Below are 110,232 nucleotides of genomic sequence, written 5' to 3'. Positions count from 1 at the left end.
CTTTTTCTATGGCTTCCCTAATGTGTCTAGTGTCACAATGCATAGTTTCAGGCGTTTATTTTGAAAAATGAGCCTGAACGTCAACATTGCGTCAGTGGTAAGCTGGAGTCTCTCCTAGTGTTTTTTTGCGCGTAAAAGACAAATGCGGCCATTGTTTCTCTCTTTCCTACTAAGAAGCCACCTGTCCCGGTTGATATATTATCGAATAGATATTTGAGAAACACCTTGAGGATTGATTATAAACAAGTTTGGCATGTTTCTGTCGATATTATGGAGCTAATTGTGAATATTCGGCGTTGTCGTGACCGCAATTTCCGGTCGAATTCTCAGCCAAACGTGAAGAACTAACGGAGTTATTTCGGCTACAAAAATAATATTTTTGGAAAAAAGGAACATTTGCTATCTAACTGGGAGTCTTGTGAGTGAAAACATCCGAAGCTCATCAAAGGCAAACTATTTAATTTGATTGATTTTCTGATTTTCGTGACCAGGTTGCCTGCTGCTAGCTAGGCATAATGTTATGCTAGGCTATCGATAAACTTACGCATGCTTGTCTAGCTTTGGCTGTAAAGCATATTTTCAAAATCTGAGATGACAGGGTGATTAACAAAATGCTAAGCTGTGTTTCAATATATTTCACTTGTGATTTCATGAATATGAATATTTTCTAGTAATATTTATGTCCGTTGCATTATGTTAATTAGTGCCAGTTGATGACAACGCTCCCGGATCCAGGATGGGTAGTTACAAGAGAGAATTTGTAGTTAATTAAATCTCTTGGGAGGGGCAGAAAACAGTTTTCAACCAGCAATTGAGTTGTGAGACTCTGCTGAAGAGCTCATCACTCCCCCTAACTGGGAGTGGGCCAGAGACACTTTCTCTGCTCTACTGGTAGTACTGCTACTACCAGCAGTACTATACCTGCACCTGTCGACGACACAAGATGTTCTGCTTCCACGAGCAAATCCATTTTTTTTTTGCCATCAGAACAAATCTCTAAACAACTCAGCTGCCAAGACTAAATTCGAAACTCAGTTGGCTAGTTCAGCTATCTGTCAATAAATGGGCGGGTTGTTACGTGATCCTACTGCTACAATTGGATAGAGGGAGGCTGTAACTCTGCTTCCTTTCATATCCCTCCCATTGCTCAAATCGCTTGGTGCTGTTTACTGCTACTGTGAGAACTACATTAGCTCAATGGTGATGATATTTGCTATCAAGCCATAAATGTGCAAAATATCTAACAGAACGTGCATCATTGTTTTAATCTTGTTAGATATATTATGCACATTAATGGCTTGTGGAAAATGAACACTTCAATGAAACGTCAATAGTAATTGTTGATACATACCTCAGTCTTATTTGGCAGCAACATGAAGACTGTTGGAACCATGTTCTCTTCCTGCAACCTGTGAATGGTGTACACCTGGCTGAACAAAGTTGGGGTTGTCTTGAATGTTCCATCTGCCAACCAGTCCTCAACGTTTGAAAGTTCTGTGTAGTTGTGAAGATCAGAATTATTTCTGGCTTGGGTCCACTGTCATGCTGGAGGAACAGCTCTCCTTTGTAGCCCTTATAGCTGTCAGGGATGACGAGTTCGGAAAGGGATGTAGGTACAGCGGGTGCCGCGTTGTTCTTTTGTCGATGCCTCTGCAACAACTTAATGTTCTTCAGAGAGGGCATTTCTCCCCAAATAGATGCAGGAAGCCATGTGTACCACAGTCCACAACTTGGTCGGTTTCTTCCTGGGTCAACACAGGCTTCTCTCCTTCAGGCCATTCATCACCTTTCGGATCAGAATCCGAGCATTGTCCGGGATATAGTTGTGTTCTCCAGATAACCCTCACTGACAGGTTTATCTCCAGGTTATGTGACCTCGGCAGTCGAAAACATCATATTCGGTGCATTTCCAGAAGGATTTATTTGCGATCTGTCATTCCCGTCTGTAGGTCTCATGCTCCAGGATATTTCTTTCCACACAATTCGGATTCCATGCGAGAAATTGCAAAGAAACTGAAGATCTGGTACAACGCTGTGTACTACTCCCTTCACAGAACACCGCAAACTGACTCTAACCGGAATAGAAAGAAGCTTCATTGAATAGTACCCGCAAAACATCAGTCTTAACGTCAACAGTGAAGACGCGACTCCGTGATGCTGGCCTTCTTGGCAGAGTTCCTCTGTCCAGTGTATGTGTTTATTTTCCCATCCTAATATTTTCCTTTTATTGGCCAGTCTGAGATATGGCTTTGCAACTCTGCCTATAAGGCCAGCATCCCGGAGTTGCCTCTTCACTGTTGACGTTGAAACTGGTGTCTCGCATGGAATGGCCTTTAATTTCTCAGAACAAGAATAGACTGAATAGACTGTTTCAAGAGAAAAGTTTTTTATTTATTTTCATATTTTCACATTTTCAACAGATTTTGCAGCTCAATCAGAACATCTGCTGACTAGATTTGGGAGAAGGAGAAATGGGGAAGGCTTGGGCGAGTTGCTGTGAGGGGTGCAGTGCTGTTGACCGGGGTAGGGGTAGCCAGGTGGAAAGCATGGCCAGCCGTAGAAAAATGCTTATTGAAATTCTCAATTATGGTGGATTTATCAGTGGTGACAGTGTTTCCTATCTTCAGTGCTGTGGGCAGCTGGGAGGAGGTGTTCTTATTCTCCATGGACTTTACAGTGTCCCAGAACCTTTTTGAGTTAGTGTTGCAGGAAGCAAATTTCTGCTTGAAAAAGCTAGCCTTGGCCTTTCTAACTGCCTGTGTATAATGGTTTCTAGCTTCCCTAAAAAGCTGCATCACGGGGGCTGTTCGATGATAAATGCAGAACGCCATATGATGTTTTTGTCTTGATTAAGGGCAGTCAGGTCTGGGGAGAACCAAGGGCTATATTTGTTCCTGGTTCTAAATTTCTTGAATGGGGTATGCCTATTTAAGATGGTTAGGAAGGCATTTAAAAAAATAACCAGGCATCCTCTACTGACGGGATGAGATCAATATCTTTCCAGGATACCCCCATTGTTTTGACGTGTTCCCTGAAGGCTGGGACAAGAGGCTCTGTCTGGACGTGCTGGAGGGGGAGGGCCTGGACGCTATCTACTTCTTTGGCAACGAGACGTCGTCTGGGGGAAACGACTATGAGATCTTCAACGACCCGCGGACCATTGGTTTCACAGTATACTCACCAGAGGACACAGCCAGGCACTGTCGAGAGATTTTCTTCAGCTCCCGCCAATGAGTCGTGATAAATCATGCAGCAGGCACTCTCACAGTCAGCTTCCCCTGGGCTCCCCCTGCTGTTCAGGGCAGGTACTAAGAGCACCTGAAGGAGAAGAGGTGGAGATGGGAGGTAAACCACTACAGATTTGTTAAGTATTCAATGCATTGTCGTTGTATAATATTATTCTAACTAGCACTGGACATATAAAGGGATCATCAGTAATTCACATTGGCTGGACTCCCATGGAAAGTACTATGAGATGTGGACAGATCTGCTTTTTTAAAGGGATGGTATCTCAAACAATGTGAGGAAGTTTACTAATGTTTTCAGTTTTTTATCATGACTAAGTGTTTCTCTAAGGTTTTAATGTAATATCTGACTATTTAACATCTATCAACCCAATGTTTTTTGTAGCGTGTCCCTGTATTTGTATGTAACATCAAATTAACCATAATGTCTTATAGGCCCTCCTGTAAGACAATCCTCTTTTGTGAATATCATGTGAAGAATTCTATACATTTTGAGTATATAATGTAAATACCCACTTATGTTTTGCACTAATATTGATACAGTTATCTGAGTAACTGGTTTGTGGATCATTTGTTGTCTTTGTAAATGTAGGAAGTGACTAGTGTTGTCTTTGAACAAAATGGAGCAAAACAGGAGAGAGAGGGAGTTGTTTTGCTCTGTGCCAGTCCACTTTCAGATTAATCGCCTATAGAAAATCTGCACCCCCTTGAATTTGTTTCACATTTTGTTGCATTACAAAGTGGAATTGAAATAGATTTAATTGTTTGTCAAGATTTTTACAAATGTAAAAACAAATTATAACTCAAATATAATTGTTCCTTAAGTATTCACCCCCTTTGTTTAGCAAGCCTAAATGAGTTCAGAAGTCAAATGTGGCTTAACAAATCACATAATAATTTTATGGACTCACTCTGTGTGAAATAATGGGGGTTGATATTATATATTCAGCCTACGGAGCTGTGAGGGGAACGGCACCGCAGTACCTCCAGGCTCTGATCAGGCCCTACACCCAAACAAGGGCACTGCGTTCATCCACCTCTGGCCTGCTCGCCTCCCTACCACTGAGGAAGTACAGTTCCCGCTCAGCCCAGTCAAAACTGTTCGCTGCTCTGGCCCCCCAATGGTGGAACAAACTCCCTCACGACGCCAGGACAGCGGAGTCAATCACCACCTTCCGGAGACACCTGAAACCCCACCTCTTTAAGGAATACCTAGGATAGGATAAAGTAATCCTTCTCACCCCCCCCCTTAAATGATTTAGATGCACTATTGTAAAGTGGCTGTTCCACTGGATGTCATAAGGTGAATTCACCAATTTGTAAGTCGCTCTGGATAAGAGCGTCTGCCAAATGACTTAAATGTAAATGTAAATTGCTCGCTGAAGTGTTTCAGGGAGAGTTTGACAGTGATGAGTGGAGGTCGCTTGACCCGCTGACCCATTACGGATGCAAGCAATATGAGGCAGTGATCGCTGAGATCTTGGTTGAAGACAGCAGAGGTGTATTTAGAGGGCAAGTTTGTTAGGATGATATCTATGAGGGTGCCCGTGTTTACGGCTTTGGGGAGGTACCTGGTAGGTTCATTGATAATTTGTGTGAGATTGAGGGCATCAAGCTTAGATTGTAGGATGGCTGGGGTGTTAAGCATGTTCCAGTTTAGGTCGCCTAGCAGCACGAGCTTTGAAGATAGATGGGGGGCAAAGCACAGCACAGTGTCCAGAGCACAGCTGCGGGCAGAGCAGGCAGCAAAGGTGAGAGACTTGTTTTTGGAGAGGTGGATTTTTAAAAGTAGAAGTTCAAATTGTTTGGGTACAGACCCGGATAGTAGGACAGAACTCTGCAGGCTATCTTTGCAGTAGATTGCAACACCGCCCCCCTTTGGCAGTTCTATCTTGTCTGAAAATGTTGTAGTTCGGGATGAAAATTTCAGAATCTTTGGTGGTCTTCCTAAGCCAGGATTCAGACACAGAACATCCGGGTTGGCAGAGAGTGCTAAAGCAGTGAATAAAACAAACTTAGGAAGGAGGCTTCTATTGTTGACATGCATGAAAACAAGGCTATTACGGTTACAGAAGTCAACAAAAGAGAGCGCCTGGGGAATAGGAGTGGAGCTAGGCACTGCAGGGCCTGGATTCACCTCTACATCACCAGAGGAAAAGAGGAGTAGTAGGATAAAGGTTCGGCTTAAAGCAATTGGTCATCTAGAATGTCTGGAACAGAGAGTAAAAGGAGGTTTCTGGGGGAGATAAAATACAGTGGAGGTAAACCTAGGTATTGAGTAATGATGAAAGAGATATTGTCTCTAGAAACATCATTGAAACCAGGAGATGTCATCGCATGTGTGGGTGGTGGAATTAATAGGTTGGATAAGGTATAGTGAGCAGGACTAGATACAGTGAAATAAGCCAATAAACACTAACCAGAACAGCAATGGACAAGGCATATTGACATTAAGGAGAGGCATGCTTAGTCGTGTGATCAAAAAGGTCCAATGAATAATGAATTTGGCGATTCAGACAGCTAGCCGGGCCATCGGTAGCATGCTAGCATAGGATGGAGGTCTGTTTTTAGCCACCTCGTGCGTTTCCGTCGGTAGGATTAGTGGGGTTCCGTGTGGTAGAGGGGATCAATCCAATTCACCCAAAAAATAGATATAGTTATAGAGGCCCAAGAAAAAGGAAAAAAAATCACATTGTAGGATTTTTTATGAATTTATTTGCAAATTATGGTGGAAAACTTTTGTTATTGACCAAATACTTATTTATCTCAATACTTTGTTATATACCCTTTGTTGGCAATGACAGAGGTCAAACGTTTTCTGTAAGTCTTCACAAGGTTTTCACACACTGTTGCTGGTATTTTGGCCCATTCCTCCATGCAGATCTCCTCCAGAGCAGTGATGTTTTGGGGCTGTTGCTGGGCAACATGGACTTTCAACTCCCTCCAAAGATTGTCTATGGGGTTGAGATCTGGAGACTGGCTAGGCCACTCCAGGAGCTTGAAATGCTTCTTACGAAGCCACTCCTTCGTTGCCCGGGCGGTGTGTTTGGGATCATTGTCATGCTGAAAGACCCAGCCATGTTTCATCTTCAATGCCCTTGCTGATGGAAGGAGGTTTTCACTCAAAATCTCCCGATACATGGCCCCATTCATTCTTTCCTTTACATGGATCAGTCGTCCTGGTCCCTTTGCAGAAAAACAGCCCCAAAGCATGATGTTTCCACCCCCATGCTTCACAGTAGGTATGGTGTTCTTTGGATGCAACTCAGCATTCTTTGTCCTCCAAACACGACGAGTTGAGTTTTTACCAAAAAGTAATATTTTGGTTTCATCTGACCATATGACATCCTCCCAATCTTCTACTGGATCATCCAAATGCTCTCTAGCAAACTTCAAACGGGCCTGGACATGTACTGGCTTACGCAGGGGGACACGTCTGGCACTGCAGGATTTGAGTCACTGGCGGCGTAGTGTGTTACTGATGGTAGGTCATTCACTAGGTCCCCCTGTGTGGTTCTGGGATTTTTGCTCACCATTCTTGTGATCATTTTGACCCCACGGGGTGACATCTTGCGTGGAGCCCCAGATCGAGGGAGATTATCAGTGGTCTTGTATGTCTTCCATTTCCTAATATTTGCTCCCACAGTTGATTTCTTCAAACCAAGCTGCTTACCTATTGCAGATTCAGTCTTCCCAGCCTGGTGCAGGTCTACAATTTTGTTTCTGGTGTCCTTTGACAGCTCTTTGGTGTTGGCCATAGTGGAGTTTGGAGTGTGACTGTTTGAGGTTGTGGACAGGTGTCTTTTATACTGATAACAAGTTCAAACAGGTGCCATTAATACAGGTAACGAGTGGAGGACAGAGGAGAATCTTAAAGAAGAAGTTACAGGTCTGTGAGAGCCAGAAATCTTGTTTGTTTGTAGGTGACCAAATACTTATTTTCCACCATAATTTGCAAATAAATTCATTAAAAATCCTACAATGTGATTTTCTGGATTTTTTTCTTCTAATTTTGTCTGTCATGGTTGAAGTGTACCTATGATGAAAATTACAGGTCTCTCTCATCTTTTTAAGTGGGAGAACTTGCACAATTGGTGGCTGACTAAATACTTTTTTGCCCCACTGTATGTGGCATTGTGCCGTATGACCAAACTGCACATTTTAGAGTGGCATTTTATTGTTCCGAGCAGTAGTTGCACCGGTGCAATGATCAGGCTGTTTAATCAGCTTCTTGATATTCCACACCTGTAAGAAATTCTCAATAACAGGGATGTAAACAAATTTGTGCCCACAATTTGAGAGAAATTAGCTTTTTGTGCTTATGGAAAATTTCTGGGCTCTTATTTGAGGTCGTGTAATATGGGAACAACACATTACATGTTTTGGTTTACTATATACAGTGCATTCGGAAAGTATTCTCACTAACAGGGAGAATTCCCTTTTTCCTCATTTTGTTACGTTACAGCCGTATTCTTAAATTGATGAGGAAAAACATTTATTTGATCAACCTACACACAATACCCCATAATGACAAAGCAAAAACAGGTTTTTAGAAAATGCATAAATAAATAAAATATATTACAAATCACATTTACATAAGTATTCAGACCCTTTTACTCAGTACTTTGTTGAAGCACCTCGGAAGGCTACTGCAATGACTCGTGGCCAAACAGCTGCTTCATGAAAACTCATAATAATGTTAGCATTAGCTACAGTAGAAGATTCAGCATTGTGTGTGCAGCACTAGGCTATGTAGGCAGCTGGTTTGTTAGCAACATTTCAGTGACTGGCTCAGCTGGCAGGCTAATGTACAAATTTATGCTTGCTTTCATGCCTATAGTCAAACTTCAGAAATACTGTTTATTGAAGCACAGTAATCCTTAGCTAGGTGTAAAATGGGGCGAATAAGACTTCCTCACCAACAAAACATTATTCACAGCCTGTGTATTGTTTTAGCTTAGATTAATATAGACTGTTTTGAGGGAGCATACGATGTCACCTAGGGTTAAATTCCGGGCTGTATCACAGCCGGCCATGATTGGGAGTCCCATAGGGTGGCGCGGTAAACGGCAACATGTAATGGTTCTATCCAGGAAGACTAGCCTTTGTGGTAAACTTGAGCGTAAAGACAACCATTCGCGTAAAGGCGGCGCGCAATTGGTCCACTGTCATCTGGGTTAGGGGAGGGTTTGGCTGGGGTAGGCCAAATATAACATAAATACACTGAGTGTACAAAACATTAAGAACACCTGCTCTTTCCATGAGACTGACCAGGGGAGGATTTTTAAGCCTTGAGACATGGATTGTTTAAGTGTGCAATTGAGGCTGGATGGGCAAGACAAAAAATGTAAGTGCCTTTGAACAAGGTATGGTAGTATGTGCCAGGGGCACCGGTTTGTGTCAAGAACCGCAACACGGATGTAAAAAAAAAACGCTCAACAGTGACCTGTGTGTATCAAGAAGGGTCCACCACCCAAAGGACATCCAGCCAACTTAACACAATTATGGGAAGCATTTGAGCCAGCATGCCCGACTAATTGAGGCTGTTCTCAATATTAGGAAGGTGTTCTTAATGTTTTGTACACTATGTATGTATAATATATAAATGTATTTTTTTTTATATAAATGTAAAATAAAAATACAAGGTAGTATATAACTATATACTACCTTGTATTTTTATTTTACATTTATATAAAAAAAATTACATTTATATTTATGACACAAGCCGTTTACAAAATGTTTTGTGTTAGGCTATAAAAAAGGATTATATCGAACAAAATGACAATTTGTTTCGTCGTGACCTTTAGTATTGCCAAAAGAAGATGATCTTCAAAGGTAATTGATTAATTTTATTGCCATTTCTGACTTTTGTAAGTAATTTACTTGGCTGGTAACTGTCCATAATGTTTTATTTACTGATCGATAATCGAATGGTTTGCTTTCCCAGTAAATACTTTTTAAAATCTGACATGGTGGCTAGATTAAGAGGTTTAGCTTTCATTTGCTGTATTGCACTTCTGATTTAATTAAAGTTAAATATTTATAATAATTACATAAATAAAAATACAAGGTAGTATATAACTATATACTACCTTGTATTTTTATTTTACATTTATATAAAAAAAAATTACATGAAAGTAATTTTCATGAAAGCAGTTTAGGGGCGCAGAACAAGGTAAGCTGACCACACAACGTTATTGACCAGCATACTATTAGTTAAAGGGATAGTGTGAGATTTTTTGCTATTAGGCCCTTTTTCTACTTAATCAGTCAGATATACTCATGGAGGAAAATGTTATGTCTCTGCATGCAGATTGTGGGAAGTTGAAGGTAGTTTTGTGAGCTATTGCTAACTAGCGTTAGCGCAATGACTAAGTATATGGGTATACTTAGTCATTGCACTGATTCCAAGCACTAGATAATGGAATTGTCAGCTATAGGCTCCTGAGAACGTGACATCTTGAACTCTCTGACCTTTTTTCTACATGGGAGTGATACTGTCATTTCATGGAAGTGTTTTGGTGGAGTAGAGGTAGCGTGAGTGGAGGGTTGGTTTTGGACAGTGTAGTGTTTCCTAAGGTTTTGGTAGGAAGCCTCTTGTGTAGGTGCCTCGCTTCTGTCGGCAAAATGTGTAGAATGGCATAAAATTAGCTGTAAAACTGCATGTTGTGTGAGTATGGATGTGGGTTTGCAGATCCGTGAGCAACTGCGGCCTCTCATGAAGAGTTTTCGCATGAGTGCAGGCGGGTGTCTCCAAATGTGCGTGCGTGCGTACTGTATGTGCTCTGTCCCTGTTTGCATTTTTGCTGAATTAGAGAGTAGGTCTACATGACGTTGGACCTTTGCCCAATTCTTTGATAAGTTGACTAGGAAATGCGTTTCCACAAAATTGCAGAAATGTAATTATTATAAATATTTAACTTTAATTAAATCAGAAATGCAATACAGCAAATGAAAGCTAAACCTCTTAATCTAGCCACCATGTCAGATTTTAAAAAGTATTTACTGGGAAAGCAAACCATTCGATTATCGATCAGTAAATAAAACATTATGGACAGTTACCAGCCAAGTAAATTACTCACAAAAGTCAGAAATGGCAATAAAATTAATCAATTACCTTTGAAGATCATCTTCTTTTGGCAATACTAAAGGTCACGACGAAACAAATTGTCATTTTGTTCGATATAATCATTTTTCTATAGCCTAACACAAAACATTTTGTAAACGGCTTGTGTCATAAATTCAGTGTCCTTCAACTTTGGACGTAACATTTGATGTAATTACTCACTCTAAACGGACGTTTATCGATTCATGTTTGGTTTCATTGCAATCTTCTGTTTGTTAGTAATACAGCCATACTTCATGGTTCTTTTCCCGGGACATATTGACCGAAAGGAACTGATTTGAACACACCAAACTATGACCTCATTGCGCACCAATGATAGGACTAGTTCTTTGTTGATTGACTGTATTTCAGACCAATGACCACTGATCGTCTTGAAATCTAGCTTGGGAGATAGCCAATGAGCTGAGGTAAACGGCAACATGTAATGGTTCTATCCAGGAAGACTAGCCTTTGTGGTAAACTTGAGCGTAAAGACAACCATTCGCCATTGAAAATTCTACTAGAAGCAGCCATGCTGGTTACGCGTAGCATTTCTGTTTTGAGAGCATTTTCAGAGAAGAATTATGCTGAGTAAAACTTTAAAATCAAAGACAAAGACAAAATATACATATCTACACGATATTATTGAAGAAATTGATTGGGATGGTGACAGTGAATTACTACAAGATGATTCAGACAGAGAATTATTTTGAGATGTTCCTGTATGGAGAAGATTCTGTGTTGGATTGGTGAGTAACGTTATTTGAAATTAATAATATAAAATATTATTCATTTGAGTTGTTTGAGATATTTTTATTTGATTTGCCATATATAAAAAATATAATCAGTAATGAACTGTTTAAAGTGCACTGCTCTACATTGTGGGTGGGTGTGTGTCTGTATATATTAGATATTTTTTTACATTTTTATTTTATCTAAACATGGAATGGAACAGCTCCTCACCCTACTGATTGATTCCCTACTCTATATATAATCTATGTCTGTGTCTTTATTTCACAGTCCCATCGATTCTGATTGGGAGCCCATACTGCCACAGTGCAAATCCCCCACTGAAGCTGGTCCATCCAGCTGCACCCCTGCTGTCTCTGGCACCACACCTACCCCAGCCCGGCCATCAAGAGGTGTGAAGTCGGTGACAAAGAAGTGGAGGAAGGAAAGTGTGGAACCTGCTGGCAGAGCAGAGGAGGGTCGATGGCACTCTGTGCTGGGACTGTGCTTGAGGAGGATGTGGCCCCACCACCTCCAATATTCAGACCAAAAAGGCCACAAGGACCACAGCTGGACATGACCTCCAAGTACAGCCCCATGCAACTTTTTCAGTTGTTTTTCACCTCGGCAGTTGTTGATTCCCTGGTGTCAAACACAAATAAGTACGGAGCTAAGAAGCAGGAAGGCAAGAAAGTGACATGGAAGGCCATTTCCATGTCAGATCTTTTTTGTTACCTTTCTATGGTCATTTACATGGGTCTTGTAAAGCTGAAAACCCTGAAGGACTACTGGAAATCTGCACCCCTCTATCAACTGCCTTTCCCACCATGGTCATGTCATGAAAAAGGTTTCTGAAAATCTCATGGGCGCTTCATATCAGTGACCCAAAAGTTGACGAGGACAACGAGACAAAGCGAGGCACGGCATGGTTTGATAAGCTCTGCAAAATTAAACCTCTCTACCTCAACATCATTGAGGCTTGCAAGACTTATTTTCAGCCCAGAACCTTTTCATAGATGAGAGGATGGTAGCCTCAAAGGCCAGAATTGGCCTAAAACAGTACATGCGTAACAAACCTACTAAATGGGGTTACAAACTGTTTGTTTTAGCCGATTCTGCATGTGCATACACATGCAATTTCTTTGTCTATGAGGGGAAGAGCAGTTGTGCGACCGGTAAGGGACTTAGCTATGAGATTATTAGATTTTCAGCTGCTAGGGAAGGGCTACAAACTGTTTGTGGACAACTTCTACACAAGCCCTACCATGTTCACAGACCTGAGAGATGTGGGCCTGGAGATGTTTCTGGGCCTGTTTGGGAGCTGGAGATGTGGGCCTGTGGCACCATTCGGACCAACCGAGTGGGATTTCTGAAAACCAGGGTGAACGACATGCCTAAGCGTTATTATTAGATTTTCAGCTGCTAGGGAAGGGCTACAAACTGTTTGTGGACAACTTCTACACAAGCCCTACCCTGTTCACAGACCTGAGGAAGCTGGAGATGTGGGCCTGTGGCACCATTCGGACCAACCGAGTGGGATTTCTGAAAAACAGGGTGAACGACATGCCTAAGCGGGCTGAGCGGGGTACCATGAGATGGATCTGTGAATATGGCCTGCTCTTTGTGAAGTGGATGGATACCAGAGAGGTGGTGATGTGCACAACAATCCACAAGTCCTTTAGTGGTGATCACATCGTCAGGCGTGTGAAGGACGCTACTGGGGCATGGACCACCAAAAATGTCCCCATTCCAGCTGTGAAGGACTACAACAAGAGCATGGGAGGTGTAGTCCCATCAGATGCGCTGATAGGCTACTATAATGTTCTCTACAAAACCATGAAATGGTACAAGACATTGTTTTAGCAATTCATTGGCATTGCTGTGGTGAATGCCTTTATACTCCAGAAGGAAATGTGGACAGCCCCCCATCTCACAGCTAGCCTTCAGGGAGCTGCTCATCCAGGAGCTTGCTAGCTACAGCAAGGCCACTGTAGCACCTTCTGTCCCCTCTACCTCTGTCCCTTCTGCTCCAACCAGTGGTGTTCACATGCCAAAATTCATCATTGCAGGCAGGAATGTGCCTCAGGGCAAAAAGGGCTCAGTAGGGAGGCTTCGTTGTTGTCTGTGTCACAAGAAATCCCCTGTCACCTGCACCACCTGTTCGGTGACCCTCTGCTTCACACCAGAAAGAGACTGCTGTGGGCTATGGCATCAGCAGCACAATATTGTGTAGAAGACTGAGGGTCTTCACATGATTGTACATTGAAAGTGTAAATAGTTACCCTTGTTATTATAAAAAAAATAATAATAATTTGGAGGGGTATGTTAGAATATTTTTTTTTGTATTTTGTGTATAGTTATTTGCATCAATGTATCACTGTACCAATTTAGCCACTTGGGTGCATTTGGGAAGCTTGTGAGGGACACCTGGGTGTCTTCATGCTCAATGGCATGTACCTCCCTCATTTCTGAAGGTATCTGTCTGAAACTTTGGTCAAATACTGTTGCCCTCTTATTTGCAATTATCCCCAGTATCATATCTCAATGTTTGGCTGTTCTTGTTAATTTCAAAGATCCAACAAAATTAAAAGAACAGAAAACGTCTTATTTCCTTGTATTTTCTTCTACCAGATCTATTGTGTTATTCTCCTACAGTCAATTCACATTTCCACAACCTTAAGAGTGTTTCCTTTCAAATGATACCAATAATATGCATATCCTTGCTTCTGGGCCTGAGCTACAGGCAGTTAGATTAGGGTATGTTTTCAGGCGGAAATTGAGAAAGACTGGAGGGCAATCCTTAACAAGATAAGCAGATCATATGGGGAGACCACCAAACAAGAGACCTCTTCTGTTTGCTTTATCAAACTGCAACGGCAAGCAATGCAGGTGTAGAAGCCCGTTTTTTGTGTGATCCAGGCCAGAGCTTTTGGAAGATGGTCTTCACATCACTGACTTAAATTAATATTTCAGATGCCTCAATGTCTAGACAGATGGCGGTTGTACATTTCAGTTTCAGCCCATTTTTATCTCCACCACTATAAGTAATAATGACTTGGAAGAATGGACTTTTACAACACAGAAGGCGAATCCACATTCCTTGTGACATTTCCTTTCTCTGTGACATCCCTGACATGTCCATATGCCCATTGTCTTACATCAGATATTGCACTGATCTGTTTTGTATCTCACAAATGGTAATGGGATAGATCAAAAGTTGTCCAGCTACAATGGGCTTTCATAACATTTGAAAATATTACCTAGGTGACATCGTCAGCTGAACGCCATTTCTGCCTCCAAACTGTCTGAATTAAGCAAAAACAATAAATATGTAAATGTTGAGTTTTTTTGGCGAGGACGTCTATCTAATCAAGGATTATTGTGCTTCAATGAGAAGTATTTCTGAAATGTGACTACAGACATAAATGTGTCCAACAGCTGAGCCACTGAAATCATCTTTAACTGAAACAATGCTGCTAACCAACCAGCTACCTACTTAATGCTACACACATAACTATTTAGTGTTTGATTTTGCCATGTTGAATCTTCCAACAAAAGCTAGCTAGCAAGCTACTGTAGCTAGTAGTGGTAATGCTTACGTTATGAGTTTTCATGAAGCAGCTGTTCTTTAGCCACAAGTCTGAGCACAGCTGCTGTGCTTCGATGACCCAATGAAACGATCGCGTAGAAACATGCTGATCTACGGACTGATTTCTGATAAGTCAGATCCTCTTAATTGTGTCTACAAATTCAGGGTAATTTAAGCATGCAAAGCAAGCTTTTTTGTCAGTATTGGAAGAGCTAGTGGACTAGCTAGCTACAACAGTTAGCTACGCAGCTACGCACTGCACTGGCGATCAATGTCCTTGCACATAATTTGTGCAGGAGATAGCTACTGGTTTGTTTTTATTTATTGCCACATATTAAGTCACTTTAAATCACTTGTTTGTCATGTGGCAGCAGCGGTAGTTGATTTGTGGAAAGAAATGAAGCGGACAATGAGGTTGACGAAACAAGAACAGGCTGCCGCCATCACTGTTCGTACTTGCTTGTTAAAATGACAAGGTAAACAAAACACAACATATGCAATCTATATTTAATTTAATTTTTTAATTTTACCTTTATTTTACTAGGCAAGTCAGTTAAGAACAAATTCTTATGTTCAATGACGGCCTAGGAACAGTGGGTTAACTGCCTGTTCAGGGGCAGAACGACAGATTTGTACCTTGTTCAGTAGCCCCATTCCTCTTCCTTGAGCCGGCCTTTGCGTTTTTGCAGTACGCTGGACCAATTGGTCTGGTGGCTTTGTAACACTTTATTCCTGTGTTGGTAGCCTACTTGTTTATAATAGTGCATAGTTTCCAAAATTCTGTCCTCGGGACACCAAGGGGTGCACGTTTTTGTTTTTTTACCGTAGCACTACACAGCTGACTCAAATAATCAACTAATCATCAAGCTTTGATCATTTGAATCAGTAGTGTTAAGGCAAACAACACCACCTGCACCCCTTGGGGTCCCGAGGACTGAGTTTGGGAAACACTGTGTTGCGACTTTGATATGTAAGGTAAGGAAGCCAAGCTGAGCTCAGAACTGACTCTAAGTATGGCCTCCTATCCCCCAGTAAACTCTGGTACTGAGGGTGTTATTAAGGCTCATATTACCCTGTTGTCTACTGGCTAGCAACCTAAAAAAAAGCCTTTCTAGGAATTTCATAATTGGGGGTCCAAGAACCAGTAATGGGAAATCAGCTTTGAAAATTGACTTAAACTACTAATCGTTTCAACTGTTTATTTGTATCTGCCCTAATCAAATAAATATATATTCAAGTTAGATACATGTTCAGTGGTAACTCCCCCTCCAATAATTTTTTTCTCCCCTCCTTGGAATTTTTTGAAAGCTGATGTACTGCATTCTAAACCATTTAAAAGATTTAAAAATGCTATTTTGAGAACAGAAAAAACAACAATCCAAAATTACTCCAGCCATATCACCTTGGCTGCTGTAGCTTCATTCACCTTAGTCGCTCTGCTGTACTTGACTAAAATCTACTTAAGCAATAAGGCCCAAGGGGGTGTGGTATATGGCCACAGCTAAGGGCTGTTCTTAAGCACGACGCAACTTGGAGTGCCTGGACACAGCCCTTAGCCGTGGTATATTGGTCATATATCACAAACCCCCGAGGTGCCTTATTGCTATTATAAACTGGTTACCAACGTAATTAGAGCAATTAAATGTTTTGTCGTAGCTGTGGTATACGGTCTGATATACCATGGCTGTCAGCCAATCAGCATTCAGGGCTCAAACCACCCAGTTTATAATGTACTTTATACCATGGCATTGTTGAAAACATTTTTCTGATTGGCTTGAAGGGCATTCTAGAGTGTGCTTTATTTATTTTTATACAATGGGTGGGTCTAATGCTGAATGCTGATTAGTTCAAACCGGCTAAATCTATGACGTTAAAATGCCTATTTACTCTGTTCCATCTGACTGTGCCATCCACTGTCTCATCAGCCCAGCCAGGCATTTTATAAACTTGATCTCCACTATAAAAAGCATCTAGACATTATCACGCATTACTTTAGACTAACATTTAGTTTTCAACAGCAAAGATTTGTATAAACCTTGCTGTCTGTCTCTCTGACATTTGCAACATGTTCTAATATTCAAATTCGATCTCCAACTGTCCCATAGTAATGAACGTGATGAGACAGACAGACAGACAGACAGGCAGGCAGCATTTCTCAGTCAGTCGAAATTATGAATCAGCTGCCATCATTTTTATGAATATATACAAATAAATGTCAATTGGAAAAATGAAATGCAGCTAGTTTGCAGTCTTTCCTGCTTCAGTTTGAAGTGATTGTGTTGTTGGCTAACTCCTCTGAATAACCGTGTCCTATGCCATTTTCAATGCCAGGCGAAATCACGCCCCATTAGCTCATTGTTATGGATGCATGGAAATAAATATCACTAGAAACCAGCTTATGCAAATGCAGCTTCTGTTGTTATTCTGGCTGCACTGTTTGAAGTGACTGTAAGTTAGCCGTAGTTGGCTCGCTAGCAAGTAAGGGATAAGAAAGTTACCAGCCAGTATGGCAATGGAACATTGTGTGCAACTAGTGTGCCAAGCTTGCAGCGTCATAGATAAACTCAAGGCTGTAATCTCTGCCAAAGGTGCTTCAACAAAGTATTGAGTTAATGGTATGAATTCTTATGTTAATGTGATATTTCCGTTTTTATTTTGAATAAGTTATCAAAAATTTCTAAACCTATTTTTGCCTTGTCATTATGGGTACTGTATGTAGATTGACCTTTTTTAAAATCAATTTTAGAATAAGGCTGTAACAAAGTGGAAAAAGTCAAGGGGTCTGAATACTTTCCAAATGCGATGTAAATTACCCTTTCTTAAATATCTATTTGACCTTATAATCGCTGGAGACGTGATACTAGTCATATGGTAGCAAACAGAAACATATCAACTGTACCACAGCAATGTTTATGAAATGCTGTGCCATTATGCAGAATTTAAATTGAACAGCCTTTTACCTTGCAAGGATTGGGCACTCTCAAATGTCTTGTTTCCTATGTCTATCATGTTCAATATTAGCCACAACCTGCATCGACCATCAGTAGGCCCAATAACCACACGTATTCAACTGCCAATTTAGTTCCCTTCAATTGGTACAGCCCACATTTTCAATCCATTTAATGACATTGTTTCATTTACCTTAGGGCGGCAGGTAGCCTAGCGGTTAGGAGCGTTGGGACAGTAACCGAAAGGTTGCTGTTTCACATCCCCGGGCCGACAAGGTGAGGAAATCTGTCTGTGCCCTTGAGCAAGGCACATAACCCTAATTGCGCCAGGGTCACTGTCAATAATGGCTGATCCCTGGCTCTGAACCCACTTCCCAAGGGTGTCTCAGGGGGAGTGGGGTATGTAAAAAATAAATAAAAATAATTTCCAATTCAATCGTGAAAAAAGAACCGATGTATTAATATTATTAATTTGCTTCCTCTGTACACCGTCACGGCTATGTGGTTGTTGCTGAGGATCAGTAGTAGCAGTTGATAATATATAGAAAGTAACATTTAGGGTAATTAAATCATTTTGGCGTGCAGATCAAGCATAACAGTTTGAACCCGACGGATGGTGCAATATTTGGTCATCACATAGTTCCATGGTTATTGCAGGCAATAGACAAAGGTATAGCCTACTATTGTGCACTATTCTCCCTTTTATAATGATATGTATTACCATGTGTTGAAGAACTGAATAAGGCAATTTTCAGAATTAATCAAACCATTTTCTTTTGTGTGTGTGTGAAGGCTCTCCAAACCTGATTTGTAAATACTTTCCTAAACCTAAATAATCTTTAAGATCAAAGTATTTTTAAATATACAAATTGGTGCTGAAACGAAGACTAATATACATATATTTAGATGTCTTTCTTTCTTGAGCCCTAATATTCTGAACCCGTTCTCTCTATATTCTAGTGAGTCTGTTGACAAAATTCAAACTTAAATTTACACCGTATTTAAAAGGGGATGGCCTAAGATAAATGGTCTGAAACCCCTATTGAATGAAAACTCCACAAAAAAATCTGTTAGCCAGCAAGTGGGAGGTAGAAAAGATTTGGCATGGGCCATCACATCCTCAAAAAGTATTACAGCTGCGCTACAGTGCATCTTGACTGACTACATCACCGCTTGGTATGGCAACTGCTTGAAATTTGACCGCAAGGTGCTACAGAGGTTAGCGCGTATGGCCCAGTACATCACTAGGGCCAAGCTCCCTGCCATCCAGAACCTCTATAACCGGCAGTGTCAGAGGAAGGCCCTAAAAATTGTCAGACTCCAGCAACCCAAGTCAGACTGTTCTCTCTGCTACCGCATGGCAAGCGGTAACGATGCACCAAGTCTGGAACCAACAGGACCCTGAACAGCTGCTACACCTAAGCCATAAGACTGCTAAATAGTTAGACTTAACCAAATAGCTACCCGGACTATCTGCATTGACCTCTTTTTGCACAAACCTTTTTGACTCATCACATACGCTGCTGCTACTGTTTACTATATGTCAGTTCTTTATTCCTAGTTTTATATGTACATATCTACCTCAATTACCTTGTACCCCTCTGATGCCCAATGATTGAACAGAGCAGTAGCTGAGTTTATCTGTTTGGATCAACTGTCATTCTGACTTTGGCTAATACGCCTTCTTGTTTTGTTGTGGTATTGTTTTGGTATGGAGTATCGTGATGGTATGGAGTATCGGGATACTCAACCTGGTATCGAAGTAAAAATTCTGGCATCATGACAACACATGTTGGTGCTCATGGGTCCTTTTTGATGGAAATGTCCCTATCCAATTTTCACCCCCCAGCTTGGTGCCAATGGAGATGTTTCGAAGTGAGCAGGCTATTTTAGGTCATTCAAATGCAGCCGTTGTGTGCTCTAAGGTGGCATAGGACGACCTCTGGTCTATGTGCCATAAAATAAGATACAGTTACACAGTGCAAGGTTTTCCTCTGGGCTGGGTGGTGAAGTGGATCCACTTCCCTATCTTTATAGATATGAATTACCTATCCGAATAGTTACGTTTACGGACTCACCAGACATACGAACTGAACTCGCCTCTGCCGCCAAATGAATGGCCTTTTGAGGTTGTTATCTTGTCATAAATGGACAGATGACCTCGTGCAAACCCAGGACAAGTTCACTGTTGTCCCGGCAGGGTGCTTTGGCTGTGTTAGTTTGACAGAAGTGTCATTCACCTAAAGTACTGGATACTGCTGAGAACCGATAGCTTACGATGTGAGATTCTAATGGCTGTAGTTATCATACTTTCTGCATGGCGCCACTGGTAATGTCTCAGTCTGGTTTCAAGAACAGTCAGTTGACGAATCTGCAGCATGAGCCGCTTTTGTACATTTTGTTCGGAATAAGATGTTCCATAGTATTTTCTAGCAAATTGCCAGAAATGAAATGATAGTTGACGTGACATGTTTCTAGAAAACTATGCATCTCTCCATTGAAAATGCTTCCTCTCTCTCTTCCCTTCCCTCCCAGCAATGGCAGCCAAAATTGGATCCGCATGTCCCCCTGCCTACACACAAAGAAGGGACAAATACGACAATATCCTGGTGAACTGACTCCCCCTCTTTCTTCCCTCGGGCTAGAGGAGATGAGACATTACTCTTTGTGAAGCGAAAACATATCATAAATCATAAGGGGGGGTTTAAATACAATAACATTTTGTGGAAGCTAATCAGAAAGAAATCGTGGTCGGGCCATCTGGAGAGCGAGGGGCTATTTTGATCTATGCTTTCAGGCACACTTTATTACTTGACATAATCAAGTCATATGCACTTCATTTAACTGTTTTCTTATTCTGGAACGAAGCAATTTGTCATTACGGAGGCATGTGGTGTTTATCATATACATTTATTTGGTCAGTGTGATGGGGTCAGTAAAATGATGATCCATGTAGTTGGGTGACATAAAGTGGGTAGGTTAGGCTATTTGTCGTTGCAAGCTGTAGCTACGTTGTTTGACTTTGTGCTTTTTTTACCAGTTCAGACTGGACAACAAAAAAAGACTGGACAAAAAAACAAACATTAGTAGAGTCTTTTCAAAAGACAATGCCACAACCCAAACTTGGGCTGTACATAAGTACAGCCCAAGTTTGGGTTGTGGCTTGGGTTGTGGCATTGTCTTTTGAAACGACTCTACTAATGTTTTGCACTGTTCAGTTACAAATGGATAGGATTTAAATCTAACCTGAAACACATTCGTACCTTGAGCATTGACAAACACGTCTTTAGACTCCAATTCCAGGCAGTGTCATGCAGTGTCCATATGAATTTGACATGGGTTTTAATGCATCTTAGTAATCTGGTTTGAGACTGATTTGTTTTGGTCCCGCTTCCACCCACACCCTCAGCTTTTCATACCACACCTGCCCGCTCCTACTGGCTTTATGACTCCCACCTGCTGCTGCAAGAACTGGTCCCGAAACCAGTCGCAGTCCCGCAATGTTATTTTAGACGTATGTGACACAGCTCACTTGCCAGCCATGGTCCCAGAAATGTTGCACACTAAAAATCGAAATGTGTAGAAATAACCTAAAAAATAGGTTCCATTACCAGAGATTCTCAAGTGGCCGATTATATTAGGCTTGGCTATATCAGTATTAAAGATGTCTGGTTAGACTGTAAACTCTCCTTTCAGACTCACATTAAGAATCTCCAATCCAAAATTAAATCTAGAATTGGCTTCCTATATCGCAACAAAGCTGTTTTGCAAGGAGGAATGGGAAAAAAATTCAGTCTCTCGATGTGCAAAACTGATAGAGACATATCCCAAGCGACTTACAGCTGTAATCGCAGCAAACGGTGGTGCTACAAAGTATTAATTTAAGGGGGCTGAATAATTTTGCACGCCCAATATTTCAGTTTTTGATTTGTTAAAGTTTGAAATATCCAATAAATGTCATTCCACTTCATGATTGTGTCCCACTTGTTGCTGATTCTTCACAAAAAAATACAGTTTTATATCTTTATGTTTGAAGCCTGAAATGTGGCAAAAGGTCGCAAAGTTCAAGGAGGCCGAATACTTTCGCAAGGCACTGTACTACCCACCATTGCGACCTATATGCTCTCATTGGTTGGTCCTCGCTTCATACTCCTCGCCAAACCCACTGGCTACAGGTTATCTTTAAGTCTCTGCTAGGTAAAGCCCCGCCTTATCTCAGCTCTCTGGTCATCATAGCAGCACGCGCTCCAGCAGGTATATCTCACTGGTCAACCCAAAGCCAATTCCTCCTTTGGTCATCTTTCCTTCCAGTTCTCTGCTGCCAATGACTGGAACGAACTGCAAAAATCTCTGAAGCTGGAGACTCATAACTCCCTCACTAGCTTTAAGCACCAGCTGTCAGAGCAGCTCACAGATCACTGCACCTGTACATAGCCCATCTGTAAACAGCCCATCTATTTACCTCTCATCCCCATACAGTATTGTTTTTTATCTTGCTCCTTTGCACCCCAGTATCTCTACTTGCATATTCATCTTCTGCACATCTACCATTCCAGTGTTTAATTGCTACATTGTAATTACTTCGTCACCATGGCCTATTTATTGCCTTAACTCCCTTATCTTACCTCATTTGCACTCACTATAGACTTTTTGTTTTCTTTTGTTCTACAGTATTATTGACTATGTTTTGTTTATTCCATGTGTAACTGTGTTGTTGTATGTGTCGAATTGCTATGCTTTATCTTGGCCAGGTCGCAGTTGCAAATGAGAACTTGTTCTCAACTAGCCTACCTGGTTAAATAAAGGTTAAATAAATAAAAATAAAATTACTGGACTATATCAGCCAATAGGCTAGACATACAGTAGTTTGAAGAGAGCACATTTGCAGAGAGTGTGCACTGACACTTCTCCGGAGCTACCTTTTGCACTAGGCTACCTTTTTTAAGGAGCTTGACGATCTTCAAAAGGAGACAAATATGGGTGATCAACATTTATTTCTATGCAATATAGTCTAATCATATTTAGGAAGTGAATTTAATTGAAAGATAACTGCCCTGTGCTTCTCCGCCCATGCATAGCTGTAGTCTACTCTATTTAACTGTGATCACATGTGCACCTGATCTTGCATCACCAACTAGGAGAGGAGAGGAGAGGTATGGCTACTGAACTTAAAGCAGCATGAATTATGAGAGAGGACACTTGCACTTTTTCTTTAGCTACGCTTTGCATATAGGATATATACACATTTTTTAGAAGCAGGATGATTTGCAGGCAGTGAAAAATAAATGGGTTCATTGAAAAGGAAAATGCTCAACACTCGCTCACCATGGTATGTGTGTTGCACATTTTTCTTTTTCAATCATGATCACATTTTTGGATTGCACCTCGATCATGATCACATTTTTGGATTGCATCTCGACTCACGTTGAGCGCGCTCCACTTCTTTCCATTATCAATATTTATTTACAGACACTCTAGTAAAACCATAGCCTAATCATATTGAAGTTAATTTCCTTGGAAAGATATCTGCCACCTGATTCTCTGCCCACGTATTGGCAGCCTACTCTATTTCATTGAGACCACACATTTTATCTCACACTTTCAGTTAGGAGAGGAGAGGTAGGCTACTAAAATTGAAGCAGTCAATTCCACAGTGTGTGAATAATGTGACAAAGATGTGCTTTTAATACAATTTATAGGAAAACACATACAAAGCAAGAGGGCCAACAGTTTCCCTTCCCCCAAAAATGAATCCCAAAGTTGTCTGTCTGTCCACCCACTCCCTCAGCATGAAAAATGATGACCATGCCGGAATCTCTGTTTGGGACCAGAAGGTCCCGCGTGATGCCCTCTAGTGTGAACCCCATGGAGGTTCGAGGTCAGGATCCACTACTGTTGCCATCCAGACCAAGACTGTGGTGAGGAGCAGGACAGGTGCACAGACCCTGCGTCGAACCCATCTGCTTCTGTCTGGAGCAGGATTCTGTAAGCAGTATTCTGTCTCACCCATTGTTCAGGAACGGGAACACGGCATTGTATCACCTTTCATTAACACCCCCACACACCACACACACACACATTCCACCACTACCAAATGGTAACAAAATAGCAGATGGCTCCTCCCATGTGCTCAACTCAGAGTTTGTTCTCATTCAGGAATGTGCAATGTATGTGTGTGGCCTACATGTGTGTTGGTAGCATCGGTCATCAAAATTGTTATAACAATTATAATAAATGCAACCTTTGGACAATGGATGAATACACTCCAAACCTTTTTAGAAATGTCCATCAATCCATCAGATATTGACCGAATTATAGCACATAAAACATTTTACTGGCACGGACAAATAATGAATGGAGTTCAGGGATTTTGGTGGGAATTCGGGTATTACATTTTTTTGCCAAGTTGCACTTTTTTATGCAATTATATATACTTTTTCTAATGGTATTTTAAAAATAATTGTTCAAATAAAGAAAAGTATGTGTGCATTGTTAAGTACACTGGGTGTATTTTCATATATGAATAGATTAACATAAAGGGGTGGACCAGGGCTGCAACCAACAAAAACGTGCTATGTCTAGGCCTATCTGTGCTGTCTATACTGATTCATTAATTAATTACTTCTTCCATAATTCAATTGTGTAAATCTCAGGATGCCCTTGGATTAAAAATCAACATGCTTGGCTTTAGATTACACCTATCTATACATACTTTACATTGTTTGCGAGTCAGATATATCACTATAATCTGAGTGTTCATTTTCGGAAGTTGCTTTCATTTCAGCATATATAATTTGTGAACATTTCCATTGTGTTAATCTCTACGGGATTGGTGTCTCTCCACCGGGACGGTTGAGCTAATGTGTGCTAATGTGATTAGCATGACGTTGTAAGTAACAAGAACCTTTCCCAGGACATTGACATGTCTTATATGGGCAGAAAGCTTTACATTCTTGTTAATCTAACTGCACTGCTCTGCACTGCATTTACAGTTGCTTTTACTGTGAAAAAAAGACCATGCTATTGTTTGAGGTGAGTGCACAACAACAAACATTTTACATTTTTGATACGTTCACCTCTGAAGGTATATAATGTACTTACATTCAGTCATCTTGCTCTGATTTGTCATCCTGAAGGTCCCAGGCATAACATGTATTATAGTTTTGCTTGATAAAATAAATGTTTACATTAAAATGTAGGAACTGGGTTCTAAAGTTTGAACCCCTGCTGTTTCCACAAACTTCAAAGTGTTACCTTTCAAATGGCTTACTTTTTAAAATTCCACAGAAAATGAACACCCATTAAAATCTGTTTTCTCTTTCTTGTGATGTAATTGTCGAAATGAGGCATTAAATACCAGAAGAAGCGTTCTTATCGATTGAACGGAAAGATGATGTATTCCATTGAGCACATTTCAGCCATTACCTGGGTGGTGTGTTTGATAGGTCATTAAAAACATTTCCGCAGTCTGTGTATTAACGTTACGTTACGTTAATGGGAAAAAAGGACCGGTACAAACAAGAGTATGAAAGAGTCGCAGAAGTAAAATGAAAGCAGTCAATCAAGTAAGATTTAAGTGACAAGGTTCTGCGCTCTTCAAACACAACTATGGCTGAAAAAGACAGATTCTCAGTTGGGCGGGGGCATGCGCGTTACTAGTGTTGGTGGATATGTGCCAATGTGTGTTAAGCTGTTACTGTTACACCCTGATCTGTTTCAGCTGTCTTTGATTCTCTCCACCCCCCCTCTAGGTGGCACCCATTTTCCCCTATTGCCTGCCCCTGTGTATTTATACCTGTGTTCTCTGTTTGATGCCGGTTTGTCTTGTTTATTCATGTCAACCAGCATTTCGTGTCTTAGCTCCTGCTTTTTCCAGTCTCTTTTCTCGCCCTCCTGGTTTTGACCCTTGCCAGTCCTAACTCCAAGCCCGCCTGCCTGACCATTCTGCCTGACCCTGAGCCTGGCTACTGACCTGTACCTTTTCCCCCCCTGGATTATACCGACCTCTGCCTTACCCTGAGCCTGCCTGCCACCCGGTTTCGTTGCCTCACCTCTTGACCCCTGCCTGCCTTGACCTGTCTATTGCCTGCCCCTGTTGAAATCTTAAACTATTTTATTCGAAGTGGTCTGCAGCTGGGTCTTACCTTCATACCTGATAGTACGAACTGGCCATGACTGACCCAGAACTGACCCCTGCCTGCCTTGACCTGTCTATTGCCTGCCCCTGTTGAAATCTTAAACTATTTTATTCGAAGTGGTCTGCAGCTGGGTCTTACCTTCATACCTGATAGTACGAACTGGCCATGACTGACCCAGAACACCCGGACCAGCTGCACAATGCCATCTCCTCACGAAAAATTGCTTAGTGGGCTGATGGAGAGGGTCCAAATGTTGGCTGAGCGCCATGACCGGGTTTTGAACATGCTGCTGGAACAATTCTGCATGTCGCCTGGGGGGCAGCCTTCCACGGTGGTAACCGCACCGCAACTGGGCAGTTAGTAGCGCCGCCCACCGGCTACTCCACCTTCCCAGAAGCCCCGGTTACCTCCTCCCGGAACGCTTTAATGGAGAGCCGAGCACCTGTCGGGCGTTTCTAGCTCAGTTTGCTCTCATTTTCGAGCTTCAGCCCTCCTCCTCCCGCTCAGATTGCTTAAAAATAGCCTACCTCATCATGCTGATGTTTGGAAGGGTTCTCACTAGGGCTACCGCCGTATGGGAACAGCAGCCGTATGCGCTGGCCTGGAGGGGTTCGTGGGAGAGGTGATGAAGGTGATGCCCCGTTCTCCGGGAGAGTAGCTGCCCGGAAGCTAATCCAGCTCCAACAAGATGCCCCCATTGTGGCCGACTATGCGGTGGATTCCCGTAAGTTGGCAGCTGAGAGTGCGTGGAACCCGGAAGCACTCTTCGACATGTTCCTGCACGGCGTCTCGGAGGTGGTTATGGACGAGCTTGCGGCTCGGGAGTTACCCACACATTTAGACTCCCTCATCGCTTTAGCCATCCGCATCGATGGGCAATTGTGGTAACAACAGATGGAGAGGAAATTCGATTTTACTTGCATGTCCAGGGATTCCACTTCGCCTCCAAGTCATCCCGGAAGTCCCTGACGGTCCTGTGGCCGAGAGCCCCCGAGATTTCCCAACCTCCCTCGAGAGACACCAAGGAGGGCCGAGGCACTGTTTCCCGAGCCAATGCAATTATGCAGGGCTGGGCTATCGCCAGCAGAACGGCAAGACCGGATCAGCACAATGAGCTGTCTGTATTGCGGGACTTTTGTCGTTTTGCATCCTCGTGCCCGGTAAAAGACCAGGCTCACCGGTAGGAGCGAGTACTCTGGTGGGCTATATGGGGAACTTTTCTTGCTGCTGTGGGGAAACCAGTCCAAATCTCTCCGGGTACTCAAATCATCCCCCGTTTGGCAAAGTTGGCTGTTTTTGTTAGGAAGAAATAGTCTTCACAGTTCGCAACGAGTCATGTTAGCAGGCAATATTAACTAAATATGAAGGTTTAAAAATATATACATGTGTATTGATATTAAGAAAGGCATTGATGTTTATGGTTAGGTACACATTGGAGCAACGACAGTCCTTTTTCCAAATACACATCGCATCGACACGCGGCGCAGGGATGCAGCTTAAGGTCCAGGGCAGAACGTTGGGACAGAAAACCCCCACCAACAGCCCCCACCATGAACTGACAGGAAGGGTCCAGATGAACCAGGATCAGAGCCATGGTGAAGCGGTGTTTAAGGTACCGGAACACCCGGTTTGTGGCCGTGGACAGAACCTTGGTAGAGGTGAGTGCAGACACAGGGAGGGCAGGGTGCTATAAGCCCGGATAAAACGCAGATAAAAGTACTCCAGGAGCGTTGCAGCTGCACCATGGACATAGGCTGAGGCCAATCCACCACCGCTTTCACCTTCTCTGGATCAATTTTGAAGCTCACAGGAGAGATGATGTAGACCAGAAATAGTATGGTGGAGCAATGGAATTCACACGTTCTGCCTAAACGAACAACTGGTTCTCCAGAAGGCACTGGAGAACCTGCCAGACATGGAGCACATGTTCTTGGAGGGAGCGGAAGAAGACAAGGATATCATCAATGTAGACGAAGACTAACCGGTTCAGCATGTCACGGAGAACGTCATTCACCAGAGCCTGGAACATAGGCAGGGGTGTTGGTAAGGCCAAAGGGAATGACCAGATATTCGCGTTGAAGATGGCATTGGAGGAATGGAGGCACTGGCTCGTAGGGTCGGAACATCCGTTCATTGTGTGGACCGACCATACAAACCTGCAGTATTCTCGCACCACCAAGCGCCTCAACTCCAGGCAGTTGAGATAGGCCCTGCTGTTTACCCGGTTCAACTTTCCCTCCTATCGGCCGGGGTCCAAGAACGTGAAGCCGGATGCCCTGTCTCGCCGCTATAACCCCATGGTCCTAATTACAGGAGGTCCCATGAGCTGTTGCTATCGATAAGGTGTCTGATTCACCATTTTCACCTCGATTAGAAGTAGAGGAACTTTTGTCAGAGGTTGCTTGTTGTGAGCGCTGAGGGAACTTTATACACTTGGCCAGATGATTCTGGATCTTTGCTGCATTCTTGACATATGATTTGGCACAGAATTTGCAAATGTACACAGCTTTTCCCTCTACATTAGCTGCAGTGAAATGTCTCCGCACATCAGATAGAGCCCGTGGCATTTTTCTGTAAAGATTAGAATTATTTATTTTTTAAATACCAAATACAATTCCATGTACAGATGAATAGTTAAGCAGTTAGATTAAACATGTGTAAATGTAGATTAAACAACTCCTTTGTAAGATAAATGTTTTAAAATGAAACATGAATGGAAACAGGTGAATTAACACTCAGTTAGCAGGCTCAATCAATCTTTTTATTTTATTTATTTCACCTTTATTTAACCAGGTAGGCAAGTTGAGAACAAGTTCTCATTTACCATTGCGACCTGGCCAAGATAAAGCAAAGCAGTTCGACACATACAACGACACATGGAGTAAAACAAACATACAGTCAATAATACAATATAAACAAGTCTATATATCTTAAACCCACATGGTAGCAAAAACTAACTAGCAGAAGTTGTTAATAAGTTAGAAATTATTTAAACACCCTTTGCTGTAGGCTACCATTTACTAGTTAACAAAAAATGTCATATAAAATATATTCACTCCACCCGGTATTGTAATCAAAACTTACCAGAAAGCATGTAGTCCTTGGCTGAGACAGTTTAGTAGTGTGGGCTCAATAGGATCTCATTAGTGTGCAAGAACTTGAGAATCAGCTATACATGTGATGGAAGAATGCACTATGCATGCAGAGGTTTGCCACAAGACCTAGAATTGCCTTATGTGTATCCCACAAAAAAGGTTCACTGTTATAAGCTACCTTTTTTGAGCAAAATTCCCCAAATTCCAGGGCTTAACTTCCCATGGAAAATTTCCAGATATTTACCAGAAAGTTTCGGACATTTGCAACCCTAGCTGCCCTAGCTACTACTACCAGGTGCTTCTGCTGCCTCTACTCTGGAACAGGAGCAATGACTCTCATGCAGCTGCCCTGGCCAATGGGTTGGTTTGGTGGCTAGTCAGTCCACTCAGCCTGCATGCCTGGCAGCTTTTATAAATGGGGCATGCCCAAAACCTATATATATAAAATTACATTAATCGTTGTCAATCACTGTCATATAAAATATGACGTCTGTGTCGTCAATCATCCCATTCTTATCGGCAGAGTCAACAGCCTTGATTTCTCAAATGACTGCCTCGCCTGGTTCACCAACCACTTCTCAGACAGAGTTCAGTGTGTCAAATCGGAGGGCCTGTTGTCCGGACCTTTGGCAGTCTCTATGGGGGTGCCACAGGGTTCAATTCTCTCTATATTCATCAATGATGTCGCTCTTGCTGCTGGTGATTCTCTGATCCACCTCTACGCAGACAACACCCTTCTGTATACTTCTGGCCCTTTTTTGGACACTGTGTTAACTAACTTCCAGACGAGCTTCAATGCCATGCAACTCCCATTCCGTGGCCTTCAACTGCTCTTAAATGCAAGTAAAACTAAGTGCATGCTCTTCAACCGATCGCTGCCCGCACCTGCCCTCCCGTCCAGCATCGCTACTCTGGACGGTTCTGACTTATGAATATGTGGACAACTACAAATACCTAGGTGTCTGGTTAGACTGTAAACTCCCCTTCCAGACTCACATTAAGCATCTCCAATCCAAAATTAAATCTAGAATCTGCTTTCTATTTCGCATCAAAGCATCCTTCACTCATGCTGCCGAAAATACCGTCGTAAAACAGACTATCCTGCCGATCCTTGACTTCGGTGATGTCTTTTACAAAATAGCCTCCAACACTCTACTCAGCAAATTGGATGCAGTCTATCACAGTGCCATCCGTTTTGTCACCAAAGCCCCATATACTACCCACCACTGCGACCTATATGCTCTCGTTGGCTGGCCCTTGCTTCATATTCGTCGCCAGGCCCACTGGCTCCAGGTCATCTATAAGTCTTTGCTAGGTAAATCCCAGCCTTATCTCAGCTCACTGATCACCATAGCAGCACCCACCCGTAGCACACGCTCCAGCAGGAATATTTCACTGGTCACCCCCAAAGCCAATTCCTCCTCTTACTTTCCTTTCAGTTCCCTGCTGCCAATGACTAGAACGAATTGCAAAAATCACTGACGCTTGAGACGTATATCTCCCTCATGAAATTTAAGCACCAGCTGTTAGAGCAGCTCCCAGATCACTGCACCTATACATAGCTCATCTGTAAACAGCCCATCCAACTTCCTCATCCCCATACTGTTATTTTTTTTCTTTCTTCTCATTTGCACCCCAGTATCTCTACTTGCACATCTATCACTCCAGTGTTTAATTGCTAAATTGTAATTAATAGGCCACTATTGTATATTCAATGTCCGATTTGTTATCGTTACCCATCTACCAATCACTGCCCTTCTTTATGAGGCTTTTGAACATCTCCCTGGTCTTTGTAGTTGAATCTGTACTTAAAATGTAATACTTGAAAAAATAAATCATGTCAACCCCTATTATTTCAATTATTAAGACAAATTTGACTTCTGAACTGATTTAGGCTTGCCTAAACAAAGGGGTGAATACTTATGTTATGATTTTATTTTAGTTATTAATTTGTAAACATTTGTCAAATTTTCTATTCTCTTTGCCATGATCAAATAGTTATATTTATGACAAAAATATATAATTACATCTATTTAAATCCCACTTTGTAACACAACAAAATGTGAAAAGATTTCCAAGGGGTGTAGACTTTGTAGGTGCTATGTGTCAGAAGGGCTGCTGTATGCATTACACACACACACACACACACACACACACACACACACACACACACACACACACACACACAGGTCCATAATGTCTGGCTTTTTCAGTTCTGCCCACAAATCTTTTATGGGATTGAGGTCAGGATGTTGATGGCTACTCCAATACCTTGACTTTGTTGTGCTTAAGCCATTTTGCCACAACTTTGGATGTATGCTTGGGGTCATTGTCCATTTGGAAGACCCATTTGCGACCAAGCTTTTACTTCCTGACTGATGTCTTGAGATGTTGCTTCAATATATCCACGTAATTTGCCCCCTCATGATGCCATCTTTTGTGAAGTGCACCAGTCTTTGGCAAGTCTTCGGCTTGCAAGCGTCCCCCTTTTTCCCCCAAGCATAACGATGGTCATTATGGCCAAACAGTTCTATTATTCTTTCATCAGACCAGAGGACATTTCTCCAAAACGTACGATCTTTGTCCCCATGTTCAGTTGCAAACCGTAGTTTGGCTTTTTATGGTGGTTTTGGAGCAGTGGCTTCATCCTTGTTGAGCGGCCTTTCAGGTTATGTCAATATAGGACTCCTTTTACTGTGGATATAGATAATTTTGTACTTTGGTTTCCTCCAGCATCGTCACATGGTCCTTTGCTGTTGTTCTGGGAATGATTTGCACTTTTCACACCAAAGTACTTTCATCTCTAGGAGACCAAACGCATCTCCTTCCTAAGCGGTATGATGACTGCGTGGTCCCATGGTGTTTATACTTGTGTACTGTTTGTACAGATGAACGTGGTACCGTCAGGTGTTTGGAAATTGCTCCCAAGGATGAACCAGACTTGTGGAGGTCTACATTTTCTTCTGAGATCTTGGCTGATTACTTTTGATTTTTCCATGATGTCAAGCAAAGAGGTACTGAGTTTGAAGGTAGGCCTTGAAATACATCCACAGGTACACTTCCAATTGACTCAAATTGTCAATTAGCCTATCAGAAGCTTCTAAAGCCATTGCATAGTTTTCTGGAATTTTCCAATCGGTTTAAAGGCACTTGACTGTGTATGTAAACTTCTGACCCACCTGAATTGTGATACAGTAAATTATAAGTGAAATAATCAGTCTGTAAACAATTGTTGGTAAAATTACTTGTGTCATGCACAAAGTAGATGTCCTACCCGACTTGCCAAAACTATAGTTTGTTAACAAGAAATTTGTGGAGTGGTTGAAAAAATGACTTTTAATGACTCCAACCTAAGTGTATGTAAACTTCCGACTGTATGTGTCGTATAGGCCAGTGTGTGAGTGAATATGTGTGTGTTCTTTTGAGCAAGAACTATTAATTTATCAGATTTCAAACCAGTCATGCAGGTATTAGCAGCTGCTAGAGCAGACAGGGATTTGATGATAAATGCTAGGCTTAATCTGTGTTCCGGAAACAAGTCCGCTGATAGTCTGCCCTGTGAGTTTGAAGGTGTTTCGTACTCAATCGGCTTCTTTGTGTTTATGTCAAACCCTACTAATCTGTGTGTGTCTTACAGGTGCAGGCAGACTGATCCACTGGAAAGCACCTTTTCGGGAGGTAAACAAGGACAGAGCGGTGGTGCACGTCTCAGAGGCTTTGAGACCCAGGGCTTGCCGAGCTAGTGGGTTGCTACCAAAAACCAACACGGAAAGAGCCTGAAACAGTTTGCCTGGGTGGCAGCATCACATCTTCAGACCCAGGAAAATGGCACGCCTGGGAGGCAGTCAAAACCAGAAAGCTGCATGCTTGGGGGACAGTCACTTACATAAAACAGCACAGCGGCAGGCCTGAATGGTTTGGGGAACTTAAGAGGAGCGCGCTGCATTAGGGGCTGAGATGGACTAATAAGGGAGCCTGGGTTGCATCATCGGCCAATAATAGCTCACCACGAGGAAAGGGCTGTAAGAAGAACAGTAAGACCCAGCAGAGCGCGGTGATCAGAACAATCCACAGGTGAGTTCTCTGGTTCCTTCCCACTTTGGCCCTTTCTCGCCGCCTTATGATGCAGTGGGTGAAACAACAGAAGTAGTAGGAATAGGGCCTGGTTGGATAGCTCAGAGCTTCAGCTCTTTTATATTTGTATCTGCACATGGAATTTGTGGAGTAGGGGCAAGGTTATCTCAAGGTTTATGGTATAGAGTTAGGGTGCTCTTAAGGTGCTCTTGAGTCAAGGAGTTTCTCAAAACGCGGTCAACTAACTTATTTCCCAACATGAGTAGCCTGAGTAAACCAGTTCATCCACTGCCTCTTGTGTGTTGTCTGGCTGTGGCGTTAATCCACTGGAAGCTCCCTGTACCTCTGACCCTTTGATTGGCTAATCCTGCTTGACCCGCCAGGTGGCGTGAGTGTTTCTGGGAGAGAGATTCAAAGTGGAGGAGGGAGCTAGACTGTCCGAGATCGAAGTGACTGATCCAACTGAACAGGGCCCATGTTCAAAAAGCATCTCTTAGTAGGTATGCTGATGGAGGATCAGGTCCTCCTTTTCCATATAATCCTATTCATTATGATCTCTTAAAGGTTAAACTGATCCAAGATCAGCACTCTTTATGAATACTCGACCTGGTCCTTTGTTCGAGCCCTTTTCTGTATGCCTTTTAACATGACTGTGCTCCAAGTTGTTTGTTTGTGGGGCTATGGCTATATCCCACTGCTGACACCAATCTGGCACATTTGGTGTGGACACACCTCGAAGTTGATGTTTGACTGTTGTGCGTCATAGTCTAAGACAAGATCAGAAACCAGAACCCTAGGCTGACCAATCAGAGAGGCTCCTGCCATGGAGAGTTCACCTTACGGAACTTGTGGAAAGCTATGTGTTTGTGTGTTTGTGAGCGTGCTTCTGTGTGTGCTCGCATCTGTGCGTTTGTGTCCGTCTGTCTGTGTGCATGTGTTAGGGCCGGGACTATACCAGTATTATGATACTTGTTAGTATCATGGCAAGGAAACAAAACACAAAGTGTATGTAACTTTTTTGGGGGAAAACATCCCTAATGTTGGAAACAAACATCATGTTGTTATCCAGACTCACATGTGTTTATTTTATAAGCAGCAGGTTTTTGAAGGACCAAAGAGTTTGGTATGCTTCGCGTTTACATTTTTTGGCATGGAAAGAATGTTGTGATACTGGTATCGTCAGTGTCTGTGTCTATCTCTGTGTGTGTGTCCGTGCCTGCTGAAGCTCAGCGTGTCCAGACTACAGAGTGCAAACCGGGTTAAAGGTAGATGCTTTCATCATACAGATCAATGTTACCAGTCAGAGACGACAAGCAGGTCGGCTGGAGAATCTATGACACTTGCCTATATCCTTACAACTAGTGTTGTCACGATACCAGAATTTTGACTTGGATACCTACACCAGTTTTAGTATCGCACTATTCAATACCAAAACGATACCACACAAAAAAAGAAGGCGCATTAGCCAAAGTCACAGAATAGCACTTCATCCAGACAACAAACTCAGCTACTGCTCTTTCATTCCATTTGAAAATGTTTCTGTCAATTATTGAGGCAGCCATGTATGCATTAATTGACTCAATTATACAATAAATGTTACTTTTAGTTTTACCAATCTAATTGCAAAACAGCATAATGCTAATAATTTATTTGAATGGTAAGTCTCTATTGATAAACGGAGTAAATCAAAAGGTAGCCTAGGTCTGTCTATTCACAATACTTTACAATACAGGTCAGTGCATATTATTCAATAGCAGTATGTGCATGCATTGATTTTTATTGAGCTTGTTTTAGCTGATTTCAAGGGGCTACAGATGACAAATAATCACTTCCATTTAGGACTTATTTTATTGGAAACTTTAAAGAGAAGGAAAGTTGGCCTACAATTAACTACCGGGATCTTCTTGCATTGTAATGTGTTTTGGCCTGTAAGGACATTGTTTTGTGAAAACAGTAATGAACTGTTTCTACATTTCTACATGCCGTGTTGCATTATTCAAGTGTGTCAATTCTGTGTAGCATGCAAGGGGACTGGGGAGCAAATGCAGCCCAGACAGCTCTGGCAATGAATGAGTAAGTGGATCAGGCTTTGCTCTTCACGCTATAAATGGGCTGTGCTGATAGACTTGATCCTCTCAATCTCTTTAGACATATTTGACAGAAGTCCTGAATGTAACAGTCCAGTCTCTATTGGGTAGAGATGGGTTGGGTGTTCTGGGGAAGGAATGTGACAGCCTGCCTGGGCCAGATGGAGATTGTTATTGGGTTTGTGGGGGGCCTTGTGGCTCGTGAAAAGAGGGCATGGTCTTCAACTCATTAACATCCCGTCTCCTACCCTAACCAGGCTCCCTCCTTGTACATTAGATACACTGAGTGTTTTTTGGGTGGATGGAGGGAGTGATGGAGGGCGAGGCACCAGCGCCGTGTAGACTGCTCCCAGATGGCCAGGCCTGCATCGGGGTTTGAGAGCAAAACATTCTCAACACTTCATAAATCCCACCTGGGGCCTACTGCTCTACTGCTGCGGCTGCTGGGGAGTTACAGGCCAAACACACTCCGGAACCCTGTGGAACATTCCGCCCACCACACCACTGCTCTGAAATAATACTGACTGGTCTAGCCCTGATCGTGGCCGCGGTCATGAGCACTGGATTGTTCCACAGATAGACCTACAGTATAGTTAAAGTAAAGCTTCATGCTCCATTATGACATTTGGCCTGTAGTCAGTCAGATTCCTGATTTAAAGGAACAGTACACACCAAAATGAATGTTTATTGAGGCCCTGAAAGGAGTGAAATGTTTGAGATGAGTTCATGGCATGACCCATGCCATCTGTTGTGTGGATGAGGCTGTATATCTTATGTCATGATTTCCCATCACTGCGACCTGTATGCTCTCGTTGGCTGGCCCTCGCTATGTATTCATCGCCAAACTCACTGGCTCCAGGACATCTGTAAGTCTTTGCTAGGTAAAGCCCTGCCTTATCTCAGCTCACTGGTCACCATAGCAGCACTCACCCATAGCACACCCTCCAGCAGGTATATTTCACTGGTCATCCCCAAAGCCAACACCTCCTTTGGCCACCTTTACTTCCAGTTCTCTGCTGCCAATGACTGGAACGAATTGCAAAAATCACTGAAGCTGGAGACTTATCTCCCTCACTAACGTTAAGCATCAGCTGTCAGAGCAGCTTACCTGTACACAGCCCATCTGTAAATAGCACACTCAACGACCTCATCCCCATGTTGTTATTTTTTGTTGTTTTTTGTTGTTGTTGCTCTTTTGCATCCCAGTAAAATCCAGACAGAAAATATTTACACAAGAAGCAATCTAATATCACACAAAACTCTCCATCGTTTAGTTAAGTTCACCATTCTGGGATTCTCACTGTCACATCATCATCTGCACATCTATCACTCCAGTGTTAATACCAAATTGTAATTATTTCGCCACTATGACCTATTTTTGCCTTGCCTCCCTAATCTTACTACATTTGCACACACTATACCAATATTTTTCTATTGTGTTATTGACTGTACATTTGCTTATCCCATGTGTAACTCTGTGTTGTTGTTTTTGTCACACTGCTTTGCTTTATCTTGGCCAGGTCGCAGTTGTAAATGAGAACTGGTTCTCAACTGGCCTACCTGGTTAACCTTTCTGGCGCAGGCGTTCCGCTAGCAACCCACCTCTACAACATCCGGTGAAATTGCAGAGCGACAAATTCAAAATACAGAAAGTCATAATAAACATTCATAAGAAATACAAGTGTTATACATCGGCTTAAAGATTAACTTCTTGTTAATCCAGCCGCTTTGTCAGATTTCAAAAAGGCTTTACGGCGGACAGTAAAGGAATTACAAAAGTCAGAAATAGCGATTAAAATGAATCACTTACCTTTGGATATATGGTTGCAGTCACAAGAGTCCCAGCTACACAATAAATGTTGGTTTTGTTCGATTAAAGTCCCTCCTTATATCCCAAAAGCTCCGTATTGTTGGCGCGTTTTGTTCAGTAATCCACTGGCTCAAAGGCAGTCAAAACATGCAGACAAATACATCCTAATAGTACCGGTAAAGGTCGTAGAAACATGTCAATTTTTAAAAATAATTAATCCTCAGGTTGTCAACTGTCTAAATAATCGATAATATTTCAACTGGACAGTAGCGTATTCAATAGAAAGGAAAAAGAACGAAGGGCGCGCACTCGGTCATGCTCGCAAACCAGCACTGCATGATTCTACAGTCCACTAAGAGAAAGGTCTCATTCTTCTTCATTTTTCAGAAAACAAGCCTGAAACAATGTCTAAAGACTGTCGACATCTAGTGGAAGCCATAGGAACAGCAATCTGGGTCCAAACCCATTAGATACTCTATTAGGCATTCAATTGAAAATACCCACATCAAAAAAATCCCACATCCTGGATGAATTTTCCTCAGGTTTTCGCCTGCCATATCAGTTCTGTTATACTCACAGACATTATTATAACAGTTTTGGAAACTTTAGCGTGTTTTCTATCCAAATCTACCAATTATATGCATATGCATTACTTTGGGCACGCTTCTCATCCAGACGTCGAAATACTGCCCCCAAGCCATAAGAAGTTAAATAAAGGGGGGAAAAAATCGAACATTTTAAATGGTGCCTATCTTTCCCATTTATTTGGGATTGAGGATTATAGCTGGATATACACAACAGATGGTGTGGAACTCGTCTCGACGTTTGAGATCCTAAAAAGTCTGAAAGAACTTTGATTCTGTAGTGAACTATCCCTTTACGGAGCCATAAAGTCCAGCAAATGTTAGCCTCACGGCTCTGTTGACTTGTCAGACAGACTGATGGATGCATGGTGAACAAGAATTCACACCCACACACTATATCAAGTCAGAAACCAGCATGTACAGTATATCAAGTCTGAGAGCAGCCCATATTTTAATAGCAGACCTGGTCTGCCTAGCACCAGCCAACAGGTCTGGATTCTATTCCCTCCAAGCCTCAGTTTCATACCCATCACACATGATAAACTTCAGCTTCAAGTTTGGAAATCTGCCATTGATGTCCAGTTGTTGACGTGTCCACAGAACTAGAAGTATTTCACAATTTTAATGACATGCAGAACCCCCCAGCACATACAAAATTGGCAATGCCTTTCCTGAAGTTGGAATCCGTTGGGGTGAAACTGCCACGTCGGTTTGCGACATTACAACAACAAAGACATTTACTTTAAGCTAAACAACCAAAACTGTTGTACATCATTGCACGCACAATAGAACAGCTCCCGAGTGGCACAGCGTTCTAAGGCACTGGATCTCAGTGCTAGAAGCGCCACTGTTTCGATTTCAGGCTGTATCACAACCGGCCGTGATTGGGAGTCCCATAGGGCGGCGCACAATTGGCCCAGTGGATTTAGTCTCCTTTTCATAAAAATTACAAAAACAATAACCAATGCGACCAGTGACGCTTTTTTACCTTTCGTAAATTGCCCTAGTAATGTCTCCGCTTTATAATAAAGTTGGATTGATTGATAAAGATCAGTGATGTAAACTACTCAAGTAAAAATACTTTAAAGTACTACTTGAGTCGTTTTTTGGGGTATCTGTACGTTATTTCCAAATTTTATTTTTGACTACTTTTACTTCAATCCATTCAGAAAGAAAATCATGTATTTTTTACTCCGTACATTTTCCCTGACACCCAAAAAGTACTCGTTACATTTTGAATGCTTAGCAGGACAGGAATGGTCCAATTCACGCACTTATCAGGAGAACATGCCTGGTCATCCTACTGCTTCTGATGTGGTGGTCTCACTAAACACACATGCTTGGTTAGTACATTATGTCTGAGTGTTGGAGTGTCCCCCTGGCTATTAGTAAATGAAGAAAATCGGCCATATGGTTTGCTTAATATAAGGAATTTGAAATTATGTATGCTTTTACTTTTGATACTTAAGTATGATAAGTAAATGTAATTGCTAAAAGAGTCCTGTCTACTAACCTGTCCTTAATTTCTATCAGTATTTATTACTGAGAATTAATATATATTGTCTGTTCTCTGTAAGGATGACCCACTGATTGCAGCTTGTTACCGTGCCGACAAACTGACAGCGCGAGGCGTGATGTCTGCCTGTAGTCTGGGGATTCAACTTTAACTCATTTGGAATGCCTCCACCTTAATTAACAAACACAACAAGTTGTTGATTACTCCCCTACAAACACACACACACACACACACACACACACACACACACACACACACACACACACACACACACACACACACACACATTACACCTCTGCCTATCTGTGCGGATGAGATGTGGAAGACAGACAAATTGAAGTAGAGAATCTTTGACATGGTTAGCCTCACATGTTAACACTTTACAACTGGACTGGGGGGTTGGGTGTTAGAGGTGTGTATAGGTAAAGTTTGACTGTATGTTGTGGTTGTGTTTTTTCCGAGACCTGAGAGAGAGCAAGATATTCAAAACATAAATTCAACGTTAGTGTTTCCAAACATGCAAGGTTAGCTCCGAGGTTTGGTGTGCTTTCTGCTTCCTCCCACAAACCTATCCCCATATTCCTGCCAATATTGCCTTTGCAATCACCGTGTACACTCAGGGCCTTTCATGTCCATTGATTGTGTAGGGGGGCACGGTTTTCAGGGGCCCTATAAAAGGCCAGTGCTGCCTCGCCTTTTGAAGAACATTGTTCGCGGTCATGCAATATTATGTCTATAAGGAAACCAGAGACCCTCCACCACACAACCTCTGCCCTTCCTCTCCCAGTCATCTTCCCCTGGAGAACAATATAGGTATCTACTCTAGACACTGCCTGCATCCCAAATGGCACCCAATTTCCTATATAGTGCACTACTATAGTGCTCTATGGGCCTTGATCAAAAGTCGTGCACTATAAAGGGAATAGGGTGCCATTTGGGACGCAGATCCATCTGTATGTTCTGTATTGCTGGTTTAACACTGGTCTTTCTGAAGCATTCATTATAGTAAAAACAGTATATTAGCATTCATTACAGTAACAATCGTATCTTTTGTGATTCACAGCACGTTCAACAGTCAAGCTTGTGTTTTCACGGAAGGGGCAGGGGGGGGGAGTGAGAGGTTTTATTTCACTTCTCAGCAGCACCATTGATCTCTATCTCTTGTTGGTGTATATGGAATGTTCTAATGTTTGATGGTGTACTGTGAACACTGGAATGCAAATTGTCAGCCTCACTACAAAGGTGGGTGTGTGTGTGTGTGTGGCACTCTCACATTGTGCTCCTACTCTTACCTCTGAGTGCTTTGTCTCTCTCTCTCTCTCTCTCTCTCTCTCTCTCTCTCTCTCTCTCTCATACACACACACACACAGACAGACACTCCGGTTGCAGCTTAAATGTTTTTTCATGTAACCTTTATTTAACTAGGCAAGTCCGTTAAAAACAAATTCTTATTTACAATGACAACCCACTGTTCCCAGGTAGGCCAACGGGCAGGACAACATTTTTACCTTGTCAGCTCAGGGATTTGATCCAGCAACCTTTCAATTACTGGCCCAACATTCTAACCACTAGGCTACCTACCACCCCAGCTTGGGGAAGAGGATTCCCTGCGCTGTGTGTTTGGGTGGTGACGCAGCCAGGCAGGGGTTTTGGGCATGCCCCATTTATAAAAGCTGCCAGGCATGCAGGCTGAGTGGACTGACTAGCCACCAAACCAACCCATTGGCCAGGGCAACTGCCTGGGAGGCATTGCTCCTGTTCCAGAGTAGATGCAGCAGAAGCACCTGGTAGTAGTAGCTATGGTTGCAAAGGGTCAGAAACTTTCTGGTAAATATCTGGAAATTTTCCATGGGAAGTTAAGCCCTGGAATTTGGGGAATTTTGATCAAAAAAGTTAGCTTATAACAGTGAACCTTTTTTGTGGGATACACATAAGGCAAATCTAGGTCTTGTGGCAAACCTCTGCATGCATAGTGCATTCTTCCATCACATGTATAGCTGATTCTCAAGATCTTGCACACTAATGAGATCCTATTGAGCCCACACTACTAAACTGTCTGAGCCAAGGACTACATGCTTTCTGGTAAGTTTTGATTACAATACCGGGTGGAGTGAATATATTTTATATGACATGATTTTTTGTTAACTAGTAAATGGGCACTGCGTTCATCCACCTCTGGCCTGCTCGCCTCCCTACCACTGAGGAAGTACAGTTCCCGCTCAGCCCAGTCAAAACTGTTCGCTGCTCTGGCCTCCTAATGGTGGAACAAACTCCCTCACGACGCCAGGACAGCGGAGTCAATCACCACCTTCCGGAGACACCTGAAACCCCACCTCTTCAAGGAATACCTAGGATAGGATAAAGCAATCCTTCTCATCCCCCCCCCCCCTTAAATGATTTAGATGCACTATTGTAAAGTGGCTGTTCCACTGATGTCAGAAGGTGAATTCACCAATTTGTAAGTCGCTCTGGATAAGAGCGTCTGCTAAATGACTTAAATGTAAATGTAAATGAAATGGTAGCCTACAACAAAGTGTGTTTAAATAATTTCTAACTTGTTAACAATTTCTGCTAGTTAGTTTTTGCTACCATGTGGGTTTTAGCTTGCTTGAGCCTGCTAACTGAGTGTTAATTCACCTGTTTCTGTACATGTTTCATTTTAAAACATTTATTTTACCAAGGAGTTGATTAATCTAATTTCTTAACTATTTATTTGTGCATGGAATTGTATTAGTTTTTTTTTTTTTACAAAATGTTTTGTAATTGTGCCACAGGCACTATCTGATGTGTGGAGACATTTCACTGCAGCTAATGTAGAAGGAAAAGCTGTGTACATTTGCAAATACTGTGCCAAATCATATGTGAAGAATGCAACACAGATTCAGAATAATTTGGCCAAGTGCGTAAAGTTCCCTCAGCGCGCACAACAAGCAACCTCTGACAAAATTCCATCTACTTCTATTCGAGGTGAATCAGACGCCTTATCAATAACAACAGCTCATGGTCCTCCTGGAATCAGAAGTTTTTTCGACACAATGGAGGAACGTAGTCAGTGAAATGCTGATGAATGTCTTGCTCAAGCTGTGTATTCAACTGGTTCACCTCTGATGCTCACAGGCAATGTGTATTGGAAGAGATTTCTGAATGTTCTTCACCCAACATACACCCCTCCAACCAGACATGCTTTATCTACTCATTTGCTGGATGCAGAGTTCAACAGAGTGCTAGTGAAGGTCAAGCAAATCACAGAAAAAGCAGACTGTATTTCAATCATCTCTGATGGGTGGTCAATTGTTCGTGGGCAAGGAATAATTAACTCCATCTCCACCCCTCAACCAGTATTCTACAAGAGCACAGACACCAGGGACAACAGACACACCGGTCTCTACATTGCAGATGAGCTGAAGGCAGTGACTTTCAATGACTTTGGACCACAGAAGGTATTTATGTGCACTGGTGACGGACAATGTTGTGAATATGAAGACTTCTGGTTTAAAGTGGAGGAGTTCTACCCTCACATCACACCCGTTGTCTGTGCTGCTCATGCATTGGCATTGAAACCAATGGATTCACTCTATAAGAGAGCCAAGGAAATGGTTAGGTATGTGAAGGGTCAACAAGTTATTGCAGCAGTCTACCTCACCAAGCAAAGTGAGAAGAATAAGATCACCACATTGAAGCTGCCCAGCAACTCCCATTGGGTGGTGTTGTCATAATGTTTGACAGTCTCCTGGAGGGATAGGAGTCCCCAAGAAATGGCCATATCACAATCTGCCGATATGGACAGCCCCATCAAGAGGATCCTCCTGGATGATGCATTTTGGGAGAGAGTGGTACGCAGCCTGAAACTCCTGAACCTATAGCAGTAGTCATTGCACAGACTGAGGGAGACAATTCCATCCTGTCTGATGTTCAGACTCTGGTTGCAGATGTAAGAGAATAAATCTGTACTGCCCTGCCCACTTCACTGTTGCTCCAATCAGAGGAAACTGCAGTTCTGAAATACATCAAAAAGCGTGAAGACTTCTGCCTAAAGCCCATACATGCCGCAGCATGTTGGACCCCAAGTATGTTGGCAAGAGCATCCTGTCTCGTGCAGAGATCAACAAGTCCTATAGTGTCATCACTACCATGTCTCACCACCTTGGCCTGGATAAGGGCAAGGTTCTTGGCAGTCTGGCTAAGTACACTTCCAAGCATGGGCTTTGGGATGGAGATGCAATATGGCAGTCGTGCCAACATATCTCATCAGCCACTTGGTGGAAGAAACTTTGTGCATCTGAGGCTCTTTCCCCTGTTGCCTCCATCAACCTCCAAATCCCACCATTATCAGCCACCTCAGAGCACAACTGGTCCTTGTTTGGGAACACCCACACCAAAGCGTGCAACAGGCTGACCAATACAAGGTTGAAATATTGGTTGCCATCTGGGCAAATTTGAGGGTTTTTGAGCCTGACAACAAGCCATCCTCAACAAGGTTTGAAAGTGATAGTGACAATGAGGCCTCAGAGTCTGATGTTCAAGAGGTGGACATTGAGGAGGTACAGGGAGAAGACATGGAAGCCTGAGAGGAAGACAACCAAAGCTTTAGTTTCTAGACTATCATTTTATCGTCCTTAACGTAGGAGATACTGCTAGCTAGCTAGCCAACAGCTAGCCTACGTCTACCGAATAGAACTTCAACAACCCGGTCAACATTCCGCTTCGCTCCACAGGTAGTATCACATTTTCATTTCACTTCATTACAGTACAACGGTTTGATTTGTTTGATCGTAGCTAGCTAGCTACATAGCCGTCTTTGTATCTAAGACAATTGTGTAGTCTAGAGCGATTTTCTAGGTTAGCTAGCCAGCTATTGTCGTTCTTTTAACGTAACGTAACGTAATCAACACTGCTAGCTAGCCAGCTAGCCCCCGAATAGCAGCACTGTAGAAACTATTACACTCGACGGAACGACTTGATTAGTGTAGTGTCAACAACGCAGCCACTGCCAGCTAGCCTACAAAGTCAACAACGCAGCCACTGCCAGCTAGCCTACTCCAGCAGTACTGTATCATTTCAATCATTTTAGTCAATAAGATTCTTGCTACGTAAGCTTAACTTTCTGAACATTCGAGACGTGTAGTCCACTTGTCATTCCAATCTCCTTTGCATTAGCATAGCCTCTTCTGTAGCCTGTCAACTATGTGTCTATCTATCCCTGTTCTCTCCTCTCTGCACAGACCATACAAACGCTCCACACCGCGTGGCCGCGGCCACCCTAATCTGGTGGTCCCAGCGCGCACGACCCACGTGGAGTTCCAGGTCTCCGGTAGCCTCTGGAACTGCCGATCTGCGGCCAACAAGGCAGAGTTCATCTCAGCCTATGCCTCCCTCCAGTCCCTCGACTTCTTGGCACTGACGGAAACATGGATCACCACAGATAACACTGCTACTCCTACTGCTCTCTCTTCGTCCGCCCACGTGTTCTCGCACACCCCGAGAGCTTCTGGTCAGCGGGGTGGTGGCACTGGGATCCTCATCTCTCCCAAGTGGTCATTCTCTCTTTCTCCCCTTACCCATCTGTCTATCGCCTCCTTTGAATTCCATGCTGTCACAGTTACCAGCCCTTTCAAGCTTAACATCCTTATCATTTATCGCCCTCCAGGTTCCCTCGGAGAGTTCATCAATGAGCTTGATGCCTTGATAAGCTCCTTTCCTGAGGACGGCTCACCTCTCACAGTCCTGGGCGACTTTAACCTCCCCACGTCTACCTTTGACTCATTCCTCTCTGCCTCCTTCTTTCCACTCCTCTCCTCTTTTGACCTCACCCTCTCACCTTCCCCCTACTCACAAGGCAGGCAATACGCTCGACCTCATCTTTACTAGATGCTGTTCTTCCACTAACCTCATTGCAACTCCCCTCCAAGTCTCCGACCACTACCTTGTATCCTTTTCCCTCTCGCTCTCATCCAACACTTCCCACACTGCCCCTACTCGGATGGTATCGCGCCGTCCCAACCTTCGCTCTCTCTCCCCCTCTACTCTCTCCTCTTCCATCCTATCATCTCTTCCCTCTGCTCAAACCTTCTCCAACCTATCTCCTGATTCTGCCTCCTCAACCCTCCTCTCTTCCCTTTCTGCATCCTTTGACTCTCTATGTCCCCTATCCTCCAGGCCGGCTCGGTCCTCCCCTCCCGCTCCGTGGCTCGACGACTCATTGCGAGCTCCAGAACAGGGCTCTGGGCAGCCGAGCGGAAATGGAGGAAAACTCGCCTCCCTGCGGACCTGGCATCCTTTCACTCCCTCCTCTCTACATTTTCCTCCTCTGTCTCTGCTGCTAAAGCCACTTTCTACCACTCTAAATTCCAAGCATCTGCCTCTAACCCTAGGAAGCTCTTTGCCACCTTCTCCTCCCTCCTGAATCCTCCTCCCCCTCCCCCCTCCTCCCTCTCTGCAGATGACTTCGTCAACCATTTTGAAAAGAAGGTCGACGACATCCGATCCTCGTTTGCTAAGTCAAACGACACCGCTGGTTCTGCTCACACTGCCCTACCCTGTGCTCTGACCTCTTTCTCCCCTCTCTCTCCAGATGAAATCTCGCTTCTTGTGACGGCCGGCCGCCCAACAACCTGCCCGCTTGACCCTATCCCCTCCTCTCTTCTCCAGACCATTTCCGGAGACCTTCTCCCTTACCTCACCTCGCTCATCAACTCATCCCTGACCGCTGGCTACGTCCCTTCCGTCTTCAAGAGAGCGAGAGTTGCACCCCTTCTGAAAAAACCTACACTCGATCCCTCCGATGTCAACAACTACAGACCAGTATCCCTTCTTTTTTTTCTCTCCAAAACTCTTGAACGTGCCGTCCTTGGCCAGCTCTCCCGCTATCTCTCTCAGAATGACCTTCTTGATCCAAATCAGTCAGGTTTCAAGACTAGTCATTCAACTGAGACTGCTCTTCTCTGCATCACGGAGGCGCTCCGCACTGCTAAAGCTAACTCTCTCTCCTCTGCTCTCATCCTTCTAGACCTATCGGCTGCCTTCGATACTGTGAACCATCAGATCCTCCTCTCCACCCTCTCCGAGTTGGGCATCTCCGGCGCGGCCCACGCTTGGATTGCGTCCTACCTAACAGGTCGCTCCTACCAGGTGGCGTGGCGAGAATCTGTCTCCTCGCCACGCGCTCTCACCACTGGTGTCCCCCAGGGCTCTGTTCTAGGCCCTCTCCTATTCTCGCTATACACCAAGTCACTTGGCTCTGTCATAACCTCACATGGTCTCTCCTATCATTGCTATGCAGACGACACACAATTAATCTTCTCCTTTCCCCCTTCTGATGACCAGGTGGCGAATCGCATCTCTGCATGTCTGGCAGACATATCAGTGTGGATGACGGATCACCACCTCAAGCTGAACCTCGGCAAGACGGAGCTGCTCTTCCTCCCGGGGAAGGACTGCCCGTTCCATGATCTCGCCATCACGGTTGACAACTCCATTGTGTCCTCCCAGAGCGCTAAGAACCTTGGCGTGATCCTGGACAACACCCTGTCGTTCTCAACTAACATCAAGGCGGTGGCCCGTTCCTGTAGTTTCATGCTCTACAACATCCGCAGAGTACGACCCTGCCTCACACAGGAAGCGGCGCAGGTCCTAATCCAGGCACTTGTCATCTCCCGTCTGGATTACTGCAACTCGCTGTTGGCTGGGCTCCCTGCCTGTGCCATTAAACCCCTACAACTCATCCAGAACGCCGCAGCCCGTCTGGTGTTCAACCTTCCCAAGTTCTCTCACGTCACCCCGCTCCTCCGCTCTCTCCACTGGCTTCCAGTTGAAGCTCGCATCCGCTACAAGACCATGGTGCTTGCCTACGGAGCTGTGAGGGGAACGGCACCGCAGTACCTCCAGGCTCTGATCAGGCCCTACACCCAAACAAGGGCACTGCGTTCATCCACCTCTGGCCTGCTCGCCTCCCTACCACTGAGGAAGTACAGTTCCCGCTCAGCCCAGTCAAAACTGTTCGCTGCTCATGCCCCCCAATGGTGGAACAAACTCCCTCACGACGCCAGGACAGCGGAGTCAATCACCACCTTCCGGAGACACCTGAAACCCCACCTCTTTAAGGAATACCTAGGATAGGATAAAGTAATCCTTCTCACCCCCCCCCTTAAATTATTTAGATGCACTATTGTAAAGTGGCTGTTCCACTGGATGTCATAAGGTGAATTCACCAATTTGTAAGTCGCTCTGGATAAGTGCGTCTGCCAAATGACTTAAATGTAAATGTAAATTTTACAGATGTATGTTGAAATCTTTTGGGGAGATGCGATGGATCATTCAGTATTCCCTTTTGTTGTTCAGTGAAATCAACTCATTTAATTAAAGTTCAATTTGTAACTAAATACACTGCTCAAAAAAATAAAGGGGACACTTAAACAACACAATGTAACTCCAAGTCAATCACACTTCTGTGAAATCAAACTGTCCACTTAGGAAGCAACACTGATTGACAATACATTTCACATGCTGTTGTGCAAATGGAATAGACAACAGGTGGAAATTATAGGCAATTAGCAAGACACCCTTAAATAAGGAGTGGTTCTGCAGGTGGTGACCACAGACCACTTCTCAGTTCCTATGCTTCCTGGCTGAAGTGGCTCAGGTAGTGCAGCTCATCCAGGATGGCACATCAATGTGAGCTGTGGCAAGAAGGTTTGCTGTGTCTGTCAGCGTAGTGTCCAGAGCATGGAGGCGCTACCAGGAGACAGGCCAGTATTTCAGGAGACGTGGAGGAGGCCGTAGGAGGGCAACAACCCAGCAGCAGGACCGCTACCTCCGCCTTTGTGCAAGGAGGAGCAGGAGGAGCACTGCCAGAGCCCTGCAAAAGTACCTCCAACAGGCCACAAATGTGCATGTGTCTGCTCAAACGGTCAGAAACAGACTCCATGAGGGTGGTATGAGGGCCCGACGTCCACAGGTGGGGGTTGTGCTTACAGCCCAACACCGTGCAGGACGTTTGGCATTTGCCAGAGAACACCAAGATTGGCATATTCACCACTGGTGCCCTGTGCTCTTCACAGATGAAAGCAGATTCACACTGAGCATGTGACAGACGTGACAGAGTCTGGAGACGCCGTGGAGAACATTCTGCTGCCTGTAACATCCTCCAGCATGGCGGTGGTTTGGCGGTGGGTCAGTCATGCTGTGGGGTGGCATTTCTTTGGGGGCCGCACAGCCCTCCATGTACTCGCCAGAGATAGCCTGACTGCCATTAGGTACCGAGATGAGATCCTCAGACCCCTTGCACCATATGCTGGTGCGGTTGGCCTTGGGTTCCTCCTAATGCAAGACAATGCTAGACCTCATGTGGCTGGAGTGTGTCAGCAGTTCCTGCAAGAGGAAGGCATTGATGCTATGGACTGGCCCGCCCGTTCCCCAGACCTGAATTCAATAGAGCACATCTGGGACATCATGTCTCGCTCCACGCCACGTTGCACCACAGACTGTCCAGGAGTTGGTGGATGCTTTAATACAGGTCTGGGAGGAGATCCCTCAGGAGACCATCCTCCACCTCATCAGGAGCATGCCCAGGCGATGTAGGGAGGTCATACAGGCACGTGGAGGCCACACACACTACTGAGCCTCATTTTGACTTGTTTTAAGGACATTACATCAAAGTTGGATCAGCCTGTATTGTGGTTTTCCAATTTAATTTTGAGTGTGACTCCAAATCCAGACCTCCATGGGTTGATAAATTTGATTTCCATTGATAATTTTTGTGTGATTTTGTTTTCAGCACATTCAACTATGTAAAGAAAAACGTATTTAATAAGAATATTTCATACATTCAGATCTAGGAATCTATTTTAGTGTTCCCTTTATTTTTTTGAGCAGTGTAGTTTTTTAAATATTTTTATTGGAAGGATTTAATAATTTGCAATTGTCTACTTATGATAAGGCTGTATGTTTCTGTCTCCATAAATAAATAAATATAGCCAATGCAAAAAACACCTCTATTTATATGGTATTAATATTTGCATATATTTCCGTTAATTCCTATATATTCCCATATATTCCCGTTAATTCCCACGGAAAGTTTCCACCCCTGAACATTCCCCAAAATGTGCAACCCTAGTAGTAGCTAGGTCTTTGTTCTATGATTTTCGATTGAATCAAGCCCCTGTTTACATGAGACTGTTATTATAAAGATAGCTGGTGCTTAAGCCACAGACTTCCCACCATGAGCAGATTGTGGCTGCACCACATAACGCTTTACATTACCACCCCTCCCCCCTCTAATATTTCTCAACATATTGAACATGACTGCCTTCTAGCTATAGAGAAGAAAGAGAAGGAGAAAAGCAATATGATGAAAGTATTTTTAAAAACTTCCATCTTTTGTAGTGTTGATGAGATGTGACAGTGGTTCCACTCCCTCTACCCTCCCTTAATCCTCGCCATGGATCTGGCACTTTTACAATTAAGATCCCTTCTTCTGCTTCTTGTCCACCCCTCCTCCTTATCTCATTTAACATTTACATTTGAGTCATAAGACAGACGCTCTTATCCAGAGCGACTTATCTCCTTTTCTTTTCCTTTCCCCACTGGGGAACAAAGCCTCCGCGTTTGTATTTGATGGTTTTGTACAAAGAGATCTTATCTGAGTTGATCAACCAGAAACCGTTAATAGGATAACGTATATAATTTAGTCAGCTCACATCCATGACTATTCACTTGTACATATCCATTTGACTTGTTTGGAGATTAAGTATTGCAATTATTTGATTGCCACCTGTAGAAATCAGTGATTCAGACAGCTTTTTGGGCACATTCTTACAATTCTGTGACTAATCTTTATATCTGCACAGCTGGCACATTTGGTTGTGTATTCTACATCACTATAAAGATATTAAGATATTGGGTATACAAAAATTATATTTCATACAGGTATGGTAATGCGAAATTTATCTAAGACCCTTAGTTTTTATTTATTTTTTATTTTACTTTTATTACACTAGGCAAGTCATTTAAGAATAAATTCTTATTTACAACCCTAACCAGGACGGCTGGGCCAATTGTACGCCGCACCTATGGGACTCCCGATCACAGCTGGTTGTGATACAGCCCGGGATCGAACCAGGTTCTGTAATGACGCCTTTAGCACTGGGATGCAGTGCCTTAGACCGCTGCACCACTCGTGAGCCCAATTGGTGGCCATATTGGAAAAAGGCTTATGTTACAGTTGAAGTCAGAAGTTTGCTTACATACACCTTAGCCAAATACATTTAAACTCAGTTTTTCACAATTCCTAACAATCCTAGTAAAAATCCCCTGTCTTAGGTCAGTAAAGGATCACCATTTTATTTTCACTTTCTCAGTGGGTCAGAAGTTTACAAACACTCAATTAGTATTTGGTAGCATTGCCTTTAAATTGTTTAACTTGGGTCAAACATTTCGGGTAGCCTTCCACAAGCTTCCCACAATAAGTTGGGTGAATTTTCGCCCATTCCTCCTGACAGAGCTACTGTAACTGAGTCCGGTTTGTAGGCCTCCTTGCGTGCACAGGCTTTTTCAGTTCTGCCCACACATTTTCTATGGGATTGAGGTCAGGGCTTTGTGATGGCCACTCCCAATACCTTGACTTTGTTGTCCTTAAGCCATTTTGCCACAACTTTGGTAGTATGCTTGGGGTCATTGTCCATTTGGAAGACCCATTTGCGACCAAGCTTTAACTTCCTGACTGATGTCTTGAGATATTGCTTCAATATATCCACAGAATTTTTCTCCCTCATGATGCCATCTAGTTTGTAAAGTGCACCAGTCCTTCCTGCAGCAAAGCACTCCCACAACATGATGCTGCCACCCCCGTGCTTCACGGTTGGGATGGTGTTTTTCAGCTTGCAAGCCTCCCCCTTTTTTCTCCAATTATAACAATGGTCATTATTGCCAAACGGTTCTATTTTTGTTTCATCAGACGAGGACATTTCTCCAAAAAGTATGATCTTTGTCCCCATGTGCAGTTGCAAATCCGTAGGCTGGCTTTTTTATGGTGGTTTTGGAGCAGTGGCTTCTTCCTTGCTGAGCGGTCTTTCAGGTTGTCAATATAGGACTCGTTTTACTGTGGATATAGATACTTTTGTACCTGTTTCCTCCAGCTTCTTCACAAGGTCCTTTGCTGTTGTTCTGGGATTGATATGCACTTTTCGCACCAAAGTACATTAATCTCCAGGAGACCGACCGCGTCTCCTTCCTGAGCGGTATGATGGCTGCATGGTCCCATGGTGTTTATGCTTACATTTACATTTACATTTAAGTCATTTAGCAGACGCTCTTATCCAGAGCGACTTACAAATTGGTGAATTCACCTTCTGACATCCAGTGGAACAGCCACTTTACAATAGTGCATCTAAATCATTAAGGGGGGTGGTGAGAAGGATTACTTATCCTATCCTAGGTATTCCTTGAAGAGGTGGGGTTTCAGGTGTCTCCGGAAGGTGGTGATTGACTCCGCTGTCCTGGCGTCGTGAGGGAGTTTGTTCCACCATTGGGGGCCAGAGCAGCGAACAGTTTTGACTGGGCTGAGCGGGAACTGTACTTCCTCAATGGTAGGGAGGCGAGCAGGCCAGAGGTGGATGAACGCAGTGCCCTTGCTTGGGTGTAGGGCCTGATCAGAGCCTGGAGGTACTGCGGTGCCGTTCCCCTCACAGCTCCGTAGGCAAGCACCATGGTCTTGTAGCGGATGCGAGCTTCAACTGGAAGCCAGTGGAGAGAGCGGAGGAGCGGGGTGACGTGAGAGAACTTGGGAAGGTTGAACACCAGACGGGCTGCGGCGTTCTGGATGAGTTGTAGGGGTTTAATGGCACAGGCAGGGAGCCCAGCCAACAGCGAGTTGCAGTAATCCAGACGGGAGATGACAAGTGCCTGGATTAGGACCTGCGCCGCTTCCTGTGTGAGGCAGGGTCGTACTCTGCGGATGTTGTAGAGCATGAACCTACAGGAACGGGCCACCGCCATGATGTTGGTTGAGAACGACAGGGTGTTGTCCAGGATCACGCCAAGGTTCTTAGCGCTCTGGGAGGAGGACACAATGGAGTTGTCAACCGTGATGGCGAGATCATGGAACGGGCAGTCCTTCCCCGGGAGGAAGAGCAGCTCCGTCTTGCCGAGGTTCAGCTTGAGGTGGTGATCCGTCATCCACACTGATATGTCTGCCAGACATGCAGAGATGCGATTCGCCACCTGGTCATCAGAAGGGGGAAAGGAGAAGATTAATTGTGTGTCGTCTGCATAGCAATGATAGGAGAGACCATGTGAGGTTATGACAGAGCCAAGTGACTTGGTGTATAGCGAGAATAGGAGAGGGCCTAGAACAGAGCCCTGGGGGACACCAGTGGTGAGAGCGCGTGGCGAGGAGACAGATTCTCGCCACGCCACCTGGTAGGAGCGACCTGTCAGGTAGGACGCAATCCAAGCGTGGGCCGCACCGGAGATGCCCAACTCGGAGAGGGTGGAGAGGAGGATCTGATGGTTCACAGTATCGAAGGCAGCCGATAGGTCTAGAAGGATGAGAGCAGAGGAGAGAGAGTTAGCTTTAGCAGTGCGGAGCACCTCCGTGATGCAGAGAAGAGCAGTTTCAGTTGAATGACTAGTCTTGAAACCTGACTGATTTGGATCAAGAAGGTCATTCTGAGAGAGATAGCGGGAGAGCTGGCCAAGGACGGCACGTTCAAGAGTTTTGGAGAGAAAAGAAAGAAGGGATACTGGTCTGTAGTTGTTGACATCGGAGGGATCGAGTGTAGGTTTTTTCAGAAGGGGTGCAACTCTCGCTCTCTTGAAGATGGAAGGGACGTAGCCAGCGGTCAGGGATGAGTTGATGAGCGAGGTGAGGTAAGGGAGAAGGTCCCCGGAAATGGTCTGGAGAAGAGAGGAGGGGATAGGGTCGAGCGGGCAGGTTGTTGGGCGGCCGGCCGTCACAAGAAGCGAGATTTCATCTGGAGAGAGAGGGGAGAAAGAGGTCAGAGCACAGGGTAGGGCAGTGTGAGCAGAACCAGCGGTGTCGTTTGACTTAGCAAACGAGGATCGGATGTCGTCGACCTTCTTTTCAAAATGGTTGACGAAGTCATCTGCAGAGAGGAGGAGGGGGGAGGGGGAGGAGGATTCAGGAGGGAGGAGAAGGTGGCAAAGAGCTTCCTAGGGTTAGAGGCAGATGCTTGGAATTTAGAGTGGTAGAAAGTGGCTTTAGCAGCAGAGACAGAGGAGGAAAATGTAGAGAGGAGGGAGTGAAAGGATGCCAGGTCCGCAGGAGGCGAGTTTTCCTCCATTTCCGCTCGGCTGCCCGGAGCTCTGTTCTGTGAGCTCGCAATGAGTCATCGAGCCACGGAGCGGGAGGGGAGGACCGAGCCGGCCTGGAGGATAGGGGACATAGAGAGTCAAAGGATGCAGAAAGGGAAGAGAGGAGGGTTGAGGAGGCAGAATCAGGAGAAAGGTTGGAGAAGGTATGAGCAGAGGGAAGAGATGATAGGATGGAAGAGGAAAGAGTAGCGGGGGAGAGAGAGCGAAGGTTGGGACGGCGCGATACCATCCGAGTAGGGGCAGTGTGGGAAGTGTTGGATGAGAGCGAGAGGGAAAAGGATACAAGGTAGTGGTCGGAGACTTGGAGGGGAGTTGCAGTGAGGTTAGTGGAAGAACAGCATCTAGTAAAGATGAGGTCGAGCGTATTGCCTGCCTTGTGAGTAGGGGGGAAGGTGAGAGGGTGAGGTCAAAAGAGGAGAGGAGTGGAAAGAAGGAGGCAGAGAGGAATGAGTCAAAGGTAGACGTGGGGAGGTTAAAGTCGCCCAGGACTGTGAGAGGTGAGCCGTCCTCAGGAAAGGAGCTTATCAAGGCATCAAGCTCATTGATGAACTCTCCGAGGGAACCTGGAGGGCGATAAATGATAAGGATGTTAAGCTTGAAAGGGCTGGTAACTGTGACAGCATGGAATTCAAAGGAGGCGATAGATAGATGGGTAAGGGGAGAGAGAGAGAATGACCACTTGGGAGAGATGAGGATCCCGGTGCCACCACCCCGCTGACCAGAAGCTCTCGGGGTGTGCGAGAACACGTGGGCGGACGAAGAGAGAGCAGTAGGAGTAGCAGTGTTATCTGTGGTGATCCATGTTTCCGTCAGTGCCAGGAAGTCGAGGGACTGGAGGGAGGCATAGGCTGAGATGAACTCTGCCTTGTTGGCCGCAGATCGGCAGTTCCAGAGGCTACCGGAGACCAGGAACTCCACGTGGGTCATGCGCGCTGGGACCACCAGATTAGGGTGGCCGCGGCCACGCGGTGTGGAGCGTTTGTATGGTCTGTGCAGAGAGGAGAGAACAGGGATAGATAGACACATAGTTAACAGGCTACAGAAGAGGCTACGCTAATGCAAAGGAGATTGGAATGACAAGTGGACTACACGTCTCGAATGTTCAGAAAGTTAAGCTTACGTAGCAAGAATCTTATTGACTAAAATGATTGAAATGATACAGTACTGCTGGAGTAGGCTAGCTGGTAGTGGCTGCGATGTTGACACTACACTAATCAAGTCGTTCCGTCGAGTGTAATAGTATGCTTGCGTACTATTGTTTGTACAGATGAACGTGGTACCTTCAGGCGTTTGGAAATTACTTCCAAGGATGAACCAGACTTGTGGAGGTCTACAATTTTTTTTCTGAGGTCTTGGCTGATTTCTTTTGATTTTCCCATGATGCCAAGCAAAGAGGCACTGAGTTTGAAGTTAGGCCTTGAAATACATCCACAGGTACACCTCCAATTGACTCAAATTGTCAATTAGCCTATCAGAAGCTTCCAAAGCCATGACATAATTTTCTGTAATTTTCCAAACTGTTTAAAGGTACAGTCAACTTAGTGTATGTAAACTTCTGACCCACTGGAATTGTGATACAGTAAATGTTAAGTGAAATAATCTGTCTGTAAATATTTGTTGGGAGAATTATGTGTGTCATGCACAAAGTAGATGTCCTAACCGACTTGCCAAACTATAGTTTGTTAACAAGAAATTTGTGGAGTGGTTGAAAACAAGTTTTAATGACTCCAACCTAAGTGTATGTAAACTTCTGACTTCAACTGTACGTGAATCATGTGATGGTCCTGTATCTATAAATCTTTTTAAAATCCTGTTCTAGCTGTGTGTGTGAAATGTGGTACAATCCAAAAACGTAACTGCCATTCTAATGTTAATAGTATCATATGGCCTATTTAAAATAAAAATAAAATAGTTTTAGCTGGTGCTTTCAAAGTTTGTTATATTATATAGAAATGGAACATTTATTTCTTGACCTTTCAGAGCCACTTGTCAAACAGATTAACGTATCGGGGTTTCCTTTTTTAAGCGATTTATACAGGTAATTATTTATGTACGCTACAGGTCAAAGGTCAAAGTTCTGTTGACTTCAACATTCCAGCAATGTCGAATGGCTAGCTATGAATGTAAGCTTGCCATTGATATATTAGAGGGTATACAGTGCATTTGGAAAGTATTCAAACATTTCTCAAAATCTTTGCAAATGTATTCAGAAATACCTTATTTAGACCCTTTGCTATGAGACTTGAAATTGTGCTTAGGTGCATCCTATTTCCATTGATCATCCTTGAGATGTACCTACAACTTGATTGTTCTAGTAAACTCAATTGATTTGGAAAGGCACAAACCTGTCTCAATAAGGTCCCACAGTTGACAGTGCATGTCAGAGCAAAAACCAAGCCATGAGATTGAAGGAATTGTCCGTAGAGCTCCGAGACAGGATTGTGGCGAGGCACAGATCTGGGGAAGGGTACCAAAAAATGTCTGCAGTATTGAAGGTCCCCGAGAACAGTGGCCTCCTCCATTCTTAAATGGAAGAAGTTTGGAACCGCCAAACGGAGCAATTTGGCCACCCGGCCAAACGGAGCAATTGGGAGAGAAGGGCCTTGACCAAGAACCCAATGGTCATTCTGACAGAGCTCCAAGTTCCTCTGTGGAGATGGGAGAACCTTCCAGAAGGACAACCATCTCTACAGCACTCCACCAATCAGACCCATATGATAAAGTGGCCAGACAGAAGCCACTGCTCAGTAAAAGGCACATGACAGCCTGCTTGGAGTTTGCCAAAAGGCACCTGAAAGACTCTCAGATCATGAGAAACAAGATTCTCTGGTCTGTTGAAACTAATATTTAACTATTTGGCCTGAATAACATGTAAAAATATATATTAGAAACTGATTTGTTAATTATATTTTTAGGACATGGAAAACTTGTAAAATTACCCTTTTTTTGTGTTGGTATTTGTGGTACAATGCATAATGTCTAATCAAATAATAATAATTATGAAATAGATAAGTACAGATCCTAATCTCAGTGATTCAAGAGCACATTTCTTGAAAAATGACACTTGAGAATGCTTGGGTCAAATGTCAGTGTCGCTAGAATGACCCATGTGTATTAGAGCGAGGTTTAAGTGCCCTGTTCAAAGACCATTCCATTAAGCAATAACCGAAGAGAGGGAGTGCTACACGGTAAGACAGGGTACAATATTGGAGTGAGAGAAATATAGAGCTACTCAATCAAGAGACAGACCAATGCTATATATATATATACTGTCAGGACCCGGCTACGAACCTGGGTCTCCGGAGTGAGAAACAGTCACTTAACCAACTGAGCCACGAATAGTCAGCAGAACCCAGAAGATGAGGCAGACACAGCAGTACTTAAGACGGTGTATTTAATAAAGTAAAAAGGAGAAGTCCTTCAATACAAAAATGGCAAATCCAAAAGGTGGTAGGAATAGCACAAAAAAGCCTCAAGAGATACTCAAAAACAAAAACAGAATTCCACAAGAGCATCCACCGGAATCGCCAAGAATTCACAGAACACTAGGGCTGGGTGCTAACATACAAACACAGAGCACAGAACTGAGGGAAACTAAGGGTTTAAATACAATCAGGGGTTACGAGGCACAGGTGCAAATAATAATGGGGAACAAGGGAAAAAACATAAGGTCAAAAAGCACAATGGGGGCATCTAGTGACCAAAACCCGGAACAACCCTGGCCAAATCCTGACAGAATCCCCCCCTAGGAACGGCTCCTGACGTTCCTACCAGCTCTCTCAGGGTGGAGGGCCCTGAACTAACTAATGAGGTCAGGGTCCAGGATGTCTTTGGCAGGAACCCAGGAGCGCTCCTCGGGACCGTAGCCTTCCCAGTCCACCAGATACTGCCAGGACCGCTGCACCCGGCGGGAATCCAGTATCCGATGGACGGTATAAGCCGGCTGGCCTCCAATGACACGAGGCGGAGGGGGAGGTCTGTCTGCCGGGACAAGGGGAGAAAAAACAACAGGTTTTAACAATGAAATGTGAAATGTGGGATTAATCTTAAGGGATCTGGGTAAGTGTAGGCGATAAGAAACTGGGTTAACTCTCCTGGCAACCTTGAAGGGACCGATGTATTTTTGGGACAGCTTGCGAGACTCCACCCGTAGAGGTAAGTCTCTTGTGGAGAGCCAGACTCTGGCCAGGGCGCAGGGTAGGCCCGGGACGGCGACGTCTGTTAGCTTGTTGTTGGTACCTCTGTGAGGAACGCATAAGATTAAGACGGGTCTTCCTCCACATAAGCCGACAGCGTCTGACGAACTTCAAGGCTGAAGGCACTCTGACTTCTGCCTCCTGGTCCGGGAACAATGGAGGAGCATAGCCAAACTGACACTCGTGCGGGGACATACCAGTGGAAGAGGAGCGCAAGGTGTTGTGCGCGTATTTGGCCCAAACAATAAAGGATGACCATGTGGACGGGTTGTCACGAGTCATACATCGGAGGGTGGTTTCCAGCTCTTGATTCATCCTCTCTGTTTGGCCGTTGGACTCCGGATGGTACCCTGAAGATAGACTGGCAGAAGCCCCCATGAGTTGGCAGAAGGCCTTCCAAAACCTTGAGGCGAACTGGGGACCTCTGTCAGAAACCATATCTTGAGGAATGCCGAAGACTCGGAACACATGATTAATTACCAACTCAGCCGTTTCCTTGGCAGAAGGTAACTTAGTCAGAGGGACGAACCTGGCCGCCTTTGAAAACCTGTCGATTATGACTAGGATAGTAGTATTGCCATGGGATGGAGGAAGTCCAGTAATAAAGTAAAATGAGATATGGGACCAGGGTCTGTGGGGAACAGGTAAAGGGTGAAGGAGTCCTTGAGGGCGGAGGTGAGAAGATTGGCCCTGGCAGCACACGGGACAGGCATTGACGAAAGTGGCAACGTCTTCTCTTATGGTAGGCCACCAGAACTTACGCTGGATGAACTCCAAGGTGCGACCTACGCCCGGATGACAGGTGAGGCGAGAGTGCCCCCACAGAAGGACCTGAGTCCTCACTGCCTTGGGGACAAACAACCGATTGGCAGGACCTCCTTTCGGGTCCGGTTCGCTAGCTTGAGCACGTCTCACGGTATCCTCAACTTGCCACGAGATCGGAGCCACAATCTTAGCAGCAGGAAGGACAGGCATGTCCGTGTCATCTCGAATGGCAGGAGCGTAGACTCGGGACAGGGCATCCGGTTTGAGATTCTTCGACCCGGGCCGATAGGTGAGGATAAACTGGAATCGATTGAAGAAAAGAGACCATCTAGCTTGTCTAGAGTTCAACCGCTTCGCCTGCTGGATATACTCCAGATTTGTGGTCCGTAAGCACTTGAAACGGGTGAGAAGCCCCCTCGAGCCAGTGTCTCCATTCCTTCAATGCCATCTTAACCGCTAGGAGTTCACGATCCCCACATCGTAGTTCCTCTCAGTCGGGGTAAGCCGGTGTGAGAAGAAAGCGCACGGATGAAGCTTCTTGTCTTCACCCCTCTGAGACAGGACAGCTCCAACACCAACCTCTGATGCGTCTACCTCCACCACAAATGGTTCATCCGTAGTCGGTAGTATCAGGATGGGAGCAGAGAGAACGCGCTGCTTGAGTCCTTGGAAGGCCGTCTCAGCTTCTCTTCCCCACAAAAACCTTGCATTGCCACCCTTGGTTAAAGCTGAGAGAGGGGCTGCCACCAAGCTGAAGTTCTTGATGAACTTGCGGTAAAAGTTTGTGAAGCCCAGGAAACGCTGAACTTCCTTAACGGATTTGGGGGTGGGCCAATCCGCTACCGCCCCTACCTTCCTGGGGTCCATTTGGACTCGACCGGGTTCCACTACAAATCCCAGGAATTGTACTCGGGATGAATGGAATTCACATTTTTCCGGCTTAACGTACAGATGGCTGTCCAGGAGGCGTTTGAGTACTTGTCTGACATGCTTAGTGTGTTCTTGAAGGGAGCTCGAAAAGATGAGGATGTCATCCAAGTAAACGAACACAAATATGTTAAGCATATCCCTAAGCACATCGTTTATGAGCGCTTGGAACACCGCTGGGGCGTTGGTCAGGCCGAAGGGCATCACCAAGTATTCATAGTGACCAGTAGGCGTGTTGAAAGCGGTCTTCCACTCGTCACCAGGTCTGATCCGCACAAGATGGTATGCGTTCCGCAGGTCAAGCTTAGTGAAAACAACTGCTTCCTGGAGCAGCTCGAAGGCTGTGGCCATAAGGGGTAGCGGGTAACGGTTACGGACGGTTATGGCATTGAGTCCCCGGTAGTCGATGCAAGGACGTAATCCACCGTCTTTCTTGGCCACAAAGAAAAACCCTGCTCCCGCCGGGGAGGTGGATGGACGCATGAGGCCTGCTTCCAGAGCGTCCTTGATGTAGGTATCCATAGCAGCTCGTTCGGGTGGAGATAGGGAAAAGATCCGACCCCTGGGGGCAAGTGCCCGGAAACAGGTCGATGGGGCAATCGTAAGGTCTATGGGGTGGTAGCATGGTGGCCCTCTGTTTGCTAAACACCAGTTTGAGGTCATGGTAACACTCGGGAACTCGGGTCAGGTCGATGGATTCTAAAGACTCGGGAGTAGAACTCGGGGAATTCTGGAAAATACAAGTAGCTTGGCACGTAGGACCCCACTGCTTGATAGTGCCCACAGACCAGTCGATGTGAGGGTTATGGCTGTGAAGCCAGGGGTATCCAAGGGTATCCGAGAGGGAACTCGGAACAGGAGATCAAATGAAAGTTCATCAATTCCTGGTGTTGTGAAACTGAAAGTCGCAAGGAGGTAGTGACATGAGTGACAAGTCCAGATCCCAAAGGGCTTCCATCCAATGTAGTGACCCTCATGGGTTCACTTAGAGGTTCAGAGGGAACGCCATTCTCCTTCGCCCAGACACCATCCATGAAGTTACCTGCGGCTCCAGAGTCTACCAAGGCTTGAAGGTGAAGCTTGTGGTTGTCCCAGGAGAGGGTGACTGGAATGAGCAGACGGGAGTTGGACGGATGGGAGGAGGTTATGTTTCCCGTTACAGTTCCCCCGGTCTGTACGGGACAGAGCGTTTCCCTGGAGCCCGGGACACGTGGAACGGAAATGGCCCGGTTTGCCGCAATATAGACAGCGTCGCTCCCTCATCCGGCGGTCTCTCTCAGCCTGGGAGATGCGTCCAATCTGCATGGGTTCCGATGGAGCCAGCGAGGATAAAGGTGGGGACTCGGAGCTGGGACTGATAGGGGCTAGAGGTCTACGGTTGAGTTCTCTCTCTCTCAGACGCTGGTCAATGCGTGAGGCCAACTTGATCAGGGACTCGAGATTGTCCGGTGGTTCCCGAGTGGCCAGTTCATCTTGGATAGTGTCGGAAAGGCCTTTCAGAAAGCACACCGTGAGCGCCTCGTTGTTCCAGCCACTTGCTGCTGCCACCGTGCGGAACTGGATGGCATAGTCCGTCACGCTGCGCCAACCTTGGTGGAGAGTCAGGAGCTGTTTGGCTGAGTCAGAACCACTGCTTGGGCCTTGAAACACTCGTTTGAATTCCTCAGCAAAGGCAGAGTAGCTGGCACAGCAGGAACTATGGGCATCCCACACAGCAGTAGCCCAAGCCAGGGCTTTTTCCGACAGCAGGGTGATGATATAAGCGATCTTAGACCGGTCGGTGGGAAACGACGAGGGTTGTAGCTCAAAGGAGAGAGAACATTGGGTGAGAAACCCTTTACAAGCACTTGGATCACCTGAGAACCGTTGGGGAGGTGGAAGACGAGGTTCAGCCAGGGGGTTAACTGCCATGGGTACGTGAATCTGAGGTACTGGGACGGGAACTGTTGCCGGGGTAAGACGATCAGATATTTGCTTAATGGAAGTCAGCATCTCCGACAGAAGATGTGAATGTCTAGCCATTAAGGCCTCTTGCTGAACCAGGGCGGCTTCGTGGCGTTGGACAGTCTCCTGGTGGTGGGACAGCATGGCAAAAAGGTCCTGGGAACTGGCTGCCTCTGGGTTAATTTTTGGCTCTGTGTTTCTGTCAGGACCCGGTTACGAACCTGGGTCTCCGGAGTGAGAAACAGTCACTTAACCAACTGAGCCACGAATAGTCAGCAGAACCCAGAAGATGAGGCAGACACAGCAGTACTTAAGACGGTGTATTTAATAAAGTAAAAAGGAGAAGTCCTTCAATACAAAAATGGCAAATCCAAAAGGTGGTAGGAATAGCACAAAAAAGCCTCAAGAGATACTCAAAAACAAAAACAGAATTCCACAAGAGCATCCACCGGAATCGACAAGAATACACAGAACACTAGGGCTGGGTGCTAACATACAAACACAGAGCACAGAACTGAGGGAAACTAAGGGTTTAAATACAATCAGGGGAAACGAGGCACAGGTGCAAATAATAATGGGGAACAAGGGAAAAAACATAAGGTCAAAAAGCACAATGGGGGCATCTAGTGACCAAAACCCGGAACAACCCTGGCCAAATCCTGACATATACAGTGCCTTGCGAAAGTATTCGGCCCCCTTGAACTTTGCGACCTTTTGCAACATTTCAGGCTTCAAACATAAAGATATAAAAATGTATTTTTTTTGTGAAGAATCACCAACAAGTGGGACACAATCATGAAGTGGAACGACATTTATTGGATATTTCAAACTTTTTTAACAAATCAAAAACTGAAAAATTGGGCGTGCAAAACTATTGACTCTGTATGCAGGCTAACCAGTTTACACACACAACACAAGCAGGACACGCACTTAACATAGATTAAAGGGGCAATCTGGAATATTTACTGCTGCTCAATGGTCATTTCAGTTGAAGATACAAACCCATTGATTCTTGAAGAATATAACTTATAACAGCCTCATGAGCTTAGTTCAACTGTTTTACCTTATCATAACCCAAAATATAAGCACATTTTACTATTTTTTTGTCATTTGAATTTGTTTCAAAACTATAGTTTTGAAATATTTGTAATATCATATTGATCTCATGGGCTAATCAGTCCATCTATTGAATGTAAACCAAGTGGAGGGACTGCCGTTGGGCTGCAACACAAACTCAGAATTGTGGCTTTTTGCAGATAAGCATTATATATCCAGAATTAGCCATGGGCTAGCCACTCACAAAAGCTCAAAGGAAAGGTTTCCTAGACAAATGGTCTGTTTCTAGAACATTCTCATACACACACAATCTGCACTGTGTCACCAGCTTTTAGTCACACCTTCTGGTAGCTGAGTTATACTGAACAAAAATATAATTATAAACTGGGTGGTTCAAGCCCTGAATTATTATTTTATTTACCTTTTATTTAACTAGGCAAGTTGGTTAAGAACAAATTCTTATTTTCAATGATGGCTGAGGAACAGTGGGTTAACTGCCTGTTCAGGGGCAGAATGACAGATTTGTACCTTGTCAGCTTGGGGATTTGAACTTGCAACCTATCTGTTTCTAGTCCTACGCTCTAGCCACTAGGCTACCCTCCCTCCCCCCCCCTCAGTGTTGATTGGCTGAAAGCCGTGGTATATATATATGGCCAGGACGCAGTTGTAAATGAGAAGTTGTTCTCAACTGGCCAAACTGGTTAAATAAAGGTGAGAAAAAAATATATATATATTTTTTCTCACCTTTATTTAACCAGGTAGGCCAATTGAGAACAACTTCTCATTTCCAACTGTGTCCTGGCCACGGCAAAGCAGTGCTACTCAAACAACACAGAGTTACACATGGAATAAACAAGCGTACAGTCAATAACACAATATTTTAAAAAAAAAGTCTATATACAGTGTGTGCAAATGGCGTGAGGAGGTAAGGCAATAAATAGGCCATAGTAACGAAGTATTTACAATATAGAAAATTAACACGGGAGTGATAGATAAGCAGATGATGATGTGCAAGTAGAAGTAATGGTGTGCAGAAAAGTAAATAAAAACAATATGGGGATGAGGTAGGTAGATTTGTTGGGCTATTTACGGATGGGCTATGTACAGCTGCAGCGATCGGTTAGCTGCTCAGATAGCTGATGTTTTAAAGTCAATGATGGAAATGTATAAGTCTCCAGCTTCAGCAATTTTTGCAATTCGTTCCAGTCATTGGCAGCAGAGAACTGGAAGGAAATGCGGCCAAAGGACGTGTTGGCTTTGGGGATGGCCAGAGAAATATACCTGCTGGAGCACGTGCTACGGGTGGGTGTTGTTATCGTGACCAGTGAGCTGAGATATGGAGCCAGTGGGTCTGGCGAGGGCCATCCGACTAGAGCATACAGGTTGCAGTGGTGGGTGTTATAAGGGGCTTTGGTATCAAAACGGATGGCACTGTGATAGACTGCATCCAGTTTGCTGAGTAGAGTATTGGAAGCTATTGTGTAAATGACATCGCCGAAGTCAAATCAAAATCAAATCAAATTTATTTGTCACATAGACATGGTTAGCAGATGTTAATGCGAGTGTACCGAAATGCTTGTGCTTCCAGTTCCGACAATACAGTAATAACCAACAAGTAATCTAACTAACAATTCCAAAACGAATTTCTTATACACAGTGTAAGGGGATAAAGAATATGTACATAAAGATATGAATGAGTGATGGTGCAGAGCAGCATAGGCAAGATACAGTAGATGGTATCGAGTACAGTATATACATATGAGATGAGTATGTAAACAAAGTGGCATAGTTAAAGTGGCTAGTGATACATGTATTACATAAGGATGCAGTAGATGCTATAGAGTACAGTATATACGTATACATATGAGATGAATAATGTAGGGTATGTAAACATTATATTAGGTAGCATTGTTTAAAGTGGCTAGTGATATATTTTACATCCTTTCCCACCAATTCCCATTATTGAAATGGCTGGAGTTGAGTCAGTGTGTTGGCAGCAGCCACTCAATGTTAGTGGTTGCTGTTTAACAGTCTGATGGTTGAGGATAGTCTGTTTTACAAGGGTATGTTTGGCGGCATGAGTGAAGGAGGCTTTGTTGAAAATAGGAAGCTGATTCTAGATTTTGGATTGGTAATGTTTAATATGAGTCTGGAAGGAGAGTTTACAGTCAAGCCAGACACCTAGAATATGTGGACAACTACAAATACCTAAGTTAGAACCATCCAGAGTAGTGATGCTAGTCGGGCGGGCGGGTGTGGGCAGCGAATGGTTGAAGAACAGGCATTTGGTTTTACTAGCTTTTAAGTGCAGTTGGAGACCACTGAAGGAGTGTTGTATATCAGACCGTATACCATGGGAAAGACAAAACATTTATTTTTATTGGTCTAATTACATTTGGTAATCAGTGTATAATAGCAATAAGGCACCTCGGGAACAGTCTTAAGCCTGGGAACAGCCTTTAGTGCGTAAGAACAGCCCTTAGCCGTGGTATATTGGCCATATACCACACCCCCTCGGGCCTTATTGCTTAAACACAAAATGCATAAATTTCAATGATTTTACTGAGTTACAGTTCATATAAGGAAATCAGTCAATTGAAATAAATTCATTAGGCCCTAATCTATGGATGTCATGACTGGGCAGGGGTGCAGCCATGGGTGGCCTGGGCGGGCATAGGCCCACCCACTGGGGAGCCAGGCCCAGCCAGTCGAGATGATTTTTTTCCCCACAAAAGGGCTTTTTTAGAGACAGAAATACTCCTCAGTTTCATCAGCTGTCTGTGTGGCTGGTCTCAGAGGATCACACAGGTAAAGAAGCCGGATGTGGAGGTCCTGGGCTGGAGTGGTTACACATGGTATGTGGTTCTGAGGCAGGATGGACGTACCGCCAAATTCTCTAAAACAACGTTGGAGGCGGCTTATGGTAGAGACATTAACATTAAATTCTCTTTCAACAGCTCTGGGGGACATTCCTACAGTCAACATTCCAATTGCACGTTCCCTCAACTTGAGACCTCTGTGGCATTGTGTTGTGTGACACAACTGCACATTTTAGTCACCTTTTTTATATATATACCACACCTGTCAGGTGGATAGATTATCATGGCAAGTGAGAAATGTTCACTAACAGGGATGTAAACAAATTTGTGCACAAAATGTGAGAGAAATAAGCTTTTTGTGAATATGTAAAAATTCTGGGATCTTTTATTTCAGCTCATGAAACTTGGGCCCAATTAGAGGGGACAACAACAACAAAATTGTCATGAATTATGTATTGCTCTCCAAACATTTAAATGCCATAATACTTTCAGATGAATGATTTCAGTAAAATCGATCAACAGCTATTAATATACCTTTTAGATATAACAGCTATTATAAATTCATAAAGATTACCAGTGGTCTCATAATGCATTTATGTCTTACTATGTATATTTTATGTATCTGTTCGTCACTGCTAATCTTCAACATGGTTCAAACCTTTTCTAATTTCTCTGTTTGTCTCCTTTTCTCAGCACATCACGTGTTAGACTCTAGAACTGGGGGTGGGCTTGCCCCACAGATGTTCCACACAACCATCTCCAGGGAACGGGTCACTGCTGCCATCCATCGATGGCCGTCGTTTGACGGGGACAATTGCGAATGCTGAGCAGGCTAGTGAGGTTGGGGCCCGCCCTCAGTCTCCACTCTTTGGCTACTGGATGGAATTGAGGTGAATGGAGCCCATTTCCAACGTTGAGGACCCCAACTCATCAGAAGGAGATGTGAAACGGTCAGTCCATGTTCCTCTCAGTTCCCTGGTGTGTACGAGGGGGATTTCTGTGTGTGGGTTTGTAACAACAACGTCCGTAACATTTCAGATACACAATACAGCACTTAGTTCATCCCAAAGGATTTTTTTAACACTGCCTCTGAGGATTGCATAATGGTGTGTCATATGTAGAGAGGAAGAGAGAGAAGTTATATAATGCAATTTAATGTATAAATCTGGAGATCCAGATTTATACATCCAGTTACACACATAGGCTTGGAGGCTCACACACACTCCATAGATCTACAGTAAACACAATGTAAAAATGAGGGGAGGAATGTAGAGGGAGTTGTAGAGAAGCACTGCCTCCTGCCCAACACGTGCCCTCACATTCGTAGCGCCTTCCTTCTCATTAAATGTGCAGATGCTGAATTTTTTCCAGCAAATTGGAGTCACATTTTTAAATGAGCACAGAAATACAAACATTAGTTTTAAAATCTGTGTGTGTCGAATGTACTGTATTTTATATGTTAATGAAAGGATGTATGGATTATATGCCTATACTACAGAGGATGTGGTGGAGGTGTATGGTGTGTGAGTGTTTGTGTTTATGTGTGCATGCGGTCGTGTGTGTGTGTGTGTCCACTGTGCAGGGATTAACATAACAGAGTGTAGGATTAGGAGTAAGGGGTGGTCAGATGGACTGGCAGGAAAGCGGAGGACAACTCTGGACACATCCATATGTGACGCCAGCAGGGGATTGTTTCTGGTGTGTCGCTATTTATGTTTCGATGTGTGTTTGTCGCTCTGCGGGTGTGTGCATCTGTGTGCATGTGTGTATGTCACTGTGTGTGTGTGTGCGCGCGGAGTATGTCTGTGCACATGCACGTGTCCTTGTGTGAGCTGCCTCATGCATCCCGTTTATGAATACAAATATATTCTGTGGCCTTGCTTATCCAATCTGAAGATCAACAGCGGAACCAAAGAGTCCTCAAGCTGTTTCAAATTCAAACCTTTATTATTCATTGACTTCAGGTACAAGTGGATATTGATATTAATTTAATGCATTGATCAATATACTCTTTCAGTATCACTTTAGATCAGGGCTCTCCAACTATGTTCCTGAAGAGCTACCCTCCTGTATGTTTTCGCTCCAACCTCAGTTGTAAATGACCTGATTAAGTTTAAAAACCCGCTAATTATTATAAACTTATGCACTAGATTAGGGTTGGAATGAAAATATGCATGACGGTAGCTCTCCAGGAACAGGGTTGAAGAACCCTGCTTTAGATAATTGTTAAGAATATTCAATAAAACATTATCTAGATAAGTGAAGAAAAAATAATTACATTTCTCAGTACTCTACTTGCCTTCCTTGACTGATATTATGTGTCCTGTAAAATGGGGTCAGTGTTTAACTTGATGGACATGACGCGTGTACATATACAGCATGTCCCCAGAGATGTCTGTCGATAAGATTTAACAACATTTCTCTGTATTTATGTTGTTCCCCAACCTGTATTTCTGTTCCCCAACCTGATCTGAGCATTTCGAATTATTCTGTACTTAAATCTGACATACTCCAATTAGTATAATATGTTAATAAGTTTCATGTGGTATGTATTAATTTGTGGATGTCCATCACCCATTTCGTATGATATGTTACAAATTACAATTCGTATTGTACTGTACATAATGTTACGAATTTGCAAAACGTACAATATGTTACAAATTTGAAAAACACGTTATATGTTGCGAATTCTAGCTTGGTGGCTAACTTTAGCTAGGCTAGGGGTTAGGGTTGTGTTTCGGCTAACCCTTAGGTTAAAGGGTTAAGGTTTGGGGGAGGGTTAGCTAACATGCTACTTAGTTTCAAAGTAGCTAAGACAGCATCTTAAGTTGTCTGATGAGATCCAAACTTGCAACCTTTGGGTTGCTAGACGTTTGCGTTAAATGCCAGACCAACCACCCTACTTTAGTTTTGGCCTTCAGTAACCATCTGTCTTATGTCACAATGCCAAGTGTAACATATCATACCAAATGGGGTACACGGATTTACTTACAGAAAAATATGAAATGCTCTGAGACCAGGTTGTGTTCCCATCAGACTCAAACACTATGTCCTGTCCTGCAACAACAAGCCTGTTTATTATTCACAAGCTTATTCCTGCATGGGTGACATCCTAGCACTGTGTGTGCGCGTGCATGTGTGCGCAGTTATTGACTAATGTTTGGCCTAATGGGCTGGTCAGTGACTGAGAGAATATTGTAATGGTTTACGCATGTTAGTTTACTAGGTTAACATAGTTTACTTTATCACAAAGCACAGTACTTCTAATCACGGCCAGATAGTGACATCAGCTACTAGTCATATCAGTGATGCCAGCGAATGACATCACAGCCTTGATTACTGAAAGCTATGCAGTCCAAAAACCCAGCCAAGTTAATAGGCAGATACACACACCTGACTTCTGAGTGAACAGGAGAACATAAGACCTCCTGAGGTAAAGAGGATCTGTGAAAAGAAACCAGCCAGCAGGCCATTAATCCAATCTCAATGTAATGAAAGGTTCAGTAAAAAAAAAAATCTGTTTGGCCAGTCAGTCGGTGGTCAAGACTTGTCAAACATCAACTTCTTCAGACTAGGGTCCTTTTTTTCTGAATTTCCGCCTGACTGACGTGCCCAAAGTAAACTGCCTATTACTCAGGCCCAGAAGCCAGGGTATGCATATAATTGGTACCATTGGATAGAAAACACTTTGAAGTTTGTCAATGTTAAAATAATGTATGAGACTATAACACAATTGATATGGTAGGAGAAAATCCAAAGAATAACCAACCTGAAATTGTGTTTTTGAGATCCCATGCTCTTACAATTCCAGCTCCCAGATTGCATTTCCTATGGCTTCCACGAGATATCAACCAGCCTTTGTTCAAGGTTTCAGGCTTGTTTCTTCCCAAACGAGGAAGAATTGAGTTTTAGTACAGGGAGTCAGTTGGAAATCAGTCTGTGCGAGCGTGACGAGCACCTGCTAATTTTGCTTTCCTATCGAACATACTTCTTTCCATATTAAATATGATAGTTTAATTACATTTTAGGGTACCTGAGGGTTAAATGGAAATGTATTTTGACTTGTTTTAACAAAGTTTAGCGGTAGCTTTTTGGATTCCATTCTCTGCATGTTGAACAATTGGATTACTCAAATCGATGGCGCCAACTAAACTGACTTTTTGGGATATAAAAAAGGGTTTTATCTAACAAAATGACCATGCATGTTGTAACCTTCGGATTGCAGGTTTGCAACCTGGTAACCTGGTAACCTTTGGATTGCAAATCAGAGGTAGATTTTCAAAAAATAAGAGAATATTTAATCACTCTTTGTGATTTTATGAAGCCTGTGCTGGTTGAAAAATATTTTGATGTGGGGTGCAGTCCTCAAACATCGCATGGCATGCTTTCGCTGTAAAGTCTATTGTAAATCGGACAATGCAGTTAGATTAACAAGAATTTAAGCTTTTAACCGATATAAGATACTTGTATGTACCTAATGTTTAATATCCATAATTTTTATGATTATTTATTTGAATTGCGTGCCCTCCAATTTCACCAGAAGTTGTGAAAAGGTGTCCCGATACAAAGGTATCTAAGCAACTTTAATACCTTTAACATGATATCCTGTTACCTGATGTGGTTTATATATACACAACATGACCAAAAGTATGTGAACACCTGCTCTCTGAACATCTCACTCCAAAATCATGGGCATTAACATGGAGTTGGTCCCCCATTTGCTGCTATAACACTCTACTGGGAAGGCTTTCCACTAGATGTTGGAACATTGCTGCAGAGAGTTGCTTCCATTGAACCACAAGAGCATTAGTGAGGTCGGGCACTGATGTTGGGCGATTAGGCCTGGTTCGCAGTCGACGTTCCAATTCATCCCAAAGATATTCAATGGGGTTGAGGTCAGGGCTTTGTGCAGGCCAGTCAAGTTTTTCCACACCGATCTCGACAAACCATTTCTGTATGGACCTCTCTTTGTGCACGGGGGCATTGTCTTGCTGAAACAGGAAAGGGCCTTCCCCAAACTGTTGCCACAAAGTTGGAATCACAGAATCGTCTAGAATGTCAATGAATGCTGTAGCATTAAGATTTCCCTTCACTGGAACTAAGGAACCTAGCCCGAACCATGAAAAACAGCCCCTGACCATTATTCGTCCTCCACCAAACTTTACAGTTGGCACTATATGCATTTTGGCAGGTAGGGTTTTCCTGGCCAAACCCAGATTCATCCAGATGGTGAAGCGTGATTCATCACTCCAGAGAACGTGTTTCCAATGGTAGCGAGCTTTACACCACTCCAACTGAAGCTTGTCAATACGCATGATGATCTTAGGCTTCATGAAACACATTTCATGAAGCTCCTGACAAACAGTTATTGTGCTGACGATTTTTACGTGCTTCACCACTCTGTGACCTTGTGTGGCTCACCACTTCGTGGCTGAGCCGTTGTTGCTCCTAGACGTTTCCACTTCACAATAACGGCACTAACAGGGCTGTGCCAAGTTGAAATTCACTGAGCTCTTCAGTAAGGCCATTCTACTACCAATGTTTGTCTATGTAGCAATGGGTGTAGCTGAAATAACAAAATCCACTAATTTGAACGGGTGTCCACATACTTTTGTATGTACAGTCCGTTCGAAAAGTATTCAGACGCTTTAACATTTTCCACATTTTGTTACGCTACAGCCTTATTATAAAATGTATTAAATACAAAATGTTGCTCATCAATCTACACACAATACCCCATAATGGCAATGTGAAAACAGGTTTTTAGACATGTTTGCAAATGATTAAAAATAAAAAACAGATACCTTATTAATAAGGTATTCAGACCCTTTGTTGTGAGACTCTAAAATTGAGCTTTGGTGCATCCTGTTTCCAGTGATCACCCTTGATGTTTCTACTACAATGGTCACTCTGACAGAGCTTCAGAGTTCCTCTGTGTAGATTGGAGAATCTTCCAAAAGGACAACCATCTCTGCAGCACTCCACCAATCAGGCCTTTATGGTAGGGTGGCCAGACGGAAGCCACTCCTCAGTAAAATCCACATGACAGCCCACTTGAAGTTTGCTAAAAGGCATCTAAATGATTCTTATACAATGAGTAACAAGATTATCTGGTCTGATGAAACCAAGCTCTTTGGGCTGATTGCCTAGTGTCATGTCTGGAGGATACCTGGCACCATCCTAACGGTGAAGCATGGTGGTGACAGCATCATGCTATGGGGATGTTTTTCAATAGCAGGGACTGGGAGACTAGTCAGGATCAAGGGAAAGATGAACCGTGCAAAGTACAGAGATATCCTTGATGAAAACCTGCTCCAGAGTGCTCAGGACCTCAGACCGGGGCAAAGGTTCACCTTCCAAAAGGACAACTACCCTAAGCACACAGCCAAAACAATTCAGTAGTGGCTTCGGGACAAGTCAATGTTGACTTGTCCCGAAGAGTAGCCTAGCCAGAGCCCGGACCCAATCTCTCTTCTCTGGAGAGATCTGAAAATAGCTGTGCAGCAACACTCCATATCCAACTGCAAAGAGCTTGAGAGGATCTGCAGACAAGAATGGGAGAAACTTCCCAAATACAGGCATGACAAGCTTGTAGCGTCATACCCAAGAATACTCAAAGGTTTTAATCGCTGCCAAAGGTGCTTCAACAAAGTACAGAGTAAAGAGTCTGAATACTTATGTAAATAAGATATTTCAGTTTTTTAATAAATCGGCATCATTTCTTAAAAACAGTTTTTGCTCTGTCAATGTGGGCATTGTGTGGATTGATGGAATAAAAACAATATAATCCATTTTAGAATATGGCTGTAATGTAACAAAATGTTGTAAAAGTCAAGGTGTCTGAATACTTTACGAATACACTGTATAGTGTGTACTGTATATACAGTGCCTAAAAGTATTCCGCCTCCAACGTCAACTAGCTCTATGCAAAGGAGACGTGTCGCGCTGCATGAAGCAAATGGTCACACCAGATACTGACTGGTTTATTTCAATTGACTGATTTCCTTATGAACTGTAATTCAGTAAAATCTTAAATTGTCACATTACATTTATATTTTTGTTCAGTGTATATATAAAAAACTGCTTGTGTTTCAGTTTGTGTTTTCTCTATATTCAACACTGGCAGTGAATTTCAAAACACTGAGAACTAAGAGCAATTGATAAAACACCTATTTATATTATTGATCAATCAAACATATTTACCTATTTTTATTTTCCTTTGTAACACCTTTCAAAGACTATCATTGGAATACTTACCAGGTGTTACATAAAAATGTCACAACATGGTAGCTGTGGGTCCCATTGTATTTTACAATCTCCATGATTACATAAGCAAAGCCTCTGTGATTTGGGATTAAAGATCAAGTAATTCTGAGGGGGAGGACTGAGTGATTTTGAGAAGGGAGGGATGGAACAGAGAGAGACAGAGGTTTCTTCTAAAGCTCTATCACATGAGGTGATAGTTATCACAAGGGATGCATGATATATATGAGCATATCGGAATCGGACGATATTAGCTAAAATGCTAACATCGGCATTGGCCCGATGTCTAGTTTAACACCGATGTGCAAAATCGATGTCAAAGCTGACGTGCATACCTAATATAACGTAGGTAGATGAGGTAGATGATGTAATGACGCCACATAAAATATAGGATTTCCTACTGAGGAAAGCCGTATTGCATGCTCAAGAATGTGCTGGTTCTCATACCGCTGCTGGCATTTCAATGGCATTTGAGAACATGTTTGAAACTTGGAAACATGAACACTCCTAGCACTCCTAGCACTATTCAAACAACTGACTCGAGAAATAAGCTCTAACTGTGTCTGCAGCAGACGTGATAACCTGTCATGGCATTGAAACGCCTGCTCAACAAAAATGCCAACACAGGCTGTCAAGTTAACTTATAAGAGTACTCTACTAGAGGTTGTGAACTAGCGATTCGGTAGCGTTCTCTCTGAGCCTCTACTGTGTCGCCCCCATGCTCGATGCTAGGTACAAGGACCGCTACTTTGATGCAGACAAACAGGGTTTACGTGAAATGTTAGACAGCTGGACAAGATGGAAACGGACACAGTGCGCACCGAGGAAAAGAGGCCACGGACAGACAGAGTTGAAACTTCAGTGCTTGACATGAATGATGAAATGTTGGTGTCCTCATTACCTGTAAAACATAATCAAAACCTATTTCTTTCACTTACATGCTGTGCAGTTTCATTGTTTAGTTACAACACATCTATACCCAAATAGATGTGTTGTAACTAAACAATGAAACTGCACAGCAAGTAAGTGAAAGAAATAGGTTTTGATTATGTTTTACTGGTAATGGGGACATGTGTAAATGCCAGCAAAAAAAAAAAATGTGTGTGTTTTAAACTATTTCATTGTACTAGAATGCTTAAAAGGCCGCTAAAATGTTAAATATCGTTTATGGGTATCGGCCAAACGTTTCATAAAGGTGCATCCCTAGTTATCACCAATTGGCTGTCATCAGGGTGAAGGGGTCAACAGAGGTTGGGAGAGTGAAAGCAACATACTCCTTTCCAGAAAAGGAGAGGGAAAGCGAGTGGGAGGGAGTGTGAGAGAGAGAGTAGTGAGAGCTGAAGCACCCAGCCAACATCACAGAATCCTAGATACTGTACCGAGAGGATTGCTCTGGAAGGATATACTATTCAGATCTCTCAGGGGGATATACAGACTGCAGCCATGCATATTCTGCAACCCTACTGCATCAACAGGTGTGTGTGTGTGTGTGTGTGTGTGTGTGTGTGTGTGTGTGTGTGTGTGTGTGTGTGTGTGTGTGTGTGTGTGTGTGTGTGTGTGTGTGTGTGTGTGTGTGTGTGTGTGTGTGTGTGTGCGTGTGAGCATATGACAGCCAATGCCAAGTTTCACATTTGAAAAGGAGGGTAAACCATTTTGGGAATAACATATCTCTGGTGGAGAAGGGGAGAGAGGGAACCGGGAGAGATTGAATGGAGAAATGGGTAGAGAAGGGACCGGTAGAGAGAGGACGGAGAGGGGTACAGAGGAGGAGAGAAGACGGAGAATCACTGAACTCACATTGAAGGCAATGTGCTAAGCCAATCATAACTCTCACTTCAACTGTAACTTGATGTTACCAGTCATTTAAATGAAGCACAATTTAGGGATACTTGATGGAGGTTGATCTGTAAAACTGTCATACATGGATGAATGATGGTGCCAAGGGAACTAGTTTCCTTGTGACGCCTGTACATGTGTGTGTAGGTGAGTGTGTGTGCACGAGCATGGTTAAGTGAATGTCCTTGCACCTCCCCCTCCACATAACCACAGAACCCTTGAGGCTGAGTGAATGAAAGAGACAAAAACTAATGGTGTTGTTAGGGAGTGACTGTGTATTATATTGACCATGTCGGAGAGGTTATGCATAGAGAAAGACACCTGTCCAGGACAGAGAAAGAACTCTGTCCTTATGAAACTAGCCTGATCTGCCATAGCTTCCCTTCAGACAAGTGACGTGAAAGGAAGCATGAGTGCAGTGGTCAGCCTGCTTGACCAGGCTAAAGAAAACAGTTCCTCCTAAGGGGAGCAGCAGCACACGTAAATGACTTTGATGGTAAAATAAAACTGAAATACCCAAATAGATGTGTTGTAACATTGGGTATCAACTGATGTTAATGTGTGTGGTGTGTGTTAGGAAACTTCAATTGTTTTTTCAATTTACATTTGTTTTATGAATTTTGTGATTCATAATAATGATATTTCTCTTTCTAGCTCCCCCCTCTGTTTCTAATGTCTCTCACTCACTCACTCACTCACTCACTCACTCACTCACTCACTCACTCACTCGTGTCTTTTCAGGCAGTAGTCCAGATCTATGCCTGGTGTATGTTTTGTTAGGTCACTAAGATGGTCATGTCATGTGGATTACGTATAGGAACCAGGTTACTGTGAGCCTAGTAACTGAATGACATTGGGGGATTTTCAGAAGAATATGTTGTTTGGGGGATGGGAGGTAGTTTGTCCTGTCAATTAAATGGTAATCAGCTTGTGAAGAGAGATGTATGGCTGCCCTGCTTTGTAGTTGTCTTGTTTTGATTGTGTTTTGGGGTGTGGTAGGATTTATGGTTACAGGGCGGTTGGTGATTGGTTGGTGGGTGGTGGCTTGTATTTTGGAATGTTATTTTTTAAGGTGCTTGTATGTTTGAATTAAAAAGTTAAAATCCCCCCCCCCCCAGCTGGCCCAATGGACCAAAAAGGAAGAGAAAGAACAGCACATGTTCATTGAAGAGCATGTCTGGTAAGTTCATATACAAGCCATTGGCCACTATTCCTCAGTTACTGACAAGTCAATGCTCATTTACACATTTTTGCATCATTTAGCTATTCCAAGCCCTTACTCTCTAGCCACTCAGCCACATGCTTTGGATACATTTCTATAAAATATTTTTATGAGGGGCATGTTTTAAACACACAGCATTCCTAGCTGGTCAGTGAAATCATTTTAAAAATATGTATTTTCTCTACTTAAACCATATGGTGTATTACAGTATGTGGAGAATCTGCCAAATAATTGCTTTCAGTGTTTTAGACTCAGACGCGGGCATGCGTTTCAAGAGATGAATTGGAGAGAGAAACCAGTTATTTTACGTAGATTGTTCGAAAAGAAGGGATTCCAAGTTAGAAATTGTTTCAGCTAGCTGTGTGATCTTAGCACCGCCACGCAGTAAATGTGTTTCTCTACTCTGAAGACTTTAGGATTTCCCCTGGAGTGCTATTAGGTCAGGGTGTGTGGGTATGTGTGTGTGTGTATATATGTGTGTGCCCACACAAGACACACACAGACCTAATCAAACACAGGCAAACACACTTCTCCTGTACATGTGCTTTTGTTGCTCCCGTGCTAACACTTCTCTCTTCTCCTTCCCTTCTTCCTCTCCTCCTCTGCTCCCTCCCTCTCCTCTTCCTCATGTTCTTCCTCTTCTTCCTTTCTCTTCCACTTTGTCTTTCCTCTGCTTTTGCTGCCTCTCTCCTCCTCCTGTACTCCCTCTTCTTCCTCCTCTACTCCCTCTTTCCTCTTTCTTTCTCGACTTCCTCTCTCCTCCTCCTCTCCATCTCTCCCTCAGCACTGAGCCTCTCTGTCCCAGGATACATCCCCAGCTACTTGGAGAAGGATGAGCCATGTGTGGTATGTGGAGACAAGGCCACCGGCTACCATTACCGCTGCATCACATGCGAGGGCTGCAAGGTGAGAGACCATGGCCCATGACTGGCCTGTATAGGACTTCAAGGACTGGTTGGGTAACATTTTATATGACCTAGGCATTCCACGGTAACTACTAGGGAATAACCTGATTTTACTTTGTATATGCATTAAAGGAGGAAGTGTTATTTCTCAAACTGTGTATATTAATAATTTAATTTAACTGTCAACAATTATCGCAAAATGTGACATTAGTGACATTTAAAAAATATATACAGTTGCATCCAGATACCGTATATTGTCACCCTTGCACTTTTCTTAAAGAATTCTTCGATAAATAAGTTGAAATTGAAAAATAAACTTTGGTCTCCACACCTTATGGGATTTTCAACATTGCAGAACCAATTGTATTTTTCTAAACTTAGCCCCGAAGCTAATGAACTACCAATGTGGTTGATATAACGTCATTATGTTGATATCGTACTTTGAAATAACTAAGTTGATGCAAGCAATGTCCACAGGGTTTCTTCAGGCGAACTATCCAGAAGAACCTTCACCCGGCTTACTCCTGTAAGTACGATGGCTGCTGCATCATCGACAAGATCACAAGGAACCAGTGCCAACTGTGTCGCTTCAGGAAGTGCATCGCAGTTGGCATGGCTATGGACCGTGAGTGTCACAGTCCATGAGTGTCAACCATATATTTCACAATATATCACACCTACCTTCTCACTGCTTTACATTTCCATTACTTCTACATTTAATACTGAAATACAGTAGGTTCACAAAACAACTCTGTGTCCTTAGTGGTGCTGGACGACTCTAAGCGGGTAGCCAAGCGTCGTTTGATTGAGGAGAACCGGGAGAAGAGGAAGATGGACGAGATTGTGAAGACTCTACAGACACGTCCGGAGCCCGACAGCTCGGAGTGGGAGCTGATCCGCCATGTGACAGAGGCCCACCACTACACCAACGCGCAGGGCTCCCACTGGAAACAGAAACGCAAGTTCCTGGTGAGATGCTAGGCTAATGCTATGCTAATCTAAAGTTGGCTAAGCTCTAGGCTAGGCTAAATAAGATAGTCTCGCTTAGCCCTGGCCTAAGTTAAGCTAATCAACAACAGGTAGATTTGTGGGTGTATTGGTTTACTCAGTAAATTAAAAATCTTCATAAAATAATGGTCCATTCACCAATTCGTGAATGGATGTTTGACTCACTGACTGAATTGCACAAGTCACATCTCCTTACTCATTGTTTTATGTCAGATAGTTGTTTTATGTCATCTGCAATGATTGGTTGAGGACTGCTTGTCACATAGGAACGCCACCTCCTGTGGGGAGACATTGCTCTGTACTAACAGTAGGAATGTCATTCAGAAAAGCTATTACTGAATCTGCCCTGTTGCCTTAGCAACCAATTCTACGTAGCCCCCTCTGAGAGGAAAGTACTTCCCCCATACACACGTGTCTCCATAGCGATGGTTGCCTTGGCGCTGAGGTCCAAACAGTTGTTGCATGGCAACCAGGCCAAGGAGACATAGCATGCAGAGGCTATGTTAAAATGGTTTTATTGTTCAAAGTAAAGTCGACGTGGATCTGCTCCGAATGAATTGATCCAGTGCATATCTGAGGTGTTGATAACAACAGCCTCGAAAACAAGCATAACAGAAGGAGCACTGGTACAATCTCACTCAGTACATCACCTCACTCACTCAGTACATCACCTCACTCACTCACTCAGTACATCACCTCACTCACTCACTCACTCAGTACATCACCTCACTCACTCACTCACTCACTCAGTACATCACCTCACTCACTCACTCACTCACTCAGTACATCACCTCACTCACTCACTCACTCAGTACATCACCTCACTCACTCACTCACTCAGTACATCACCTCACTCACTCACTCACTCAGTACATCACCTCACTCACTCACTCACTCACTCACTCACTCACTCACTCACTCACTCACTCACTCAGTACATCACCTCACTCACTCAGTACATCGTTTCACTCACTCAGTACATCAACTCACGCACACACATGCGCACACACACAAAACAGGCTGCACTGTGAAACCACACATGCAGAGTTCATCCGTTCACCTACTCTGCATCTCACAAAGACACGGCGGTTGGAACCAAAAATCTCAAATTTGGGCTCATCAGACCAAAGGACAGATTTCCATTGGTCTAATGTCCATTGCTCGTGTTTCTTGGCCCAAGCAAGTTTCTTCTTATTATGTGTGTCCTTTAGTAGTGGTTTATTTGCAGAAATGCGACCATGAAGGCCTGATTCACGCAGTCTCCTCTGAACAGTTGATGTTGAGATGTGTCTATTACTTGAACTCTGTGAAGCATTTATTTGGGCTGCAATTTCTGAGGCTGGTAACTCTAATGAACTTATCCTCTGCAGCAGAGGTAACTCTGGGTCTTCCTTTCCTGTGGCGGTCCCCATGAGAGCCAGTTTCATCAAAGCGCTGGATGGTTTTATTGACAAAGTTCTTGGAATTTTCCTCATTTACTGACTTTCATGTCTTAAAGTAATGATGGACTGTCGTTTCTCTTTGCATATTTGAGTTGTCCTTGCTATAATATGGACTTGGTATTTTACCAAATAGGGCTATTTTCTGTATACCACCCCGACCTTGTCACACAACACAACTGATGGTCTCAAACGCATTAAGAAGGAAAGAAATTCCACAAATTAACTTTTAACAAGGCACACCTGTTAATTAGAATGCATTCCAGGTGACTACTTAATGAATCTGGTTGAGAGAATGCCAAGAGTGTTCAAAGCTGGCAAGGCAAGGGGTGACTACTTTGAAGAATCTCAAATATAAAATATTTTTTAATTTGTTTAAACGATATTGGGTTACTACATGTTTCCATATGTATTGTTTTCATAGTTTTGATGTATTCACTTTTATTCTACAATGTAGAAAATAGTAAAAAATAAAGAAAAACCCTTGAATGAGTAGGTGTGTCCAAACTTTTGACTGGTACTGTATATTTGAAAATAAATGTAGTTGAATATTGGAATGTATTTGGAAATACACTTGGAAAGTACTCAAATACACACACGTTTAATTTCAAGTACACATTTTTAAATACTCCATGCATTTGAACTCAGGTCTGTTAAGTCCTAGGGGTTTTTGAAATAATGTTTTTGGAAACAACTATTTACAAATAATTAAAAAATATTTCAAATAGAAGTAGTTTATTTCTGCCACATTATTTGAAAATACTCAAATGCAATGAAAATAAGTATATAAATACAAAATACTTAAATGAGCATAAATTTGAACCCAGGTCTGGTGACAACCGAAAATATCAAACCAGAAGTTTGATTGATCTGTGTTTGCCCAGTGGGACTTTTCATTAGACGCCATCTTGTGCCCCCAGCCTGAGGACATAGGTCAGTCCCCAGGGGCTCCCACCCCAGACGGAGACAAGGTAGACCTGGAGGCCTTCAGCGAGTTCACAAAGATCATCACCCCCGCCATTACACGCGTCGTCGACTTTGCCAAAAAACTAACCATGTTCTCAGAGGTGGGTTTAAAGCGCTTTGTGTAGTGTGTGCCTGTGTGTTTTTGTGTAAGTTCCTATGTGTGTCTGTCTCTGTCCTGTGTCCTCATTTGGCCCTGTGTGTCTCTAATGGGGCTCATCAACACAGACTTGACTGTGATTACCTCCTCCTTCAGCAGAACTGTTTGTTATGGTGTGTCTGTCTGTTCATTCCTACGTGCGTGCGTGCGGTATTACACTTGTTAAATTGTATATTCACCACTGCCTCCTCTATATGACTCATACTGCTCTATAATGAGGACATAATGCTGCTGTTTCTCACACACACACACATTACTCACCTTCATCCACAGTCCCCGACAAACAGTCCCGAAAGGTTGTGATTCACTAGTTATGTAGTCTGTAGCTGGACTATCATTATAAATAACTGTCTCACTGGCCAGCAGAGGAATAATGTCGCTAACTGTTGTGGTTATGGTAGCTGCTAGAATTACTGGATATTTAGTAACATCATCTCTGTCACTATGTTCCCAGGCTGTGTGTATAATGTACATATGCCCTATAGTTACCTTGTGAGACCTGCAGTCTGTGTGTGTGTGTGTGTCTTGACCTTAAGTGCTTTCTACTTCAGCTGACTATAGGTTTCCTAACAGGCCCCTCACTGCCATGGGATAACCTGATTGTGTTTATGTTGTGTACACTCTAACAGTCTCCCTCTCCTCTCCTCCCTCCAGCTGCCTTGTGAGGACCAGATCATCCTATTGAAAGGTTGCTGTATGGAGATCATGTCGCTTCGTGCCGCCGTGCGCTACGACCCAGAGAGCGAGACGCTTACCCTGAGCGGCGAGATGGCGGTGAAGAGGGAGCAGCTGAAGAATGGCGGGCTGGGCGTGGTGTCGGACGCCATCTTTGATTTGGGCAAGAGTCTGGCGCAGTTTAACCTGGACGACTCGGAGGTGGCCCTGCTGCAGGCTGTGCTCCTCATGAGCTCAGGTGAGGAGCCAGGAGGCTGTGAAAGGTTATAACAACTCTATGAACATACATAATAGCTATGAAAAGACATAAGTGCTTTGAACAGACATATCAGCTCTATGAACAAACGCAACTGCTCTATTAACAGATAAAACAGGCAATCAATGGAAGGACTTCAGAGGATCATAACCACTTCATGAACAGACATAACCACTTTAAGAACAGACATAACCACTTTATGACCAAAGAACAACTGTATTGAACACACTGAAGGTCTCCCTATGTTTGTAACATTTTATGAACAAGCTTCAATATCTCTACCATTTCTCTATTATTATTATTATTGGTCTTTAAAGGTATGTATTTTGCGTTCCTCTCAGATCGCTCTGGCCTGACATCGGTAGATAAGATCGAGAAGTGCCAGGAGACGTACCTGCTTGCCTTCGAGCACTACATCAACCACCGCAAGCACAACATTCCCCATTTCTGGCCCAAGCTGCTGATGAAGGTGACGGACCTGAGGATGATCGGGGCGTGCCACGCCAGCCGCTTCCTCCACATGAAGGTGGAGTGTCCCAACGAACTCTTCCCTCCGCTCTTCCTGGAGGTCTTCGAGGACCAGGAAGTATGAACTGACCCCTGACTTTTGACCTGGAAGAGATAGAAGAGAGAGGGGGGAATTATGAGGGGGAAAGAAAAGGAGTAACAATTGGCCTCTTTCCTCATTTTGTGAAACACTATCACCACCAGCAACACGGATAGTCACCAAAAAAAAAAAAGTCACAGAGAAAAACAAAAAGGCTTTCTTTTGCATAGCCGTTTTGATGATTTGCACTTGGGGCTCTTCTGGTTGCTGGGTCCCACTTTGAGTTGGGGGGTGGGGCCCCCCTCTAAAGTGGGGTTCTCTGGCTGTGGGGCCTCTCTCTGAGTTGGGGTTCTCTGGCTGCGGGCCCCCCCCCCTCCCTCTCTCTGAGTTGATGGTCTATGGCTGCGCTGTGCGTCTCTATCTAACAGAGAAGCTAACAGCCCTGAGCAATGTTCTGCTCCTGTGTTGTTATACACCTGGTGCACATGTATGCAAGTCCAAACCCACGAGGTCTGGTTGGAGTACTGGTACTGATGGAGCTCTGTGTTAGTGGAAGGCAATCACTCTGAGAGGCAGATGGTTGACACAAACATACACACTTACAATCACACAATTTTACAAAACCTCACATATATATAGACAAACATATTCATACAGTACATGGACTGATATAGCTTTTCAGAGCTGCCCATCACTCGAGGGGGATAGCTACTTTATTTTGTCCCACAATTGAGCTTCCATCAGGGGGCTCCACCCTCCAACCAGCTCCCCTCTTCACCAGCCTCCTCACCAGCCTTCACTGGGACAGTTACCAAGTGTACCCCTACACTTTTCTCTTTTGGACTCTTCCCTTCCACCCCTGATGTGCAGAGTTACACATATACCTCCCTTTATGACAATGCAAACACACATTCCTATTTATGAATACAAACAATATCCAATTTGTTGTGCAATGGTGCAAGAGTACCTGCATTTATATACGCAACCGTTTACCCTCACACATACAAGTCCTGTATACCTATCTTACTGCATGTATACAGTACACCGGTCTAACTGCATGCACATGTATCTCTGTACCTGCATAATACACACTGGTTTACCTCCATATACTTCTCATCAGATTACATACCTCTCTTAACCCAATTGCATATATATATTTTGCTGAATATACATATACAGTTAACATAACTGTCTACCTGTGTATATGTGTACCTCTCCTATACATACCTCTCTGTGTGTACACACACAAAACAATACTGTTCTTTTACCTCATATGACGGTTGATCCTCACCTAGGTTGTGTCATTCCACATATCCCAAACCTCCACTACATCTCCCATTTGGGCTGCACTGCACTTCCTAGTTGCAGACTGTGTGTGTCTCCTCCATGTTGCCCTGCCCATCACACAGAACTCCCGCCCCCTCTGATGTGGGATTGGTTGAGGGACCGGGGGGGGGGGTGTCACTGACAGATTCTACCTCACCTCGCATGTCGGAGCAGCTGCCCTTCTGAGTGCAAATAAATACACTTCCACAGCTGCCAATATGGACCTGTTTGTTCCCCTACTACACTGTTCAGTATGGTTCTATGACCCATGAAATGTGAGAGGCCGCAGACCTTTTACACTTTTCTTTTTGAAGTATTTTTATCACACAGGACCAAGTCTCATACTGGATTACCCTATGTATGTTCAAGACAGGAGAAACAACAAACCCACTGGTGGTATAAATATTCTCTGTCTGATGACAAACTCAAAGGAAACTTTCTTTCGGAGGAAAAGACAGACAGTACACCTTGGAAGCCAAATGAGTTCAATGGACGGGCCAGGCAAAAGCCCGTGGTAAGAAAACACGAAAAAAACTCCAATCTTTAACTCAGTTCAGCAGTGTTCACCTGTTGATGGATACCCTGGTTCTCAATGTGGCAGGTCCAGAGACGAGACAAGACCGAGAGTGCAACCTGCCACATATTGTACTTTTACAGCATCATTCACAGTAGCAACCCCCTTTCTCCTAAAGTGTGAAAAGTGGTTGCCACAGAGCCACAAGGCCTTTGAGATGACTCTCTGACTGTCCTCCCTACACATCCAATCCTACACCCAGCCATCTATGAGCTTTCGCTACATGTCCCCCTCCCCTCTCCTTCAAAGCCAATGACAGGTATTTCTTTTGCACTAAAGTGATGTCTCCCCCTGTATTTGCCCTATATATGCCCTCTGTTGCTATACCTCTCTTCTCCTGCGGTCTTACCCTAATCCCTAGCTTGATCATGGCGCCTACCATTCTGTCACTACACGCGCACACACACACACACACACATACACACACATTCTCAGTATTACCACAAGGTGATTTAAAGGAACCTAGAAAATAGGATGTCATTCAAACACATGCGCAGAGATGTGATATGGTTCACTTGAAAAAGAGATGCCGATCTCAATGTGGCTTTAATGTTTAAATAAAGGATACATAAAAGATATGCAGCATAATGATAATCAACTCTTTATCACTGTGAAGGAGCCAGGCTTTGACCAGACGGTTGGTTTGGGATAAGGTGTAGAATAGGGTTGGCTTTAGCTGTGAACGACATGGAAATGTTCCCCAGAGGGGTCGTGATTAACAACATGTAGAAGAAAGGGAAGCTTTTCCACACAGCCAGTTGTCCCTAGACTACTGACAATCTCACACAGAATCAGACTCACCAGCACCGCAGAGCACACTGCCTTCAGACACCATCAATCACACCAGCCCAGCTGATGGATCCTCAGGCTCTCGCTGGCCATCCTTGTGCCAGGACAGTGTGGATACAATCGACCGACAAATGTTATCTTAGGTGTGTCCTTCCATGCTACCCCCACACCTCCCATTCTCCACACTATTTCTATTGCACCACCTTAACTAACCACATTACTAAACCAGGAATATCATCTACATTCTCGAACTTAAAAGATATCTTCCCGGACACAAATTAACTTCTTTAAATGGAGAATCTCCATTGATCACACTTCTTAGTCCAGGACTAGGCTTTATCTGGGTCCAGGAAACTAGCCTCAATCTCCCCCTCCCCTTTAAGACAATCTCATGCTTTGCCCTCGCTCGCTTTAACCTCCCCATAACTCCGTCCTCCCCACAACATAGCTGTCTTGCTCCCCTCTGAACATCCAATCGAACCCCAAGCAAAAGTAGCACTTAGAGAGGAAAGGAAATCCCAGGACCATGAATGATATGTCGTCATGAAGAATGTAAAACTTTTTTTAATGTAGTTTTATTTCACCTTTATTTAACCAGGTAGACCAGTTGAGAACAAGTTCTCATTTACAACTGCGACCTGGCCAAGATAAAGCAAAGCAGTGCGACACAAACAACACAGAGTTACACATGGGATAAACAAACGTACTGTCAATGACACAATAGAAAAATCTATATACAGTGTGTGCAAATGTAGTAAGATTAGGGAGGTAAGGCAATAAATAGGCCACAGTGGCAAAATAATTACAATTTTGCAATTAAACACTGGAGTGATAGATGTGCAGAAGATGAATGTGCAAGTAGAGATACTGAGGTGCAAAGGAGCAAAAAAAGGAATAACAATATGGGGATGAGGTAGTTGCGTGGGCTATTCACAGATGGGCTGTGTACAGGTGCAATGATCGGTAAGCTGCTCTGACAGCTGATGCTTAAAGTTAGTGATGGAGATATAAGACTCATGCTTCAGTGATTTTCGCAATTCCTTCCAGTCATTGGCAGCAGAGAACTAGAAGGAAAGGCGGTCAAATGAGGAGTTGTCTTTGGGGATGACCAGTGAAATATGCCTGCTGTGGAGCGCGTGCTACGTGTGGGTGCTGCTATGGTGACCAGTGAGCTGAGATAAGGTGGGACTTTACCTAGCAAAGACTTATAGATGACCTGGAGCCAGTGGGTTTGGTGACGAATATGAAGCGAGGGCCGGCCAACGAGAGCATACAGGTCGCAGTGGTGGGTAGTATATGGGGCTTTGGTGACAAAACAGATGGCACTGTGATAGACTGCATCCAATTTGCTGATTAAATTGTTGGAGGCTATTTTGTAAATGACATTGCCGAAGGCAAGGATTGGTAGGATAGTCAGTTTTCCGAGGGTATGTTTGGCAGCATGTGTGAAGGATGCTTTGTTGTAAAATAGGAAACCGATTCTAGATTTAATTTTGGATTGGAGATGCTTAATGCGAGTGTGGAAGGAGAGTTTACAGTCTTACCAGACACCCAGGTATTTGTAGTTGTCCACATATTCTAAGTCAGACCTGTCCAGAGTGGTGATGCTCGACGGGCGGGCGGGTGCCGGCTGCGATCGGTTGAACTAGAGAAATGAAATGGAGAAGTCCCAGACTGAAAATGTTGTGCACTAAGTGTCTTTCTGCATATTTGTGAACTGGATGGATGATGAAAGTGGATGATGTCACACTTCCGGGTTGAAATGCTGTTTGTCTGACAGATTGATCTCAATAAAGTATTTTACATTTTTTTGAAAAAGAGAAAAGCCCAGAAACATAGGGAAAGAAAAGACGACTTGGATCTTAGTTCACGACTTGGATAATTATGTTGAGTTTTTTGTTGTTGTTATGATTGTTGTTGTTTGTTGTTTAGCATTTGATTTAATTGCTCAGATAATGTCTGTGTTGTCAGAGCTTGTCTGATATGATGCTTTACTGTGTAAAACAAACCGCTGTAGACACTTTCTGAACATCTGTGCAGTGTAGGGGTGTCTCTCAAATGGCCCCCTATTTCTGGTCTTCATGAAACTTCACTTTGATCTCAGCTGGTTTGTATTGTTCGCTCAAGGTGGAAGTCCCCCTTAACTCACTGACCTCGGTTCTCCTTTAACCAATATTAACCTTGATCTATAGATGGGTTAAAGTAAAACTGACTTTAGATGACAACTTGGTGGAAACGTCACCCCATGAATTTGCCGTCTGTCTGTCTTAATGTAAACAGGAATATTATATACGTTTTTAAGAAAAAGTATTACTGTAAAAAAAGAAACAAGCTATAAAAATTTCAAAACAGAAACCACAAAAGAGAGATTTAAACAACTATTCATACCTCAGACAATGAAGTGGAAACAGAATGAAAAGGAGTTGTGGTTCGCATGCATGGATAGCCAGCCGCTCTATCGTACGCTCACATTGTTTGTGTGAAGATTCTTGACAGGAACTGTATATAAAATGACATCATCTTAAATTCAAGCGGTATTTGAGGCTTTTGACATTCGCTCTGAAGTGTAGTTTCTCACAACCACTTCCTCTAATAGGCTCGGGATAGACTCACAGGATCAGGAGATGTTTAGGTGAGGTTCCCTCCACATAGTGTGCATTAGGATGTTCTGTCCTAGCTCAGTATTGAATGTAGCTCAACAATATCTATGTCACAACTCTTGTTTATATCCCTCATCACTGTCTAACCAAGCCTGGTCCCAGATTAGGTTGTCTTGTAAACTCCTATGGTCATTATCACGGCAAGTTGAAAAGACTGCACAAACCGGTCTGGACGCATAACGCTAGACAAATCATACAGGCATTGCTGCTCTGCAGAATGTGATAGTGGTTCTTGTGCCCAGACACTCACTGATCAATTATTTTTGTTAGATGTTTCATAGGTTATGACAAAAAAAACATACATCAAGAGATGGTGGCATCCCAGAGCTCTTTTTATTTTTATTGTTAAAAAGTTAGACTTACTTACGTCAAACGTTGTTTACGTTCAGTTTCTTACTTGGGTACGTTTCCCTCCCTCAACCTGCTCTTGAGACAATTATTTTTATGAAATCAGCCATTGAATTATGTCCAAACAATCTTTAGCAGTGTGCTTTCTCTTCTCTCAACTTACCTTCATGAATACTGGTCTGAAAGGACCAGATAAGTGAAAGCAGTATGGTGGAAACTCATCCATTTCCTGTCAATTTCCAGTGGTAATCAATAATTAAGTACAGTATATAGAATGGGAGATTGTGGGATAGCTTGGAGCGAACACAGTATAGGCAGAGGGAAAAGTCCAATACCTACTTCTGTGTTTTTCAATCCTGGTCTTTGTGTTGGCAAGACAAGAGTATTACCCAAATATTGCTGACAAGCAAATGACCATCTTGAGGTTTCAGTTGAACATTTATCTGCTCGCCCCACCAGTTGAATGGTGTAGAGCATGTCTGATGGATGGGATAGTAAAGTTTCTATTCTCAAATCAAGGACCGGGATTGGGGGAAACACTTTTATACACCATATTGGTTCTGGTAAAAAAGAAAAACATCTGAAATTTCCAATGAGACAAACTGTGTAGAGGTGTTAACAAATTTGCTCAGGTCTGACTAAATGTTATGTGGAGTGGTGAACGGAGGCTATAGAATTCTGTGTTTGTGGGAGGTGGTTGAAGATACAATACCTAATGTGATGAGTAGGCCTAGAGTTGGTAACAGTAGTCACTGCAGTGCAGCCTAATAAGTTAATTTAATTCACAACTGTTTGGGCCTACGGAAAGAGGGGAGATGCAGATTGTACAATATGATATCCATCCGGCCTGGTGGAGGAAATTATAGTATAATTTTTTTTATATAATTCAGAGGCACAGACTCTGAGTGAAAGGGGCTGGGATTCTGTGAATATGTTTGCTCACCGTGGATGGCAGATGCTATCCGCTGGTCACATATACATTACATTTACATTTAAGTCATTTAGCAGACGCTCTTATCCAGAGCGACTTACAAATTGGTGAATTCACCTTCTGACATCCAGTGGAACAGCCACTTTACAATAGTGCATCTAAATCATTAAGGGGGGGTGGTGAGAAGGATTACTTATCTTATCCTAGGTATTCCTTGAAGAGGTGGGGTTTCAGGTGTCTCCGGAAGGTGGTGATTGACTCCGCTGTCCTGGCGTCGTGAGGGAGTTTGTTCCACCATTGGGGGCCAGAGCAGCGAACAGTTTTGACTGGGCTGAGCGGGAACTGTACTTCCTCAATGGTAGGGAGGCGAGCAGGCCAGAGGTGGATGAACGCAGTGCCCTTGCTTGGGTGTAGGGCCTGATCAGAGCCTGGAGGTACTGCGGTGCCGTTCCCCTCACAGCTCCGTAGGCAAGCACCATGGTCTTGTAGCGGATGCGAGCTTCAACTGGAAGCCAGTGGAGAGAGCGGAGGAGCGGGGTGACGTGAGAGAACTTGGGAAGGTTGAACACCAGACGGGCTGCGGCGTTCTGGATGAGTTGTAGGGGTTTAATGGCACAGGCAGGGAGCCCAGCCAACAGCGAGTTGCAGTAATCCAGACGGGAGATGACAAGTGCCTGGATTAGGACCTGCGCCGCTTCCTGTGTGAGGCAGGGTCGTACTCTGCGGATGTTGTAGAGCATGAACCTACAGGAACGGGCCACCGCCATGATGTTGGTTGAGAACGACAGGGTGTTGTCCAGGATCACGCCAAGGTTCTTAGCGCTCTGGGAGGAGGACACAATGGAGTTGTCAACCGTGATGGCGAGATCATGGAACGGGCAGTCCTTCCCCGGGAGGAAGAGCAGCTCCGTCTTGCCGAGGTTCAGCTTGAGGTGGTGATCCGTCATCCACACTGATATGTCTGCCAGACATGCAGAGATGCGATTCGCCACCTGGTCATCAGAAGGGGGAAAGGAGAAGATTAATTGTGTGTCGTCTGCATAGCAATGATAGGAGAGACCATGTGAGGTTATGACAGAGCCAAGTGACTTGGTGTATAGCGAGAATAGGAGAGGGCCTAGAACAGAGCCCTGGGGGACACCAGTGGTGAGAGCGCGTGGCGAGGAGACAGATTCTCGCCACGCCACCTGGTAGGAGCGACCTGTCAGGTAGGACGCAATCCAAGCGTGGGCCGCGCCGGAGATGCCCAACTCGGAGAGGGTGGAGAATGGTCACGCAGGGAAGCCTAGTGGTTAGAGCATTGGACTAGTAACTGAAAGGTTGCAAGTTTGAATCCCTGAGCTGACAAGGTACATATATGATGTTCTGCCCCTGAACAGGCAGTTAACCTACTGTTCCTAGGCCGTCATTGAAGATAAGAATTTGTTCTTAACTGACTTGCCTTGTTAAATAAAGGTAAAATAATTATTTATTTTTTAAACTCAATATTGGGAGATTTGGTAGCCTAACTACAGACAGATTAGGGTCTTTTCTTTTCAGCCGTAGTTTTGAAGTCAAATGACTATGTTTTTCCAGTAATTGTATTTTGAAATATAAGACCAATTCTAGCTGCTGTTTACTAACAGCCGCAACTCCACAATCAGCTGTTTGAAATTAAGCCAGCTGCCCAAATTGCAGGCTGTGTGGGCCTATGTGCTCTGTTTGTGATTTAAACAATTCACAGCGATATTGTAAAGGAAGCTATTAATCCTCGGTCGCTACATTATCCTCTCTGGTGTAGTATTTTGGATTATTTTATTTATTTAGAAATATGTACAAACAGGACTAATTATTTAATTTTGTCAAGTTTAATAATTAATAATTTTGGCAATTTACCAGTTTGTGCTGCACCTATTTCAGCACTCCTACTCCCCGCGGCTATGGTCATGTTCCTAATGAAGGCACAAAATGGGAGAAACTGTTTCGAAATCTTTTGAATAAGAGTTCTCATTTTGGTTTTCCCTTAGAAAAAGGTATTGATAGTGAATGCAACCGTAGGTTGTCAGGTTATAGATTCAGCACCCCTCAGTTTGTTTAACTTAGCTTATTATTAAGCTTTATTTCAAGAGTTTAGAAATGACAAGGTGATACAGAGGTGGAGAAGGGAGGAAGTTGAAAGGGACAACTCAGGGGTTGAACCCAGGTCTCCGGCGTGTGTTGAGAGTGGGGAGTGTTACCACTACACCATATCTGCCACTTAACAGGACTTTTGTTACATGCAAGATGGCCAACAAATCATAACATTTGGACAGATAATCTCTTTATATGGTATTATTGCTTGAGAAAAAGCATATATTATAACTATGCAAGTTGATGCACAGTAGTGGTTCTTCACGTCATTTTTTTCCATTTTGATGGCTGCTTGTTGACACTTTTTCTCTTATAAAACTGCAATTTTAGCTCAAGTGAAAGCACCGGATGCAAGCCTCAATGTGTGTCTCTCCCCCAGAAAAACATAGCCTCATGCAGTCATCATCAGGGTTTCTCAGCCTAGGTCCTACAAGTATTAAAGTTATATAACCCATGTGACTGTTGTGCCACGGTTCTTAATCAAATAATAACTTTCAGGGGTTTTGTCAGAATAAAATGTAAAAAAGTATATATAATTGAATTGTACAAACAGTGTACTACTACAACACAAACACACACGAGACACTTCCGGAAATGCACTGTGATTCCTGTCACCTGCTGCTGCTCAAGCCAGTGTTCTGTTCATTTTGCATATATTATATTGACTGATGGTGTTATGTTATGTCCGATATGTGTTGTTCTGTGTTGGGCTGACTGGTTCAAACAATCAACCAGGGCAATTGTAAAATGTGGTTTTGAGATTTGTGTTCATTGTTTTAAAAGAAAATATTTGTACAGTAGTTGTTGCTAGTCTAGTCGCAATGTATGTATCTAATAAATACATACTCTCTTTCTCTGTCTTTATCTGTCTTGTTTTGAACTGTTTTGAACTTGAACCTGAATAAGTACAGTACTGTGAACTCCATGTGAGGTTGCTTTAGATAGTTGGGGAGGAGATGACGTCATAAAGGCAGTCTTCCTCTCCACCAATCACAGCCTGTCTTTCCCACCCTTGTTCTCTGTGCAACAGATAGACTGTCAGAGCTTCAAAACAGAGCTGCTCCCCCCTGGTCAGACAGGTTGCAAAAGTTTCTGAGTTCACAGAGTAACACACACACAGGCTGACAGACGACTCACTCAGACATCAGTTACAGATTTTTCTGCTCAGGAGAGTGCTTGCAGCACCACAGAAAGGCACAAAAATAGCACACACACACATACTTCCACTCTCACATACACATGCTCATCAAATTGCATTACATTAAAAAAGGACACTACTTATTTAGAAAACTTGTAGATACTGTATATGAGACTGTAGTTTAAATGAAACCAGAGCTTGTGAGTAATGTGAAGTGTCCATGTCATCAATATAATGTTTGAGCACGTGCCTGGGCACAGGTTAATTCAAGCATGAGTTTCTTCACTCTGTGAATGTAAATAGCCTGCCGTCCACGCTTCAAATAGTATATTCAATAATATCGCCCAACCCCCTCTGCACACACACTCATGCAAAACAGTGTTACATAACCAAATCAAATTTTATTTGTCACATACACATGGTTAGCAGATGTTAATGCGAGTGTAGCGAAATACTTGTGCTTCTAGTTCCGACAATGCAGTAATAACCAACAAGTAATCTAACTAACAATTCCAAAACTAATTTCTTATACACAGTGTAAGGGGATAAAGAATATGTACATAATGATATGAATGAGTGATGGTGCAGAGCAGCATAGGCAAGATACAGTAGATGGTATCGAGGACAGTATATACATATGAGATGAGTATGTAAACAAAGTGGCATAGTTAAAGTGGCTAGTGATACATGTATTACATAAGGATGCAGTAGATGATAGAGTACAGTATCGTCTGTCAGTCGTCTGTCAGCCTGTGTGTGTGTTACTCTGTGAACTCAGAAACTTTTGCAACCTGTCTGACCCGGAGGGAGCAGCTCTGTTTTGAAGCTCTGACAGTCTATTAGGTAGCATTGTATACATATGAGATGAATAATGTAGGGTATGTAAACATTATATTAGGTAGCATTGGTTAAAGTGGCTAGTGATATATTTTACATAATTTCCCATCAATTCCCATTATTAAAGTGGCTGGAGTTGAGTCAGTGTGTTGGCAGCAGCCACTCAATGTTAGTGGTTGCTGTTTAACAGTTTGATGGCCTTGAGATAGAAGCTGTTTTTCAGTCTCTCGGTCCCAGCTTTGATGCACCTGTACTGACCTCGCCTTCTGGATGATAGCGGGGTGAACAGGCAGTGGCTCGGGTGGGTGTTGTCCTTGATGATCTTTATGGCCTTCCTGTAACATCGGGTGGTGTAGGTGTGCTGGAGGGCAGGTAGTTTGCCCCCGGTGATACGTTGTGCAGACCTCACTACCCTCTGGAGAGCCTTACGGTTGTGGGCGGAGCAGTTGCCGTACCAGGCGGTGATACAGCACGCCAGGATGCTCTCGATTGTGCATCTGTAGAAGTTTGTGAGTGCATTTGGTGACAAGCCGAATTTCTTCAGCCTCCTGAGGTTGAAGAGGCGCTGCTGCGCCTTCTTCACGATGCTGTCTGTGTGAGTGGACCAATTCAGTTTGTCTGTGATGTGTATGCCGAGGAACTTAAAACTTACTACCCTCTCCACTACTGTTCCATCGATGTGGATAGGGGGGTGTTCCCTCTGCTGTTTCCTGAAGTCCACAATCATCTCCTTAGTTTTGTTGACGTTGAGTGTGAGGTTATTGTCCTGACACCACACGCTTAGGGCCCTCACCTCCTCCCTGTAGGCCGTCTTGTCGTTGTTGGTAATCAAGCCTACCACTGTTGTGTCGTCCGCAAACTTGATGATTGAGTTGGAGGCGTGCGTGGCCGCGCAGTCGTGGGTGAACAGGGAGTACAGGAGAGGGCTCAGAACGCACCCTTGTGGGGCCCCAGTGTTGAGGATCAGCGGGGTGGAGATGTTGTTGCCTACCCTCACCACCTGGGGGCGGCCCGTCAGGAAGTCCAGTACCCAGTTGCACAGGGCGGGGACGAGACCCAGGGTCTCGAGCTTGATGACGAGCTTGGAGGGTACTATGGTGTTAAATGCCGAGCTGTAGTCGATGAACAGCATTCTCACATAGGTATTCAGTAGGTAAAGTCACTGGGGAAGCTGGGCAATATTACAACCTATGTGTTGTGATTATTGTGTTGTTTGCTCTATAACCTTGTTAATTCATATGCCTTGCAACCGTGATATATACTAGGCCTAAAGGCAGAGACAATAAGAAGACACAGTGGCAGAATTAATTCAAACACATCTTTGTTTTATCACAAAGCCAGATAGCAACCTCTGCCCAGTGAAGTCCACAAAGCATATTGCAGGTACAGTAACAGACAGTTAGTTACATGACCTGTAGCATGGTCAAGCAAGTCAATGTTTATGACATTTTCAGACCACTAAACAAATTGATTTAGAACTTCAGAGAGTTACCGCAAGTCACAAAGAAAACATCTGCCTCCACTATTCCAGCACCATTTCAACTTCAACATTTCAGCATCATCAAATCACCTCTGCTTAGTCTAATACAGTGACAACTAAAATATACCAAAAACTATTTATTCCAATCAACATAGCTATGTTTAACTATTCTTGTGGGGACCAGCCATCCCCACAAGAATAGTAAACAAACAAACATTTGACCAACTGGGGACATTTTGTTAGTCCCCCACAAGGTCAAATGCTATTTCTAAGGGGTTTTAGGGTTAAGATTAGAATTGATGTTAGGAGCTAGGGTTGATTTTAGGGTAATACGCTAGGGTTAGGGTTGAGGTTAGGTTTTTGGGTTAGGGAAAATAGGATTTTGAATGGGACTGAATTGTGTGTCCCCACAAGGTTAGCTGTGCATGTGTGTGCGCAAGTAGAAAAACATGATGACTCACCCTACTTGTAGAGAACCACATAATGGCATCCTCCTCTCTTTCATGTTGGCAAAACGGCCTCAAAACTATCTGTCACTCTTTCAGGCATACAGTACATAATAGTATTTTTTCTTGTCCTAGGCTACCTGGCTAAAATGCTTGCTCGCTATCCTAACTTCCATTCATGTACAACGTTAGTAGTTAACATTAGCCTTCTGCATCTAGCTACATGTTGAACTTTCATCCTCTCAGGCCAGGGGCTCAACAATGTATGAATTTAATAGTTGGATCAGAATTGCCATTATAATCATTGGCCAGTATGGAGAATTAAGTAAAACCACAAATCCAAATCCCTATCTCCATCCATGGCTATTTTAGGAAAGGGACAATTTCTGCTAGCTAGCCACTGAAGGACATCACAACGAGACGCAACAATTCACGTTTTTCTGTCAATTACGTATGCTCTCAATGGGATTTGATTGCAGTGATGCAAAATTCCAAGCTGATTTCCCTTGACACTTTTTTGTTGGTGCGCCATGACCATTCACCTTTGAACTTGCTCAGTTTAGCTCAACACTTATTGGCAAATGTTTTTATACTCTCTTTATCAAAGGAGGCGAAATGCTCGCTGACTTCCCTTTCCTTCAATACTATGGGCGGCAACAATGTCATACTCGTTTGGACCAGACAGCATCAGATAGATGGCCTACCTGTAGAGAGACAGTGGAGCTGTTTTGCTTGTATTCAGTGTCTCAGAGTAAGAGAGCTTATCTAGGATCAGTTCCCACTTTCAAGTAATAATTTGTATTATTCTTATCTGAAAGGCTAAACTGATCCTAGATCAGCTGTCCTACTCTGAGACGTTTTGTGAATACAGGCCATCCTACCCCATTCCTAACGGTATGCAGGCATTACAGGAATATCAGCAGAGCCAGCCCCAGACCAGCTGATACAGACAGAGAACACCAAATGTTGTCCAGCCTGATATATTGCTGCTCACATAAAGGTTATAATGGACTCAATCCCCCTGCTGGTCAATAGCAGAATCTCTACACAACTTTTTCAATAGTATCAGTATACCTGGTATTCACTGAAGAAATACAATTAGAAAAAATAACGACAAAACTAAATAAGAAATACTATCTGTACTAGTGGTTTCTTCTTTAAAAAAAACAGCTAAATAACAGTTTGGAAGACCCAGAGTTATCTCTGCTTCAGAGGATAAGTTCATTAGAGTTACCAGCCTCAGAAATTGCAGCCTAAATAAATGCTTCACAGAGTTCAAGTAACATACACATCTTAACATCAACTGTTCAGAGGAGACTGTGTGAATCAGGCTGCAAAGAAACCACTACTAAAGGACACCAATAATAAGAAGAGACTTGCTTGGGCCAAGAAACACTAGCAATAGACATTAGACCAGTGTAAATTTGCCCCTTTGGTCTGAGGAGTCCAAATTTGAGATTTTTGGTTCCAACTTCCGTGTCTTTGTGGGACGCAGAGTAGGTGAACAGATGATCTCTGCATGTGTGGTTCCCACCGTGAAGCATGTTGGAGGAGGTGTGACACTGTCAGTGATTTATTTACAATTCAAGGCACACTTAACCAGCATGGCTACCACAGCATTCTGCAGCGATATGCCAGTCCCACTAAACACAAACCAGATGGTATATCATTTGTTTGACCCAACATACCCCCAGGCAATGACCCAACATACCTCCAGGCTGTGTAAGAGCTATTTGACCAAGAAGGAGAGTGATCTAGTGCTGCATCAAATGACCTGGCCTCCACAATCACCTGACCTCAACCCAATTGATATGGTTTGGGATGAGTTGGACTGCAGAGTGAAGAAAATGCAGCCAGCAAGTGCTCAGCATATGTGGGAACTCCTTCAAGACTGTTGGAAAAGCATTCCAGGTGAAGTTGGTTGAGAGAATGCCAAGAGTGTGCAAATCTGTCAATGCAATTTATTTTTACCTTTATTAGGCAAAGGGTGGCTACTTTGAAAAATCTCAAAGATAAACTATATTTTTATTTGTTTAACACTTTTTTGGTTACTATGATTTTATATTTGTTATTTCATAGTTTTGATCTTTTCACTAGTATTCTACAATGTAGAAAATAGAACATGTAAAGAAAAACCCTTGAATGAGTAGGTGAGTCCAAACTTTTGACTGGTACTGTAGGTTAACCATATCAATACTACATAAATCTCTACTAACTAAAAAGTAATCGAATATACTTTCGAATATACGTTAATTTGGTGTGTCACATGATCTGTGTTACCAGCAGTGGGAAGATGTGAAAGAATATTATAGACAGATGGGATTGGGAGGACTGCATGTCATACAAACGATTGGTCAGGGGCCTTAGTTTAGTCCTCATGTCGTGTGTGTGTGTAAGAATATACCATGATCTCAGTTAGACTGTAGGCCATATGTAAACCATGATAGTTTCTCATAAATGTGCAAAAAAAACATGCTACAGCAAAATGAGAACTATTTCTTATTTAGACACTCAAATGGAGCAGGAGGAAAAGTAAACCTGATAACATAACCATTCAATGGTTCTCTAGAAATCACCTTGACGAGTAGATGCAAGCTCCACAGCACAGAGGCTAGAAAAGACTGGCAGTGTGAAGGAAGGAAGGAATTGGATGGAGAGACAGAGGGGGAGTTGTAGGGATTGTTCCTGAGTGTGAGGGTTCCTCCCTGATTCAGAGGGGTTGGGTTAAATGCGGAATACACATTTCAGTTGAATGCATTCAGTTTTACAACTGACTAAGTATTCCCTTTCACTTGAATACAGTGTCTTTCTGAATTTAAATCAAAGGACAAGCCATGCTTGAGCCAGCCTACAAGTCAAGGATGGCAGTCAGTGAATGGCGTATCTGTGTACATTTACAGGTACATACTTTCCAGGTGTCCTGAATACCTACACTCTTTCACGTGTCTGTTTATCTGTACATACTTGTACGAGTACAGGGGAAAGAAAACCGTCATTGGTTCCAGAACTTTCCTTCGGCCGCCATAGTTTCGTTGAGGCGACACAGCTGGCGCAGGAAGCCATCGTTAGGGCCGATCTCTCTCTTCTGTCGTACCATGGACAGGGCGGACTGAATGTCCATCCTGTGGCGCAGCATCAGGTAGGCGATGACCAGTGTTGGGGAGCGGCTGTAGCCCTCTCTGCAGTGAACGTACACTTTACCTGAGGGACATGGAGAAGGGTTTTAGGTCAGAGAGAACGGGACACAATATTGCAACAAATAAGGATAAAATATTACATAAAATACTGGGATAAAATGTTGCGTCAATGTATTTCCTTTAATATTTCTAAATTGAGACAATTCTGCATTTGAATTCAACTCAAATTTCCAGTTTCTACATGCACGATGCCAAAAATCTATTAAAATAGAATTGATTCTTCTGAAGTCAACTCTGCATCCATCCCTGGTGTGACTGTGTTGAAACTGAGTCATCCCATTTGACCACAGAAGACCATTTTCATAATCTTAGCGCGATGAGGTCATGTACTGTCATTTATTATATTCCACTGATCTCATGCAGAGGCTCACACCAAAACAATTAACTGTTACCTTACTCTTCCCACATTTGTTTTGCCTTAAAAGAAAAAGAGGTGGCTAACTATTGCTCTAAGTGTTTTGCTCCGTCGGCCTGCACCTCTCTAACTCAGGTGTTCATTTTCCCTTGTCTCAGAAAGGTTTTATCTTACCCTTCCCATCATTGTGTGCCAAGGCCTTCTCAATGAAGTTCGCCCCCTCCTCGAAGTAGATGCTGAGGTCAAAGTGGTCTGTGTCACTGGCGCCCATGCCGTGGTATGTGATGCCTGTGCCAGCGTAGAACTCTGCGTTGGTGTTAACGTGCATGAAGGAGTTGCCTTCCGCTGCATTCAGAATGTGGGTGATGCCTAGCTTCTTCAGACGCATCGTGTTCATGGCCACAATACTAAAAAACAAAGTGCTGTAGGTGTCATAACCATTACAAACCTAGAGTGGTACTATATATATATACAGGCATATACAATGCCTTCACTTATTTCACATTTTGTTGTTACATCCTGAATTCAAAATGGTTTAAATATTTTTTTAACCCATCTATACAGAATACCCCATAATGACAAAGTGAAAACATGATTCTAAATGTTTGCTAATTTATTTGAAATGAAATACAGAAATATCTAATTTACATAAGTATGCACTCCCCTGAGTCAACACTTTATAGATCACCCTTGGCAACCATTACAGCTGTGAGTCTTTCTGGATAAGTCTCTAAGAACTTTCCACACCTGGATTGTGCAACATTTGCCCATTTTATTATTTTTGTAATTCTTCAAACTCTGACAAATTGGTTGATGATCATTGCTAGACAACCATTTTCAGGTCTTACCATAGATTTTCAAGTAGATTTAAGTCAAAATTCAACTCGCCCACTCGGGAACATCCACTGTCTTCAGTCCAGTGAAGATTTGGCCTTGTGTTTTATGTTGTTGTCCTGCTGAAATGTGAATTAATATCCCAGTGTCTGGTGGAAAGCAGACTGAACCCGCTTTTCCTTCCAGTGACTGGGTGTATTAATACACCATCCAAAGTGTAATTAATAACTTCACCATGCTCAAGGGAATATTACACAATGTTCTTTTTTAATTTACCCATCCTCCATCAACCTTCTTTGCAAGGCATTGGAAAATCTCCCTGGTCTTTTTGGTTGAATCTGTGTTTGAAATTCACTGCCCCGACTGAGATACATTACAGATAATTGTGTGTGGGTTACAGAGATGAAGTACTACTTCAAAAATGATGCTAAACACTATATTATTGCACACAGAGTGAGTCTATACAATTTATGTTATGACTTATTTCAGCTTTTCAGTTTTTTATTAAATTGTATCTTTAAAAAAAAAAAACATAATTCCTCTTTGATGTTATGGGTTATTGTGTGAATTATAGTGACCAAAAATCTAAATTGAATCTATTTTTAAAAATCACACAAAATAACATAAAATATCTAAATGTCAGGGTAAGGAATACTTTCTTAAGGCATTGTATATGTGTAGTGGTATAAAGTTGTACAGGGGTGTGTTATTTAGCTGTGCCATTACCAGTGTCCATTTTAGCATGTAAATCTTGGTGGGGCAAACTTAAAAAAATAAGAATTTTGGTGCATGCCAGAAAAGGTGGCAAAAGGTACCCTCAAACCCTCAAAGGCCTTCATAAAGCCCAAGAGAAAATATTTATTTTCAGCAACATGGAGTGAATCCGTAACCGCCGCTACACCTGGCTATCAGCGGAGCCTTGTCTGGCAGCAAAACAGTTAATTCAGCCACATTTACTGCCTTTAAAAAAACATAGCTAATATGGCTAACATACTTAGAGAAATGTGGTGTCTACAGACAATTGAGATGTACAAATTATGGCATAAGGGGACGGCAAGCAGATAAGAGGCAGTCTGTAATTTTGATTAAGACATTAATGAGCGAGCTAGGACGGATGTTGTTAATAACTATTTGTTCAGCACTTTTGAAATGTACAGCGACAGAATTCAGAACATTGGCCGTTCTTACAGTATTCTCCTTGTACACCAAGTCAGAACCGTAGGACAAATAAAGGGGGCATATAAGCAGACAATGAAAGCTCTTACAATATTTGATGATTACATTTCTCTAGAACAGGCTATAGGCTTCATGTGCACAACCAACAGCTAACACCTTACTACACAACATACATTTAGCATTACTTTCTTAGCTACAGTATACATATACAGTATACATATCTCCCTGGCATATTACATAATTTATGCAGCAGCACACGACCATTTTGGATCACGTTGTTGTGCTGGGCTCACTTGAAGAGGAAGGTGGCGCAATGGTCTTTCATGGGAACATTTTGTCATCAAACTTTGTTATCAAAATCTGTCATTCTCTGGATTTATGGTGCTTTCAATACAACTGGAAACCGGGAACAACTGAGTGGGGGGGGGGGGACAAGGTCAGATCATAATGTCATTGATCTTCAGGTCAGAGCTCTAAAATGAGGCCATTGTTCCCGACATGGAATTCCGAGTTGGATGACTGTTCAAAACGTATTTTCCCAGTCTGAGTTTTTTTTTCCCCAGAGTTCCCAGTTGTCTTGAACTCACTGAAGCCTGTGATTTCCAAGTTCCAAGTTTCCAGCTGTTTTGAACAAGACAAAAGTCATGCTGGATTGACAGCATGGCCAATGTTGAATGTTTATATTTTTAAGCTTGGAAAAGAGACCCTTAAACCCAGACTTGGACCACACACCCACTCCACTGAATAACAGGCTAGTTATTGCTCAGCAGGCTAGTTTGCAGTTAGCCACTGATTCCTTCCAAACCACTCATTGTTGAATTTGCAATTTCTAAACTCAGCAAAAAAAAGAAACGTCCTCTCACTGTCAACTGCATTTATTTTCAGCAAACTTAACAAGTTTAAATATTTGTATGAACATAAGATTCGACAACTGAGACATAAACTGAACAAGTTCCACAGACCTGTGACCAACAGAAATGGAATAATGTGTCCCTGAACAAAGGGAGATCAAAATCAAAAGTAACAATCACTACTGATGTGGCCACCAGCTGCATTAAGTACTGCAGTGCATCTCCTCCTCATGGACTGCACTAGATTGCCAGTTCTTGCTGTGAGATGTTACCCGCTCTTACACCAAGACACCTGCAAGTTCCCGGACATTTCAGGGGGGAATGGCCCTAGCCCTCACCCTTCGATCCAACAGTTCCAAGATGTGCTCAATAGAATTGAATTCCGGGCTCTTCGCTGGCCATGGCAAACACTGGCAAACACTGACATTCCTGAAATCACGCACAGAATGAGCCGTATGGCTGGTGTCATGCTGGAGGGTCATGTCAGGAGGAGCCTGCAGGAAGGGTACCACATGAAGGTGGAGGATGTCTGCCCTATTAACGCACAGCGTTGAGACGGCCTGCAATGACAACAAGCTCAGTCCGATGATGCTGTGACACAACGCCCCAGACCATGACGGACCCTCCACCTCCAAATCGATCCTGCTCCAGAGTACAGGCCTCGGTGTAACGCTCATTCCTTCAACGATAAACGCGAATCCGATCATCACCCCTGGTGAGACAAAACCGCGACTCGTCAGTGAAGAGCACTTTTATCCAGGCGACGTTGTTGCCGGTGATAACGCTAATAACGTTTCAGTCAGGGACATCACTCGCTTTGAGACCTTGAACTAGTTGTTCCCCTTGCTCTGCAAGGGCAGCAGCTTTTATGGAGCAATGGGTATTGATGCTTCAATCGTGGCTGTTGTTGATGTGTGCAGAGGGTCCCTGGTTCGAGCCCAGGTAGGGGTGAGGTGAGGGACGGAAGCTATACTGTTACATACAGTGGGGCAAAAAAGAATTTAGTCAGCCACCAATTATGCAAGTTCTCCCACTTAAAAAAGATGAGAGGCCTGTAATTTTCATCATAGGTACATTTCAACTATGACAGACAAAATGAGAAAAAAAATCCAGAAAATCACATTGTAGGATTTTTAATTAATTAATTTGCAAATTATGGTGGAAAATAAGTATTTGGTCACCTACAAACAAGCAAGATTTCTGGCTCTCACAGACCTATAACTTGTCCTCCACTCGTTATCTATATTAATGGCACCTGTTTGAACTTGTTATCAGTATAAAAGACACCTGTCCACAACCTCAAGCAGTCACACTCCAAACTGCACTATGGCCAAGACCAAAGAGCTGTCAAGGACACCAGAAACAAAATTGTAGACCTGCACCAGGCTGGGAAGACTGAATCTGCAATAGTTAAGCAGCTTGGTTTGAAGAAATCAACTGTGGGAGCAATTATTAGGAAATGGAAGACATACAAGACCACTGATAATCTCCCTCGATCTGGGGCTCCACGCAAGATCTCACCCAGTGGGGTCAAAATGATCACAAGAACGGTGAGCAAAAATCCCAGAACCACACAGGGGGACCTAATGAATGACCTGCAGAGAGCTGGGACCACAGTAACAGAGGACAAAGAATGCTGACAAAGAACACCATACCTACTGTGAAGCATGGGGGTGGAAACATCATGCTTTGGGGCTGTTTTTCTGCAAAGGGACCAGAACGACTGATCCGTGTAAAGGAAAGAATGAATGAAGAAGAATGAAACCCATGTATCGTGAGATTTTGAGTTTTCCATCAGCAAGGGCATTGAAGATTAAACGTGGCTGGGTCTTTCAGCATGACAATGATCCCATACACACCGCCCGGGCAACAAAGGAGTGGCTTCGTAAGAAGCATTTCAAGGTCCTGGTCCCAGATCTCAACCCCATAGAAAATCTTTGGAGGGAGTAGAAAGTCTGTGTTGCCCAGCAACAGCCCCAAAACATCACTGCTCTAGAGGAGATCTGCATGGAGGAATGGGCCAAAATACCAGCAACATTGTGTGAAAACCTTGTGAAGACTTACAGAAAACGTTTGGCCATGTATCGTGAGATTTTGAGTGAAACCTCCTTCCATCAGCACTGGCATTGCAGATGAGACGTGGCTGGGTCTTTCAGCATGACAATGATCCCAAACACACCGCCCGGGCAACGAAGGAGTGGCTTCGTAAGAAGCATTTCAAGGTCCTGGAGTGGCCAGGCCAGTCTCCAGATCTCAACCCCATACAAAATCTGCTCTAGAGGAGATCTGCATGGAGGAATGGGCCAAAATACCAGCAACAGTGTGTGAAAACCTCATGAAGACTTACAGAAAACGTTTGACCTCTGTCATTGCCAACAAAGGGTATATAACAAAGTATTGAGATAAACTTTTGTTATTGACCAAATACTTATTTTCCACCATAATTTGCAAATAAATTCATTAAAAATCCTACAATGTGATTTTCTGGATTTGTTTTCTCTGGATTTTGTCTGTCATAGTTGAAGTGTACCTATGATGAAAATTACAGGCCTCTCTCATCTTTTTATTAAGTGGGAGAACTTACACAATTGGTGGCTGACTAAATACTTTTACAAAACATTAGGAACACCTTTCTAATATTGAGTTGCTCCAGCTTTTGCCCTCAGAACATTGTCAATTCGTTGGGGCAAGGTGTCAAAAGTGTTCCACAGGAATGCTGACCCATGTTTACTCCAATGCCTCCCACTGTGGTGTCAAGTTGGCTATACAGTATGTCATTTGGGTGGTGGACCATTCTTGATACACACGGGAAACTGTCAAGCGTGAAAAACCCAGCAGCGTTGCAGTTCTTGATACACAAACTGCTGCGCCTGGCACCTACTACCATTACCCGTTCAAAAGTAACTCAATCTTTTGTCTTGCCCATTCACCCTCTGAATGGAACATATACACAATCAATGTCTCAATTGTCTCGAGGTTTAAAAATCATTATTTTTGGATTTAACAAGTGACATCAATAAGGGATCATAGCCTTCATCTGGATTAACCTGGTCAGTCTATGTCATGGAAAGAGCAGGTGTTCCTAATGTTTTGTACAATCAGTGTATATGACTGAGGCCAGTAGACTATACTCCATTTTAATATCATAATACTGCTACCTCATATTTAGCTTCAGATAAGTGTGCCAAGACCAAAGTTGATCAAATAGCCTTATACCTGTCTATAAAGTTTAGAATGAACATTTCATTGACACATTAACTCAAGCAAATGAAACTCACGCATTTCCAACATATATCCTGGGGAACACCTCGTCGACATGGTGTGTTGGCATGCTGTAGTAACCGTCAACGTTGGCACACAGATCATTGAGCTGCTGCACTGACACTTCATAGTCTGACATGTCAACTCGCAGTGACACGGTAGACTGCTTGGTTGCGCTCTGATTTTGCTTCATCCCCTTCTTGACAAGAGCAGAGCTGTTAAATATGTTGAGCAGGTGTCGGTTTACAGAGCGACCAGGAGAGGAGTCAGGTTTTCACCCGGCTGTTGCATTGCTCTCACGGAGAGAGTGTGTTTTGAAAGTCTGCTTGCGCATGTCTCTTTCTTTCTTTCTTTTCTTTCTTTTCTTTCTTTCTTTCTTTCTTTCTTTCTTTCTTTCTTACTGCTCAAAAAAATAAAGTGAACACTAAAATAACACATCCTAGATCTGAATGAATGAAATATTCTTATTAAATACTTTTTTCTTACACATAGTTGAATGTGCTGAAAACAAAATCACACAAAAATGATCAATGGAAATCAAATTGTCAACCCATGAAGGTCTGGATTTGGAGTCCCACTCAAAATTAAAGTGGAAAACCACACTACAGGCAGATCCAACTTTGATGTAATGTCCTTAAAACAAGTCAAAATGAGGCTCAGTAGTGTGTGTGGCCTCCACGTGCCTGTATGACCTCCCTACATCGCCTGGGCATGCTCCTGATGAGGTGGAGGATGGTCTCCTGAGGGATCTCTTCCCAGACCTGTATTAAAGCATCCACCAACTCCTGGACAGTCTGTGGTGCAACGTGGCGTGGAGCGAGACATGATGTCCCAGATGTGCTCTATTGAATTCAGGTCTGGGGAACGGGCGGGCCAGTCCATAGCATCAATGCCTTCCTCTTGCAGGAACTGCTGACACACTCCAGTCACATGAGGTCTAGCATTGTCTTGCATTAGGAGGAACCCAAGGCCAACCGCACCAGCATATGGTGCAAGGGGTCTGAGGATCTCATCTCGGTACCTAATGGCAGTCAGGCTATCTCTGGCGAGTACATGGAGGGCTGTGCGGCCCCCCAAAGAAATGCCACCCCACAGCATGACTGACCCACCGCCAAACCACCGCCATGCTGGAGGATGTTACAGGCAGCAGAATGTTCTCCACGGCGTCTCCAGACTCTGTCACGTCTGTCACATGCTCAGTGTGAATCTGCTTTCATCTGTGAAGGGCACAGGGCACCAGTGGTGAATATGCCAATCTTGGTGTTCTCTGGCAAATGCCAAACGTCCTGCACGGTGTTGGGCTGTAAGCACAACCCCTACCTGTGGACGTCGGGCCCTCATACCACCCTCATGGAGTCTGTTTCTGACCGTTTGAGCAGACACATGCACATTTGTGGCCTGTTGGAGGTACTTTTGCAGGGCTCTGGCAGTGCTCCTCCTGCTCCACCTTGCACAAAGGCAGAGGTAGCGGTCCTGCTGCTGGGTTGTTGCCCTCCTACGGCCTCCTCCACATCTCCTGATGTACTGGCCTGTTTCCTGGTAGCGCCTCCATGCTCTGGACACTACGCTGACAGACACAGCAAACCTTCTTGCCACAGCTCGCATTGATGTGCCATCCTGGATGAGCTGCCCTACCTGAGCCACTTGTGTGGGTTGTAGACTCCGTCTCAAGCTACCACTAGAGTGAAAGCCTCGCCAGCATTCAAAAGTGACCAAAACATCAGCCAGGAAGCATAGGAACTGAGAAGTGGTCTGTGGTCACCACCTGCAGGGAACCACTCCTTTATTGGGGGTGTCTTGCTAATTGCCTATAATTTCCACCTGTTGTCTATTCCATTTGCACAACAGCATGTGAAATGTATTGTCAAACAGTGTTGCTTCCTAAGTGGACAGTTTGATTTCACAGAAGTGTGATTGACTTGGAGTTACATTGTGTTGAGCAGTATATATATATACATACATACATATACATATATACATATGCAGTACCTACAGTATGTTACCGTACAGTAATAACAATGTAATTGTGTACATTTACATTACATTTACATACATTTACATTTAAGTCATTTGGCAGACGCTCTTATCCAGAGCGACTTACAAATTGGTGAATTCACCTTATGACATCCAGTGGAACAGCCACTTTACAATAGTGCATCTAAATCATTTAAGGGGGGGTGAGAAGGATTACTTTATCCTATCCTAGGTATTCCTTAAAGAGGTGGGGTTTCAGGTGTCTCCGGAAGGTGGTGATTGACTCCGCTGTCCTGGCGTCGTGAGGGAGTTTGTTCCACCATTGGGGGGCCAGAGCAGCGAACAGTTTTGACTGGGCTGAGCGGGAACTGTACTTCCTCAGTGGTAGGGAGGCGAGCAGGCCAGAGGTGGATGAACGCAGTGCCCTTGTTTGGGTGTAGGGCCTGATCAGAGCCTGGAGGTACTGCAGTGCCGTTCCCCTCACAGCTCCGTAGGCAAGCACCATGGTCTTGTAGCGGATGCGAGCTTCAACTGGAAGCCAGTGGAGAGAGCGGAGGAGCGGGGTGACGTGAGAGAACTTGGGAAGGTTGAACACCAGACGGGCTGCGGCGTTCTGGATGAGTTGTAGGGGTTTAATGGCACAGGCAGGGAGCCCAGCCAACAGCGAGTTGCAGTAATCCAGACGTGAGATGACAAGTGCCTGGATTAGGACCTGCGCCGCTTCCTGTGTGAGGCAGGGTCGTACTCTGCGGATGTTGTAGAGCATGAACCTACAGGAACGGGCCACCTCCTTGATGTTAGTTGAGAACGACAGGGTGTTGTCCAGGATCACGCCAAGGTTCTTAGCGCTCTGGGAGGAGGACACAATGCAGTTGTCAACCGTGATGGCGAGATCATGGAACGGGCAGTCCTTCCCCGGGAGGAAGAGCAGCTCCGTCTTGCCGAGGTTCAGCTTGAGGGGGTGATCCGTCATCCACACTGATATGTCTGCCAGACATGCAGAGATGCGATTCGCCACCTGGTCATCAGAAGGGGGAAAGGACACACAGTGCCTGCAGAAAGGTTGAACCCGGTTTCACATTTTAAAGTGATCTACTGGTTGGACTGCAAGTATTCATGTTTTATAATGCAATAAAGATTTTATTTGGTATTTAGTGAAACAGTACATTGTGTATAGTATAAGTGACTTGAGAAATCGTATTCTAATGTTCAAATAAACTATCAACATAGCCCTCTGTATCTACTAAGAATGACTTGGAGGAATGCTTTGTGTTATCCAAATAAATCATTGAAGATGATTATTCAATGATTATAAGTGCCAATATTAGGTTGAATATTGTTGATGAAATACATTACAGAACATAAACAATAATAAAACCTCTTGAGTTGTATATTACACTGGTAAAATGTGGAATTTAATGTATAGTCTATGAATAGTCTACAGGTAATGTTGATGACAGAGAGCATTAGTCATGATGTCACAAAATCTAACTTAATAACAACCAATCCCCTGAATTCTCCTTCAAACGGCTACCCCATTTTGGCTCTGTATCAGTTTGAAAATAGAACAACCCCTAACCAAAATGTCTGACATTTTCTCCTAACATGTTTCTGGTCGCATTTTGGTAGCCCGGCATCGAAGGACCTTGAGGAAACTGTCGATTTTGTGGGAGACCCTGCGGAAGCAGGACATAAGGAAGTGGAAGTTGATGAGGCGGGAGGTCTTGTCATTGCCGAGGTCTCCACCCTTGAAGGGGATTGAAGAAATGTACTGGGAGGAGGGGCCCATCTATAGAGAGAGAGAGACATTTTTTTAAAGCAGAAGATAGTGCAAAAAGGTTGTCACCTTGAACACAGTGTTCAATTGTTGAACTAAAACCACTAGTACATGTACAGTCTCGAATGCTTGACATGAAAACACACACACACAGATAAACAGCATCAGTGACCCACCTTGTTGACCAGTATGTCCAGTCCGTGTCCTAGGCTCTTGGAGTATTCCTGCAGTTCCCTGATCTTACTGCTGATGTCACCATTGGAGGGGTGTGGCAGAGTGGGCGCCTCAGAGAAGAGCAGCAGCAGGGGATCATTCCAGGCCAGCAGGAGGGAGCGAGCCAGGGCGATCAGCTCATTCTCCTGAGGAACACAATGGGTAAAGTCATGAAGGAAAGGTCAATCGAATGCTCCTGCTGTTTTACTGAGTGCAACGCTCCAACCCAAAGGTCTTAATCAGGCTTGACGAAAGGGGAGTAGGAGTGGGGATTGGGGGTTTAGTCAAGGAACTCTTGTGCAGGTTGTTAAATGCACTGCTTTTTTAGAACAGGGTAAATACTAACATGTATATATACCACAGGGAGGAGACAAACCCAGAGAGAGAGGAGAGGAATGGTACATCTGAGTTAGGAGGCTTCCTCTCCTTGTCTTCTTTCCTTCATCTCCAAGACTCCACTAATCTAAGACTGCTGGATGAAAATTGCTCACAGCTCTCCAATCCTCTCAGATCTGTGCCTAAGGGCTAGAGGTTGTTGCAAGACAGGGCTGTAGATTTGATCAATGAAGTGCTCACGCAGGTAGACTGGGAAAAGAGAGAAGGGGGAGAGATTATAACTAATAGAGATGAGTGAGGAGAGCACAGAGCTCTACTGACCGATACTCTAAGCGCTTGCTCCTTGTCCTTGGGTATCTGGAGTGAGGAGGTGTGACACATAGATGGACGTGGCATCATCATTCGTCCCATTGGTGGGAAGTGAGAGGCCTGAGAGAGAGAGAGAGAGAGAGAGAGAGGTGGAACAGCACAAAAGCGGTTATAATAAGGTTAACTCAAATTGAATATACTCTGACACATAATACTCTGAACATATTATTTTAGCGAACAATACATACATCTTGAACGCAAACAGACCAGGTATACACACAGATACACATACACACACAGACCAACGTACACATGCATGGTTGTCCTATGGTTATTAACCATCCTACAACTTCCTGGGAATGGTACAGGATAGTTGTTTGGCTTTGGAACATTCTCAGCACATTTATGGAACAGAAAGTCTCCTAAAAGTTCCAACGTGGTTACATTTAATAAAACTTTTTGTAATGTTCTATCATTCTTCAACTGGTTTGGCATTGAGAATATTCTCAAATAGTTCAGAGAACGTTAATTTCAGTTCTTCAGCATAATGTTTCAGGTTTCCTCAGGGTTCTATTTAAAATCATGGTCAGGTGGGTTGGCAGCATGCACTAATGAGTGCTTGTTTCCTTTAGAAATGGATTCTGTTTGAATAGACAAAAATTAACAGCTTTTGTATGTGTGAAAAAAAACATGGCATATTAGCTCCATCCTGGTGGCGCAGTGGACTAATTCCATGGATATAGGACTGAAGATTATAGGTTTGAACCGCACTGATGCCATAAATAAAAAAAATTGCATGATGAATGCCAAAGGAAATGGATTTCCATGTGTCCCATCATACCTTAAGGGAACATTTCGACAATCACCGTATAGTTAGTGAGAAAGTCCCTATTGGAACTGTACGGTCCCTTACTAGACGTCCGAAAACATTTTAGAAATTCGGGGACGGCGTCGGGCCGAGCGGTAGGGCCAGACCTACCGGGAAGTCATCAAATGAACTTTGTCGGACATTCGGTTTTCGTTTAATAAAATAAACAAATTTTAGCCCATTTTTGCGCAATGCCGGAATATCCCACAAGAGGGCATAAGCAATCATATTGCTATTGGACAAAACATCACGAATCACGACGTGCCATATCTCGGAAACCGAAAATATTTCGAAGCCGAAACTTGGTGAGCGTAGGTTTGGCATTATGGGAAGATGGCCCCGAACAAGATGGCGTCTAGGCCTCAACGGTTTTTGAGTTATGGCCATATTTCTGGGATTAAAGGTCCAAAATGAAAATAGAGAAAAGATTTTTTCACTTCACGTCAAAGTCAAGGAGCCTCCGGTGTCAATAAAAAAAAAATCGGCCATTTATCTATCGTCATTTACGAGAAATCGTACGTTGACCAGATCGTGATGTTCAGATATAGGTGTTTTTTTTTTTCAACGGTTACAGATCCAGTTGCAGGGTGTTCATACGAGTATTTTTAAAATGTGCTGCGGAGCTCTGCGACATTTCTGTGATTTTCTATGATTTTCTGAAATAACACACACTCACTAAACCCTCCGTAAATAACTCAGTTCTTAACGTAAAGACTTAAAACTCAGGATTCTGTAAAGGCATACCCCAATGAGGATATGAGTTTATTTATAGCTTCCTGTGCCAACCGGAAGTGCCATAATTGGTGTCTCAGGGGCTGTTTGGAAGGGTTAAAAAAATCAGATCTGTCCAAAACTTCATATGTGTGATTAGACAACCCCCATGAACTGTAAATCAGTCATTTTTCCCAACAGATGTCAAAGAAAAGCTCTCACACACACACACACAGCAAGGATGGAGTGACAAAGCGTGGTGTTTAAAGACACAGAGAGCAGGCAATGGCATAAACATAATCCCAAGGCAGGGCCGAGTCCAACGAGGTGCCCCGCTTGACCGTAGCTCACTCGGTCTGAGCGCAGCGACCATGAGAAAAATAGGCCCACAATGAAGCCTGCACCACAATGTCATTTGATTTTGGGTGACAGCGGCGGAACCGTTAGGTTTAGAAGGACAATTCAAACACAGGACTGTTCCTAAGGTCCTCCCGATCTGTGCA

The 110,232-nt window shown here is 43.6% G+C and overlaps 3 protein-coding genes across 5 annotated transcripts in view; 1 reads left to right on the top strand and 2 right to left on the bottom strand.

Moving 5' to 3' along the window:
• The first annotated feature begins 32,783 nt into the window (after positions 1-32,783).
• LOC135556064 (thyroid hormone receptor alpha-like) lies at positions 32,784-81,479 on the top strand. 3 transcript variants are annotated; one of them, XM_064988950.1, is made up of 9 exons: positions 32,784-32,923; positions 65,649-65,905; positions 75,173-75,234; positions 76,061-76,182; positions 76,659-76,806; positions 76,945-77,150; positions 79,549-79,695; positions 80,406-80,664; positions 81,024-81,479. In XM_064988950.1, the coding sequence occupies exons 2-9, from the start codon at positions 65,850-65,852 to the stop codon at positions 81,272-81,274; spliced, it is 1,251 nt and encodes a 416-aa protein (XP_064845022.1). In that variant the 5' UTR covers positions 32,784-32,923; positions 65,649-65,849; the 3' UTR covers positions 81,275-81,479. The 3 variants fall into 3 exon arrangements, with proteins under 3 accessions (XP_064845022.1, XP_064845024.1, XP_064845023.1); XM_064988952.1 differs by lacking the exons at positions 32,784-32,923; positions 65,649-65,905 and adding an exon at positions 73,662-73,693 and having other exon boundaries at positions 76,082-76,182; XM_064988951.1 differs by lacking the exons at positions 32,784-32,923; positions 65,649-65,905 and adding an exon at positions 73,662-73,693.
• A 15,380-nt stretch (positions 81,480-96,859) lies between these two features.
• Positions 96,860-103,680, bottom strand: LOC135555069 (dual specificity protein phosphatase 3-like). Its single transcript, XM_064987440.1, has 3 exons — positions 103,559-103,680; positions 97,594-97,826; positions 96,860-97,068 (listed from the first exon to the last, which is right to left on the bottom strand). The coding sequence occupies exons 1-3, from the start codon at positions 103,678-103,680 to the stop codon at positions 96,860-96,862; spliced, it is 564 nt and encodes a 187-aa protein (XP_064843512.1).
• A 3,401-nt stretch (positions 103,681-107,081) lies between these two features.
• Positions 107,082-110,232, bottom strand: part of LOC135556070 (prolactin-2-like) — a 12,146-nt gene continuing 8,995 nt past the window's right edge. The window contains exons 3-5 of the mRNA XM_064988962.1: positions 108,163-108,270; positions 107,469-107,651; positions 107,082-107,304 (exon numbers count right to left, since the gene is read on the bottom strand). Coding sequence (XP_064845034.1) covers positions 107,116-107,304; positions 107,469-107,651; positions 108,163-108,270 — 480 coding nt within the window. The 3' untranslated portion in view covers positions 107,082-107,115. The remainder of the gene's footprint in view (positions 107,305-107,468; positions 107,652-108,162; positions 108,271-110,232) is intronic.

The sequence above is a fragment of the Oncorhynchus masou genome, chromosome 15, assembly GCF_036934945.1.
Source record: "Oncorhynchus masou masou isolate Uvic2021 chromosome 15, UVic_Omas_1.1, whole genome shotgun sequence".
In the NCBI taxonomy this organism is placed as follows: domain Eukaryota; kingdom Metazoa; phylum Chordata; class Actinopteri; order Salmoniformes; family Salmonidae; genus Oncorhynchus; species Oncorhynchus masou.
This window is presented reverse-complemented; position numbering and strand designations above follow the sequence as displayed.

Bases quoted from the DNA above. Each gene is read 5' to 3' on its own strand.
- LOC135556064 (XM_064988950.1), top strand. From the start codon at position 65,850: ATGGAGCCCATTTCCAACGTTGAGGACCCCAACTCATCAGAAGGAGAT. The intron at 76,183-76,658 runs GTGAGAGACCAT...CAATGTCCACAG, and splicing joins TCACATGCGAGGGCTGCAAG to GGTTTCTTCAGGCGAACTAT. The intron at 76,807-76,944 runs GTGAGTGTCACA...CTGTGTCCTTAG, and splicing joins AGTTGGCATGGCTATGGACC to TGGTGCTGGACGACTCTAAG.
- LOC135555069 (XM_064987440.1), bottom strand. From the start codon at position 103,680: ATGTCAGACTATGAAGTGTCAGTGCAGCAGCTCAATGATCTGTGTGCC. The intron at 97,827-103,558 runs GTGAGTTTCATT...TTTGTTTTTTAG, and splicing joins AGGATATATGTTGGAAATGC to TATTGTGGCCATGAACACGA. The intron at 97,069-97,593 runs GTAAGATAAAAC...CATGTCCCTCAG, and splicing joins GGCACACAATGATGGGAAGG to GTAAAGTGTACGTTCACTGC.